Source organism: Thalassophryne amazonica, chromosome 1 (assembly GCF_902500255.1).
Source record: "Thalassophryne amazonica chromosome 1, fThaAma1.1, whole genome shotgun sequence".
Taxonomy (NCBI): Eukaryota; Metazoa; Chordata; class Actinopteri; order Batrachoidiformes; family Batrachoididae; genus Thalassophryne; species Thalassophryne amazonica.
The window spans coordinates 161,257,466-161,401,644 of NC_047103.1; the positions used below are offsets into that span (position 1 = coordinate 161,257,466).

The 144,179-nt window shown below is 41.0% G+C and overlaps 2 protein-coding genes across 5 annotated transcripts in view; one reads left to right on the top strand and one right to left on the bottom strand.

Moving 5' to 3' along the window:
• Positions 1–5,582: 5,582 nt before the first annotated feature.
• On the bottom strand, positions 5,583–56,487 carry LOC117517090 (poly(rC)-binding protein 3-like). Of its 2 annotated transcripts, none has more exons than XM_034178013.1 (13): positions 56,325–56,487; positions 36,779–36,947; positions 36,640–36,663; positions 36,533–36,565; positions 34,282–34,398; positions 32,551–32,682; positions 31,507–31,635; positions 21,841–21,984; positions 19,050–19,091; positions 18,120–18,198; positions 10,891–10,949; positions 7,976–8,145; positions 5,583–5,986 (listed from the first exon to the last, which is right to left on the bottom strand). In XM_034178013.1, the coding sequence occupies exons 2-13, from the start codon at positions 36,851–36,853 to the stop codon at positions 5,932–5,934; spliced, it is 1,059 nt and encodes a 352-aa protein (XP_034033904.1). In that variant the 5' UTR covers positions 36,854–36,947; positions 56,325–56,487; the 3' UTR covers positions 5,583–5,931. The 2 variants fall into 2 exon arrangements, with proteins under 2 accessions (XP_034033904.1, XP_034033896.1); XM_034178005.1 differs by lacking the exon at positions 56,325–56,487 and adding an exon at positions 54,864–55,006.
• Positions 56,488–112,185: 55,698 nt separating this feature from the next.
• Positions 112,186–144,179, top strand: part of LOC117517102 (fibronectin type III domain-containing protein 4-like) — a 91,218-nt gene continuing 59,224 nt past the window's right edge. Inside the window, exons 1-2 of one of the 3 annotated variants that reach the window (XM_034178042.1) lie at positions 112,186–112,236; positions 137,281–137,332. In XM_034178042.1, coding sequence (XP_034033933.1) covers positions 112,201–112,236; positions 137,281–137,332 — 88 coding nt within the window. In that variant the 5' untranslated portion in view covers positions 112,186–112,200. Of the gene's footprint in view, positions 112,237–137,067; positions 137,384–144,179 lie in introns of those variants that run through there. The other 2 variants (XM_034178027.1, XM_034178034.1) reach the window with 2 other exon arrangements.

Consider the following 144,179-nt stretch of genomic DNA (forward strand, 5'->3'; position numbering starts at 1 on the left):
TCAGTGAGACATATTTTGAGAAATCTGTTTGAATAGTTCTATTTAACTTTAATTGCCTGTGAACGGTTCGTTTTGGGAGCAGCATCATGGTGGCTTACTGGTTAGCACAAGGTCATGGTGTCGATTCTCACCTGGGGCCGTTCTGTGTGGAGTTTGCGTGTTCTCCCCTTTTTTGTGTGGGTTCCTTCTGGGTGCTCCGGTTTCCTCCCATATCCAAAGACATGCAAGTTAGATTAATTGGAATCTTTATTTTGTCTGTGGGTGTGAATGCATTTTTTTTGTCTCTATGTGGCCCTGCGACAGACTGGCGTCCTGTACAGGGCGAACCCCGCCTCACGCCCTGTGACTGCTGGGATAAGCTTCAGCCCCCTGTGACCCTCAATTTGAGTAAGCGCATATAGAAAAAGGATGGATGGATTTGTTTTGGCAAAGACAAGGTCATTGGAGGTCAAAGGTCAAAATTTAGAAATTACTTTTATATTTGCTAAACATGTCACATATATGTACTGTAGGTGGGTTCTGGAATTGTTCAAGTGACATCAACCAAAGGTCAGATATTGAGGGCCAAGGTCACTGGGTCAAGGGTTCAAATTTAGGTTTTTCACTCTGATTTGCACCAAATGTGACATACATATGCAGGTGGGATCCTGAATTTCCCAGAAAGGACACATTTCAAGGTCGGTTATTGGTGCTTTAGGTCATGTCTGCCTTTTTGTTGGCATACTTGTCCCAGGCTCTTTTTGCTGATTTCTACCAAACTCAGTAAATCAGTAAAAGCTGACCTTGAAATTTCCTTTAAAGAATTAATCGTAGCAAAGGTCATGGTCAAGGAATTTGATTTTCAACCTGATTTGGACCAAATGTTGCACACACTTAGGCGGAGTCCAGAAAATGGGTGAAGGTCAAGGTCATTTTGTGGACCTCATGAGGACCCATGTCCTCTTGGAAGAACCAAAGGTCTAAATACTGTAATACATATATATATATATATATATATATATATATATATATATATATATATATATATATATATATATATATATATAAAATGCAGCACACTGGTTCTACTTACAGTTTTCTTCTTAAAGCAAAACACAGTAACAGAAGACAACAATGACTCACCAGACAAAACAGGTCACAGACAGAAGAAAGCAAACTTTATTTGTCTTTATACTTACCAACACTTTGAAAGTGAAACCTATGTAATTACTCACAACTAATATAGATCTGCACATCGCAAATAAATCAACTGAAAATAGTTACAAAGTTCTGTCACTTTTGTCCCTAAACTGCAATTACACACAAACCGAAGCAGAATAAACATGTCAAGTCATTTTTTTTCTTGCTGTTGTCGCCAAAAGTAGATAATTCCAAAAAGCGTTTTTAGTAAGCTACACAGCTCTCCTGTAGCTACGCTAATAATAAAATAACAGAATAAATAATTGCACATTGCACCATATTATTGCATTAGTTGCAGTTAGTTTCAAAATACGCAGTATACTCAGGCATATACACAAATATGAGTACAGTTTTCAGACACTGAGTAACACATGAAGTTCATGAACACTGATGTTATTTAAATCACACTCAGAACTCAGTGTTTTTGCTTGGTGACCAAATTCATATTATACAACGAGCAGTTTCAGCAGATGCAAATGTTCTGTATGTTGCTAATCCCTTGTGGAAACCATTAACTAACAATGTATTTTTTATATTTGTGTGTAGTCATTTGAAACAAACATTCCAGTGTTACACATGCGCTGATAATGGTTGCGAAAAACAAAAACTAATACTTTTAGGGTAGAATCCTGCACAGAAACAGGTGAAATTAGATATAACTCAGTGAGCCATTTTTTTTAAAAACCTCAATTTATAAATCAATGATATATCTTTCTTCAAGGCCACAGGCAGGTAGCATGAGCAGGATTTGAACACAGGGCTAAATATTGGCGGGACAGCTCCTTATCCACTCAGTAACCTGCTCTACACAAGCTGTGTCTTTGGACATGATACTTGATCTGGTTTGTCTCAGTCCACCCAGTTGTAAATGGGTACCAGCCTTGGTTGAGGAAGTAACCTATGTAGACTCTATCCTCTTGACGAGGCACCAATGGACTCTAGGGCCTATGTAGGGTATATCTTTGGGGGTTCTGGTGGGATTCAAACACCAGACTTGTCACTCACAATACTATCAATCTTCAGTGGTCAGCTAAAGGAGAATCCCTGCTAGCTATGTTCATCCCATTTCCGCTGCAGGAACTTGTGGGGCATTTTAGGGGGTCTGACACCTTTGCACGTATCTCCATTGCAGGGCTGCCCCCTGAAAGGTGATTTTTGGGGCCTTTTTCAGGACCAGATAAGTCAGTGCTCCAGGGTAGTATTGAGCAGCCCTGAGCTCTTACGGGAGAAGATGACATCAACAAGCGCCAAGTCAGATGAGTGAAACAAAAACAGTTAAAAAAAACTAAACACAATATGGACAGCAGAGGTGACAGATGGGCCAACAAGGCGATATAGGCCACGTTGACTTACTTCTCGAGGGATGAGGGTCAGTGAGGATTTCAACATATATCGCAGAATAATTACATAGTTGCATGAACTCAGTGCGTTGTCAATCCAATAGAGACACAATGACTGAGAAGGCCAATTAGGGGGCCATTCCTGTAATATTTCATGAAATCAAGGAAGGTTGAATTCTGATGGTGAAAATGGATCTAGAGAGCACACACCTTTGCCAAGGCCCAATGATCATGTGTTTTTACTTAGGCAAGCTGAAGTGAAGGTGGGGGAGCTGTTTTGTCAAAGTACAAATAACATGTTCTAACTGGTTCTCAAGACCATGCACCTAAGTGGCTCTACTCTACTCTTTTCTACTCTTCTATTTTACTCTTCCTTTTTAGATATTTAGATCTATCTTAGTATATTAGCATAGTTCCACCTTAGAATTGGAATATAATATATAAGATATACCTTACTGAATTTTCATGTAAATCAATGAGAGGATAAGGGAGAGATAAAATATTAATTAATAGCAATCATCGAGCTGAAGCTGTTTCAAATTGTAATCGAATATTTCTTGACCCTCCCCCCACCGCTACACCAAAGTTCATTGAAGTCCATTTATGTCTTTTTGATATATCTTGTTGACTAACAAGCAAACAAATCCTAACAGTCACCCAACATCCTTATATTAAACATTACAGGTCAAATTATGGAATGCAAGTGAAAAAAGAAATTAAAATCATATTTAGATAAGCAGTTTTAGAAGTTTGGACTTTACGTTGTAGCCCTTTGTTGGCTACTTTAATCACAAAAAACAATGGTGCTAATCACACAACAATGCTAGGTGCCATATGGCATCTAGCTACATGGCACAAAGGTGGTTCCCCTGATGATTACAAGCATAGGAACCACATTTAGTGCCAATTAGCACCATTTGTTTTTTGTGTGTATTATCGAAATGCGTCGGAAAACAAAAAGAATTTAAATGTTGTCCGATACCAGTGGGTATTAATGGGTCAGCTTTGGTTGAGAATTGATTTAATAGAAATTTCACCTAACTTCTTGAAGACTCCATTGAACTTTGAAGATCTAAGTTGACCACCTGGACCTGTGCAGAACTCTCCTTGAGGACGTTCTTCATCTTCTGGGTAAAAACAAACAAATAAAACAAACAAAAAAATACCCTCTTGGGTATTACCACTGTTACATCATTGAGCTGGAAAAAAAATGTTTTGCAAAACATTTCAACTTGTTCATTTGACAAACATTCAATTGAAGAACAAACTATAATAACTTAAAGAAACCAACACATATTGAAAATGTCAATGCTAGTACTACTACTACTTCATTTCACATCCAAATGTAAGAATTATTGCAGAAAAATCATTGACTATGCATCACTTAATATATTGTTGATACAGCATTTGGTCCATTTACAAAATCACATTTATTTCATGAAAGCGCTAAAGAGCCGAAGCTAAGCTCTGACTTCAAAACAAACGTGTGAAGAATTTAAGATCTGTATCGTGAAAATGCAGAATGTTGCCGCGGTGGACGAGTAGCTAATCGGTTTATGATTAGACAAGAACATTCAACAGCTGTTTGGATGCGTCAACACGAAACCAAGCTCGACTGATGCAATGATCCAATATGTTCTGACCACGCTTGCGCGGGATTGTTGAAATTCTCAGTATCATCCATGTCTCTCTCTTAAATAAAACACAGTTAAATTAACTGAATTCAACAAATAAGTCATAAATGCGTCACTATACCAGAAATAAATACATACTGGTTTTACAGCAGTGTAAAACCAGCGGTGCAGGACTTCATCTAACCTGTCCTTTAAATAAAAACTATTATAGCTCCGACAATAAAAAGACATTCAAACCTAAAGCGCCAAATCAACTCTATGACAACAAAAGAAGACAACAGATGAACAATCGTGAAAAAGAGACTGAGTGGTCACATCCGCCCAGGCCCTGTGGGTTCCCCCCATTGAACCCCTGAACATTCCTTGGCCCCAAAAATACCAGTCCCATTTGTCCAATTGTTCTGGCTTCTATCTCAAATCTTCCTTCGTGGTAAATAAATGTTTTTTCCAGGTTAGCAAATATAAAAAAGCCAAAACATTTGGACATCACACTTGGCTTTTTCAGTCCAGCTAATTCCTCTCACATCAGAGGAAGTCCAGAGTAAAGTGTTGAGTAGTCTATTGCATGAGCGCCGCGTAGTCGACTAATGTGCTAAGCCACAATAGTCCTCATACAAAACAAACAATTAAGTAAACAATCATTAAAAATTTCAGTCATGAATAGTGTTGTAGCTAGTAATTTCCATTCATGCATCTGTACTAATAATTGGCATCGATTAAGGGAAGCTATGTTGGAAAGTTGTTTCATTTTGGCAGGGAGTAGGACTAGACGTGAAATGCCAAAAATTACTGAAAAGTTAGAGGAAAAGAACGGGGGCATGAAGATATCGCAGCACTTGAAGGAACACGTACTGTACACTGAACAGATCAAATACACAACGGCACGACACTGAACACATGCAATATAAGCAATAATGTGGGAAACAAACATGAGAAGAGAGGCTGTAGGAGTGATACCATTGGCTTAAAAGGGTCATGTGATGCAGCAAAGTGTTAGGGGTAAAGAATTAAAGATGCAAATTACGACAAAAGCAGAAGAGTCCATTTTCTCAATAGAAAAAATACCCCAGCATTATCAAAATTTGATAATTTGGCTACATCCCACCACACACTGTGCCGATAGCATCACTGAGCAGCTGAAATATGTAAATAACTACAGTCTAAGAAATAAAATGTAGAATTTAATTGATAAAGTTAAGGTAACTTTTTCCACATAACTTTGTCAATTAAGTGCAAAACAATATTGGGATTTACGTAATAATGTTTCATTTGATTTAATTCATTTCAACTACAATATTGTCTTGCACTTATTTGACAGTGCTATGTGGAAAAAGTTACCTTAACTTTATCAATTAAATTCAACGTTTTATGCCTAAGAGTGTATGTTTCATTTCTTAGAGTACAGTCTTTTATTATTTACACTATACTGGTGTTTCTACCACACAGCACTGACAGAAAGATAAAGCAATAAAGAAAAGAAGAATAACACAATTTGTTTCTAATAAACATTCAACATGCTTTAAACCCATGCTAAAAAAAACAAAACAAACAAACAAAAAACATACTTTTTTATTTAATTTTTTAAATTTAGTTTGGCTCTCTGAAACAAATAAGCCTCCAACCCTCCCTGATGCATAAATGTGGGTCAGCCAGGGTGGGGGGTGGGGGGGTGATCAGGGTTTTCGGAGAACCAGAGCCAGAGTCCGAAGGGCTTCATTGGGGTTGTCTGCAGTAGTCAGTTATTGGAAAGGGCCAAATGGAAGAGCCAGTCAGAGATTTCAGGATGTGGTCATGGAAGATGGGTCATTCCACATGGCTGCCACGTCTCTGAACCTGTAGGGAATTACAGAAGTAGAAGTAAGATGTATGCAGACTCTGATACTGTACGACTACCTATGACACTCCCTGGATGGGAGACAGTCCAACATAAGGTTTGTTCCACAACCAAAAAGAAGTAAGCCATAGATCTAGCAACCCTTGACCTTACACAGGCTACTTCCCCAGCAAAGGCTGGTACCCATTTAAAGTTGAGTGTTTAGGGACAATATGTTATATGGCTGGGGGGGCCTGGCTGCCGGTTTGTTTCTGTCTTTTGGTTTTCCTCCCAGGTGGCGTGCGTTTGGGACTGAGTGGCTGTGTTGCTGAGGCTGTCAGGACCTCACCCTGATCACCTGCGACTCGTCAGGACTCACAGCTGTGGTGCATCTGGATGGATTGGAACATGTTGGCATTTAAGACTGGAGTGCACAGTGTGTATTTGCCAGAGACTCGACCTTGTGACCAGACGGGTGAGATCGTCGTCTCGGGAGCCATCTCATCAGCAGCGGATGCTGAGAACGTCCAAGTTTGATGCACAGTCTGTGAAAGAGGAGGGGGTGAGGTCTCACGCTCGTCAGCACACTTCCTGAGGTATGTTAGATTTTGTGACTAACAGTTATACAGTCAGTAAATGTGGTGTCCCTCACACCTTATTGTATTGAGCTGTTTGTTAGTCATGTATCGGCTTCCACTGCAGTGGAGTTTTGTGAACTGGATGTTCCATGCCTGCAGGTTGGGAAGCTGATCAGTAATCAAGCCAGGAAGTGTTTGCTGTTTGTACACCTTTAAGTGTTCTGTGTGTAGAGTGTGGACTCACATAATGGTTCCTTCTTTCACAGACTCGGTTTGTTGCGGCCACCTGGGGGGTGTCGGCGGGGTCCTTGGGTCCGAAACAGCTTCTGGCTCCGGACCGTTAGCGCTGCTGGGAGCGCACCACGCCAGGCCGCACCTTTTTGTTATTATATTATCACTGTTATGTATTAAATTCAGTTAGCCTTTGTACCGTGCTCTGCTTATTTCATACTGGGTCCTTCAAACGCTGGTCGGTTCTCCGAGCTGCGTCCGACACATAACACAATACAGACCAATGAATAGTACAACTGCTATCCCACTGAGCTACCAGCTCTGCTAGGCAATCTGAAAGAGGGTAATAACTTATCTTTACCACATATGCTTAACAACAACCTTCATTTGCTAAATTGGCAAACCTTCCATAGACACTTTTTCATAATATGAAACTTTTCTGCCCATTTTCATCAAATAAATAGACTTTATTTATAGTGCTTTTCCATCTGTTTCCAAAGCTTAAAGCACTTTACATGGATGCCTCACATTTACCCATACACACCAAAGTCATGGTGCTGCCATGCAAGGCACTCACTACACACTGGGGGCAACTTGGGGATCAAGGGCCCGTAGTGATTTTCCAGTCTGACGGGTATTTGAACTGAGGATCCTCTGAGTTCAAGGCCGCCGGTTAACCACTAGACCATCACCTGGTGATATTCTAGTTGTTTTTTTGGTGGTCTAATAGAACCACTAAGGGACCACTTTAGTCCCTACTCAAGGGTAGGCACTTTCCAGTGGTACAGGAACTGCTGGGGTTGAAAGAGTTGAGTCATGTAATGAAACAGTCAAACATGCTCCATACTCAGTAGGTAAATCGCGTCTGGGTAACAGCTGTTGACTCAAAACAAGAACTGTTTTATGTTCTGTGTTTTAGAATATTGTGCCTTAAAGAAGGCATAAGTAAATTAATAAGGTAAGAAAGACATTTACAGTATCTTACGTTGTGGTACTTGAAGTACTATGCCCCCTATAAATTCCCTTTAAGGTGGGAATTTGCTTCAGGAACTACAGAGGTCTTGCTCAGAATTGTTCAAAAGTGGTGGTAAAAATGACAACATTAGCAACAATGTTACAATTGTTCACAAGGCAATGATGGGATTCAACTGTTTTGCTATTTGTGTCATGTGGTCCTTTCTTGAGTTAGGGATCGCTGACCTTGCGTTGATGAGGTACTGGGCCAGGCTGATGTTGGCAGGGGTTCCTGTGATGGTGATCTGACGCTCCGATGACCCTTCCATAGCGTTAGCAATTTTGATCTGCGCCCCAGACATCTGACGGATCTCGTTGATTTTGGTTCCCTGGCGTCCGATTATGCAGCCTATTAGCTGGGAAGAAAAATGGGGCGGGACTTAGGATGGCCAGTGCATGAAAGGGATTGGTTGACAAATTTTTGATGGGCAACATGTGACTAAACACTTGTTGCAATTGTCTTTGATGCATCTGAGGAATGACCAGGAATTGTAAATCTTTTAAACATGAATGATGTGCTGTCATATTACTGATGGACAAATTTCTTTTAAAAGATCCACCAACAAGCTTATGTGATCACCCATGTTTTTTTGGTTTGTTTACCTCAACGAAGTATCAGTGGCAAATGTTCAGACCGTCTCTCTGAACATTTGCCACTATATCTCCCAGACCCTTGAGTCCAAAGTAACCACACTTGGCACATGAGTAGTCCCAGTAAGGGGGAACTATCCCCATAACACTAGTGATGGGATTATATCACAGGATCATTGAGCACAAACTCATATTTTTGGCTCATAGAGGCTACATTACTCGAGCTAACGACATAAAATTTTGACATAACCTTGAAGGGTATGGCCTAAGCAGTGGATCACCCCTCTGGGTCTGGTCTGCTTGAGGTTTCTTCCTCATTATCACCAAGGGAGTTTTTCTTCACCACTGTTGCCTGTGTGCTTGCTCAGTGGGGTTGCTAGGGTTAGACCTTACTCATGTGAAGTGCCTTGAGGCAGCTTTGTTGTGATTTGGTGCTATACCAAGAAAATAAATTGAATTGAAGGACTCTGATAGTTCTCAAAAACAGTATGATACTGTATGATAAATCATTCCAAAGTAGGCAGATCTCAACACCTGAATGATCATACGAAAAGGAGATGGGTGAGGGAAGCCACCAAGATACGTGTGACAACTCTGATAATTCGGAGAAACTGTGCATAGTGCAACTTTTGTCTTTTGCATCAGCAGTTTTTACAGCTTCACGTCGGCATAGAACAGAGGAGAACTTTGAAAATAAATCAGATCGAGGCTCAAGTCTCTGAGAAAATTTTCAACTTGTCATGGATGGCAGAGAATACCCTCCAGTTTTCTCAGAATAGAGGATAAAATGCATTGCTAAACAATCTATTATTCATTCATTCATTCATTCATTCATTCATTCATTCATTCATCTTCTACCGCTTAGTCCAATTAAGGGTCGCGGGGGGCTGGAGCCTATCCCAGCAGTCATAGAGCGTGAGGCGGGGTCTGTTTGTGGCCCTGAGACAGACTAGCGTCCTGTCCTGGGTGTACCCCGCCTCACGCTCTATGACAATCTATTATTTATTATCTATTATTCGCAAAACTAGGATTTTACTTTTATTTGAATTTTAAATAAAAATGGTGATGATTTCTTGAAATTTTATTTGATTTAGTATTTTTTAAGGTGCAGTTTATACAGGTGTTTTTAATGAGTTCTGTTATTTTGTCTTTGTGTTCTGAGCAGCATAAAATAAAAATAGTAGTGACACTAGTTTGTCTGTAATGTTCTGCAGAACAAATGTAACAACAACAGCAATAACATCTACAAGGCCTAATATAAAGTGTAGATTAAATGTTCAGATATCAGATTTTTAATACTAGGTAACAGTACCCAAGGGCATGAAAACAGTAACATGACATTTGACTCCAATGACCTTGACCTTCACTCAAATGATTGCCCTCTGGCTGGCCTTACCAGGGTAATTCTAAAATTCAAGTGTGTGCCACATTTGGTTTAAATTGGGTGGAAAATCAGATTGCTTGACTTTGATAGTTTCCAAAATTAATTCCATGAGAGTGGAAATCAGTAAAAGGACCTGGGAGGAGTTGGCCATTAAACAGACAGGCAGACATGACCTTGACCCCCAGTAATTAACCTTTGGCAAATATGCGGCCTCAACTTTACCTAAATTCTGGGTCTTTTAGTGAAGTTTAGGGCTAGTGGCCGGCGATCACCTTAGTACTTCTCTGTTTTTCTTGTTGTTTAATGCTGGCAAATTATACAGTATTTTTTTGTCTTTCTGATGCCTGATTCTGTATTTTTCTCTGTTTAAGGTGCAGCTCCATCCAGAGATGGGAGTTGTGTTCGTGTTGGTGATCCTCCTGTTCTGTGCGTGAATAGCATTTCTTGTATATTTGTCTGTGAATTGTTCTGTAATTTATGTTTGTAGCATGGCCCAAGCAGAGGGTCACCCCTTTGAGTCTGGTCTGCTTGAGGTTTCTTCCTTTCCTTACCACTGTTGCTCTGGGGGTTGGTAAGGTTAGACCTTACCTGTGTGAAGCGCTTTGAGGCAACTCTGTTGTGATTTGGCACTATATAAATGAAAATAAATTGAAACTGAATTGAAATTCAGCTGGATTGGGAATTTCAGAACTTTCCTCCATATGATTTGCACCATTTGGTGCAAATCAGAGTAAAAAAACGTGATTTTTGACCTTTGACCTTTGATCAAAATGATTGACCTATGGTAAATTTGATTTCACCTTTGTGATGTGTGGTGGACACTGGAGTTAAAAATCAAACATTTGACCCCAGTAACCTTGGCCACTGCCAAAACAAGCCCGTTAAGGATAATTCAAGCGTTGAGAACAAATGGATGGACAAATGTTTCTCGGATGACTCCACAATGTCTGGTGCTGAAGGAAATAAGTCCATAAACCTTTTCAGATTATTTATTTATTTATTAATTAATTGAATTAAATATGTGCTGCCTTTAATTCTAGTGTTGTTCTTGGTTGTGTGTGCCAGAAAAGACAAAAACACGTTTCTGGCTGTTGGACATTTGGCATACGGTGACAGATCTACTCACATCATTGGGAATGGAGAGTTCATGAGTACTGGCCTGGTTACTGGCATCCAGACCTGCTGCTGGGGTGAGGACATGGACACAAACATAAGAGGGATAGAAAGAAAAAAAAAAACACAAAATACATAAAATAGTGTTTTTAACCACAGGAAGTCCAGGAGGTTTTCATGTTTGTTGGTCACCAGAGAGAAGAGCCTACAAGCAGCAGCTGGTAACCACAAATGTTTTCAAAAATATACAATTTTATCAGCATTTTGCTATTTGTGTGCTGTTCATATATTTTATGTGCAGTCATTGTTCAGGAAAAAATAAATCACAGCACAGCAGATGCTTCCTTCCTGATTTCCACTTCCTCGCTCCCCAAGTTATCCGAGTGCCTTGTTTATCGCCCACAAAATAGGCAATTATTATATTTTCTAACAATTGTGTAGTCAAATACGCACCTGGCAAAACAAATTTAGTCAATTAGAACCACTAAACCTGAGCACAATGAGGCAACAGCAGCTATTAGAGGATAAGAAACACAGGGATTGTCGGGATTTACAGCTGCATGGTGTGAACGCTTCAATAATAACTTATTCAGCTTTCTGTGTGTGGATATTTCTTTTCTTTTTAATCAGCAGGGACGTATACCATTACAATTTGTAGAAATGTGAGCATGAACATGCTTGTGGCATCCTGAAACTGACACAATTTTCAACATTATATTTTCTTTGTAACATTTAATGTGAAACACACACAGCTAAACAAGTTGGCCATGATTACACCTACTGTTATAATTACATCTACTACATCATCTATACTGAGTAAATGGTAACTGGAATGCATTTATATAGCACTTTTCAATCTGCATCAGACGCTCAAAGCACTTTACACATAATGCCTGACATTCACCCCGATGTCAAGGCACTCACTACACACCAGGAGTAACTAGGGGATTAAGGACCATAAGCCCAGGTTACACATAGACGGTTTTGTCGGCGGGTAGTACGTAGACCGAAGTTCGCGGTAGTGGAAAGGGGTGGAGCATTTCGCCGGCGTTTTGAGCGCCGTACTAGCCGCAAATATGCGGATAAAACACCGCTAAATCCGCCAAATAAAGCGGCGTTTTGACGCCATAGCATCCGGCACACGTCAGGCAACGGGGGTTAATACCCAGTTCTATCCTTTACAATCGCAGGTTAAGACGCGCGTGAGAACGGCGGTGTTCTGCTGCTGCTGATAATGCCCTGTGTACCGCTGGATTTATCCAGGCAAATCCTGCGTTACTCCAGGAACTTTTGCATATAGGCACCACCCCCAGAGTATAATAGGCTGAAGCAGCTGTCACTGCCTTTTATTCTCTTTTCCTTTTCCCCTCCTCAACGTGTTGCTCGTCTCCACTACAGGGCTCTCCTCTGCTTCGGAACCAGACCTCTTGGTAAGTCCTTGCCGCTGCCAATTTTCTTTTAGGAGGCATACTGGAGCCTCTCTGCAAAAATATCTGGAGTTGGCCGCGAGTGAGAGGCCTGCATGCAGCGCGCTAGCGTTTTTATATTGACTGCCGCCTATTGGTCGTTTGGAACGCTGTTAACCGGGAGGTGGCGTTTAGAACGTCGTACTGTCCGCTAGCACCGCCGTTTTGTCTGCCTCTGTCGCCGGTTAAAACGCCTTTGAGGACGCCGATGTGGGCTCTATCGCCGTTTTACACGCCTTTGGTTAGGGATACAATGCCGGCCGCCAATTAAGGCGGTGTAAACTGCGGCACTACAGGAAGGAAGGATGAAATGGCGATTAAAAAGTCAAACGCCGTTGTTCGCGTTGTCTCCGTCGTCACGTGAATTCTCCGGGAGCGCTCCCGGAATTATTCGACATGATGAATAATTTTTTCGACGATTCCCGGTAAAGCCAGAACTAAGCCACGCCCCCTAGTGCCGGCATTGACAACGGCGTTTGATCCTTAAGACGGCCAAAAACTCTTCCAGGATGCTTCCGGGAGCTCTTACCGTCTATGTGTAAACGGGGCCTTAGTGATTTAGTGATTTTCCGGTCACCCTTGGATTTGAACAGAGGATCCTTTGGTCTCAACCCCAACAGCTTAACCACTAGACCATCACCTCCCCTGAGTAGGTGTAATATATATTGATTAATTCATGTATATATTTTTCATCCTGTTTCAACATTTGCAATAAAAATGTCATGATTACATGATGCTTACACATTTAGATTACTACAAATTATATTCATGAACAGTTTAAATTAGTAAAGATCATGAATTGATTACGTGACAGAACAGTTTTTCATGTCCATAACCAGTGTCATGTTTGATGATTTCTGTATCTTATTTCAGATACTGTATTTTTTCATGTTCACAATCAGAGATTCTAGTTTTTTGGGGTTCACTAACTTTCTGGACGTGGAGCTGTTTAAAGCAGTCATCGTGTCATAGATAACGTGAGCCGCAGTTATGTATGCTTGACCATTAATCATCAAAATTCACAGCAGTTAGTGCGACTGCGTATTCTAACATGGCACACTCCGTATCCAGAAATATGGGTATTCCCCAAGAAGTTTCATTGTGTGGTTGGCAATAAAAATAGGAAAAGTCTCAGTGTTTTTAATAATTTTTAATTTGCATACATCTCAGTTTGCACTGAAACATGGTTGCAAAGTTAAAAGCCATTAAAGGTTGTTCAACACTACTTTTAAAAGGCCCTAACGTGATGATCAGTCTCATCCGTACAGTCTTTGGTTAGGTTGGTGACCCCCTGAGATAGAGATTTGAACAAAAGCTCATAATGGTCAGTATTTGTATTTTATATATGGCCCTTGGGGAAGCCAGGTCGAGGCCCCACATTGCAACCTGTGGGGTCCCCCAGGGGTCGGTCCTTGGACCGACCTTATTTTCCATCTATATGCTCCCCTTGGGCCACATCATCAGCAGGCATGGAATATCCTTCCATTGCTATGCTGATGATACTCAGCTCTATGTCAGATTGGACCACACTTCCTCATTTTCCATTCACATTCTCACTGCCTGCCTGGAGGAGATGAGGGCGTGGATGAATGACAATTTTCTCCAGCTAAACAGCACAAAAACTGAAGCCATTCTCATTGGCACTCCACATCAACTGAAATCATCCAAAGTATTTTCATTTTCTGGCCACAACATTCCATTATCAACATCTGTTACAAACTTGGGAGTCCGTTTTGACCCCAACCTTTCATTTGACATCCATATCCAGCATATCTGTAAGACAGGATTCTTTCATCTTAGGAACATTTCCAAACTCCACCCCTCCTTGTCGTTGTCTGATGCTGAGAGGCTGGTCCACGCCTTTGTCTCCTCCAGGCTGGACTATTGTAATGCACTCCTCATCGGGATCTCTGGCAGAAATTTACAACGTCTCCAGTCCATTCAAAACTGTGCTGCCAGGATCCTGATGGGGGTGCCAAAAACTCAACACATTACTTCCATCCTCAACAAACTCCATTGGCTTCCTGTTAGAATCAGGGTGGAATATAAGATCTGCCTCCTGACCTATCAGTGTGTCTACGGCGGTGCACCAGCGTACCTCAAAGAACTTCTGTCCCCCCATGAGCTCATGAGACGCCTCCACTCAAACAACAGTCACCTCCTCCAGGTCCCCAAAACCAAGCTCCACACAATGGGGGACAGAGCCTTTCAGGCAGCAGCACCACGCCTGTGGAATGCCCTGCCCATCCACCTGAGGGCGCCACAGTCAGTGGTCTCTTTTAAATCAAATCTTAAAACGTTTTTATTTCAGAAAGCTTATGAATTATAGTTGCTAATTTTAACTGATTTTTAATTGATCTTGTTTTATTTTTATTGTTGTTGATTGCTGTTTTATGCTTTTTGTTTAACCTCTGTGGCACTTTGAGATTTGTTTACAAATGTAAAGTGCAATATAAATAAAATGTATTATTATTATTATTTGTGATTGACTGATGATGAAGTCACAAAGCAGGGGTCACAAACCCTGTTCCTGCGGAGCCCCTGCCCTGTATGTTTTCCATGTCAACCTACTCAAGTCTCACCTGTTTTTTTTTAAGTGGTGTCTTCCAGCTGTTCATTGGCTGAACACACCTGATAGTTAATCGCCTGGGAGTAGAACAGGGAGAGTTAGAAAACATGCAGGGCAGGTGCCCTCCAGAAACAAGGCTGGTGACCCCTGATATAGTGCATTAGGGGTCTCCATCTCCACATTGCTATTTGCACAACGCACAATCTGAAGGCCTTATGCCTGCAACACTTCCTATGTCCACTCCATTCACCAGATTCCTCCATATTCCACCAGGTGCCGACCCCTCCACCCCCTTCAAATCCACATTGTTGTTTGTCGTGTATTCATCCTGCAGAAGGGGGAAGAATTATACAGTCTGATTGCCACAGGTAGGAAAGGCCTCCTGTGGTGTTCTGTGGTGCATCTCGGTGGTCTCAGTCTGTGGCTGAAGGTGCTCTGACAGGATTTCAGTGTGGCATGCAGGAAGTGGAAGGTGTTTTCCAGGATGCTGAGCAGCTTCCTCGGCATCCTCCTCTCTGACACCACCACCACAGTTACATCTCGTCATAACCATTCCAATGCCCTGCTCGCAATGATACGCATTGACACGCAGTGTTTTCGAATAGGTTGCACAATGTTCATGACTAGTTCACGAAATCAATGCAGCTGTGCACAGTTCACGCACATTTTACAACAGTGTGGTGTGTTTACACTCCAGATTGCGTGCCAGTGCCAGGATCAAATTTGTGCAAATGCCTTGCATGTTCCTCGCTTCTCAGTTCATTTGCAATTTAAATGACATGGGTGCCGGATGTGCATCAGTAGCCAAACTAGCAGCCAGAGGTGGGTAATCCCAGCTTCTGTGAGTAAAAATCCTCCCATATATTGGTTTTAACCTGTGCACAAAAAACAAGTGATTGTACTGATTGGGAATCTACTTGTTTGAAGAGTTGAACTAATTTCTAACACATTTGTGCTCGGCCACATTACTGCATGTTTCACAGATGGAACACAAACACAACGCAGAGTGTATGGGGCTTGTGTTGTGTTCTGCTGCTGTTCTTGGGTGAGTGCAAAACTTCAAAATTTCTTCGAAATTGTGATGCAGTCAAGTAAATGCAGCACATGCAGCACAGTCACAGCATGTGCGCACTCGTGTGTGTGTGTGTGTCCTTCTTCAGCTACAGCTCAGTGTACGCATACAAATATGTCCTAATAACACAGAATTGAGTAACTGTAAAAACTGAAGGATAATAATCTGCAAGATAGAAATCAGATGTCACCATTATTTGCTGTCTGCACTCTTGTGGACCACTGTTCAACCCAAAAGCAAAGTTTTACCTCATCTGGTGCAGGAACATCAGCCAGTGGAATGCTGCTGCAGAACACAGTATCCTGATGATATTTATTGAAATTTTCTGAAATTGCCCCCCACCTTTGGAATTCCCTTCCACCGGATATCCGTAACATTGACTTTCTGGCTATTTTCAAATCATGTCTCAAAACCCACCTGTTCAAGAAAGCCTATTCACCATGAGCTCCACTCATTCACTGCATAACTTTTGTCTTGTTTTAAATTGTTATGTAATTTATTTTAACTGGTACATGTCCTTTTAAGTTCATTCATTCTAATTTGTTTATTGTTATGCTTTTATATCTGCTTATTTCTGCATTGTAATGTGTCCTTGAGTTTTTTGAAAGGCGCCTATAAATGGAATGTATTATTATTATTATTATTATTATTTGAAGAAAGTCCTATACGTATGTCAGGTTCTTGGATTGTTGGGTTGTTTTTGTGTTCTACCTGTCTCTTGCTCTGTCTTTCTGCTTGGGTTTTCTCTGTCCTGCTTTTTCTTGTCTCGCTCTCTTGGCTCTTGGTGGTGGGTGTCTCTCTGTCTGGCCACAACCTGGTTCTGGGAGCTTCTCCACACACCTGTTCTTGATTTGCAGTTAATCATCTGGGTGCTTTATAAGCCTCACAGTTTGCCTTTGTTCTTCGCCAGATCGATGTGCCTTGTGCCTTCCTTCCAGCCCAGTTCCTGTATTTTTGCCTTGCTCTGTTTGCCTCATTGTTTTTTGACTACCTGCTTGTGTACTTCGACCGTGCCTTTTTGCCTGATGTTTTCGATACTGTTGCTCTGCTTGGACTGCCTTTCTGTGTACTGACCCCAGCCTGTTTACCCAGTAAATGCTCTTACTCCACTGAGCTGTGTTCCTGCATCCTGCATTTGCATCCAGCCTGTCCTGCCTACCGAACCTGATACTATATAGGCCCCCAAAGCCCGTTGGTGCTCATGATTATATCCAGCTTCTGTAGCATGTAGTGGATTAGAGTTTATGACTCCCCCTGGACGGGGCACCAGTCCTACATGGGGCTAATTCAAGAACCTTTTTGTCATTGGGTGGACTGAGACAAGGTAGATTATCTTGTCTAAGAACACAAAAAGGTAGCACAAGCAGGATTTGAACCCAGGTCTACACATTGGCAGGTCAGATCCTTATCCACTCAGCTACTTTCTCTCCATTTTATATGATGTAAAAAAAATGCAAATAACCTGGTTCACTGCCCTCATGTAATTCTTGAATATGTTTCTCAAAGGCGGCATACAGAAGAACACATTGGAGCCCAGGATCAGATCTTCTTTCTCCTCATCTTTCTCTGTGCCAGGCATCCACTCCTGCATTGTGGTCTATTTGGTAGAAACTAATATTACAAAAATGACAATGAACTGTGATAAATCCACTGATTTGCAGAAAAAAAACAGCAACACGCCTGATTGCAAAGCAGAACCATGAATTTCAAAATGTCTAACCCTAACACTGTCTGCACCTGTGCTGCATGCGCTTAACTTGCAGTTGTGTAAAAACATCGTATTGCGTATGGTATGTCCGGTTCAAGATAGGGCCCGAAGTGGCTACTGACTCCTACGTCAAACACAAAATACCTACAAGCTGTCACTTTGAAACTCAGTCGAAACAAAAATCTTCCAGAAAGTCAAAGGGAAACTAAAAGAACAAGCACAAAAAAAGCCCCTCAACAAAAACAAGAGCAGACCACCAGCAGGCCATGTCGATGGCAGCACACCACACAGACCAGTAGGAGGAGAACGATGAGAAGAAGAGAAAGAGAAAAAGAAAAAAAGGAGGAAGAGAATGTGTTTGTTTCTACAGGTAAAAACAAGAGAAGGAGCTTTGGTAAACAGGGTCGTCGTGTAGGTGGGTACGTACCAGGGAAGGCAGGGGTGGTCTGTCCGAGGGGGGTAAAGGGGGTTTGCTGCATAGCCAACTGGTGGAGCTTGCTCAACTGCTGAGGGGGGGAGGAGGAGGACAGCAGAGCTATAAGGTCATTATTAATAACACAGTCACGCGCACACACACGCACACACAGACAGGCCTGTCAGAAATGCTACAAGAGAAGAGAAAGGATCTGAGGAAGAGCAACAATGCAGACAAAAATGAAGAGCAAGAAGCAGAAACAGAGAGAGAGCCAACTCATCGAGGACTTGGTCTCAGATCAGGCATCAGTGTTCATTATTTGGATGTGAAACCCCACTTCACCGTGTGCACATCTTTAACGTTTTTGTGCATGTAGCCGAGTGGGCGGCTGCAGGATTTTATAGACAGGGTGGCCAAGGCAGCCTGGGCTGGTTTGCAGCTCCCCATTACTAAAATAATCCATCTACCCGACAGGTGGATGGATTAAACAGCATGATTATGGCACAGATGTATCCTGGACTGACCACGATAAAGGCAACAGCTGAATTACTCACAAAGATGGATTTTAACAAATTTGTGAGCAAAATTCAATTTGTGTGTACTGAAGGAATCTTAGCTGTTTTGCTTCAATGCATGAAACATGGGACCCCCTTCCACCCCCCAAAATGTTGCATTCATATTTTTTGTGTTTTGATAATTCTGAGGCTGATCTGCTTTTTCATGTCTGCTGCACTGCAGGCCAAGTCACATGAGCTTTAACACCAAGCGGAGTGCAGGTAAAGTCAGAAGAGACAGAACAGACAGGAAGTGCAACACAGAAAGAAATCTGTATTAATATTAACATATAATATTAATAAGAATGGAGGGTGAGTAAGAGTGCAGAAGTGAGAGAGAGAGGTTTGGAGAGTGCGGCGCAGACTGCCGGACAGGGTGAGCACTCACATCTGGATGTGGGATGGCATATTGTCCTTGAATGGTATAAGCCTGCAAACATTAAAAGAAGAGCTCATTATGAGTTCAGACAAGCTCACAAAATGTTCAACTGTGGGGAAAAAACATGCAAACCCCCCCCTGATGTTTGAAATAATAAAATCAAGACACTATGAACACAATTACATTATATTTATGCAATTTTACAAATTAGCATTAGCTGCTCTCACATTTTCTCAAATGTATTTATGCAAAGCTGCAAGAAAGGTCATGCACTATAGAGTCTGTCAATGCCAGTTTACAGTTCATCAATCAGATCCAGTTGAACTAAATTAAAACGGGAGACAGTGAGGAGGTGATGGGAGGTGGAGGCGAGCAACCCTCAGAGGAATCATATCACTTGACCTCTTGCATGTGAGGTTTTCGGGGCCACAGAGGTCAGAACTGAGTGGAATTTTATTTAACTGGAGCTTCACCATAACAAGGTGAAAAAATAAAATGTCAACCATGGGTCCGAGCTCACTGCAGTCATTTATCTTCCAGTTTATCGAATTTTATGGATCAAATAAAATTAAAATTTGAGCACCATTTCTCTGTATCTTCACCATAGGTCTTTTGTCTGATTTCCACCAAACTTGCTATGTGGGTGAAGGTCAACCCCAGATTTGCCCTTAAAGGTCAAAATTTAGATTTTTCACTCTGATGTCCAACAAAAGTGGCACACATATGTAGGTAGGTTCAGGAATTGTGAATGTGAGACCAATTTGACCATAGGATGAATCACTGGGGTCAGATGCCTTTGAGGTCAGACGTCAAAATTTAAATTTTTCTCACATTTTTACCAAACAAGGCACATATGGAAATTAAATGGAATTACCAGCAAGGTCAAGGTTGTCAAGGTTCAGTCATTGGGGTCAAATTCATGTCCTTTTGTTGCTCTGTGCCTCCAAGGTCCTTTTGCTGATGTCCATCAGTCCTATATGTTATTGAAGGTTGACCCTGAAATTGCCCTTAAAAATTAATTGTGGCAAAGGTCAAGCTCAAGGAATTTGATATTCAGTAGGTTTTACCAAATGTGGCATACACTTAGGTGGATTCCAGCCTTTCCTTGGCAAAGTCAGCCAGAGGTCAATCATTTGGGTGAAGATGTCCAGATATCCTATTGCAATTCCCCAAGTGGATGTTTAATTATTTCACTGCAATTTCCTACATAAAATTCTAAATAGAACTATATTTAGAATCTAATGGACAAACCATATATGAATATTTTATCCACCTGTCAACTTCTACATTAACTGATGAGAATATCAAATTAGTGTATGCTTGAAAAAGGTTCATTCCTTTGCTTTAAAATGAATCTCATGATTAATACCAAGAAGATCAGAGAAGATCAGGAGCTGTGTTCCCAAACTGTTTTCTGTATTTTGGCCTGAAATGCTGCTCTGGAGGTACAGACATCCCTCCTCTCGCTAGTAAAATCCACAGAAGGAGAATGAGGGCTAAAAAGTGACATATCGTTTGTTCATGACATTAGAAATTTATTAAAAATCAATAACTCTTACAATAGAAAAATCTTAAAATTTGACTAAATTGTTCTTGGAATGTTTACTGAATGTTTACTTTGGAATGTTTTCACTTTATATAGGCTTTGAAGAATTACATCAAAACTACTTCACAGATTCTCACCAAATTTGCATCACAGATAGATATTAGGGCATGAAAGACTCCACTGAATTTGGGAGCTGATCTGCATTCTGGATCAAGTTCTCACTCTATATAGGCTTTGAAGGATTACATCAAAACTACTTCACAGATTCTCACCAAATTTGCACCACAGATACATATTAGGCCATTGAAGACCCCCTTAATCTTTGGAGGTGATCTGGAGCCGGATCCAGATTCTGGATCAAGTTTCACTTTATAGGTTTTTGAAAAACTGTTGTTGTTGTCCATTCGGCTGCTCTGTTGTTTTGTTCGGGGTCGCCACAGCGGATAGATCCGCATTAGTACTTGGCACAAGTTTTACGCCGGATGCCCTTCTTGACGCAACTCCAGTGTCACCCGGAGAAACACACACAGCCGCTGGTGTTCCAAAGAAGTCTCCCATCCAAGTACTAACCAGATGCCGCACTGCTTAGCTTCTGAGATCTGACGGGATCAGGCTGACACAGAGCAGACCAGCTGCTGGATTATGTGAAAACTACTTCATGCATTCTAACCAAATTTGCATCACAGATAGATATTAGGGCATGAAAGACTCCACTGAATTTGGGAGGTGATCTGCATTCTGGATCAGGATCTCACTTTATATAGGCTTTGAAGGATTATGTCAAAACTACTTCATGGATTCTCACCAAATTTACACCACAGATACATATTAGGGCATGGAAGACGCCATTGAATTTTGGAGGTGATCCGGATCTGGATTGGTGGATGTCAGAGATCTCTGGTTGCTCTTGTTTGGTTTTATTTTTTAAAGAAAATTCTCAGAGAGTGACCTGGGAATTTTTTTTTCCTTCAAAAATTGGTTTATTTCACATGTAATGACCCATTTTTCCTAACAGACAAACTGTCCAAACTTCCCAAATGACTGATGGATTCCTCTGATAAAAACTCAAGTCAACTCAAAACTCATCCATTAAGTGGTAAGAATAAAGCTGATTGTCCCAGTTCTGGTGTGAGTGGTTGGGGATTATGGGTAGTGGTGAGGTCAACAGTGATGGTCTCATGCTTGTTTGGACATAAGTGGGGAAGTGAGGGGTGGTGGGGGGTAGAAGCAAGTAAAACCTGGTGTGACACTAACAGGCAGTGGCTGGTGTTGCAGTAAGAGGCTGAGGTTGGCTGTGGACGCCCCCAGTGGGTCCGCTCTTACCTGGCCACCTGAAAAAATGACAGGGGTGGAGGCAGGCTTGGGGCGGTAGGGGATAGTGGCACCTTTCGGTGGGGACTGAGAAGATCACAGGAGAGAGTGGGGGCGGGGAGGGGAAAAGGGATGAGATGTGGAGAAGAGTGTTAAAGACAGAAAAACAAGAGAGAGAGAGGGAGAGAGGGGGGCCGTGTCTTAGGGGAGACACACAAAAGTGCTCGTCACTGTGTTCATGCTGACATTAAAACTGTGGTTCAGTGCACTAAAATCAGATTTTACCTGTCACAAGTGTCACTTTCAACTGGATAATGATGACTCAACACATCTAAAACACTTTGAGTCCACAGTCTATAGACTTACAGTCATGTCACAAATCTCCTAGCATCCATGGCCCGTGCCATCATGAAGTCCCACTGAAGAAACGGCTGTGCATAGACAATTAAAATTAATGGTGCAAGAAAAAAAGGGAAGTCTAAAGAGTATCAAGTAGAAATAGTCACTTTTTTAAATGTTATTTTGTTGGAAGTTTGAGGAGATTAGTAAAACTGTGCATTTATCGAAAGTGCATACAATAGCCAAGCAGGAAATGGGTGATTGCATTTTCCTGGAAGCCACCATGGTGGCCATCTTGGGTTTGTAAAACTGCCATCTTAAAGAGGAGTTTTCCTAATATCTCAATATCTCTTCTATATGACCCACGATCTAGAGTCTTGTAGCTAAATAGACATTTTCCGGGCCAGCGAATCCAGTGGAGCTAATTACAAAAATATACGTGTGTTGCTTCCTGAGCCAGTCTCTCTACACTAAGTTGGCTGAGCTGTGGTGACTTGCTCATGCTGTTCTAATACCTGCAGATGTAAAGCAAAGAGAAAGACCACATTAGTTACACATGGATATATATTTGTATTGGTTCAGGTAACCCTGTTGCAAGAGAGTTCATCCAAAAATCATCCAAGGGAAAACAAAGCATGCCCTTAGTGTGACATTAGATTTGGATGGCGTATATCATCCTCTGATCATATACAGCATCTGTAGCAGAAGTGATTTGGCCCAGACTTTGTACACTCGTCTGCGGCAAGATGGCGCCGTTGTATGTGGCCTGCCGTCGGCACTCGCTTCTTTTAGTGTCGTTTTTATTGTTTTTACACTTTGTTGCATGGAATGTGTCACCGCTCCTGGTGTATGATCACCAGACTCTTAACAGCGTTCGGGCTTCGCTGGAGAATTTCGCTGTTCCTGGCTCGGGCGGACGGCTTATCTTCTAATGTCTACTCCACTTTTGAACTTCAGTTGTTTGTGATGGAGTTCGACTGTCCTGTGCTCTGTGCTGTTGTTTATCGTCCACCAAAATTTAATAAGGATTTTATTCAGGAGTTTTCTGAGTTTCTGGCAGATTTTATCCCAAAATATGACAAATCTTTGGGCTGTGGTGATTTTAATATTCATATCTGTTGTCCTTCTAATCAGCTGGCTGATGATTTTAAAAGCCTCCTGAACTCTTTTGGTCTAACACAAGTTGTGGATGGACCAACACATAATCTTGGACACACCTTGGACCTGGTTATTTCTTTTGGGCTCTCAGTTTCACTTAAGGACATATCAGACATTGCTATTTCAGATCACTTTCCTGTTAGTTTTGAATTTATTGCTCCTCCATCTGCTAGTAAGCCACTTGTTCCTGTCTCTCGCCGCCGTTTGGTCACCTCCTCGACAGCGAGGGACTTTGCTGCTGCCTTCATGGACTCTCAGTTTTATGCCATGAATGGACTGGTTTCTCCATTACTCCCAGATAACATCCTCTCTTCTTTCCACTCTACATGCACAGTAATTTTGGACTCTGTTGCACCGATGCGCTGCAAATCCAGGAAATCAAAATCCGACCCCTGGTTAAATGCCACGACCCGTGCCCTCAGGCAACGCTGCAGACGGGCGGAGAGAAAATGGAAAAAGGACAAACTACAGGTGTCTCTGGGTTTTCTGAGGGACAGTCTGACTGACTATCAGAAGGCTGTGAAGGAGGCAAAGCACAATATCTGTCTCATATTATTTCGAGCAGTTGTCATCGTCCCAGTGTGTTATTTCAGACTATAAACTCAGTTGTAAATCCACACACCTCTGTTTTGTTGGACGCTACAACCACAACCTCTGAGGAGTTTCTTCAGTTTTTTATTGATAAGGTTTCATCAGTCAGACAGAACGCTGATCAGAACTGTAATGTTGAGTTGTCTGCTCCTCGTGCACATTCTGCTGTGCTCGAACAGTTTGAGCCCATTTCTTTTGCATCTCTCGCTGATGTAAAACACATAAAATCTACAAGTTGTCCTTTTGATGTTGTTCCAGCTAAGGTGCTGAAGGAGGCTTTTAATACTGTTGGGGCGGGTCTCCTAACTTTTATCAATGCTTGCCTTAGATCAGGGTCTGTTCCAGCTGCTTTTAAACATGCTGTGGTTCGACCTCTTCTTAAAAAACCTCACCTGGACTCATCAGTTTTATCCAATTTTAGACCTGTGTCTCATCTGCCATTTCTATCTAAGGTTTTAGAAAAGGTTGTCTTTTTACAGTTACAATCATTTTTAGAAGACAATCTCATCCTTGAAAAATTCCAGTCTGGGTTTAGATCGCGACACAGCACTGAGTCAGCACTTTTAAAAGTTCATAATGATATTACTCTGTCGGTGGATGCAGGGAATCCTGCTGTGCTGGTTCTGTTGGACCTCACAGCAGCCTTTGATACTGTGGATCACACAGTACTTGTTTCCCGGTTGGAACATTTTATTGGCATTCATGGTATTGCACTTAAGTGGTTTAGATCATATTTGGCTGAAAGGAGCTTTTCTGTCATGATTGGGGACCTTTCCTCATCAACTGCTCCTCTGTGCTGTGGAGTGCCGCAGGGATCTGTCCTTGGGCCGATTCTATTTTCTTTGTACATTCTGCCATTGGGGTCAATTATAACCCAGCACAACCTGCCCTTTCATTGTTATGCAGATGATCTGCAAATCTATCTGCCTGTGAGGACTAATGGGAGTGATGCTTTGTCATCATTATTTAATTGTATTCGTGATGTAATGCAGTGGCTGTCCCAAAACTTCCTTTACCTGAATGATGGTAAAACTGAGATCATGGTGTTTGAGCGCACTGGCATACCAAATGTGGTAACACCAAATTTTGGTGCTTTGGCTAACTATGTAAAACCAGCTGTCAAGAATTTGGGAGTGATATTTGACAGCTGTTTGAGGTTCGATCAACAGATAAATTCTGTTGTCAAAGCTAGTTTTTTCCAACTTCACCTTTTGGCTAAAATAAAGCACTTTCTCAGTAGACGTGATCTTGAGACGGCCATTCATGCTTTCATCAGCTCCAGACTTGATTATTGTAATGCACTTTATTCGGGCATTAATCAGTCGTCTCTTGCACGTCTCCAGTTGGTGCAGAATGCTGCTGCTCGTCTTTTGACAAACACTTTTAGACGTGAGCATATTATGCCCGTCCTGTACTCACTCCACTGGCTTCCAGTTCGTTTTAGAATTGATTTTAAAATTTTAATGTTTGTTTTTAAAGCTATTTATGGCCTTGCACCTCCCTACTTGTCTGAAATTTTAACTTTGCGCACCTACAGTAGGACATTAAGGGCGTCTGGCCAGCTTTACTTAGATGTTCCAAGGTCAAGATATAAACGCTGGGGTGATCATGCTTTCGCGGTAGCTGGCCCCAGACTGTGGAATGAGCTACCTCTTGAGTTACGTACTATTCCTGACCTAGCACTTTTTAAATCTAAGTTAAAGACTTATTTATTTAAACTGGCTTTTAACACTTAGTGGGGAGGTGACATGTTCTGTTATTTTTATGTTCTTTTTTATGTGTTGTTTTAAAATTTTATTTTATATGTGTTTTATTTTTGTAAATTTGTGTTTTTAATGTTAAGCACTTTGGACACCAGTCGGTGCTGTAAAGCGCTTTATAAATAAATGTTGATTGATTGATTGATTTGTCTAAGACTGCAAGAGAAGCTCAGCTTCCCCTAAAATGTCAAAAATTAAATGGCCAAATATGTACAGTTGTGTTAACATTTCATTGACTATAATTGCATTAGAACACATTCATCTCGAAGACAAGTTCATTCAGAATCAGCAACTTATCACAAATCAACTGACTTGATTTTGTTAACTTCTCATACATTCCCATAGCGTCAATGCCATAGATGTTAAGAAATCTTTTTTTTTATATGGTCTATATGTAACGGAGGCCAGCAGGTGTCGCTGTGCAGATGTAGTTAGTAAACCTCACTCCCAACAGCTCAAAAGGATTCTCTGGTCACAAGGCCAGTGCCCTGGGTTTTAGCCTTCTGCTTAGAGAATCTGACTCCCATGCCGGAGCTCGTGAGTTCGTGTCCCGAGGGGAGCGAATGGGCGGAGTCATAACAACACAACGCAGAGTGCAGCCGCTACATATAGTCAATGCATTCCACGTAGAAGCTGAGCATCCATTGGAGGATCAGTTGAAAGACTAAGTCCCGTTTTCATTGACAGCTAATTTGAGGTATACTACACTGTCACGTAATGATTGGGAGCTCAGTCTCATTGTGGGTTTTGCAAGTGAAGTCGAAAGACAAACTGCAACCCATTTCTTGGTATTTGCTTGGTGAAATTACTTGACCATTTCCATTGTTCATTCTTACACCTTAAATAAAAGACTCTCATATAATTTCTTTAAGTTTAACATAATTTCAACATTTCCTTGTTCGAATTTAATATCGTTTCGTTAGTTCGTTCAATCAATCATTCATGCTGTCGATTAAGTCGGAGTGAACTAGCCAGCTAGCAAGGTGCACACATGATGGCAGGCAACACTAATATTGTTGATCTGATTTTAGCAAAGCCATCTGATAGTCTTCCAAAGAGGGGCAGATCAACACCTAACATTGAATTGGTGCAAAAAGCAGGGAAAAGTAAAAGGTCTTTTCAAGCTCTCCTGGTATGATGAAGTTAGCTGGCTGACTGGAAGTGCTATAACAAAGAAAATTTACTGTTGGCTACGCCTCTTGATGAAACTATCTCAGGGATGTCTTGTGTACGTTGATTCAGGGAGACTGAGATCTGAACTTCAAGTCCTGTATTCAGGACTTGCAGGGTAACAAGGGAAAGCTGTGTGATTTCTTGTTTTTTCTAAAAGAGATGGAGTTGGACAGAGTAATGCTTCAGCTGTGGACAGAGCAATGCTTCAGCTGTACAAACTGTTATCATTAGTGGCAACAACTGGAGCTACATCTACTGGCGTAGAAGGGAGCTTCTCCTGTTTAAAAAGGCTTAAGTCTTACACCCACAACACAACGGGTCAAGGCCATCTGCTGGCCATTGAGAGGACACTGGTCAAGTCCCTGGAAAAGACGCCTACTTGGAACAATTCGGCTTCGCCCAATTGAGATTTCAAATCCCACAAAATCATACAACAGCATTAACATCGCAACATAAAACTCTTTGTATACTGTGCCTAAAACTCTTGTGAATATATTATCTGGGTTTTTAGATGTTGTTATTGTGTTTGTTTTATGTAAACATGCAAGAAGCTCAAGTTGTTTCTCCGTTATTTTCAGTGGTAATTGCTGTGAGCTGCGATCGCTTCCTGTTCATGTCATTCTGGGGGAAAATGAAGTTTGCTCTTTAATGTCCTGATTATTGTCCTTTAAAGCACTGTTTGTCCAATTTGTTCCAGAGTAATATATATAAGATGTCTGAAATTTGGTTTGCGTTTATTAAATTCCACGTAGGTTAAACGTAGCAGACACGGATTATTTGGAGTATTTGTTTTAGCAAGTTTTCAGGGTTTCTTTTATGAAAAGCATAAAAATTACATTTTAGTAGCAAAATGATCATTTGCAATAGTCGTCATGTGGATTCTCTATGTTGTTTTGACTACAGCGATTCTCTGGCATGCAAGGGATTATGGGATATCTCAATAGTGCGAATAGGGTCACAGACCATTTTCTTGAAAAGGAACGGAGGGAAGAATTTACGTATAAATAAATGGACAAATTTTATGATATAAGCCAACAATAAGCGTCCCCTCTTTGAAAGACCAGCAGCCACCACTGATCTGTAGCATTCAGGTTCTTGTCCTGGAATCAGAATTGTAGACCAAGTAACCTTGAAGACCAAGATATTAAAAAGACATCATTTTAGTCATCCACACTCAAAAATTAAAGATGGCACAGATAAATATAAGAAATGTAACAAATCTAAGTTGTTGCCATGATGGTCTCTGGGAAAATGGAACTATCAAGTTCATGATTAGGTACTGTATGCACTTTTCAAAAAAGTAGTTTTGCAAATCTCTACAAAATCACAAGGACATCTCATACCTGAACATTGTGAAACTGACTAAGATGAGAGTTTCAAAACTTTGATATGAATTAATGAATATCACCAACAAGTATCAGACAAGGCGGGTAGATACTTAGGTTTGGGAGATGAGAATGGACCATAGGTCTATCTGTTTGGTTATCAGTCAGGATCCAGTGCATTCCCATGAAGTGTTGGATGCTGCAACATCACCTGACCTGATCCTGGCTTTTGAGTCCTGATTTAAGCAAATCTGGCTGGTGAACCAAATCTGCCTCAAACATTTTACTTTCATCTTGTTGATCACCTTCTTTAATATTGCAAGATGGTTGTTTTTCTTTTCACCTGGAAGCACAATGTTCAGTGTATGTACTCTGTGATTACACCTGTTTTGAATGGTTTAAATCCTACTTTGTTAAAGTTACAGCAACTCTTATAAACAATCTTAACTGAAAACCTTTGGTTGTACTTTCATTTGGGGCCATCTCTTGTGGCACATGCACTACAACACATAGTACACAAGTACTTATCATTTGCAATATTCTCCAAAAACAGTGGGGCTCAGTACTAACAAAGCATGGAATGCAATAGACAGAAAATACCCACTGAAGGTGTTGAAGTTGCCATCACTGCCTTTTGATCAAAGAGGGTCAGTGACAGTGTAAACAAACAGCTGAATCCTGTCAGTAATGTTTCTGATGCTACATCTGTCAAGCTAATGAGCAAACTGTTTACAGGAAAACAACAAAGTTAGCTGTTCAGATCTGTTCAAAGCCACTGTTGAAGGATTCCATCAGAGCTGGCATATATATGTAGAGCACCTCACTGCTGATTGTGAGGAGAATTATTAAAATGATGGCACAAGCATCAAACTTGGCAAGAACATTCATATTTGGGTACTGTTAGATATATTTGTGTGTTCAATTATGTTTCTCTTTATTTGTTTTCTGTACCTATACTGGTATTAAAGTAGTTATTTTACTTAGGATTCTAGTCTTAGTTTTCACTCTTATTCTTACTTTTCTTTGTTCTCTGTTGGTATGTGCAGATAGAACCGGAGTTAACCAGCTTCTACCATTTAGGACAAAGAGAGTTAGGTTACAATTATAAATCATATGTCTCCCTTTATTGCGCGGGTCTCGGGCAGGGGGTTGGACCTCCCTTGAATGCTCACGGTGGCCAATAAGAGAAGGATTTTGTGAAATAAGGAATGTCAGAGTTTGAATTTTGTTAGTTTTGTATTATCAGGGTTTTGGTTTGTTTATTCTCTTGGGATTTTTCTGCTTGGGTCTGTCTGTCTCTTTTTTCTTGTATTTCTCTTGGTTCTTGGTGATGGGTGTTTCTCTCTCTCTGTCCGGCCATGCCTTGCTTATGGTACTTTCCATGTGCACCTGTTCCTGATTTACTGATTACCACCTGGGGTTTTATAAGGTCACTGGGTGTTTTTTTTCCTTGCCAGTTTGTCGTGCCTTGTGCCTTCATTCTAGCTCTGTACCTGCGTTCTTGTTCCTGCCTTCCTCATAGTATGTACCTAACCTCCTGCCTGTTGCCTTGACCACTCTATTTTGCCTGATAATTTCTGTACTGCTGCTTTTGTTGGACTGCCTACTCCTGTACCAACCACTGCTATCCACTTCAGTAAAGTTTACTAAAAATCAGAGCTGTCTGCTGGAGCTGTGCATTCATGTCCTACCATTCCTGAGCATTCCGCCTGTCAAGGTCCACCTATGTCATGCATATGTAATTCTGTATAAAAACTGTTTGTGTCCATTTTTCAGGGTTCTGTAGGGGCAGATCTCGTTTGTGAGAGAAGTTCCTGCAGAATCCAGGCCTGAGATTTTTCATTGTGACTTTGAATAAATTTAAAAGTGCGGAATAACTTGAGTTTGTACTTTGTGAGGGGCAGTGTTACAGAAAGAACCAGGGTGAAATAACAGCACTCTTCAAAATTAGCTGATGAGCTAAGCAAAAATCCAAAATGGCTGCCTACACCATTGGCAAAAATCAAAATTCAAAATATTTCATGAATGAAACAACAAATTTGAATGATTACAGTTTCTATTTATATAGGGTTTTTTTTTTTTTGTATTCTCAAACAGATCTACTCAGCTTGGGACTCCAGCAAGGACAGTCGCATTCCTCCCCCTCTCCTCTCCTCCTTTCTGCTCTCTATCTCTGCTCCAACCTTCAAAGTCCGAGCTTCACCAGACTGAATTTTTCAAATTATGATTTGGATTATCTATGGAATTGATCAGCTGGTCTCTCAACGCCATTGACACCATTTGTTTTCGACAAGGAGATCAGGGTTTGGGGACCCTGCATGCCCTGATGGAACTTACCCAGCGGGCTTTGATCTCGACGCCTGAGAGAATGGAGTATGACATGCGGCTCCAAAATGTAAAATGAAATGTATATCACAAGGTCCTGTCCACTAAATTTATTGTATTTTATATTGTAACCATGAATGAAGAATATATCGTTTCATGTTAAAATGAAAATTATCCTTTGTATTTTTTGTCTAGTTTTCATGCCAACATTGTGGTATTGTGAGGGAGCATCAGCTACAACATTTTGGTCATGTGGCCCTTTTCTCAGTGCATGATCCAGCACGCAGCTGCCTGAGTGTTGACGAACCTAGTGGCATGAGAAGGCCAAGGGGACACCCATGTTTCACCTGGCTGCAGGAGATAGGTGTTTATTTTAGAGATGGGGGAATGGACCAGTTGTCTGCCTGGGTTGTTGCCATCCAGGACCCAAGACGGTTCCGAGTTATTGTGAATGTGGCAAAGCACAACATCAGCGCATGCTGCCAGACTTGACTTTAATGCTAACTGCACATATTTTTGTACCTGTTCTACTACAGAAAATTAAATGTTAATTTATGCTGAAAAAGTGCTGTGCCATAAATATTTACATATTCTAATTATTTTAGAGACACAAAAAGGTCTCTAAAAGTCAAATCAATTAAATTCATCATCAATCTTCAGAGAAATAGGAAAATTTTATTTTGACTAGGAATTTGGCGAACATCTTGAAATTTGCTGGCCTTCATCAACAACATCTTCGACTTTCACTTGAGTCATCAGAAAAATTTGAAGAATACCTCAGTGTGAATGTTTATGACAGGTTTCATGCTTCTATTGTCATTTGAATGCCGCCCCTCCTTGTTTCATTCCCTAATATGGCTACCCAATCTTGTCAAAACAAACAGTTTTCTTTATCAGACAACTTATCCACCAATCTTGATTTCCGCTTCCTTCCATACCTCAAGCATGACCACACATATCTGTTTGACACACTGGATGATGGCTTCGGGGGCCCCTGAGATGGTCACTGCTCTCTCAGTGGAGTTGGGTAGCATATCACCTGCAACCTGGACCTGTGCTCCTGTGGACTGGAAGTGAAAATGATGCTTATTATATCTGAATCGATTAAGGGAATGCATTCAAAACAAAAAGTCACACATGCTTCAGTTGAGAAACTTGCTGGGAACAGCTTCAAAATCATATCAGAGCACCACAAAGAGTTTTGCGTCAATGGTGTCAACTTCAACGTATCTGAGAACCAACTTCTCAGGTTCTGTCTTCCCAGGAAGACAAGTTCAACCATCAAAAAACTGATTGGAAGTATTGATAATCAGGCTGAATTAGAGCCTACGGTCAAATTACCAAAATTGAAATATGAACATTTTTTTGTCTCATCATTGCAGGTTCAGTCTTACTTGTCAATCTCATGCACTTTCCAATCCAATACATCCAGCTTCACCTCTGTTTCTTTTAGTATCAGCTCTCTGTGCTGTCTGACTGGCTATCTGCAAAAATTAAATAGTCACCCAAAATTCAACCTATAAATGAAAGCTACAGTGAAATAGCATACTCAGGCCTGATTGCATGAAGCATTGCATTACCGTAATGTTTGAAAAATGGCTGACAACTTGATAGTGAGCGCTAATGTTTTAATATAATATTTTGTACATAAGCACTCGGTTTTTCCAGTTTCATGAGCAGAAGTAAATTTATTACGAAGATCCTTTTTTAATGATTCATGATGAGGCATATTCTGGGCTGTAGAATCATGGGCTCAGGGGCCTTGTTTGGCCCCTGGGCCACCAGATTGAGACTGATGCTTTACACATTCGGCATTACGTGGAACTCAAATTCGTGTGGGAGCTGCATAACCATCAATTTGTGTTTTTCAAAGATGGCATAATGTCATAGTCTCATGGTTATACCATTAAAGACATGCATTCACGACTTACTCCAACATGTATGCTGAAAATGTGTTGCTTTTTCAACTCTGTATATGCTACCTCTCTCATTTCTTTGATTTTGGAGCCTCCTTTTCCAATGAGGGAGCCGCACTGGCTGGCTGGAACGACAAGCCTCAGAGTTACAGGCGGTTTGCTGGTGGCTGGACTGTTGCTCATGGAGTTGATTATATCCTGAGGGAGTCAAGACAAAGTTTAATCAGACGATGTGTGCTTTGCAGGATGCACAGTGGAAATCCATCTTGATGCATCAGCACTGCAGAAACCTCACTCCTGTCCATCATCCAGGCTAAAGATATTTAATATATAGGGGGGACGCTCCTGGACCCCTTGTATCTTCAAACAATTGAGAAGAAATAATGAAGTTTAATCTGGTGGGAAACTAAAGTGTTGCATTGGTGCAGCAAGAACTTCATCCTAAAGGTCAGAAATAATATCGCTTCACTGTTTCTGAAAAATTCCAAACCCTGTATTTTGTTATATCTTATTTACTGTCATTGTAATTTCTATCTCGATTTTTAGACTATGTAAAACTTTTTGTTGTGAGACTTGGTGGAAATACAGCATTTTTTATTATTATAATAGAAAGATTTGGGTAGAAATTCATCTCCTGCAGGTTTCTGGCTTTATTTGCTCTGAGTTTCACTGTTGTAACCTCATGGTCATGTTCTCACATCTGTTAGCAGGATTACCCCCCCCCCCCCCCCCCCGCGCTCCCCACCACCCGCAAAGGAGTGGCTTTTACAAAAATTGGAGAGAAGATTGTATCTGACCTGGATGAGAAGCTAATAAGTAAAGGAAAAAGAGGTTAAGATAGGAAACATTTTAACTTTTATTTGCAAGAAAGCTTGGTTAAAAAACAAAATAATAAGAGGTTTCTCCTGGACAAGATGGCATTACATTTCGTACTGGAACAGATTAATGAGTGGAGCCAGGCCATTTATAAAATGTTTTATTCTGTTTTCCAAAAGGTTATTTATTTATTTATTGGGACCAGTTCTTAAATGGTTCTTAAATTCTTAAACATAATAACCTAATGGTGTTTGGGGGGCAGATCTCCATGAAGGGCAAGAATAGATACTTTTTTGTAACATTGCAAAATTGCGTCTGGCCATGGAGACACCTTGAGTCGTGGATGGCAACCACATGGGCATACAAATCTTTCATTTCCACATGTTTAAAACAGTTATCTATCTGTCCCTGCCAGATGAAGTACTGGCGTCCCCTTGTCCTACTCCAGCCACTCCATCATGCATATAGAAAAAAAAAAATACTTATGCATGACTCCTGAAGAGAGGTTTTGCCCTAACCTGGAAAAAAAAAAAAATCCCTATCCCTATATTTGATCCAAAAAGAGGTGGATCAATGACATTTAGACAGACTGGATGATGATGTATGGGCTGTTTTTGGGTGTTATTGGAGGTGTGTGCTCGAATGTATGCCATTCTAGCAATTTTTTATTTTATTTTTTCCCTACATTCCAGTAATTAAAATTCTTGTGTCTGCATTTAGGAATGAGTGCTTTTTTTGGTTCCACAGTTTTGTTATGTTGAGCTTTGGAGACTGTTTGGCTTCTAGCAGCTGAAAGCTTGCTGACACAGCACCCAAATCAAACCACTGGCCTGGTTTCAAAGGGTGCAGCACATTTCTGACCTGCTTAACAAAGACAAGCTTACACTGTCTCCCATTTGAAAATGAGACACTTGTTGCAAACAGTTGATTCTGCATAATGTGGTACTTAAGAAAATTTAAGACTAAATGTTGACATATTACCTCCTCGAACTTGTAGGCTATCATGGCGAAGGCCTTGAAAATGGCATCTGTTGGTCCAGTGATGGTGACTATCCGTTCGGGGCAATTACCCTCTGAGATGTTAATACGGGCACCGCTCTGTGCAGCCAGAGAAATAGACACAACATGAATACACTTTTTCAGAAAGCTAACATTGGTGTTAAAGTTCATAACTAAAAAAAAAAAAAATCAATTTTGACACAGAGGTAAATTTTCATATCTAACTGCATCTGTCGCTTTAAACGGAAACGAGCTGCTTTTGCAACACATGTTCTTTTCTCCGTCACTCTCCCACAAACTGCAGTCACATCACAGAGAGCGCACCTGGACTATCTGGATGTACCTCACTTGTCCACATATCAGCTTCCATGACATATGTCACTAAAGAGCAAAATTTAGCTCATAGAAAGAGTTTCTACATGTACAGTTAAAAAAAATTGTGAGACTTTAACATGAAATCATGCACTTATGTAACTCTGTAACACCAGGTGACTCAGCAACCAATAAGGCGATTTCATAATGTATTATAAATGGTGTTTCTCAACAACAACAACAACAAAAAAACACTATATGAATATTGGTGGAAAGCTTACCTTCTCAAAAACAAAACGAGCTGAAGCATGACATTTTATTACCCTATGATCCTGGAGAAAGCACTAAATAACTTCTAGGATAAACATCACTTCTTTACTTTATATTACCAGTGGGCTTACAATCATCTCTTAGCGTGTTTTTGTTTAGCACGTTTGACAATTTCTTGTTGTACTTTGTTTATTTGATCTATGTTATTGTTTTTATGGCCTGAGCAGTGGGTCCACCTCCCTTAGTCTGGTCTGCTTGTGGTTTCTTCCTCAAAAACACCTGAGGGAGTTTTTCCTTACCACTGTTGAATATATTTTCAGGGGGGGATTGGTAAGGTTAACCCTTACCCTTGTGAAGCACCTTGGGGTGAATTATGTTGTGATTCAGCCCTGTATAATTAAATTGAATTGATTACTTACTGATGATGTCATGTCTGGGAGGGCTTTAAGTTTTAAAGCCATTCACTATAATTCAACAGGACATTAGCAGATGATTTGATTATTTAGTCCATGAGCCTAAAGCCAATTTTGAATGAACTAATACCACTTAAGGATGCCAAACGACACTTACAATCCATCCTCAGTATGTCATGACTGCGCAAATCATACTGAAATGTATAACACATTATTAGTCAAATAATAAAGAATCCAAAACATATGGTTCGGATTATCTAAGAGGTAAAAACAGCAAAAATAGTGACCAAGGTCAGTTTCAATTTCTGCAGGGGTCAAAAGATAAAGATGTTCCAATTTTGGTAAACTGCATTAAATAGTCCAAAATACACCTTTTTCAAATCTTTATGATCAGACAAATTAGGTTACATAACTTTCAGAATGTTTGGAGCACTTCTAGAAGCTGACCCTGTGTAAACTTTCTTTGACCCTATACCTGCTATCCTGGGATTGCCACCATACATTTTGTGTAGGCCATAGTATACCGAGGCTGGATTGCAAGTGTTGTTTATTCCCCTTAAGTGATACGGAAAACCTGCTTGGCCTCTGGATTAACTGCCATGGCAACAAGCATAGATTCTCATGTGTAAAATATGCATTAAGTGATGGGTCTCTGTGTGAGATAAATCACTGCATAGAACAGAAAAAAGGAATGGTTGAATAATTTTTTCCAACAATGTGTGGAAAACATTGCAAGTTTGCACTTGTTTATATTTTTTGTGCAAAATTCAGTTTTGGCACAAAACATATACATTTTAAACCAAAACAAGGTCAGCAATTGTGCCAAATGCTATAATTTTTTTTCCAGCTTCTTCAATAATTCTAAACTTATGATACTCCATTTACATATTTAGCATCACCACAAAATGAATCCATAACCAGCCAACTTCTTGTTTTCTTGTAATAACCATCCTCCCTGAACCTGAATATTTTAGTATTTTTGTTATTGTTAAAACCTGACATGTCCAAACATGATGCCAACCAATTTTCTTGAAATTTAAAAAGGTTTTCTGTCATTTGATAGAAAGTAAATGAGTCCTGAGGTGTTCAAGAGTAATAAGTATTTACTTGCTGGTATGTAGTTTCTGCAGACATTACCTAAAAACACCTGTATGTCATAGACTGAAGAATAAAAGGCAAATTAATTTTTTTTTCTTTTTTTTTGCACAACATGAAAAATGTGGCCTTAGTGCACTTACATCTTCACGCATTTTCTTCACTGTTTCTCCTTTCTGGGAGGAAAAAGAACATCAGTGAGTTGCAGTGTTTGCTGCAGGTGTTTTATTGTTGTGTTCATGATGAATACCTTTCCTATGATGCTTCCAACCTCCTGCAGAAACAAAAAACAAATGTTAGACATACTCATGCCATAGGGCCCTCAGAATGAGCTGTGCATCTCCTCTGACAGATGACTGAGACCAGAGAACCTTCTGGCGTCCCCGTACCTTGCCATGCATCAGCAGCCTGATGGTGAGGGTCACATTCAGTCCGCCTTCTGATTGGACCTTGATGGGTTCCATGTCAGGATTGGATGCAAAGGAAGGGGTGTGGTCACGTGAGAGAGGAAGTCAAGGGCCAATGTAAGTGTAATGGTGCAGTCAGCCAACTGGTTACCTGACAGGTACAGACACACCCACTGAGGTTAGACCGAGTAGATGCCAAGTGTATATGATGACTTCAATAAGCCCATAAATGTGACTCTGTGAGTTCATAGTGGAACAAATATAGAACTCAATGCTAAAGTACCCTCAGCCGTATGAGCATGCAATCAATGAAAGAGTGTGGAGAAAGAATGTGACCTTTTGACCCCTTAGAATAAGTCAAGGTTAGCCATCTTTGAACTTGTGCAAGGTCTCTTTCCCAAGAATTTTCCTTGTGAAATTGAAGACCCTGACAGTAATAGGACTGGAGTTATGCTGAGCACAGACAAACAGACAGACAGACACAACGTCTTTGCAAAACCCGATGGCTGTATTTTGGCCTCGGGTAAAAATAAAATAAGTGATTGGACACGTATTATGATTTGTTGCAGTGTTACATCCAGTATTAATGCACTGCACTGTCAAGCTAACTACTAGCATTAGCCACAGTTAGCATTATTCACAGATAATATCGTCTGCAGCTTCATTTACTTAAAATACAGCCTGTCCAAAATCAAATACGTCTGGTTTAAATAGTGATATGTGGTAATCTAGAAATCCACTAATTTCCAGAAAACTTGCACGTCTTTTGTTTTGTAGTCTTGAAGACAACTGGATGCCTTTGGTACTCTGTCTCTTTGAAGGATACTTGGGTCCCGTTGAATGACATTTTGTCAAACGCACTCCTCTTTTGAAAAAAAAAAACAATTGGCCACTTGACTTTTCAATTGGTTGTCAGGTAGGGGTCAACTGAAGAATTACACAGAGGTCAAAATGAAAAGATGCTCCATTGATATTCAAAAATATTCCACATTATTTGCCTGATCATAAAGATTCCAAAAAGGTATAGTTTGGACTATCTGTGACTGAATTCTATGGAATTATGGGATAAAAACAGCAACAACAGCAATCAAAAGTTAAAGTTGCTCAAATTTTGGTAAAAAGTGATGCAAATTTTTGGTTGGGCTAATAGGATTAATAAATGGAATAGTGTTGACAGTGTTGAATGCTTGGTCTCCAAAGTAAAGGTCAAACAAGGTCTACGTATATTGGATTCTATGACATGTGACATATGTTACTCCGTAACGTGATAAGTAAGGATGATACATGGCCAAAACTATTCCTTCTTAAAACTGTGTTAACTCAACTAGTAATTTGCATCACTTTTTTACCAAAATTGGAGAAACTTTAACTTTTGACCCATGTACAAACTGACTCTGACCTTTGTCACCATTCATGCTGTTTTTATCCCATAACTCCATAGAATTCAGTTACAGAGCATCCAAACTATACCTTTTTGGAATCTTTATGATCATGCAAATAATGTGGCATAGATTTCAATATGATTGGAGCATCTTTTAATTTTGACTCCTGTGTAATTCTTCAGTTGACCTCTACCTGAGCGCCAACTGAAAATTCAAGTGGCCAATCGTTTTTTTTTTTTCAAAAGAGGATTGTCTGAGGACTATTTCTGCTGAATTTGATGCTTTTATCACCATTTGCAGGATTCCGCTCTAAATATTCTCTTATCCACTACACTATTACTTCAGGACACTCTGATGAGGAGTATCACTTGCATTGTGAGGGAATTTCAGTTGCCACACTTTGGCCATGTGACATATTTTACTGGCCATGTTCCAGCACACAGGCGCCTCGGTACCAAGGAGACACCCACGTGTCACCTGGCTGTGGCAGGTGGATGGTCACTGTCAAGAGATGAGGATGGATCAGATGTCTGCCTGGGTGGTTGCCATCCAGGACACAGTGCTGGTTGTGGTGAAGAATGGCACCAGCACCTGCTTCCAGACCTGACTCGAACTTTCTTCATAGTTCTACATTATTCTATCTGTAAAAATCCTACTGTTGTAAAAGATTGAAATAAGAATTTTGCTTGGAGCAACTGTGGTGAGCAGATATCCAAAAACGGAAGGATCCTTGTCACCTCCTTCTTAATGTGCTGAAGTTTCTGTCAGTGGGACAGTGAATCCAAAACTGCTCCTGCACGGATCCCAAAATCAGAAAAAATAAGGAATTTTACATGTGTTCTACCAAACACATAAAGAAAAGACAGCAGGTAACAAAATGATTAATGAATTGATTAATGAAATGATTAATAAATTATGCAAATGTTTGTGCAAAAAAAACATTTTTAATGTTGTTTTGCAAACAAACAAACACAAAAATGATGTTTAAAAAGTAATGCATCTGTTTGAAATGTAAGTGCCTGAAATGTAGGCCAGCATATGCCTCTTGTGTCATGAGACGAGTCATTGAACGCTCAGCAGCATATTTATTTTTATCATGCCTGAACCCATCCACTTCTCTCTGAAAAATGATGTAATTACAAACAGTTTGTACAGTGAACACGAGGGGGCGCGCGAGTCCACAGTCTAGGTGCACACTGCAGTCAAAGCTGCATGATTTTAATCTGCTGCCACTGCAAAGAAAAAACAAAACCCACACACTTCAAACTGGTTTATTTATCACATGCATTTTCAAAGCAGCACAGAAATTTATATTGCAAGATTTCGGATTCTTGCATTTTATGCAGATGACTATTCCAAATGACTTAATTAGAATAAAATCGATCGCAACTGTGAGGCTGCAGCCATTAATTTATTTGACAAAATGAAATGATAAACACTGATGATGACAGATTTGCAAGTTAAATGATAAAAATATGAAAAAAAAAATCAAATGCACTCAGTGGGAATAATTGTGGATTTAATTGTAATAAAGTCATATCAGGCCTGGGAGCAAGCATATGATGCTCCTGGGCTTCTCTGCATTCATGACACCACAGAATGGCCTTGGATCCTGGATGGTAAGCACCCAGGCAGACAACTGGTCCATTTAAACATCTCAAAAATAACCATCTATCTGTCACTGCCAGGTGAAACGTGGTCATCCCCTTGGCTTTCTTCAGCTACTGAGGTCCTCCACAATCAGGCACCTGTGCACAGAGAAACACACCACATGGCCAAAATGTCGAAACTATGCTCCCTCACAATGAAAGTAAGGATCCTCCAAAGAGACCAAGTACCAAAGACATCCAGTCGTCGCCTTAAGTCTCTGGTTAGTGTACAAGTCTCACAACCATACAGCAAAACAGATAACACCAAGACCCTAAGGAGTTGGACCTTCATTCTCCGGCAAAGATATCGACATCGCCGAACACTTCTGTCCAGCGATGTCATGAATCCATAAGCTCTCTTATTTCTAAATAAGTGAATATTTCTTTCCTATTGCTTTAACATTTGTGACTTTTTTCATTTTGCTGTGCACTTTAGTGTATTTTCAGCCCCTCACTGAGATGAGGAAAACAAACATGGAACAACTTCTTTTATCAAGATATCACACATCTGCTGTGTGTCATATTTTCTTTTTCTGATGTATATCTGAGCCCACGGAGTCAGAAATTAGGTTATGTGAAAAGCAAAGCTGCTGGAGCAGCGACCTTGACTTCCAGTCCGATCGCTCACACATCCCTCCTGTGTTCTATGTCCACTCAGCGTTCCACTTATGGCCTTACCAGTTGTTTTTGACTGCAACCAAATCTGATTATTTGCAATTCATAAAGAGAGAAGCCCTGAAATGGTTAAAGTGATGATTTATTTATGTTGTCCTTGTAGCCATCATGTAACCAGCTCTGCATCTTTTAACAGAAATATAAACCAGTAACCAGGAGGCCCTTTACAAATGGGTTAAATAGTTCTTTATTTCAGTAAACTCAATAGTCATAATACCAGATTGTACTGTAGTAACAGGAGTTTAACTACACACCACTCTACTTCCCCCTGATTTTGCCTTAGCCGCCTACACAGCTTTGAACGCACATTATCATATCTTAAAGTTAGTCTGGAATTACAGAATTTCCTGAGCCTATCGACATGTATAACCTCGTTTGACTACTGACAGGCTCTAATAAGCAAAATGCTAACTGCAATTATTAGCATATATGACCAAGTGTTAGCAGCTACTATAGCTGGTCAAGTAAACTGTGGCTAATGATGCGTTAGACTTGTATTCTGAGGTCAGAAATTCCCAGGAATGGCTGCTAAATTCAGAATTCCAACATGTCAACTTGTTACAACCACAAATACACTGAGTTCACAATCCAAGATGGCCGCTCCTAGCAGCAGCAGTAGTTACTGTTTTTATCACTTCTGTCTATTTGTGTCCAATTTAATACCGCAAGTCCACCTAGTCGAGTTCACCTCGCCGAGGCCCAGTATTATGCAAAGTCTATGGTAGTTACTGCGGCCTGTTCTGATAGACTCATGCCATAATTTCAAGCCACAGCCAAGTGAGTTGGACATGGCCTTATATAATCTTTAGCGTACTTTTGTGATTCAGTGTGTTGGGATCACAGACATTAATATGTTACCAGGGCAACGGGCCATAATAATTCTTGGCTATTGACTAGGCTGTTTTGGAAGATTTTTACACGCTGGTACTTATAGATCTAGCACGTGTCTATGTGTGTGTGTAGGACTGTGGTGACTAGAAAATAATGCATTCAAGCATTGCATGCAACGACCATCGTATGCATAAAGTTACAGTAAAGTGCGCCTTTTTGTTTGGCAGGATGGAAACAGTGTGAACAATACGTAAAAATTAATAGCCTTGAACCGGCCTCGGCTTATTGCTATGATATTTTTATGCATGAAACACCACATAATGTGTTACTTATCAACTGCTGGTGATAATATCATCTAACCTGGTAGATATTGCTAACAACAATGGCTGTCTACATCGTGCTACAAACCGAACACTAAATTAAAACACTAATGTAATTTCTGTGCCATCTGTTCTTTTCCATAAGGTCTCTTTAGTGGGACCAATATTTCTGTAGTGCTCTATGCTCCAAAGTCTTGGTGGCATCCAGCTTATTTTCCAATTTGTGGTGCTGTGAGGAAAATGGAATGCATTTATCTCAGGTGTGATGTCATTCATTCCCATTTCTACCTTATAACTTCTGAAGTAAATGGAACGCAGCATAATGGTAATAGTTAGCAGTTGACGGTAACCATGGTTGATGGCTGTGGTTTGTGTTAGTCCTGCATATGCAGTAATAGTAGCTTTGGTTAAAGCTTACCATATAACGGCTCACTGGATCCTTGTTATTTGATTGGTAGCTTGTATGTCATGTGACATGAATTATTCATACCATTTGCTGTTGTGTTTCTTTCACCGTGCAATAGTTCTTTTTGGCGTGCAATTTTGGTGCTATATGGAATGTCCTCTTGCACTCCTTGACCACCGTGCATGTTCACGCTACCGGGGGCAGTATTTAGCTAAACATAGCGGAGTTAGTTTTGCTGGCGGATGACGATTTGAAGGAGCTAATTGACGTTGCTGTTTCTTTTAACACACACACACACACACACACACACACACACACACACACACACACACACACACACACACACACACACACACACACACACACACACACACACACACACACACACACACACACACCAAATCCACCACTCTGTAAGCCGTCTGGAGGCATGAATAAAGTTAGGATAAAACTTGGATGAAAAGCTGGATAAATTTCTTACACGATTTTTCACTGGAGTGAAGAAAACAGACGGCAGTCTCACTTTGTGAGTGGACAGCTTCTTGGAGTACTGAGAACAATTTTACACTCCTATTTAAAGTTCATGTTGGACTGTTAAGCAGCAGTGGAACACCAAAATGCAAATCCCTTTTCTGTTGTTTATAAATGAATAAAATATCTAATGACAAGGATCTAATTTTGCTGTTATATAAAACAAATAATGAATGTTTTTCCATTCTTTCAATGGAATAAATATTTAATTTGTTGAAAGCTTCATACCATTGAACTCATAAACATTCATTATTTGTATACTATAATGTGAGCAACAGTTTCAGGAGGCAAATGTGCCAAATCAGCGTAGCCATAAAGTTTCTTTTGTCTGCTCCCATTTTTTTGCTCAGGATCCCCACAGCAAATGCTACGTGCACCACATGTTGACTTGGCTCAAGTTTTATGCCGGATGCCCTTTGAGGTGCAACTCCAGAAAATGGGACACAGGCCACACTGAACCATGGACCTTGTGTTTAGAAGGCAAGCACACTACCCACTAGCGCCACCATGATGTCATAAATGGCACTGCAGTCAGGCCAAGCCCAGAAATCCAGCAATTCTGGGAAGACTGTTATCTCTGATCATTCTTGCAGAGAATGTCAGCCAATTTAATCTATGTAGTTTCATGTGATAGTTAACAATAGTTTGAATAAATGCAAAAATAAACTTCACATGTAAAAAGTGTGACATCATCAGCATGAAGTGCAGCTTAAGGTTGAGCTTTAAAACACCTGCTCAGAGATCTGTCATAATAATCAAGTTTTCTTTGTCAGCTGTATCTATCTATCTAGCTATCTATCTATTGCATAAATGCAAATGTTTATATTCTACAAGTCAAACATTTCTTGAAGATAAGAAACAAACTACAAACTCAAATGCATATTTTAACAAATACCAGTGCAATGAAAACACTAATATGGCATTGGTAGTTAAATTTTATGGCAAAAAGTTGATGAACAAAATGCATTTCATCAAAGTCAATCAGAAGTAGAAATTTTCATCACACTTGCTTATCTAAATTGAATTATTTCTTAAATAGGTAATGCTTAACGGTAAGGGCACATGATTTATGAAATCATGCATGACATATGCACCAATCTCACGCCATGATCATAAGAAATTAACATGACCTCAAAGTCTTTCACGTGTGACCTCATGCATGAACAACACATTAAAGGATGTAAAAAAAGACAAGCATGAATTATCATTTACCAAGCGTGATCATGAAAAAAATGTCTTTACTATTGAAGTGGGTAACTCTACGGTTATTATACAAGAATGATCATGAAATTAATTCATGACATAATGTATGCATTAATAAGAAGTACATTTCCGGTAAATATATATTAGTCATTAGGCTTTGTGATGGATATGCTGCTGTCAGCATGCTCAAAGTAACTTAGGTTTCTTACTACACTGATGGATGTCTTAAAATTAATATTCCCTTACAACATGATGGTTGTAATGTTCACCACATGTTCCAGAAACTGTGGCTTCTCTCATCTACGTTGCATGCAGATGCAAGCTGGGGGATTGGCTGGTAGGAGGCCGGGGAGGTTCGAGCAATAAGGACAGGGATTCTGCTGCCAGCTGTCTCTCCAATCTCCCAGAGGAGACCAGATTACATAAAAAGCCTTAATCCGGGTTTAAGACCTGAGCCAGCGGTGTAGGAGCTCTCCAGGGGCAGGATGGAGGGACACAAAAATACCCTCCAAGATTTATGATTGGAACCAAGCTCAGCCCTTTCACGATGACAAATGTGTGTGTCAAAATGTATGTGACTGTTGAAGGCTTCTAACAGTAATCTGTCAGATGACAAGGTTGGTTTGTTCGCTTTGTTTTCTCTGCACAATGATAAACTGCCCCTTAAAATATCTTAAGAGTCTTCTGTGCTGTGATTAAGATGCTGAAATGAGATATTTTCCCTCTCGATTTATGTCGATATAAACAAGTCTGTTGGACCTCAGAGATGAATGAAGTCATCGTTAAGAGCTGCCTTTGAATGTTTGTGCTCACAGACATTATTTTTCTCATGCATCCTGCAGCATAATAGAATTAGGTCAGAGCCCTGTGAATCATCTGCCCCATTGGGCAAAACACCCATTTATTTAGTTTAAGGTCAAAAGTCTTTATTCTCACATTGCATATTATAAAGACTTATCTACAACACCGAAACTTCAGCTGAGACAGTGAATTTGATAAATTTCAGTGCACAGTTGAGTTTCCTACAATGTGCACATTAATGTGACTGTTGCATCGATTGTACAGTTTTGCTTCTCTGCCTTGTTTTAATCAGATAGGAAAAGGGAAATGAAGAATCCAGCAGGGTGACATGGAAAATTTTCCCTGACGTCTGATGGGGAAAGTGGGTCATGCTCAATTTTGCAGCGCAGCTAGCCTCCTCCTCCTCTACAGTATGTCTGCTATTGAATTAATCACGCTTTACGCTCGGATGGACAACACAGTGCACAAAATGTGACCCCCCCCCACCCTACGCACACCTCTTTTGCCTTCCCATCTCTCCCTGCGTCTGCTCAGCGCACAGGAAAGCGCTCTTGAAGAAAGCTCAACTGGAATTGAGGAACAGTGTCTCTATCTGTCCTTCCCCTTTATGCACTGACAACAAAGAGGAGACGCTCCTGTTTTGCAGAACCAGCGGTCTGTAAATGATGGAAAAACACTCGTGGATGTAGAAATGTAAAAGCCCTTGACATTTGCTTTGAAAAAAAGAGCAGTTTTGCAAGGAAACGATTGCACTATTCCATCAAAACTAGACACTGATGGTTTTATTAGATTCCACACAGTACATAGAAGCTACTCCTGAGCCTGTCAGATCTGAGAAGTGGCACAAAAAAGCTCCTGAGTAATACATGGCTGGGAGACCACCTGAGAAGACCAGAGGGTGTGTGTGTTTCTCTATGTGCAACTGGAGTTGCTTCAGGAAGTGTATCTGGTATAAAGGTTGTGCCAAATGCCGATGCAGATCTGTACTGGATCCGCTGTGGTGACCCTGAAAAACTGGGAGCATGTTAAAAGACTAGCAGGGTACCCGGGTGTGTGATTTATTAGACATGATTGCTTCACCTCTGACAGCTCAGTTACTAGCCAACCAATGCTTCAATTGTCTTTGATTAAAGCATCAGTAGCATCAAAGATGGAACTGAGTGAGATTGAAGGCGACTTTAGTTCTTCCCACTGAGATTTGATCTTGATGGATTCATACTTTTATCTATTTGACATTAGGAACTAATGTTTGCTAAGTATTCAGACATTGTGGGTAGAAAAGAAGCAAGCAAGAAAGTACACAGGCAAGAAAACAGGGAAGGAAGAAAGGAAGGGTGGAACGATCAAACCACAAAGCTGCATGAGCCAAAACGATTAAAGGCAAAATACTGTAGAATTAAAACCTTTCCCTGTCGCATCCCCATCTTCATAATTAATTGGTTGCTGCAGCTACTGTTGCTAGACAACAAGCCACTCATTTGAACAGGTGGACATACACACCCACGTACATGCATACACACGTTCCCACATCCGAGTTGTGGTGAGCAGGAGGACACAGACTGATTATCACAACAGGGGTCACCAAGCATGGTGATCGCATGCATGGTAGTCAGCTCTGCCGTTTCCAAGTGCTTCATTGGCCGAGCACACCTGTCTTAATTAATTAGCAGTGGGTGGGGCAGGGAGAGTTGGAAAACGTGCAGGGCATGTGATCTCCAGAAGCAGGGTTGGTGACCCCTCGTGTAGAGGAATGAAAATCAGTCTGTGGCTGATTCAAGTGGATTTCCTTGAATGCAGCCCTGTAGGTTGCGACATGTGACCCAATTTGTATCACCAGACCATAGTTCCAAAGTTCACAGGAAAATCTGCACTTAAAATATTAAGACTTTTTTCTCATCGTCTAATTTTGCTCTGAAACAAATGCATTTTCTTATTGTCACCACATGCAGCTAGACATTAAATATTTAATGGATCCATAAAGCGTTTGAATTGTGGAAAATTTTCTGCTGTTTAATATTTCAGTTAGGGATTGTTGTTGGTTTTATTTCTGTCTAAAATTATTGACCTCTGTGAGTTTAACCACCCCTGCATATGAGTTTGTGTTTAGTTGCTAAAAGTAATATTTATGAATAAGAAAAATGCATCACGACTTTTCTTCTCTTAAAATAAAGGATTTATTCTAATTTAATTCATTATTGTTTTCTTTTTTGGCACTTCACACATGGTGCAGGCGTAGGCAACTCAAATACTCAACTATATAATTTTCAGACACTCCCAAGAACAAGGAAAGGCGACAGTCAGGAAGAAACCTCAAGAAGAACGAGATTCTCCAGAGGAGCAAACTGTTTAGCTGAGATAGAGCGACATGAATTTAGGTGATAAAACTCAAATCATTTTTTATGCTGTCCCTTGAAATATACCAAAATACAACTTTGTATTTATACAGAATTTAATGATCATATAATTTTTGAGTGATCAGTTTTTGTTGTGTATCAACCTGTAAACCGTTAAATATGTATAATCTCATTTTTATTGTCACAGGAATGACATAAAAAAATCAAATGTGAGAATTTTTAATGACTGCGATTAAGATTTTAGTGCACCTAAAACATTTGCACAATCCTGCATATCAGCTGCTTTTTAAGAAAGGTAAAAAAAAAAAAAAAAATCACCTTTATGAACTGAAACTAACAATATGAGATGATTTTGAACAATCAGATTTGTGATTTCATAAAGATTTTAGTTCCATGTGAGAAAATTTCACAAAAAGATATGTTACATTTTATTTCATTGCCACTTTGATGGAGTCTTGAATTAATTTCCACCTCCATCATGTCTGTGCAGTAAAGAATGTTTGTTGGGGAATTACCAAATGTGTAGTTTACTACTATTGGTACCGGACGTTGTGGTGATGACATGGAGTGCTTTCTCATGGTTTATATTAAAGAAAACACTTTCTTTAATATGGGGCTGCACCTTGGTTAACATGCACTTGAGCTAATCATAGTTAACATGTGGAATTACGTACCATATGTGGTTATGCTAACTGTGGTTAAGAGTAACCAGGGTTAATGCTAACAATTAGCATGTGTGGTTATGCTAACCGTGGTTATAATCATGGTTAATCCTAACAGTTAGCATATGGGGTAATACTAATGTGGATAAGAATAACCATGGTTAATGCTAACAGTTAGCATCTACTGCTGTGAGGACGACCACAAATGCTAACCTTAATTGCATTAGAGTTTTCTTTAACTCAGCCCATTCAATTTCAATTTATTTTAATTTCAATTTATTTTCATTTGTATAGTGCCAAATCACAACAAGGTTGCCTCAAGGCGCTTCACACCGCAGTCAAACACGCCATGTCAGTGTCACAACTTCTGCTATAAACAGCAGTGCGCGCTACATCTGGTAACTCCTGGAAATCTATCTTCACAGTGTTTGGCTGTTTATCATATTTTTAATCCATTGTCAGTGTCGGTGTTGGCCTGTATGATAGGAATATTAAAATATATCATCACGTTGCCATGCAGTCAGCGACAATGCAGCTAACAGAAGGAGAGAGGGTGAGAGTCCTCTAAAATCCTGTTTAAAAAAAAAAAAAAATCATTAAATGGACGAGTCTGCAATATAATCCAGGCCAAAGATGGTGTCATCTGTTCCAACCTAATCCACATATCCAAAGAGATGTCACGATGACGTTTTCATATAAAACCCCCCATGACAGCGGCACAGCAGAGCTTCAGCCTAAACTGAGTTTCTACATGTTTCCAGTGCTGCACTTTTTGCCCAAACTGGTAATATGTGGAAAGACTGAAACAAACATGCAAAAGTAACTTTGCATAATCAGCACTGTAGAACAAACTTCATGCTGCTTATAAAAGAGTTGCTTCACTTATTTTGGTGTTATAATTACAACCTGTGTCCCTCAGTCATTGCTCAAAACTCATTCCACTGAAGATCTTGCTGATATTTTATTATCTTATCCGTGATGTTTGGGTGTTACAGATAAATTGGATTTCTGCCTGTCCAAGAGCCAAAATTATTCAAATGAAGCCTACTGGCCAACAAAGTTTTTATTCTTTGGATGCCATCAAAGTCTGTGCTTTCTCTGAGCATCTTCACCTCACTGTTTTGAAACTCAAATTATGACTTTTTAAATTGCTAATCATATACTTCTTAATCACAACTATAAATGCAAAATCTTCTTAAAGTATTGAGTGTTTAAGTGGCTTTTTTTCAGGTTGAGGCTCCTTGTGGCACCTTGATGTTCAGCCTTGGTGTTAAGGTGCACTGGTCTTGGTCATGGCTTTGGTCTTAGCTTTTACTTCTTCCTTGGTATTGCATTTGGCCATGGATTAAGCCTGGACCTTGGCTTCAGCCTTGGCTATAGCGTTGGCTTTGCCCTAGAGGGTTAAAAGCCTTGGCAATTTTAAGAAATTTGAAGGACTTTCAAGGCATACAGAATTTCTGTGGCTGCTATTAATTATATAGTGCGCAAAATGCAACTCATTATCTCACTGGGGAATAGCGAGAGGGAAACAGGGAAGAAGTTTTAGAAATAAATGTTTGATATAACTTTGCCTTGGAAGTTCAGAATGCATACATAGATTAGTGACTAAAATACTTTGGTCACATTGAGACACAACTGGCAAGATTATAAATTTAATTCAATGTATTTATCATCTAATAAGAAGTTAATCACCAGATGTTTTTGTCCACATTTCAGATACAGTTTAAGTACCTAAACAACATATTATTTTTACTGGGGAAACCTATTATTCTTTAAGTTACTTTCATGATGTACAACATTTTGGATACAGTAGTTCATGTTCTTTGTCTCTTTGTTGTGAGAAGCTTCTGTTGTTGTATGATCCATTTTCTTTTTTAAAATATATGCCTTGGCTTTGGGAGTCAATGCCTTGGCCTTGACTTTGGAAGGGTAAACTCTTGGTCTTGGCTTTGGAGGACAAAGCCTTGGCCTTGAACAGTAAAGTCTTGGCCTTGACTTTGGAAGGGTAAACTCTTGGTCTTGGCTTTGGCCTTGGAGGACAAAGTCTTGGCCTTGAACAGCAATGCCTTGGCCTTGACTTTGGAAGGGTAAACTCTTGATCTTGGCTTTGGAGGACAAAGCCTTGGCCTTAAACAGCAAAGCCTTGGGCTTGACTTTGGAAGGGTAAACTCTTGGACTTGGCTTTGGTCTTGACCTTGGAGGCCAAAACCTTGGCCTTGGAGGACAAAGCCTGGGCCTTGAGGGTTTTTTGCTTTGACTACAATGCTGATTGTCAGTTGAACCTGCAGATTTAATAAAGTTGAAGGAGATACAATTTAATGAAATTCAAAACAGGAGATGCTCTGAGGTTTAAAGAAAAGAGCTTAGCAGTAGACAATTGTCATGTGAGTTACTTTTCACAGAAGAAATACTGTAAACCTTTCAGGACTCCACAGCTGTTTGGCTTCCATTTCCATTCATCATATAATAGCAAAATGCTTTATCACTGTTAACATGAATTAAAGTATTCAGTAACTGAAATTCAAATCCATCCAACTGCAGGTCTAAGAAATTCTCAAATCAAATGTCCTGTGGACAGAAAAGGCTCTTTGTGTAATGTAACCGATGTATCGACGCCTGTCTGTATTTTTCTGTGACATAATGTAACCGATGTATCGACGCCTGTCTGTATTTTTCTGTGACATACATATTTGTGCTCCAATTAAGTTAAAACAAAAGGGAAATTAGCAGGGATGTAGGACAGCAGAGAGGCTGTACGGCGGTTGACCTCACTGATCCATATGCTTTCACAGGAAGCGTTCAAAGCATTTCAGATACGCATGAAGGAACTTGACATGTAGTCCTAAATATTGCTTTTGGAGAGGCATGGGTGGGGTGTGGGGTGTGGTGTTGGGGTAGGGCAGCAGTACTAGTATATTATGATTGGACAATGTGCACCAACTGAATTTCAGAAATGATGCTAATATTGAACACTTCCACAGGTTGACGCTTCCAAACTCTTGTCAGTCGACACTGGGATTTTTGTTTTTAACACTTTCTGTGCATTTTGGCTATGGCTCTGGCTTAGTTGAGGGGTTCGGTTGAAGAAAATTATAGTGAAATTTGCAGCTGTTTTACATCAGAGATCAAAGTTTTCCAGAAAGCATCAGATGTCAGCACAGTGGCTTAGTGGTTAGCACTGTTGCTTCACAGCAAAGAGATTGTGGGATTGATTCCCACCTGTGGCCTTCCTATGTGGAGTTTGCAGGTTCTCCCCATGTTTGTGTTGATTCCCGCTGGCTTCCTTTCAAGACATGCAGGTTATGTGAATTGGAAACATTATAACTGTTCAGGTCTTCCAAAAGAGATACTGATCTTAATGGGACTAACCTGGTTAAATTTAAAATTTTAGATGTTAAGGTATGGGCGTATGGCTGTTTACATCAGGTAAGTAATAATAATAATGGTCTTTATTGTCATTGTACATTCATACAAGAAATTTGTCCTCCAAAGGTGTAAATCTGATTCCAGAAAGGGCCAAGAGGTTGTAGATTTTCTTTGCAACCACCCACTCCACCAGCTGATTTCACTGATTAACTGATTCCATCTGCTCAAAGTGATGTTAATCAGTGAAATCCCCTAGTGGAGTGGGTCTTAACTGTGTGGTTGTGAGACTTGGATGCTAACCACTGACCTGTGGTGACAACTGGACATCTTTGGTCCCGTCTCTTCAGTGGATGCTTTGGTATTGCTGGAAAAACTGTCAAATGAACAGTTACCTAGGGAGACTCAGATGAGGAGTATCACTTGCATTGTGAGGTGATGGTCAGGGGGAGGTGATGGTCTAGTGGTTAAGGTGTTGGGTTTGAGACCCAATGCAGTCCATTTACCATTGTGAGGGAACAAGAATTGCAGCATTTTGGCCATGTGATGTGTTACTCTGGGCATGATCCAACATGCAGGTGCCTCAGTGTTGTAGACCCCAGCAACTGGATGAGGTCAAGGGGCACCCATGTTTCACCTGACTGCAGCTGATTGATGACTACTTTCTCGTTGCCATCCAGGACTCAGTGTAGTTCCTTAGTGTGCTGAATACAGCGACGTGCGGCACCAGCATATGCACCATCTGACCTGACTAATGTGTCATATTTGCAAAAGCATCAAGGTTGGTTAGTGCTTATATGTGGTCGTGCTTATGGTGAAAGTGGTTAACAGCTGACTCTGTCCACTGTTAATGCCGTCTGCTCGGGGTGCAGTTTGTCACTGTAGTTAGGATGACTGCAGGTACAGCTAATCGTGGTTTTTAATACAGTGCGTCAGTATTCAATCATGCCATGTTCATATGGCTGTGCCCAATGTAAAAAGTAACACCACCCCAACATGGAAATCTTTTATCTATGTTGATGCCCAAAACAAAAACCTTATCAGTCTTCTTACAAACGCTATAACTGCATGGTTTGGAAATGCCACTGCTAAAGAAAGGAAGGCTTTGAATAGAGTGGTTCGTTCAGCCAGTAGGACTATTGGTGTGGAACTGTCTGTCCTGGAGGACATTTACAAAAAAAGGCTTAAGTCCTGGTCTTTAGCTATTACTAAAGATCTCCTGCATCCCGCCAGGGACCTGTCTGAGCTTCTTCCTTTGGGTAGGCGCTATCGGTCTATTAAATGTGGGACATCACATTATAGAAAAAGTTTCTTCCCACAAGCCGTGGCAATGATCAACACTCTTTGATTAGTTTTAAATGTATCTTAAATTATTCTGTGGCTTTGTTGTTTTTATGGCATTTTTTCTGTTCTTTTCTATCTTTTTATTGTTTGTGTATGTCTTGCTAGTACACTTTTGAGCTCCTTGCACCATGTGGTTTTAATACTGCAAATGGCAAATAAACTTGAACTTCTGCGTGTCTGAAGACACATGCAGAACTTAGTCAGGCACATAAGTATTTGAACAGTGACACAATTTTTGCAATTTTGCTTCTGCGTGTGCCCACAACAGAGTTGAAATGAAGCAATCAAGATGTGCTTGTCATGAAGAGTTTGGCTTTAATTCTTTAATTTCACAAAAATATCATATTAAACATTTAGGAATTATGGAATTGGGAATTATGGTCATTTTATAGACAGTCTCTGAATTGTCACAGCCCATAAGTACATGGACAAACTAAACAGAAGAATTCTTATTTATTTACAAATCATCACTTTTTCAGTCAGTTTTCTATACAAGTCAGGGAATGGCTACATGAATATTTCTAAGCCGTGGCACTGTATTGTAAATCTGTCTGGAGTAGGCAGTTCTCAAAGGCTGAGTGATTGTGTAAGAAGACTAATGAGGGAAGCCACCATAATGAATTTGAACTAATTTTAAGAGAATCCTTTTCCACTGTCAAACTACTTATGGACCTGATTGTACATCTGTGCACAATAGCAACAAAGATTCCACTTGAGGCATGAGGATGACACTGGGCTCTGTTTGTGATTATATTTTAATTTCCAGATACAGATGCAAGTCACGTTTCATTGGTTATGTAGCAATGAATGAATAATTAATGAACACATTAGTGGGTTGGTTTGTTGCAGGTTTGCAGTCATTTACCCCTAAATGTACTCTTATTAAAATTGAAATTACAGCAAAATGAACCTTGGAGGAGAAACATTTTTGTGTAGTCGGTTTCCAAACCACATTTTTAAAAACAGCGATCTCATTAAGCTGTATTGTAATGATCCACAGTTAGTACTACTGGTCACTCATGCCAGATAGAAAAACAAAGAATCTACAGTTTTTTACTCCCACTTTACTGGTATATGAGCAGTTCTTGTCTCATCTGGGGCAGGCTTTTGTTGTATGTGGTGCAGTGAGGTTGGGGGGCCATCTACCCAATCGGCCTTCCCATTCCCCACTATGACAGCGCTCTCAAGAGCTGTCAGCCCACATCAGCAGCCCGGCATCCTGATAGCTCAGCTTCAATAACGCTCAAACAGTGGCCACCACATCCTCAACAAAACTCATCAAGCCAAAGAATGCAAACAAATGATGAGGAAGATGCTGAGAGCAACTATCTGCAAGTAGCTTTCAAACTATACCCTCATATGGTGTTGACTCAAATCGTCCGAGTGCAGCCCGGGGTTTCCAAGGAGTCTGTTCCGGCCACGGCGGTGTCGGATGCTTCACCATGTTGTGCCATGTGCGCGATGCTGAGCGTTGTCGGCCATTTTAGATTTGCCACAATTTGTAATGTGAGATCACTGCTTGTCACAAAGTCATGGCTTCCATATGCGGCGGCTTTCCCTGAGCAGTCATGCAGAATGGCTCGAGAACACCTTCCTCCCCATTTTTCCTTTTTGGGCACATTTCTTTTTGTTGTTTGCACACTTTTTTTTATAATCATTCCTGCATTTTATTAATTCCCAAGTCAGTACTGATCATCTTACAAATAAAAATAGGTAAACACACTATATTTTCAGTTGTAAACCAACAACGTTTTACCCCAACAAAGCAGTTATTCATCTCTATGTGGAGTCAAATTCATCGCTTAGTTTTTGGAATTACATTTTTGGTCCTTGATGAGCCGATAAAAAAAGTCTATCAGCAGCGCTCATATCAGGCTGATGATAATTGAGATAATGGTCATGTGCGGAAATTATGTATCTTTTCTTGTGACTGTAATTATCTTGCAGTGAAGATGGTTCAGTCCCACTTCATGCTGGAAGTGAAAAGCAGAAAAATTTTGGGATATATCCTACAGCGTTCCGCACTCTGGTGTAATTACTCAACAAGGGAATCGCTCAAGCTTAAATCAAATTCAACACAAAGAACACAAAACAAAGACAATCAAGAAACCCAGCATGAGGAAAAGCGACTGACAATAAAATCGACTGTTCTCTGGGGAAAACCAAAATATTTCCACGCTGCATGTGGTCATATTATTCGGACACGCCGAAGAGAAGTTCCAAAAATGTTCACTGCATCGACATTAAACTCCCAAATGAAATAACAAGTGTACAGTTATTCTGTCACAGCTCATTATCAAGACAATGATTAACCATCTTGTGGGTAAGTTATCATGATAATTAATTATTGATGATGTTACCTAACTCTGTGCTGACTTTTATCTTAGATCACTTTGTTGAAAAACAACTTCATGACTCAAATATATTTTAAATTAAAAAATATATATATTTGAATATTATTGTTATTGAAGAAAAGTAATAATCCAGCTCCTACTGGTTTAGCCTTCAACAAACAAATTCTTAAAAACCATTAATTCAGACTTTACCTTTCTTCGTGCAGGGTAGTGCAGATGTTTACCACTTTTGACGTTGTGCAGAAGATTAAAAATCACAAATGGGAAATGATTTTTCCTCTCCTCTTCCTTTTGCTCTTCCCAGGATAAAGCGGCGCCCTATTGGTCAGTACGATCAGGTCACATGAGCGGCAAGACGAACACGTGATGGTTCTCGGTATTATATTGTTAACCGAAACTGGTTCCGATCCGCGATGAGTGCAGTTATTGTTGCTGCTATGAGGAACTCCGACAACAAATAGTGTCTGGTGTCAAGTGTAAATAGGCTGTATGATGAGGTGTAATCTGGGTGACCATCGCCCAGTGCCCTGTCGGCCCCCCTTTCCCCTACTGACACAAAAGGGGGGTTTGCCCAGTGAGGCACACGGGCATCGCGGGGGCACGTCTGCAGCTGAGGTGGTCTGAATCAGAACTGTAGCCTCCAGGGTGTTCATCTGTGTCAGCAACCCTGCAATCCACCAAACTACCATCCTTGTCATCGCTGATAACAGTCGATGCTACAATATTCTATCTGGATGCTCCCAAAATACTTTTTTTTTTTTTTTTTTGATAAACAGACTTAAAACATACTGGGGTGAAGCTGGACAGTTGCTGAACTTTGGCTCCATGCGACTACACACCCAAAGAAGTCGAGGTCAAACCAGAAAGGCATTGCAGTGATCTGCACTTCCTCTCAAGTGTTCTTTATTTTATAAATCCGCTTCAGTGTGTATGTGCAGAATTACAGAGCTTTGGAGGCACCCAATCCAGATTTTCCAATCCTGCACAAATCCAGCCCTCATGTCAGATGGACAGTTGTACAGAACTTAATCTGACATTATTAGGGTTGGAGTGGAGCAGTGGCACAAATGCTGCATTTAAGACAACTGCAGGAGAAAAGCCAACCATGACAAAAAGCTTGAATTAGGGGTGATGCAGACAATCATGAGCATGCTTCATCTCATTGTCATTTTGCTTTTCATGCAGATGCGCTCCATTCCCATCCCACCTTCGTCCCAACTTGATAAAACTCAGGTGCTGTAACAGATTTTTTAACTTTGTAACACAAATTGGTGACCATGCTTTACCCACTCGCCTGTAAGATAGCCCATGGGATAAAGTACAACTAGAGCATTAAATCTGCTCCACATTGACTCAGACTAGAAACTCACAGGAAATCTGCTGTTAAGTCAAGTGCCACTGTTGGTTCACCTTCAAAAGCAAAAGTGGTGGTGCAGACCTGGGAGGAACATATAAAACAAAACAGAATTTGCCTAACATCCTAAAATACCTTCATGAAATACAGTGATCATAGTGCTAAATGTCTGAAAAGTTGCTTGACAAAACAATATTAATCCATTAGAGGATCTATTTGTGTTGAAGCAGAAAATACGTGACCTGGTTTAATAATGACAATAATCTAAACCACCTCAGTTTGCTTGTCAGACTTCTTACCGGTTAAGATGTAGGGACACTTCTTTGCAGGACAGAGGAGGTGCAGCCTGGGAGTTTGGGACCAGGATGTCAGGTTCCGAACACACTAAATGCTGACAGAACTACCAGAGCTCTGTAAGTTCACAGACCCTCCACCTATGGCCTCCAGCAAGTTGACAGGCCAGCACAGACCACCATTACCAACCCACCCCTGTTGGAGCTTCCCCTCATAAGCCAGCCATGTTTCCAATCAGGATGCCAGAATCCTAATGGAGGCAGAAGGGCGTGAAGGAGAAAGTGAGTGAGATCACGGAAAAATTCAATCACACTGATTGTTGACAAATGCATGAGAGTGCTGACAAAAATGGAGTAATTCAACGACACAAAATGTCAAGTGAATAAAGTCGGGACAACATAATCCAAACAGTAATCTAAGATTTCTGACATCCATCAAAGGATGATGAGGACTCAAAATAAAAGATGTGATTCATACCGTGACCCAGACTTTACCTGGCTCTGGATTCTACAACACAATGCAATAATTGCATACTGATCCAGAATGGTCTGACTGATCAAGATGGTGCAATCTGATATTTAATTCACAAGCTGAAACAAAGTAGTGTCTTCCTGATCTTGGTTTTACATTGTGATGTCCTATCTTTCTTCTGCAGAACCTGCATATTGATCCTGATCACTCCCAACAAATCATGAGCCAGAATCCGGATCTGGATCATCTTCAAAATTCAGTGGAGTCTTCCATGCCCTAATATCTATCTGTGTTGCAAATTTTGTAAAAATACGTGCAGTAGCTTTGATGTAATCCTTAAAAGTCTACAAAGTGAAATCATTATCCAGAATCCAGATCACCTCCAAAATTGAATGGAGTCTTCCAAGGCCTAACACCAATGTGTGGTGAAAATCTGTTATGTAGTTGTGACATAATCCTTCAAAGCCTATTTAAAGTGAAATCTTGATCCAGAATCTGGATTCAGATCACCTCTAAAATATATTGAAGTCTTTGATTGCTTAAAATCTATCTGTGGTGAAAATTTGTTGAGAATCCGTGAAGTAGTTTTTTTCCCGTAATCCTTCAAAGCCTATATAAAGTGAAATATTGATCCAGAATCTGCATCCAGATTACCTCCAAAATTTAATGGAGTCTTCCATGCCCTAATATCTATCTGTGGTGAAAATTTCATCAAAATCGGTGCAGTAGTTTTGACGTAATCCTGGTGACAGACAGACATATAAATAAACGCCGATAATTTTATTGTCGATGAACGTAATTCTGCATATTTTAACTGATGTGACAAATACTGCAAAGCCCAATGAGGCTTTTTCTTAGCTGGATAGCTGGTTTGTAAGTTACCAATGAGATTTCCTCTTACAGTCCCAATTAATCCAGATTTGGACACAATTCAGAGCTTGATAAAAAGTATGATTTCCAACTCATTATGATTAAAAAAATATTTAATTTTTAAATGTTTCCAAAGAGCATACGCGGAGAGTCTGCTTTTTTGACAAGATCACAATATTTTAATTAGCATTAAAAAAAAAGCAAATTAATAAATAAATGAACAAAATCAAACACAGAATGAACAGTATTTTCTGTCTTGCTTCATACATTTGTCTCTTTGTCTCAACACAAGGTTTAAATTAAAACTTGAGGCGACAACCAGAAATGTAAACTTGGAACAATGATTGCTCCCAAATATCATCCAGGTGGACATGGTTATCCAGCATTGGGTAGTCAGGGTTGTTAAAACTTCAGAAAGTAGGGACCAGAATGTTGTGTAACATACAAGAGTTTTCCAGGTCCACTTTTCTTTTGTAAGATAATTCTCTGCTTATAGTCATCTATATGCTGATGATGTTATATTCCTCACTTACAGACTAATTGCTTCTTTAAACAACAGACATTTGATCTAAAATAGCTTCATTCATTTTGCTAAAACTTCAGGTATCCTGACCTCACTGTAACATAACATACCACAAAGTCCAATATTCCTGATGTACTTCTGTTATCAAGCATATTCATTTCTATGTTGATGATTTACAATGCTGTACTCCAAAATCAAAAACATCACTCCCTAACTCAGTATGCATGTCTCTAAATAATACAGGCCAGTTGGTGCTATGAAAACTCCAGATAATGGTGACCTCATTGAAACATAGTGTATCTATTTTCTAGGATCATTTCACATTTCATATACAGTATTTACTTTTTTAGTATTTATTTTTGGCTTTGTCAAATCAGGACCTTCAGCGTGCACTGGGGCAGTTTGCAGCCGAGTGTGAAGCGTCCGGGATGAAGATCAGCACCTCCAAATCCGAGGCCATGGTTCTCGACCGGAAAAAGGTTCTTTGCCCTCTTCAGGTCGGTGGAGTGTCCTTGCCTCAAGTGGAGGAGTTTAAGTATCTCGGGGTCTTGTTCATGAGTGAGGGACGGATGGAGCGTGAGATCGATAGACGGATCGGTGCAGCATCTGCAGTGATGCGGTTGCTGTATCGGACCGTCGTGGTGAAGAGAGAACTGAGTAGGGGGCAAAGCTCTCGATTTACCGATCGATCTACGTTCCGATCCTCACTTATGGTCATGAGATCTGGCTCATGACCGAAAGAACGAGATCGCGAGTACAAGCGGCCGAGATGAGTTTCCTCCGCAGGGTGGCTGGGCGCTCCCTTAGAGACAGGGTGAGGAGCTCGGTCACTCGGGAGGAGCTTGGAGTCGAGCCGCTGCTCCTCCACATCGAAAGGAGTCAGTTGAGGTGGCTCGGGCATCTTTTCCGGATGCCCCCTGGACGCCTCGCTGGAGAGGTGTTCCGGGCACGTCCCATTGGGAGGAGGCCCCGGGGAAGACCCAGGACACGCTGGAGGGACTACATCTCTCGGCTGGCTTGGGAACGCCTTGGGGTTCCCCCGGAGGAGCTGGGGGAGGTGTGTGTGGATCGGGAGGTCTGGGCGGCTTTGCTTGAGCTGCTGCCCCCGTGACCCGACTCCGGATAAAGCGGAAGAAGATGGATGGATGGATGGATGGATAGATATACAGTAATTAACTCTATGCTGGTGATACGTACGTAATATTCCATTCCGAAAGTGAATGATCATTCCCTAATGCCATAGTCATACACAACCATACCACTCTGAGAACACCTCATCCCATCTAATCTCAGAAATAACCAGCATATAATGTTATTACTACAGCTTCAAACGGCTGTTGTGCTCATACACATTAAGGTATTCAATGATGCTAGAAGTCTAGAAAATGGTGACATAATCCACCATAGCACAATTTGAATGTGAAGAAAGAATTTCAAAAAGGATTCTGGTCTTTAACATGGATAAAATGCAGTCTGAACATTTCTGAGTTCTGTTACTTTTTGTAATGTTAAATCCCATGCTGTATTATACAGAGATTTTACTCCTAGTAGCCACGAGGGCAACGCACTTATGTTGTTGTTTTTTTTTTATGAACAATAAACCTTTTGTGTTCAGCGTTCTCTAAAAGCCATCACCCAAACTCTAAAACTGCTCAACACAAAGCAACTCCACATCCTTAATGGAAAATATGGCCTGACCCTCTCTGCTGGTGTGGTCAATGCAGCCAGTAATGGGTACACACTGTGCCTTCTGGCATAAGCCATTGATGAATAGATTTTTCTTTGGAGAGAAGCCTTGGCTTTGTCTGACTGCTCTGGGCTCACTGTGTTATTGCTTTGGCATTATACCATGTTAGATGCAAGATTAAAGATAATAACACAATACAAGAATTGGTTATCTTTTACATCTGTAAACTTGAATTTGGAGGCCAGTTGGACGGTAAACATTGAGTAGTGGAGAATGACCACATTTTACTTCTAGGTTTTCGAAAATTATACAGAAAAATTAGGGCTAAATAGGAGGTCAGGTCATTTTTGGGAGCAAGATCAATGTCTCGCATCAACACATCAACCACAAAAGGGAACTACCACGGGTCCTGGCAAGCAAACATCCAGGAAGATCAATGTCCCATCCTCACTTCTTGAAAGTAGGCATCTATCACCCACAGCCAGGTAAAAGCTGGGCCTCAGCCACTGATGCACCTGCTTGCTGGGCCATGCCCACAGAAAATGCACCATATGATGAAAATATTGCAGCTGACATTTGCTCATGACACAAGTAACATACCTTGCTTGAGTTTCCGCAAGTTTGACACAAAGTCATTTCAGCAATACCAAAGGATCCTCCAAAGAAACTTAGTACCAAAGACATAATCAAGGATGGTTTCAACATATTTACCCCTGAGTTATGGGTCAAGCACACTTCCACTGCACCGTTGTACAGAAGATCATCCCACATAAGATTTGAACCCCGATCTCTGGCTTAGAAGGCCAGTGTCTTATCCATAAAGCCAGTGGGTCTCTCTTTAAATCAGTTCAAGTGATACATCTCATACTCTCCCTGAGTAACTGTTCATTACCTCCACCAACGAAGTTGTGTAGAGGTTTTATGTTTTACTAGCTGGGGTACCCGGCACTGCCCAGGTTAACCTGTTTTAGACATAAGCCAAATGCCAATCATTTTAATCAAAACAATTGCCCAACATTTGTTTTTGTAATGCTGATGTCTTAGAAATATAATAGTTAATGGGCTAAAGTTTGTCCAGCAGAACTACAAGAGGTGGACTCCCCAAACTAAGTGGAAATACTTGGTTAAAAGACAAACACGTCTGAAGTCCTTCATGTAGACTTTGTTTTTCAATCAAATTTATAACAAAATTACACACAAAAGGTAGGTAACAGTAAATGTAAATATCAATGAATCAAAATTGAGGTAGTGGTGTATTTCACTGTTTTTACATTGCAATTTTACAAACATAAAATGAATGTATTCAGACAAGAAGGCAAACTGGGTTGTACAGGACAGTCAGGTGCTTAACAGTTGAGAACGTAAAGTAGCTGAAGGAAGGGATTAAATAAACAGAGATGGCCAACACATATCGAGAGCTGCAAATTTGAATCTGCCTGGTCATACCCGCAGCCGGCTATTTTGTCTCACAGTCTCACAGGACATGCTGAACTCCGAAAAATGATGCCCACCTCTTCCACCATTCAGAAGATTCAGATGGCTTTCGGTGGCTTTTCAGTCGTGTGACTATCCGAGAAATTGTGGAAGAGGTGGGCATGTTACAGCTTGTCCTGTGAGACTTCAAAACGGAGGTGCTTTTGCTCTGTCAGCAGCTTCATGCAGAAGCCATCGGCATGAATTTCGCTGCATCTCTTTTCATGGCCAAATCTTCTGTCACAGTGGAATGTGCCAAAAAAGTGCTGATGTCCACCTCTTCCGCAATTTCTCAGATAGTCACACGACGGTCCCACATCACCACCGCATTCACTTTGGAAATTATCTGGTCATTTCTGCATGTTGATGGCCGACCGGAGCGCGGCTTGCTCTCCACCGTTGTGCGGCTGTCTTTAAACCGGTTGTACCGCTCCTTAATCTCTGTGAAAGGGTAGTTGTAAAACAGCTAACTGATCATCCGCAGAGGAATGGTCTATTTGAAGAGTTTCAGTCAGGTTTTAGAATTCATCATAGTACAGAAACAGCATTAGTGAAGGTTACAAATGATCTTCTTATGGCCTCGGACAGTGGACTCATCTCTGTGCTTGTTCTGTTAGACCTTAGTGCTGCTTTTGATACTGTTGACCATAAAATTTTATTACAGAGATTAGAGCATGCCATAGGTATTAAAGGCACTGCGTTGCGGTGGTTTGAATCATATTTGTCTAATAGATTACAATTTGTTCATGTAAATGGGGAATCTTCTTCACAGACTAAAGTTAATTATGGAGTTCCACAAGGTTCTGTGCTAGGACCAATTTTATTCACTTTATACATGCTTCCCTTAGGCAGTATTATTAGACGGTATTGCTTAAATTTTCATTGTTACGCAGATGATACCCAGCTTTATCTATCCATGAAGCCAGAGGACACACACCAATTAGCTAAACTGCAGGATTGTCTTACAGACATAAAGACATGGATGACCTCTAATTTCCTGCTTTTAAACTCAGATAAAACTGAAGTTATTGTACTTGGCCCCACAAATCTTAGAAACATGGTGTCTAACCAGATCCTTACTCTGGATGACATTACCCTGAGCTCTAGTAATACTGTGAGAAATCTTGGAGTCATTTTTGATCAGGATATGTCATTCAAAGCGCATATTAAACAAATATGTAGGACTGCTTTTTTGCATTTACGCAATATCTCTAAAATCAGAAAGGTCTTGTCTCAGAGTGATGCTGAAAAACTAATTCATGCATTTATTTCCTCTAGGCTGGACTATTGTAATTCATTATTATCAGGTTGTCCTAAAAGTTCCCTAAAAAGCCTTCAGTTAATTCAAAATGCTGCAGCTAGAGTACTGACGGGGACTAGAAGGAGAGAGCATATCTCACCCATATTGGCCTCTCTTCATTGGCTTCCTGTTAATTCTAGAATAGAATTTAAAATTCTTCTTCTTACTTATAAGGTTTTGAATAATCAGGTCCCATCTTATCTTAGGGACCTCGTAGTACCATATCACCCCAATAGAGCGCTTCGCTCTCAGACTGCAGGCTTACTTGTAGTTCCTAGGGTTTGTAAGAGTAGAATGGGAGGCAGAGCCTTCAGCTTTCAGGCTCCTCTCCTGTGGAACCAGCTCCCAATTCAGATCAGGGAGACAGACACCCTCTCTACTTTTAAGATTAGGCTTAAAACTTTCCTTTTTGCTAAAGCTTATAGTTAGGGCTGGATCAGGTGACCCTGAACCATCCCTTAGTTATGCTGCTATAGACTTAGACTGCTGGGGGGTTCCCATGATGCATTGTTTCTTTCTCTTTTTGCTCTGTATGCACCACTCTGCATTTAATCATTAGTGATCGATCTCTGCTCCCCTCCACAGCATGTCTTTTTCCTGGTTCTCTCCCTCAGCCCCAACCAGTCCCAGCAGAAGACTGCCCCTCCCTGAGCCTGGTTCTGCTGGAGGTTTCTTCCTGTTAAAAGGGAGTTTTTCCTTCCCACTGTAGCCAAGTGCTTGCTCACAGGGGGTCGTTTTGACCGTTGGGGTTTTACATAATTATTGTATGGCCTTGCCTTACAATATAAAGCGCCTTGGGGCAACTGTTTGTTGTGATTTGGCGCTATATAAAAAAATTGATTGATTGATTGATGCCCATAGGATCATCACCGAAAGCCGTCTGAATAATCCAAATGGTTTCCACCTGGCTGTCGCCCAGTTTCTGGCAAAAATTGATGCAGTCGCGCTGCTCCAGTCGTTCCGCCATTTTCTTTGCAAAGAAAATCCAACGAGAGACTACACTCATCCTCACACAAAGGCTGCTTACAAGCAAATGACGCAATCAACAGGCGTGAAAAAATTCACGCATGCGCACGAAGGTTCAAGGTTGGCTCACGCAAGCACACGTGATTCAAATCCATCAGGGTTTTGCAAAAAATAAAAAGGCTGGATACTTTTCTAACAGACCTCGTATATAGTTTTTAGGGCTACATATTATAGTTTGGGAGTTTATCCCAGACAGACAGACAGACAGACATAGCCTTTTATGTATATAGATGTTGTCAGGGTTGGGTAGGATTACTTTGAAATGTAATCCAAAAGTAATCAGATTACAAGTAATCCAAATGTATGTACATACATACATGTAATCCACATGTATTCTTTCAAAGTAATCCTACCCAACCTTGGATGTTGTAGGTCATGGGTCAAAGGTAAAAGTCAGCAAAATCTTGGAAAAATCCCTAACCTTTAACATTGAATGAATTTTCAAAAATTCATAACTCTGTCAAACAGGATTGAATTTGTTTCATATTATGTGTTATGTAGGATGGTATCCTTTATCGACTGACAAAGTTTGATCCAGAGCTGATCTGGATTACAGATTTTGTGGCCATTCAAATTTAACTTTGAAAAGCCCATTTCATGTAAATGTGCACCAATCACTCTCATATTTGAAAGTGAGGTGCAGACTGACACTCATTATCTCCTGACAAAGTTTGATCCGGATCTGATCTGGATTACAGATTTTGTGGCCATTTAAATTTAACTTTGAAAACCCCATTTAATGTATATTTTACATTATATGTTAATCATATTTGAAAGTGAGGTGAAGACTGACACTCACTATCGCCTGACAAAGTTTGATCCGGATCTGATCCAGACTGTGGATTTTGTGGACATTTAATTTAATATCGAAAAGCCCATTTGGTGTACATTTTGCATTATATCGCAATCAAAAGTGCCTCAATCATTCTCATTTGTGACAATGAGTTGCAAATTATCCCTCTCAATGAACAGACAAGTTTGATCTGCATCTGATCCGTATTGTGGATTTAGCGGATATTTGATTTTGACATTGAGAAGCCCTTTTGATCTATATTTTGTATTATATTTTAGCTTATGAAAAGTCACTTCTAACAGGACTTTGAACTTGAAATTGTTTTCCAAGGTAAAAATTTGTGGAATTGGAAAGTAGGGTTGGCGGAAGATTACTCTCTATGAGTGCGGTGCTCTAGTTTTTTTTCATGCTAAGCCATTTTCACACAGTTTGTGACATTTTGAGGTGCATGTAGCACTCACCACCATCTGCCATAGACACAGCACTACTCACCACAGACACGTCACACAACGCCACATGGCACTTGCCAAGTTGTGGTGAGTGTTTTGGTCATGTTCAAAACACTCGCCACTCAGCTTCACTTGTCGCAGAGTTGCCCCTTACACGCCATGCACACACATGCATTGTGTGAGAGGCTGGAAATGATAAAACAGGAACAGGAAAAAGGTGATAAATCACTGGCCAGAAGCAACAGACAACACCCAGGTTTGATACGCTACGTTAAACACACAAGCAGTGGTGACACACTATGCACATGCCAGCAGTCGTACGTATATTGGCAGGGAGTGCTGTTGAGTTTTGCATGCCAGTCATTGACACTAACATGCCACACATGCCTTCTGTTTATGATGGGTTTCTGTCATTCCAGCAGTACCCAAGGATCCTCCAAAGAGACCTCGTCTCGTGTCATCAGTTCGTGTCTAAGTCTCAACAACTGTACAGAACAACAGGAAGCACCAGGACCGTAATGACTTGGACTTTCATTCACCTGCTAAGGTATCAGCATTACCAGACACCTTTGTTCAGGGATCTCCAGACTCCATAAGCTCTTCTCGAGCAACTTTCAACCTCAGTAGCAGAGACTTGAATGTCACTACTGGGACAGTCAAGTGTTAGTCTGCAGCTGTTTTTGCACACAACACATAGTATCAGCCTGGTGCATGCTCAGTCAGATTTGTGACCAGCTTGATCTTCTGTCATTGATTTATCACCATTATAGACCATGTGCTTTGTTGTGGTTTAATTAAAGGATACTCAGGAGAGAGAAAGGTAGAGCAGTGAAGTGTGCCGGCAGTTTAATCTACTGAGAGTCAGGAACACCCCAGAGAAACAAAAGCAGATGCAGACTGATTACATGCCCGGAGTTTTATAATATGTTTGACGTGACTAGAGACACGTGTCTACATCAAACCCCTGATACGCTGAAGGAAGCACTGACGGTCCATCACTTGGCATCTCTACCTGGCCTCATTCATTCTGTTTTCACATCAGGCTGTCACTGGGTTAGGAACATAGTTGGGTCAGGAACATCCTGACATATTTGCATCTCGACATATGCTCCCCTTTTATGGCTCAATGCCAGAAACATTCCATGCTGCATAGTGTAAAAACATTAATACTTTTAAAATATAGAAATGGAAAACTAACCATGAATAAAGGTAAAAAAAATAAAAATAAAATAAAATGAAAAAAATGAACATGATTTTTTTTTTCCAAAATGATGTAAAAATGATGATAGAATTAAAAAGCATCAATGCTTGTAGAATAAAAATGGAAAGTTAAAAAAAAAATCTAAATTATTACACCAGTACTCAACTTAACTCATTCAACTCAAACTTTATTTGTAAAGCACATTTAAAACAACCAAGGTTGACCAAAGTGCTATACATATTCCAATCACCAAATCAATAAAAGATACCCAATAACACTAACACAATACTATAAATAGAACATAAAATCTAAAAGTAATCAAGTTAAAACTGCCAAAAATGAGCCACTTAGACTTGATAAAAAGCCAGGGAAAAAGATGTGTCTTTAAAGATGATTTAAAAACCTCAATTGCTCCTGTAGAGCTCATATGCCAAGGCAAATTGTACTGTAAAAATTATGAGAGGTGTTGCTGCTAAAATACATTTTAAAAAGGTATAACGACCCATTATAATAATGCTGTCCAGAAACTCCACTTCAGAAAAGACAGAGTTTGTTCACATTACACAACATTGTACAAGTTTATCGTCTTTTGGAGTGCATGTCCCTAAAAGTGTTCATGTGTTCTTCCTCCTGACAAGACATTTTGGTTTCTAGGCTCCAGATGAACAACTTTCTGAAGCCCCAAAAAAACATGTCAGCCAAGCATCTCAGTTTCAATACCAATTGTGCTTCAGTGATTCAAATGAAACATCTCAGACTCCCCCTCTGCTTTGTCTTGAATGCAGGACAGGCAGGAGCTGAAATCTCAGAGGTTTTGCACCCCCTGCGCCCCCGCCCCTCCTTCGGATCCGACTGTGTCCTTACTCACAGCTGAATGTGTGCATTGCGCTGCATTGTGTGAGCGATGCAATCTTTGTCGGGCCATTGGCTCAATCTGCGGATTACCTGAGCAGCACAACAACTGAGGCAGTGAGAGAAATCTATTTTAATCAAAGCGTCAACACCATGGACTCCCCTGGAACAATCCCAAAAGGATTTAGTCTGGCACCATCCAATGAGATGTGACAACTTAAGATGCAGGGCACAGGCAGCTGTGAACTAAAGATGAGAACGATGAGCAGGAAAACCATGTGCTGAACTATCAGATGGGATTATGGGAGCGCTAACAACAGGGAGAGCAAGAATACACATCTGTAATATAAGGGATTTACAACACAACAATGTGATGATGGAAGAATAAAATTGACAGTTGATCTACATGGATGGAAGAATGGATGAAGGAATGGGAAGGCAAACAATGGTGCCGCGCAGTGACACAGCAAACCCTTTTCTTCAGCCTTCCAAACAGTGCTGTGATAGAAATTGGACCTGACTGTGCCAGAGGCTGGAGATGAGACTCACTCACAGAGGAACATCACTGAATCTCAAAAGGACCGTTTTTTATGCTCGAGAAGTTTGTAAAGCACAAACATCCAACAAAATCCCCTGAGAAGCAGCAAAGTCCACAGAACTGTAAATATTTAGATGTTATCTGTACGTGAACACTTAAGAATAAATTAATTCATTTTGCTAAAAAGTTTATTTTGCTAGATTTATGGGGATTACAGTCCAGACATATATGAGGTCTGTCCATAAAGTAACGGTCCTTTTTATTTTTTTCAAAAACTATATGGATTTCATTCATATGTTTTTACGTCAGACATGCTTGAACCCTCGTGCGCATGCGTGAGTTTTTCCACGCCTGTCGGTGACGTCATTCGCCTGTGAGCACTCCTTGTGGGAGGAGTCGTCCAGCCCCTCGTCGGAATTCCTTTGTCTGAGAAGTTGCTGAGAGACTGGCGCTTTGTTTGATCAAAATTTTTTCTAAACCTGTGAGACACATCGAAGTGGACATGGTTCAAAAAATTAAGCTGGTTTTCAGTGAAAATTTTAACGGCTGATGAGAGATTTTGAGGTGACACTGTCGCTTTAAGGACTTCCCACAGTGCGAGACGTCGTGCAGCGCTCTCAGGCGGCGTCATCAGCCTGTTTCAAGCTGAAAACCTCCACATTTCAGGCTCTATTGATCCAGGACGTCGTGAGAGAACAGAGAAGTTTCAGAAGAAGTCGGTTTCAGCATTTTATCCGGATATTCCACTGTTAAAGGAGATTTTTTTAATGAAAGACGTGCGGACGGGTCCGCGCGTCGGGACGCAGCCGCCGCGACGCTCCGCCACAGGAAAAACACCTCTGTTGGAAGCCTTAAGGACAAGTTGGAACATGTCCAGCTGTTAAACAATTTCTCATATACTCACTCCACTGAAAGCCATCAAAAGCTGCCTGGATTTTACAAATGGTTATCAACACGGAGGTGTTTTTCCTGTGCCGCCGCTCTGCGCCGGCTGCGTCCCGACGCGTGGACCCGTCCGCACGTCTTTCATTAAAAAAATCTCCTTTAACAGTGGAATATCCGGATAAAATGCTGAAACCGACTTCTTCTGAATCTTCTCTGTTCTCTCACGACGTCCTGGATCAATAGAGCCTGAAATGTGGAGGTTTTCAGCTTGAAACAGGCTGATGACGCCGCCTGAGAGCGCAGCGCGATGTCTCGCACCGTGGGAAGTCCTTAAAGCGACAGTGTCACCTCAAAATCTCTCATCAGCCGTTAAAATTTTCACTGAAAACCAGCTTAATTTTTCGAACCATGTCCACTTCGATGTGTCTCACAGGTTTAGAAAAAATTTTGATCAAACAAAGCGCCAGTCTCTCAGCAACTTCTCAGACAAAGGAATTCCGACGAGGGGCTGGACGACTCCTCCCACAAGGAGTGCTCACAGGCGAATGACGTCATCGACAGGCGTGGAAAAACTCACGCATGCGCACGAGGGTTCATGCATGTCTGACGTAAAAACATATGAATGAAATCCATATAGTTTTTGAAAAAAATAAAAAGGACCTATACTTTATGGACAGCCCTCGTATGTGAAGTACACCTTCACATGTTATACAGACATGGTGGGTCCAAAAGCAGCATTACGAGCTGTCCCGTTACTGTCTCCTTACGGCTCTCTGAACTCTCTGTCTGTCTCATGGCTAGGCCAGATGGTCTTGGGTTTGTGGCTGGATTGTTTTGTGGCCCTAGGGCCTCTTGTAGGGCTTTTCATGCTGGCATGGTTTCCGGGAGCTGGGCTAGGTGTCCAGGTCAGGTCTGGAAGCTTGCGCTGGAGGTGTATGAGCCACCTTGGGTCCTGGATGGTAACTACCCAGGCAGACAACTGGTCCATTCCCACCTCAATTTATTTCCATTTAATTCAATTTATTTCATTTATATAGCACCAAATCACAAGAAAGTTGCCTCAAGGTGCTTCACACAAGTAAGGTCAAACCTTACCAACACCAAGAGCAAGCACACAGGTGACAGTGGTGAGAAAAAAAACTCCCTCTGATGATTTGAGGAAGAAACCTCAAGCAGACCAGGCTCAAATGGGTGACCAACTGCTTGGGCCTTGCTACTGACACAACTGACAATACAAATATGCAGGAAATTTTGGGAAACCTCTTGAATGCAGCTATCTATTTGCTGCAGCCAGGTGATATGCAGGCCTCCCATTGGCTTGCTCCAGTCACTGATGTCCTCAGCACTGAGGCACCTGCTTGCTGGATCGTGTCCAGAGAAACATGACCAAAATGTTGAAGCTGACAATGCAACAATAACATCTGAGTCTCTCCAAGTAACTGCTTCTTTGTCACAGAGTCATTTCAGTGCCATCCAAGGATCCTTCAAAGAGACGTAATATGAAAGACACCCAATCGTTGCCTTAGATGACTAGAAAGCGTTTATGTCTCACAGCCACAGAGTAAGACAAGAAGCATCGGGACCCTTCAGACTTGGACCTTTGTTGTTCTGCAACTGTTTTAGCATCATCAAACACCCCTATCCTGCCCAGTGATCTCATGATTCATGATAAGCTCTGCAGAGGTGTCTGTCAATCTCTCAGTTTCAAAGGCTGAGGATTCAGATCCACGAATGGCACTGCCGAGGTCACTGAATGTCTCCACATGTTCAACATTTCATCACATACAGACACGTCTGTGGGCCAATTCCAGGAAGTCACTGAAAATCTGGATCTTCTTCTTGACACAGGACTATTGCAAACCCAGACACCCTGATTCCTCAGTCAGCTTCTTTGTTTTGGCTTCTTACCATACGGTTTAGTATTGCTTCTTCTACAAAGTTCTCTGTTGGCCAGGTTTTTTTTTGTGCCAGAATATTTTCAACATTTGCTTTCATAGACTTTGTTAGGCAACACCTACTGTAGGTTGCCTTCAAGCTCTTTCTTTAGAGTTTGTACGAGTATTTCCCTATATTATAGGAATGTACTGTTATTGTAATTGATTATTTCTTTAATGACCAGTTTTAGTGACATTTTGTTCACTTCATAGGTGGATTTCAGCTTATTATAAACTGCAATGGCTAGAACATTTATCGGATTGTGGACGCAAATGAGCGCACAAGTTTGCACTTCTTTCTTTCAATCCTCATGACCACTTTGTTGAACTTCATGCTCTTCAATTATTTTTGCATGGGGATTTGGCTTTTTGATGGTTTTTGGTTTCTGGATCTTGTTCCTTTCATTGTTTATACTTATGTTGGCCAGTTGTTGCATTGGTGATGTCAGCTGCATACTGTTGGTTGGTATCTTGGTATTTATCAGCTGGAATGCTATAAGTGTGATCAGTCGCCACTGAGGTAGCAGATCTTTGGTTGCTGTTTGGGGGATCGAGTAGCGTTGCTGTGACAGATGATGCTTTTCTTTAAAAAGCAGCAAACCATCTGTTTGAGAATCTGGAATAAAAGAACTTGATATGTGGCTTCATGAATCCTTGCTGCCTTGCCATTGCAGCGCTATGGCAACTGTCTCCATCTCAGTTGCTAAACACACTGGTGCTGTTATTATAGAACTGTCAATCAAACAGGCTGTATTTTATGCAGATGAAGGTTTTGTAGATGTTTGTGTAGCTTGAACACCCACTGCACGTATCATACAGAGCACAAAAATACAATGACCCCCACCCTGTCTCTCTCACTTTCTCTCTCTCATATGTATATAGCTGATGTCTCTCGCCCACACACTCTGAGTGCCTTCTAGCACAAGCTGCCAGTGTGGCAGAACCCGTTGCTTTGACAAAGGACACAAGTTCCCCTGGGTGTCAGTCGGACTGAAGCCTTGATGCCCAAATATACTGGAAGTGTCTGAGTGTGTGTGTGTGTGTGTCATATATATGTGGACAAAATATTCCTAAATGCATAAAAGTGTGACTCAAACACAAACATCAACACAGGGCTGTCTGGATAAAGGAGAACTACAGTTTTATTCATCTGGAGAAGTTTTATAGTCCTTCACCATGCCCTAGGGCCTGAAAGTAAAACGTCATCACTTCATTTAATGGGCACAGTTCTGATGTCAGATCAGCACTTTCCATTTATAGATGCAGACTGTATAAGACTCATGCACATGCAAACAGATCAAGTCGAAGCTCAAGTCTCCCAAGTGCCTTAACTGTAGCTGAAATTTCACATCCCATTTATAAGAAAATCCTTCTCTGTGCAACTCAGCCATGAAGCTGTGTAACTGGTGATGCAACAGACCAAAGCTGCATCATGCACAGTTTCTCCTGTCACAGCCACCAAAGGACTGTCTTGGCAACTTCCCTCACTAGTCTCCTTCTTGCACGGCCACTCAGTTTTTAAGAACTGCAGACTCTGGACCGATTTACCAGACAGTTGTACACTGTTTGTACTTTTTAAAAACACTGATGCAAGTGAAGGTCAACACACATTCATTGACTTGGAAATGTCCATGTTTTCATCATCTGACCTATTTAAAGAAATCTGGCTGTAAAAGTGATTATTTGCATTGGAAGCATTGTGTATAAAATGGCCATCATTCCTAAATGGTTATTACAATATTTTTGGGTCAGTCTCTATTGATATTTGCTCTCAATTAACAACACAACTTAAATAATTTTGGTCCTCAAGCAGTATTTATTTTTTTGTTGTTGATTCTGTTGATTCCTTCCAAAATTTACAGTGAACTTATCATTGTTATTTTTCAAAATATCAGAAAATTTTTTTTTTTTTTTAAAGTGATCTGATGAAATGAGTTTTATTCTAAATACAACATGCAAATATGATTAGTTTCGCAAATGTAAGCAGCTGAAATCCATACAAATGAAATGGACCAGATGGGAAGCAAACCCAAAACCTCCTCAGTGTGAGGCAGTGGTGATAACCACTCATCCACCGTGCTACTTTAATCTCCTTCATGAATGTAAAAAATATTACTTCAGGAACATAATAATAATCATCATCATCATTATAACTAGCACAATGCCAATGGATGAATCTCCTTATCAAGCCAAAATTCCCCAGAGTAAAAATACTTAAAATACATGTTTTAGTAAAGTTATTAAATTCAGTTATGCAAGTATATAAAGTCTCACAAATAACCATGGCTAATATAGTAGGTTTCTTTCATCATAGTATGTATAAAATATGAGCTGATGAATAATATATATTATGATCACAGTCAATAAATTTGACTATGATCAGTTGAATCATCAATGTTTCATTTAAGCAATTATTGGGGAAAATCCTGAGAAACATGTTCCAAGGCCCGTCTAAATTATATATAATCCAGTTGCAGATCATAATTGGTAAATACTGTCACTGTGTTGCACCACTCTTTTCTTAATTTATCTTAAAGTTATAGAGTCTTTATATAATATGTTGTATAATTAGCTGGGAGCTAGTTTGGCATTAAACGATGTCAAGACGCTGGTATCACACCTAATGTTAGCATGAGCTGAGTGCCTCCATTGTGAGCAACAGGATTTATAATGTTTAAAAAAAAACAAAACAAAAAAAAACTCCATGTTTGTGGTGGTTGACGACCTCAGCAAGAGAAACACCTTAAAGCAGAGATTCATGATGGGTTTAAACATTCACGTGTCTTGAAAGCTCATTAGCATCACATAACGCGATGCTAACATTAGCACAAGAACTCACTAGCATCATATAACCTAATGCTAACGGGTTAATGTTAGCATGAGCAGAGTGCCTGCGTTGTGAGCAAAGGGATTTATAATGTACTTAAAAAAAAAACATACTTAGGGTGTCAATTTTGTTTTTAAAAATCTTGTTGTACATCTTCAGGTAATCTGTGTAACATTTAACAGACACACAGATTAGGGCCTTAGAGAATTAGGACATAGACAATAAACAAACAAACAAACAAATACACAAACAAGATGAACACTGAGAGTGTATTTGTTTTATCTCATGAGACATCTTGAAGAAAATCAGTCTGCTGTACTTTCTCTTCCATCTATTCTCAGGTATTAAACTGACACGTCTTGTTTAGCAGAAAAGCACTATGTCACAGCTTTGACAGAACTACTAGAAACGTGGGATTATGAGGACGTTCAACTTGTGTAGAACCGTCGGGTGTCCTGCGGGATGGCGGTGGCTTTGGATTGGCGCTTTTTAATGAGTCTGACTTTGCTTGTGGGTGCAGTACAAACAGCACCATATGTGAAGCTGCGCGCCGAGCCCACGCATGGCTAACCTTCATCATTAGCACAGAGTTCAAACAAAAATCACATTCGGCCTTGTAATTTCAAGCATCTCTTGCCCCTCAGGTAACAACACGAGCGAGTTTCTATGGTGATGGTGCTGATGGAGGCAGGATGTGGATTGTGCAAGCGTCATAAAAATAGAAAATACAACAACAACTTTTTTGTTGTTGTTGTATTTCCTTTTTTATTTATATTTTTATGAATAAAAAAAAATAACCCAGATGTGCAGTGGATCCGTAAAGTATTCACAACGCTTCACTTTTTCCACATTTTGATATGTTACAGCCTTATGCTAAAATGGAGTAAATTAATTTTTCCCTCAAAATTCTACTCACAACACCCCATAATGACAACATGAAAAAGGTTTTTGAATTTTTTGCAAATGTATAACCAATAAAAAACTAACGTGTGCATAGCTCAGTTGATGCACCTTTGGCAGCAATTACAGCCTCATGTCTTCTTGAATATGATGCCATAAATTTTGCGCACCTATCTTTGGGCAGTTTGCCCATTCCTCTTTGCAGCACCTCTCAAGCTCCATCATGGTGAATGGGAAGTGTCAGTGCACAGCCATTTTCAGATCTCTCCAGAGATGTTCAATTGGATTCAGGTCTGTGCTCTGGCTGGGCCACTCAAGGACATTCACAGAGTTGTCCTGAAGCCACTCCTTTGATATCTTGGCTGTGTGCTTAGGGTCATTGTCCTGCTGAGGTCAAAAGCGCTCTGGAGTACTTTAATCCAGGATGTCTCTGTACATTGCTGCATTCATCTTTCCCTCCATCCTGACTAGTCTCCTAGTTCCTGCCGCTGAAAACCATCCCCACAGCATGATGCTGCCACCACCATGCTTCATTGTAGGGACAGTGCCTGGTTTCATCCAAACCTGACACTTGGTCTCACAGCGAGTCATGATTCAGCAGCACAAAATATACATTAATCTACTGGTTTGTGATATTGTGATGAAAAGCGCCTCATTTTCATCACAGCAGCATGAATTTATTCTAATTCATTCCGTGATGGCTGCATGAAATTAAAAGTGAAGCGAGGGGGTCGGGGGTGATTATGGTTAGGGTGGGGGGAAGGAGTAGGATTAGATTGTGGTTAAGGTTAGGGTTGGAGGTAGGAGTAGGGTTAATAATAGTGAGTTAAAAAAAAAACCCTGTCATGAAAATTTGACTCATTTTATCACGGGAGCATGAAAAAAAAAACACATACACATACCAAAATGTTCAGTCTTTGTCTCATGACACCAGAGAATTGTTTATCATGGGCTGAGAGTCCTTCAGGTGCCTTTTGGCAAGCTCCAGGTGGGCTATTATGTTCCTTTTACTAAGGAGTGGCTTCCGTCTAGCCACTCTACCATACAGTCCTGATTGGTGGATTGCTGCAGAGATGGTTGTGCTTCTGGAAGGTTCTCCTCTCTCCACAGATGAATGCTGGAGCTCTGACAGAGTGACCATCGGGTTCTTGGTCACCTTCCTGACTAAGGCTCCTCTCCCCCAATCACTCAGCTCTAGATGAGTCCTGGTGAATCCAAACTTCCAAATTATGTCCAATCATCTGAATTTACCTTGCTGAACTCCAATTAAGCTGTAGAAACATCTCATGGATGATCTGTGGAAACAGGAGGCACCTGAGCTCAATTTGGAGCTTCATGGCAAAGCATGTGAATACTTGTGTACGTGTGATTTCTTACATTTTTTGAAATTTTTAATAAATTTGCAAAAAAAAAACAAAACCCAAAAAACCCTTTTTTCACATTGTCATTATGGGGTATTGCGTGAATAATTTGGAGGAAAAAATGTATTTCATCCTTAATGGACTAAGGCTGTAACATAACAAAATGTGGAAAAAGTGAAGTGTTGTGAATACTTTCCAGATGCGCCGTAACTGCAATAGGTAATGCGAGAATTGCACTGAACACAAGAGTAATACAAATTAAATTGCTTCAATTTGCAACACTCAATTGAATTAACCTTATAATGCCATGAGTATCATTTTTGATACATAGATTTCATGGGTCAGGCACTATTGGGATTCAGTTGGCATAAATTTTATTTGCTTATTTGGATCAACTTAATTTTGTTGTCTGATCCCAAATTGAAGCAATTTATTCAATTGGTCCAGAAGCTGTCTTTTTTATTTTCCAGTGTACAAGATAAATCAAAATACAACGACATATTGTCATAGTTCTGCCCGTCATGGCTCCCGTTATGGTTTTGTCCCCTTTCTTTGATCCACTGTCTGTCCCAACCTTTGTTTAGCAGTTGTTTTATTTTAGTCACTTGTCTCATCTTAGTTTGGTTCTGATTATCTCTTTTCTGTGTGTTATCCTTTAGACACTGGTTTTATTTTCTGTTTATAATTTTTTTTTCCTGTTTATCATACTTTAGTTATGTGTTTAGTGTCATTCTAGTTTCTCTCCAGCCTTTGTCTATCACCATTGTGTAGTCATTACTTGTATAATCTGTTATGCTTTAGCCACATGGTGAGTTCTGCTCTTGTTCTGTCTCTGCCTTTTATTTGCTTGTTTGTATGCTGGCATTTTTATTTGGTTTTTGGGTCATCTTCAGTTTAGGCATTTTTTTTTAATCACTGTTGATTTTGGGTGGTGTTACTTGCACTTATTTTAATTCACTTCTGTCTGCCATGCCCACCTATCACTCTTCTCTTGTCTTCTGTGTCTTGTTTGACCCGGCCCTCTTCCTGAACTTTCTCCGCACCTGATCCTCATCATGCCCTGATTGCCCTGCCTGCATTTAAGCCTCTGGTGTCTTGTCCTCCTCTGCCAGTTTGTTGCCATCTCTGTGTCCATGTTCCAGCCCTTTTGTCACAGTCCTGTTTTACCTAGCAATGTTTAAACCTTGCTTTGTTTTTTTCAGATCTCACTTTTGTCTCAGCCCTGGTAACATTGTCTCTACATGCATCTGTGCTCTGCTTGTTTTTGACCACATCTTTGCCTTGCATTTTCCTGTTACATGTGTCTGCCTGCGTATCAAACCTCAGTTTGCTTTAAAGATAAAGTCCCTTTTTTACTCCTATGCCTTGTGAGTCTGCATTTTGTGTCAACCCACTTTCTTTGCCACGCAACCACAAATCATGACACAGATCAGACAGCTCTCAAAACTGATTGCACAGTTCTTCTTCAATTTTTGTCTTCAGAAAATATTTATTTTAATTAAAATTTTCTATAATTTAGAGTATGTGCTTTGGTTTAGAGGCTTGTTCACAAATGGTTACATGTACATGTTATGTTATATTGAGGTTACATTAAAAAATTACAAAATCAACAGAAATAAAATATTGCAGACTGATATAAATTTCTTCATATTAGGATGCAGGATAAACTGAGTCATGGACTCAGCTTCATTCTGTCAAGACATTGAGGAAAAAACCATAACATTATCGCATGATGCAAAATTACAACACAACAAAAGAATACAGAACTTATCACACACCCCTCTGCAAATGGTGGGCATGTCTCACACAGCAACATATGTTACCTAAGTTTCAATGAACTGTTTTGGGTCAAATACAAAATTTTCTACAGCAAAAGTGCTTCTACATGTACACATTTAGAACTGTGTCACTTTTAAAACAGCAGATTAATAAAACTAATTTGTACAATATGACCCTTTTTAAATGTATGTGTGGCTCAGGAGACATGAGGATTGCTGATCATTCTTTAAATTGTTCTCTAACATATTCATGATCCGTGAGGCAATGTTCAACATTTTCCATATGTTTCTCCAACACTGATCCACTGATCTGGATGAAACATGGCACACATGCACCAAGTAACATTTATTTTATTCAGGTGTGGATGGAGATTCAGGTGTGTTAGGATGTGAACTAACTCACCCATGTTGGTTTGTGTTTTTTGTTTTTAGATAATTAACAAGATAATGCAAAACCTATTCACGTTTTCATGAAACTGCAGACATGGGGCATGGATTAAGGAAGAACCCATTCAACCTGTATGCAGATACAAATAGAGTGACTGAACAAAGGATAGAAATCAGGATCAAAGGTCAACAAGAGCAATAGGCTATTTCTGACGTCCATCAAGGGTTGACAAAGACTTAAAATAAGATATGTGATTCACATCGTGACCCGGACTTTATCTGAATCCACAATGCAATAATAGCATGCTGATCAAGATGTTGCAATCTGATATTTAATTCACAAGCTGAAACAAAAGTGTCTTCCTGATCTTTATTTTTACATTGTGATGTATTTTTCTGCTACAGAACCTGCATAATGATCTGGATCACTCCCAAGAAATCCTGAGCCAGAATCCAGATCACCTCAAAAATTCAGTGGTCTTACAAGGCCTAATGCCTATTTGTGTTGCAAATTGGGTGAGAATCCATGAAGTAGTTTTGACGTAATCCTACAAAGTGAAATCCGGATCCAGATCACCTCCAAAATTTAATAGTCTTCCAAGGCCTAACACCAATGTATGGTGAAAATCCATTAAGTAGTTTTGACATAATCATTCAAAGCCTATATAAAGTGAAATCTGGATCTCTCTTCCCCCCCCCCCCCCCCCCCCAATTCAGTGTAGTCTTCCGTGCCCTAATACCTATCTATGGCACAAATTTTGGTGAGAATCCATGGTATAGTTTTGACGTAATCCTACTAACAGACGGACATGGACCATGGACTCCTGGACCCCCTGCAGTTTGCCTACAGAGCCAACAGGTCTGTAGATGATGCCATAAACCTGGCCCTGCACTCCATCCTGCAGCACCTGGACTCCCCAGGAACCTACGCTAGGATCCTGCATTCAACACCATCCTTCCAGCTTTGCTCCAGGACAAGCTTTCTCTGCTCCACGTGCCCAACTCCACCTGCAGGTGGATCACAGACTTCCTGACGGACCGGAGTCAGCGTGTGAGGCTGGGAAAGAATGTCTCGAACACTCGGGCTCTCAGCACAGGATCTCCACAGGGCTGTGTCCTTTCCCCTCTTCTCTTCTCCCTGTACACTAACTGCTGCACCTCCAGCCACGACTCTGTAAAGCTCATCAAGTTTGCGGATGACACCACCCTCATCGGACTCATTTCGGATGGGGATGAGTCTGCCTACAGGAGGGAGGTGGACCGGCTGGTGACCTGGTGCAGCAGCAACAACTTGGAGCTCAACGCCCAGAAAACAGTGGAGATGATCGTGGACTTCAGGAAAGCCACAGCCCCATCACCACTGTGGTCTGTCACCGCTTCCTCGGCACCACCATCACCCAGTACCTCAAGTGGGAGTCAACCATCAGCTCCCTCATCAAGAAGGCCCAGCAGAGGATGTACTTCCTGCGGCAGCTGAAGAAGGCCAAGCTGCCTGTCCAGCTGATGGTGCAGTTCTACACGGCCATCATTGAGTCCATCCTCTGCTCCTCCATCACGGTGTGGTACGCCGGGGCCACAGCCAGGGACAGACACAGACTGCAGCGCATTGTGGCCTCTGCTGAGAAGGTGATCAGCTGTAGCCTTCCATCTCTCCACGACCTGCACGTCTCCAGGACTCTGGGCCGAGCAGGTCGGATCACAGCTGACCCTTCTCACCCTGCACACGGTCTATTCAAACCACTCCCCTCGGGCAGGAGGCTACGGTCCATCCGGACCAGAACCTCCCGCCATAAGAACAGTTTCTTCCCCTCTGCCGTTAGACTCATGAACACCTCATACCTCAGTCACTTTAAGCTTAACTCTGTCACTTTATCATTTTATCACAGGTCACTTTAGACAATGTACTTTGGTTTTTAATTGCACTCCTCCCACTGCACTGTTTTTCTGTTGCACACAGCCTTTCATATTTCTTTTTTTTTTATCTTATATTTTATCTTATTTTGACACATGTTATATTTTATCCTAGCATTTTATCTCTTCTTAATGTTGCACCATTGTACCGAAGCAAATTCCTAGTCTGTGAATCCTGTTCACTGGCAATGGCAATAGACTTCTTCTGATTCTGACATGAAATAATCATTCAAAGCCTAATATAAAGTGAAATCTTGATCTCCCCACCCCAATTCAGTGTAGTCTTCCATGCCCTAATATCTATCTGTGGCACAAATTTTGGTGAGAATCCATGGTATAGTTTTGACGTAATCCTACTAACAGATGGACATGAAATAATCATCAATGATTTTATGTTTTTGGTAGACATAATGATAAGGATCATAGTTCAGCATTCAGGAACCAAGAAGAACTACCAGGTTCAAAAGGCAGCATATGAGATCAGTGATGAGATTCAGTGATCAGGATCAAAGATGTGCAAAGATAAGGATCAAAGTTCAACAGTCGGTACTAAAGTTTATTGATCAGGTTCAGAAATCAGGATCAAAGATGAACAAACAACAAAGATCAGGATTAAGATCAAACCTCAGCAATCAATACTAAACTTCAGTGATCAGGTTTCAAGGTCAGAGACCAGGATCTAATTTCAGCAAACACACTCTGCATTCAACAATCATGATCAAAGATAGACACGTAGCAACAAAGATCAGGATAAGGATCAAAATTCAGCAGTCTGGACTAAAGTTTAATGATCAGGTTCAAAAGTCAGAGATCAGGATCAAAGATTAATGAACAACTGGAAAGATCAGGATTTGAATCAAAATTTGAGTCAGGAGTAAGGTTCAATGTTCTGGTTTCAGGGCCATGAGATCAAGTTCAAAGATGAGCAAACAGCAACACAGAACAGGACTAGGATCAGTGTTCTATCTGGATCAAATCTCAATGATCAAATTCAAATGTCAGAGAGATTAGGAATAAAAGATCAATCAGGATGAACTATCAATGATCAGGACAAAAGTTCAGCAAACAAGCTTTACATTCAGCAGTCAGGATCAAAGATCAGTGATCAGTAGCAAATATCAGAATTAGGATCACATGTTAGCAATAAGAAATAAAGATGACCCATACAGGTCATGATCAGGACCACATTTGAGTGATCAGGATGTGGTGATTGTTTATCCACAGGTGAATTTTGTCCCAGATTAGAAGATAATGATCTAGATTAAGTGGGTAAAAAGCTGTTTTCTGAAAATGTGATCCACTAGCTTGATCAAAGGTTTGGAATTTGGTCTTTATTAAAGCTGAATGTGGTGTGTGTGTGTGTGTGTGTGTGTGTGTGTGTGTGTGTTCTACTGAGTATCCTTCGTGCAATATTAATGTGCTGCAGGTGTGGGGGTAGTTAAATTAATTGTTGACTTCTAAGCATGCAATATTTTATGAAAAGCTATGCACTTTCCTCAGTGCCGTTCTCGTTTGTTTATGTATTAAACAAATAAATTCTCTTATGCTTACGCTTTATGATCAGCTGTTGTCTTACTAGTGTTCACTTTTATGCTTATATGTTTCAGGAATAAAGGATCCACAGGGAGAAGCTGTTTTTGTTTTCCATCTGTTTCTTCCTGTTTCCAGCCTGATGAGGTCACATTGTCCGTATGTAACAAGCTAAAATCAGTCTGTTTTCTCCATCTGTGCACTGAATATGCAGCTTCACATACAGACTGAAGCTGATTGACTCAGAATCTTGGCAGCGCCAGTGGGCAAATAATCTTCTGCATGCTGCTGTAGCGCCACCTGATGGAGATGGTTGGTACAGAGCAACTCCAGTGCTGAAGTCAAAATGTATTTTTTTGGTTCTTCATTGTTGACATATGTTCTGTTTAGATTCACGTTTATGCACAAATCTGTAATCGTCCATCTAAAGTTGCTACGGTCAGTTTCAGCACCACGGAGAGCTCCCTCGTTTTAAAATTGCTCTCATTGATGTCGAGAACTAAACAGCAACTGTGACATTGCTCTAAGAATTTTACATCATGCATTTATGCTACAGCCCAGAGGCCCTGTTAATCCATTCTCTGCATCACTGTCAAGCACCTAAAAAGGCCTTGGAAAGCCCCTGACAGACTGAATGACTAATAAAGCCCTTTTTTTGGGTTGAACACCTGCTAGTTCAACCAGAGGACATACAGTTCGGATCAGGACACTTGATAGTTCATCACAGTTCAAATATGGACCTAAAAATTCTTCTACAGTCCCTCCTCTGGGACTCAAAAGAGTCCCATTACATCAACTATACTCTTGGGTTGTTTACTGACAAGACATCCTCATTTGTGCATTGCAATAAAAAAGAAAAACACATCACTCGACTTACTGATAACTCTGGTGCGGATATGAATATCAGTGATACTTCACACGGTAAATATATTGCAGTGCAGGTAAACCTACATACTAAGGCACAAGGTGAGCAATTAGCCGGATTATATCAACGCAAGGTGACATTCAAACAATGAGTTTTGGTGTAATTCAAGGCACTTAAAATGGCCACATAAAACAAGTTACAGCAACTTCTTAATCATGGCAAAGTAAAGGCTTTACATTGACATCAGTGCAACCAATCATCTTCTGGCATCTATTGACTCACTCAACCAGAGGCTCCAACCCATTATACTTGGTTCTACATATTATTTTGTTAAAGCGTCACACATTTATTATTTAAATGCATCAAATAACCCCTACGTTACCACTATTTAGTCAACCAATCAAGAAACTATTCTAAGGTTAGCGCAGCTATGTCTAGTTAAATGATAAACACAATAAATGGTTTCCCTTCATGTCCGTCCTTAAGTCATTTGCCTTAGTCAGTCATATAATGGTTTTCATTATAGGCCATTTCTCAACATTCTCCACTTTGTTTTTCTTCTTTTTCAGCTTGTTTTCTAATGTCCTTTTTGGCTAGACGCCAAATTTAGGCGATGCATGTCTCTTGAGGCATGCTATAATTTAAGAAAAAAAAAAGGGGTCCCTATGGTGCATCTTTACTACTAAATCTACAAACACGCCGTGTAAGGGTCCCCTTTTTATAACTTTGCAATGTGATATCTATGTGTATGCATTTAGCTTTATCTGTGTTACGCAGATGATGGTAAGGACAGACATTTACCCAACCTTCGTTACTAACATATATCCTTCTTTGTTTTATTTACACTCAGATTTCTGAAACCAGTCTGCAATTCAAACTCAAGAACCAAGATCATAGTCCGTGTTCAGTGCCATTACGTCAGTCCGCGCTCCTCAGCATTTACTCAGCATCTGAAGTTTTGGGAGAAGCTGGGGAACATGGGGAGGTTGGCCTTTCAGGGGTAGTGGGGGAAGGATCAGGAATTCTGGCTTTCAGACAGTCGTGCAGTTCTCTGATGGATCTTTCCAGCTCCTTGTGCTGCTTGGCCAGGTTGTACAGGGCCCCCAGAGAATTCTTGCCCACATTCAGGGTGGTGGTGGCCAGCCCTAGCTGTTCCCTTTCCATATGCTCCATCATGCAGGCTAGCATGTCCATACTAGACTGAAGACCACACAGTTGAGTATGGAGGCCCTCCTGAGCACAAGAGATGTTGGCATTGTCACGGTGTATCCTGAACAGGTATGCAGCTGTCTGACTTAGTTGTGGCATGATTTCCTCAAATAGCTCATGGGGAATGTGATTTGTGAGGGGCAGGAGCTGCTCCAAGGTTTTTGGAACAGACTCTTGTGGAAGACGAAGCTCTCAAACCAAGATTGCCATGTCCTGTGGGGTGACCATGATCAGATTAAGGTTGTGCAGTCCAGGGGACAGGAAGTACAAGGGGGAAGGCATTTCGTGTGTGGGGGGAGTATTGTTGATGTCGCACAGGCAAGTGGGTGGGACACTCTGGGCATTTAGCAGCCTGTACAAAGTTCCCCTCTGTCCTGGTGGGTGAGTTCGGCTAAGGTCTACCCCTGCTGATCCTCCTCCAGAGGTACTGGGCTGATCAGAATATCTCTCCTGCCTTGGGGGTGGAAAGCTGGGGACAGGGCCTAGCAGTGAATTGGGTCTAGGATGCACTCGGGCGGTTGCTGCATATGGCCGACCTTGGCTGCTTCCCCTGGAGGGTATCGTTGCCACTGGCACATGTGACTGTCTCCATGGCATCTGCGGAAGGGGTGTGTTCCTGAGTCCAAAGGGTCCTTCAGGTGATGGTGGAGTCCTCGGGCCGACTCTTGCTGCAGGCAGATTCTGTGAAGCCGTCATCGCCAGGTGCTGGAACGATGAAGATCCTTCTGTTGCCAACTGGTTTAGCTGCTGGATGGAAGGCGGCTGTGGCGACCAATCATGTCTCGACCATCCCTCCTGTATATCCTCTTCTCCAAACAGTTCTGAGAGTCCAATCAGACTTGATAGAGGCAGATCAGGCATAGGTCCCTGATCAGGGGAGTCTGGTCTCTCAGCCATACTCCTGTGTCCTAGTAATATACATATACGTTCATTATTACAGCTCCATGTCATTCTTTCAGATATTGTCTATCCTATCCCTCATTTTTGTGGGTGCATGTGTGTGAATGTAAATGTGCGTGCATGTCTTCTTCCTCGTCTACAATATCACCAAGCACGGTCCATCCCAGTCCTCCCTATCTGGGGTATACGCCACAATATTAGGGAGCTGGGGGCTGTCGGGGAGGATAATTGGTATTTCATCCATTTCCATATATTCTGGTTCTCTGTCTGTTTCGTTTGTGCTTTCTTCTAGGGCTCGGATGGCTAACAGTGGGAGCTGTCCTACTGTGGATGAAATCAATTTATTGACCAGAAATTTTATCAAGGGAATACCACAACATATTACCAGCAAGACCGCCACCCCTGTTAGTGCCAAAATTACACCTATCTGGTATAACCAGTCTTTCCATGATATCCACCCTCCTAAGTGACTGCTTGTTTCTAGGCTTCTAGTTGTCCTCTTTTTCCTTGGTTTGATTTTTACCCATTTTGTGGCTTCATGTACTGTAACAGTTACGTCTTGCTTGGTTTCCCTGCATCCTCTTTTATCACAAATTACCTCTATGTTGAGTGTTCCCTCCTCTTCACATTTGATGCTAATGGCTTCGCCTAATATGTAATCCCCCAGCTTTCCCTGTATTCCTATGTTCTTGTAGGCTTTTGATTTAATGTATACCAAATTATATGTTTTTCCTGTGTTTAGAATGCCTTGTTTAGCTGCTATTGCGGCCATGGCCACGGCACAGTCCGTTGTATGTTTTGGATGTCTATTTTCTCCCATACTGACCACCAGTAGTATTGTCAATCCCTTGAATAATTCCTTAATCATTGCTCTGATGACTGTTGAGATGTGCTACTAGATGTGCTACTAAGTGAGCCGTCACTAGATGAGCTGTCACTAGGGATGTGTGGTGTATCTGTGCTTTGTCTGGGTTGTACTTCCTGCGGTTCTTCTGTCGGTAAATCTACTGAGTTGCTGTCCGAGTCTGATGTCTCCTGTGGCCTGTCTGTCTGTTGGCCTGCGTCTCCAGTTGTCTCTGAGTCTGCATCTGAGTCTGTCGCTGCTCTATCTGGCAGGGATCCACTACTCTCTGAAGCTGTGCGTCGTCTTTGTTCAATCAGTCTCTGTGAGCGCCTTGGCCAGTGTTCGCCTGGCTGCAGGGAGGCGTGGCCTTCCCTTGGTGCTTCTTCTGGCTGCAGGGAGGCGTGGCCGTCCCTCGGTGCTGCTGTAGGGTCTCTGGCTTCTCCTGCTTCCCCCCTTGGCCCGGCGGCTCTGCCAAGACGAGCTTGCCGAGGCCGCAGGGGCGCTGGGCCACCAACCCTACAGCAGTGGTTTAAATGAAACCAAGTGTCCTTACCGTCTACTTTGACTGCTGTACGTGAGGCAAGAATAACTTTGAAAGGACCTTCTCGGCGGGGCCTGTCCCACTTCTTTTTGAACACCTTGACGTAAACCAGATCACCAGGCTGGATGCTCTGATTTTCAAGTGGAATCTCTGCTTCTCTGTCTTCTGTAGCACCTTTGACCTGCAAAAAGATAGTTTTGTGTATTTGGGTTAACTGTCTCAGATAATTATGCCATTCGTCTTGTAGCTGCTCCAGCGATGGTCCTTCGTAGGGTCCTCTCAGGTATGGAATAGGCATCGGCCGACCTGTAAGAGCTTCAAATGGTGTCAAATGGGTTAGTCGGTTAGTTTGTGAGCGCATTGACAATAAAGCAAGCGGCAACGCATCCAGCCAGGTTAGTTTGCCATTGCTGTCTGCTATAATTTTTGCTAGTTTGTTCTTTAAAATGCCATTAGCCCGTTCCACCGCCCCATTTGATTGGGGGTGATAAACACACCCAAACTTCTGTTTGATACCCAATTGTTTGAATGTTTCTTGTGTAACCTTGGCTACAAAAGCCCTACCGTTGTCAGATGAGATAGTATCTGGAATGCCAAATCTTGGAAAGACGTCTCGGCACAAGAATTTGGCTACCGTTTTATGGTCTTGATTTGCAGAGGCTACTGCCTCAATCCATCGGCTGAATCTGCATATCACTGCCAAAACATATCTCATTCGTTTAACTCGATTTTCAGCTCCCATGTCTATGAAATCCATCATAAGATGTCTGAATGGCCCATCAGGGACCGGAATGTGGGCTAAAGGGGCTGTGAATGATTTCTGGACATTGTACTGTGCACATACCTCACACTCATTCAACAAACGGTCCACTGTAGCTGCCATATATGGTGACCACCAGACAGCTTTTAGTTTGTTCATAATTTGGACTCGCGAACAATGATCGGGTCCGTGGGCCCAAATGATTGCATGTCGTAATAAATTGGTGGGTAACACAAAATGTCCATGACTACTGCGCCACAGCTTGTCCGCTGGCCCCTGACTGCATGTCTCAATAGCGCCTCGTTTAACCCACATTCGTTTTTCTTCTCCACTGGCCCTACTTTGAGCCACTATCAGTGCGTCAAGTGAAACCAGTGGGGCACAATCTTGGATGGTTAGCAGGGGAAACATATTTTCTCCTTGTGCTCCTTTGCGAGCTGCGTCATCTGCTAGATTGTTACCTTGAGCTATGATGTTATTATTCTTTTGATGACCTGCACATTTAATGATGGCTACCTCAGACGGTAATTGGAGAGCTTGTAACAGTTGGGAAATCGCTTCTCCATGAGTGACAGGGGTGCCATCTGCTCTCAGGAATCCCCTTTGTTTCCAAATGTTTGCATGTACATGACATACGCCATAAGCGTAGGCTGAGTCTGTGTAGATATTAACACGTTGATCTTTAGCTATCTGGCAAGCCATAGTTAAGGCTTTGATTTCTGCCAGTTGGGCTGAACAAAGCTGATCAATTCCTTGGGACTCCAGTAATTCAAAGGTTTCGCCATCCGTGTTTAGTTTAACAATCCCCATACCCGCATGCAATCCCGCGGCATCCCGAAAGCATGAGCCATCCACGAACAGGGTTAGATCTGCATCTATGGCGTGATTATACAAATGTTCTCTGGCTCTCAAAAATTTCTCTGTCTCTGCCACACAGTTATGTGGAGTACCATCTAACGGTGTGGTCAATTTGGTGGCGGGATTCACCGTGTGACAACGTTGTATTGTTATTTCTGGAGCGGACAACACAACTTCGTATCCAGTGCGTCTAGCTTGTGTTAAGACAAAACGTTGACTGGTTAGCAGGGCATGTAACTGATGCGACGTGTACAACGTTACTGCATGTCCCATGATTATGGATGATGCTTTTTGAAATGCAAAGGCAGCTGCTGCTAGACCCTGATAGCATGGTGGCAATCCTGTTTCAATGTTGTCAAGCTTTGTACTATAATAGGCCAATGGTTGTTTTCCTTCATTTGTTTCCTGCATTAGTACAGCACAAGCATATCCAGTTTTTTCAGTAACATACAAATGGAAAGGTTTCCCATAATCTGGGTTACCTAACGCGGGAGCAGATTGCATGTCTGTTTTTAGGGCCTCAAAAGCTCCCGTTGCCTGATCTGTCCAGACGAGGAGAGCTGCATTGCTTGTTTGCCCCACTGCTCTAATCATGGCACGCAAAGGTGCAGTTTTTATAGCATAATCACAAATCCACGGCCGACTGTACCCTGCCATCCCAAGGAATGAAAGCATCTGTCCCACTGTTTGGGGTTTGGGAGCCTTGATTATAGCCTCCACTTGGCTTGGGGCTATACATCGCGTGGTCCCACACAACTGTCTTCCCAAGTATTCTACTTGTTGTTTGCAGAACTGCAATTTGTCCTTACTTACTTTATGACCTCCATCTGCCAATGCATGCAATACAATTAATGAATCTTTTTCACACTGTTCTTGAGTCTCTGATGCAATAAGAAGATCATCCATATATTGCACCAATGTACTGGGTATGTCAAGGTGTTGTAAATCTTCAGCCAGGACTTTGTTAAAGATGGCTGGGGACAGGTTCAGTCCCTGAGGTAGCCGTGTATACGTTAGCTGTTGTCCCAGAAATGTGAATGCAAACAAATGTTGTGAGTCTGGGTGCACAGGCACACTGAAATAGGCTGAACACAGATCGATTACCGTGTACCATTTTGCTCCAGCAGGGATGCTTGATAGTATAGTATGTGGATCAGGTACTATAGGTGCATCCATTTCTATTATTGCATTGATAGGACGCAGATCATGTACCAGCCGATACTCTTTGGTATTGTTTTTAGGGATAGGGTAGATAGGAGTATTGCATGGGCTTGCAGTTTTTATTAAAACTCCAGCTGCCATTAGTCCCTTAATTACTGGTTTTATGCCTTCAATAGCCTGAGGTTTTAATGGATACTGCCTTTGGTGAGGCAGTTTTGCTCCCGGTTTTACTTTTATTTTTACTGGTAAGGCTGTTTTTACTAGTCCTACATCCGTTTTGCTTTTGGACCACACCACTGGTGGTATTTGCTCTAACAATTTCTCTTGTTGGGCCGATAACACCATCTGTCCCTCTGGTCTAGGATTGAGCTCCACTTTTGAGCTATAGCCTCATCATTTACTTTTAAATTAATTCGTACAAACTGCTGGTCTTTTGACAGATGTACTTGTGGACTTTCCATGTTTTGCCATTCTTCAACTTCTGAGGCTGTCTTTACCATTGGACCTAGGTCATGGGATTCGTACTTTTCTGAGACTAAAAGGGTCACATGAGGCGTGGCATTTGGCACTTGATACCATTGTTGTTCAGCTGAAGTTAGCTTGACAGAAGCTGCGGCCCCTTGGGGGCCTAAATAAATTTCTGTGGTGGTTATGTGAAACAGCCGTTGATTCATCAATACATCCCAGCAGCATGCATAGTCAGTTTGTTCTTGTTTGGCATCGAACATCAAGGTGACATGTAAAGGTAAACTAGGTGTATATACTGCTTCATAGTGTTGTTCGGCCCAGGGCTTCCATTTTTCCCATTCCAGTTGAAGATTTGAATTTTCTGGTTGTAACTTCAGCCAGTATACCATGGGTTGCACAGGTCGGACCTTGTTTTCCATGTCCATAAGCACCATAATGTTGGCAAGTGCTTCGTCAGGAAAGTGTATTTGCAGTCCTTGATGGGTACACACTATCTGGGTTTGTAGCTTACATAAAATGTCTCTTCCCAGCAAATTCACAGGTGTATTTTGTGAGTATAACAGGGGTGCTTCAATTGTTTTTCCTGCAATCGTTACAGGAAGTGGGCGTGTAAAAGGTATTATTTGAGTCTTCCCAGAGAAGCCGATGGTCTTAATTACAGACCCAGAGAGGGGGAGATGAGCGCCCATTTTCCCTATGCAAGAGTATGTTGCCCCTGTATCCACCATGAACGGGAAATCTCTGCTTTGTATATTAACAGTGACGGTTGGCTCTTCCTTAGGTATCATCGAAATAGCCAATGCCACCGTTTCCCCCTCTGTCTTCTCTAGGCCTCCCTATTGCCAATAGGCAGAGGGTCCAACCCAAGGTCGGGCTGGACAATTTCTCATTCGATGTCCAGGTTGTCCACAGCTCCAACACTCATTAGAGGGTTGATCCCCTATTGGGGGTGTTGGTCCCATAGGCGGTCCCGCTTGACTGTTCCTGGGAGCTGAGTTTTGGAATCTGCTTCCAAATGAAGGTTGGCGAGATCCTCTTCGCCACCCTCCTCTTTGACCTTGAAAGTTCCGTGACTCTCCTCTCCACCCATGACTGTAGGTGGGTCCATTTCCGGGTGTGCCAGTGCTATGGTAGTGATAGTGATGCTCCACTGGTGCCGAGACTTCTCCTGTAGGAGTGCTCCCTGCTGCTCCTTGGGGGCTCTGTGTGGCTGTTACCACAGGTGCCTGTATGGTGGCAGCAGTGTTTGCCGTAGGGCCTGTGCTTGCCGACTCAGAAGGAACAGGGGTCATCATTGGTGCCTGGGTCTTTGTTTTTTCTTTCTTGACTTTGGTTAGCTCTCCCAACTGCATCTGCACCAATTTTTCGTCAGGGATTTTGCTGCATCTTCTTCTTTTTGTTTTTCTTTCTTGTAGATTTCAAGATGGTGACAAATATGCTCAGAGTATAAAGCCCAATTCATTTTCGATAGTCCCACGACTCCATCTAGGGCTTTCTGAACCTCATCTGGTAGAGCCTTTTTTACAGTTATTTTAAACAGGATTTCAGTTGCTGGAGAATGGTTCCATGCATTTCCTGTTTCCTCCGCCCATCTTTTCTGGAATCGGTGCAGGAACTTCTTTGGGCACTCTTCAGGTGTCCACTCCTCATCATCCAATTTAGAGGGATCCAAGACCTCAGGGTACTTTCTTCTCAGTCCTTCCCACATGGAGTTTCTATAGCGATTAAAGGGGACTTCATCATGTTGATTAGTGCCCATCATCTGTGTTAGTCCAACCTTTCCTGCTAATTCTTCAGTGTCATGTTTTCCCATGACATGCATTAGCAAGGCTTTTATGTCACCTAAAGACAAGGTTACCCCTGCAGTGCCTTCTTCTAAGGCAGTTATCCATCTCCCAGCTCCTTGGGTGATGTCTGGCAGTCTGTTGGCCAGCCCCACCATGTCTGTCCAGCTCCATGAGGTATACACATGATGACCATTTCTAACCACCAATGGGCATATGAGGTCTTCGTCCTCCTCTTCTTCTGTGCGGGCTCCATACTGTCTTCCAGATCGAGTGCGACTGACTGGTTCCAGGCAGTCCATCCAGTCGGTTATATTCTGTTCTAAAGCCGCTATGTCTTTGGCTACACATTGTTGTCTTTGCCTGAGTCGGGCCTCTTTTGCAGTCTCAATGATGATCTCACCAGAAATTTTTCGGGTGGGTGGCTCTATAATGTGATTCCCTTGATTGGGCGTCGATTGTTGCAATATTCTTCTTTCCTCGGCGTCCCTATGTCTTTGTATTCTTTCCTTCGCTAGCCGAAGTTGCTCAGCTAGTTCTTCATTATCTCTTCTGGCCAGATCCAGTGTGTCACAGAAGCTCTTGTGCCACTCTTCGGAGCCTCTATAGCCTGTGAAGGTCCAGTCGGCTGACTTATGGTGGGAGGGGACGGTTTTCAGTGGACCTCGATGTGCAGGCGGAGCCTTCAGGTCTCTCTCTTTATCCTCGTCTGCCTCCGTGTCACTGTTATTTGTGGCCCCCCCTGCTGGTCGTGGTGAGCGACCACTTACTTTCGGACTTGGAGACCTTGTATGATCCATTTGACAGACTGAGGACCTGTCTCCTTGTGGCTCTCGAGCTTTTAGTGTCAGTGTGAATTTGCCCTCCACATCCATGCCTTGGTCCTCTTCACGAGTTCCTAATACAAATTGTCCAGCTGTCTTTCCCATATCATGACGTTTATATGGGGGTGGCTCTGATTCCCAGCTCGGTGCACTGGCTTTAGTCTCTTTGGATCTTTCCTCTGTCATTTTTTCTCTTTTCTGCTGTAGCCTCTATGCTTCCTGCTTGAACAAGGCCAAAACTTCTTTTTCTTCAGTGCGTTTTTTGTTGTTTTTCACGTTCTTCTGCTGATCTTTAATTTCTTTTTTCTGTATTTCTACCGCAACTGCTTCACACATCACCGGATCAAATGATCCCACCAAAGGCCATTGCCTGCCCCCATGTGACCTTTTGTGCCACTTTCTCATACATTGGTTGGCCTTAGTGCGTTTTCCTGGATATTTTCTTAGTACTAAGTCTAGCGGGGTACTTTCCCGACCTTGACCTTGAGAGTTACCCATGTAACCCTGACAAACGCTATGTGAGGTGTTTCTATGGTGTTCTGGTAGTCCCTCAGGGGCTGTCCTGATCCAGACCAATAACTTGCTGGCTGTAACACCTGTTTTGTATTTTAAACCCTTAAAAGGATTAAATTTCCAACTGCTATGCCCGTCTTCTTTTTCTTTAACTAAATATGAAAATTTACCTGTTTCCCACCGAACCTTCCTTGGGACCACAGTCAGAGTCAACCTAGGAAACAGTTCTTCACCTGGATCGGTTGGTAGTGTTACTAAATGATTTAATGGTATGCTAAGTTCTTTATTAGGGTCAGCACAAAGCAGCTCCAGCCACGGGGTTAAACCCTGATGCCACAGACGTCTTATCAGCAGCTCCCAATTAATTAGAGGGAATTGTTCTTTCTTTTGCTTCAGATTGATTACCTTAGTAATCTGCCATAATTTCTGATTGATCTCTTGTTCGTCCTGCCAATGTTCTGCTCCTACCCTGTCAAAATAGGTCCTTTCCAGCCAAAAATGTGTCCTGATTCCCTGGGTTTCGATGTCTCCGTCAGTCAAGTAATGTTCTGGGAGTATTATTTCATCATCACTTAAGTCTCCCATCAAAGACTGTCCCAAGCATTGATCAGTCTGTCAGCTTTTTCACTATAATCTAAGCTTTAACTCTTTTGATTTATAACCAACTTTATTTATTTAATCCTCTTACAACCCTAACACTTCCTAATGTCTTTGCTCCCGACTTTCTTCTATTTTCCTTCTAATTTTTTAACTTTCTGCTTCTTCTTTCTTTTTCTGCTATGTTTGTTTATTAGTTTTCTCTCTTTGAAATAATATCTACCTTTTCTGTATTTACATAGCACTCTTCTCCTGTCTTTTTCTTCACTGTCTCTGTTTCACACTTTACTCTCTGCCTGTCATGCCCCTCCCAAGTCCTCCTGTTGGGTCTAAATACCTCCCCCTCGTACTCTTTCACATTAATCTTGTATGTCAGCCAGCTTGCAAGCCCACAGCTTTTTGCTTGCACCTCCCCGCTTACTCTCCACTCTCCCACACACAATTTTCAACAGCTTTATACACAAAAATTATTAAAAACAACTTTCTATATATCTCTATCTAGACTTCTGCCACTTTTCACTCCGCGGCTTTAAACAACCTTTTTATTCACTTAACACCAATGTGTTCTGTTTAAGCATGTATCTCTTCTTCACGTTAGACAGCTTCTCCGGCGCTGTCAGCAACTTCATATATTACTTTTTTACAAGCCCTCTTTGAGCGTACAATATTTCATTTACTTCTACGCCTTACCGCGCCTCGCGTGCGTATCCTGTGCTTAATATATTATTTTCACAAGCTCCTTTCTGAGCATACAATATTTCATTTATTTCTACGCCTTACCGCGCCTCGCGTGCGTATCCTGTGCCTTTCTGCACTTTCTTCTACCTTTTTTCACTTACTGAGCTCCTCGTGAGCTTAATGTGCCTTTGCACTGAAAATATTCTCTTTTTCTTTTCTTATAAAAAAAACTCATATTACTGTGTACTTAATTACTTATTCTTCTCCCACGCCCCACAAGCGTGTATCTGGTGCCTTACTGCACTATTTTCTGCTTCATTAATTCTCATGTATTCTGCACTAACTCTTCATTTATTTATTTATTTATTTTTTTTATAGTTTTTCTCTTTTCTTAAAAAATGACGTCCTTTATTGAGCTCTTTTACTTACTGTCAGCTGTGCCACTTTGCACTTTTAAATCTCTTTATCACGTACGGTATTTCTACTGCGCCCCCTCAGGCGCTTATCTTGTGCTTCCTCTGCACGTATTCTCTGTTAAACTCTTTTTCTCACTTATTTCACTTCAGTCTCTGTTAAACTCTTTAAATAACCTTGTATTACCTTGTATCTATTTGTCAGTATACTCCCCTAAATTAACCCCTACAGCGCATGCTATCAGCCGGCACGTTAGTAACAAATTTCAACACCAATTATTCTCCAAGCATCCAGGTTAGTTCTTCACGCACTCTTTCCGCACCAGAGTTCATGAACATTCCTGACCTTTCACTCACACAGACATTCTTTTTCCCGGGAACACACACACCTTCTGAGCATTTTATCTACAAGGCCTGATAATTTTCAATCTTATCTTTTTTAGTCTCTTATCAATTTTCTTAGTCCAGGTTCTTTTGGGTAAGAGGCAATTAAAAATATCACCTGTCAACTTGGGCGGAAATCCCGACTCACTCCTCCAGATCGTGCAGAAATTATAAAAGGTTTCTGCTTACCTTTTAGTCGTGATCACTGTTATTTACGGTCTGGAGGGATGAGCTGGACTGCCCCAGGCTGCCGGAATGCCCCTGGACCCTCCTGAAGCTGGCTCGCCAAGTTCTGTCGCGGCTCGTCTTTAGTCTTCTCAGGATGTCGTCTTTTAGATAACACAAACTAATTGCAAGTGATATGCTAGAAAATGACACAACACTTTAGAATAATTCAGCCTTAAGCAAGATAAAATGCACAGAGTTTTTAAGTTTATTTAAGCCTTCGACACAAAGCTTAGACAAACTGAGTCCTCTAGAGAGACTGAATAAGTGACAACCGCGCTCATCTATTTATTGGAGACCCGCGGGCATCGCTCCTCCTTCAACTTTTTTATTTATTTCATTCCTAAGACATGGTTTTCTATTGGAAGCGTCCTCTAGTGAACCCTAAGCAGGTGTTAGGCCATTATTTCAATGTGACAAACGCTCCCATTAAAACGTGAAGGATTTACAACTGATTTTTTTAAAAGACCTTCAGCCACAGGTGCAGCTGGCCTGAGGCCCCCTCCGCATGTGGCCTCAGCCACACGTGCAGCTGGCCTGAGGCCCCGGCACGTGGCCTGCGGGAAAGCACCTAAAAGGCCTTGGAAAGCCCCTGACAGACTGAATGACTAATAAAGCCCTTTTTTTGGGTTGAACACCTGCTAGTTCAACCAGAGGACATACAGTTCGGATCAGGACACTTGATAGTTCATCACAGTTCAAATATGGACCTAAAAATTCTTCTACACAAGCATGCGGTGAAGTGGAAGTGGAACAGCTGCAGTAAGTGACATTTCACTGCTAATCTCAGTTTCCAGCAGAACTTCAGAGGATGTAAACATGTGCAGAACAAGTGACATCTGCAGCAGACATTCCACAGAGGCTGATGGTCATTGCACCGCCTGCTGTTTGTCTAAACGACTGCTACTGTCATCTAAAAGACTGCAACTGTCAAGTTTCAAATACTTGAATTTTCACATACTTACTGTTGGTTTCATATGTGATGTATAATTAAATGTATTCAGTAGTTCAGAACAATCTAGTGTTTCATGCAGATATCTTTGAGTGGATATTCTCCATATTTCTAAGGTTGTGTAAACCTCCTAGATGCTTTTGCAGGTGACTTTCAAAGTGCAATGAATAAAATGTCATTCTTTTTATCGACACTGGAGCCAAAGTTCACACTTTGGCGGCACCAAGTGGCACAAAAAGGAACTATATATAAAACGCTTTGACTCCACTGAGGGGCATCACCAGAAATCAATCTAACACTTCTCTAAGACGTGGAAAATTAAACATCAAACAAAAAACAAGACATGTGGCTTCTTATTTTTAGCCATTCGCTGTGGTCTCATGCTCACATCAGATTTGTAGTGTCCTGTCTCGGCCATGAGACGTGATGATTATATGCCTAATTTTTTTTTCTTTTTTTTTTTTTTTGCAGCACAGGTGGGGCAACCTAAAACTCGTACGGCTTTGTAGGAAATGTGTCCCTGATCAGGAATATCAATGTCCCCACCCTGGGGGGATGCTGATGAAGTTGATGAAAACCTGTGTTTTCCTATGGTCTACCAAGTGTATTGTGGTTAATGTTTTCCACAGATGATCAGATTGATGATTGAGGACATTATCCAAACTATTGTCAAGTACTGCAAGGTCTTTTCTTGCATCTACAGGGGTGGGGAAAGGGGACAGATTTATACCATGCATTTGGTATAAATCTGTCCCCTCTGCATCCTCCATTGAAGACAACTTTGGATGCTGTAGCTCCTCTGAAAAAGAGCGCCTTAAATCAGAAGTGCCTGACTCCGTGGTATAACTCAAAACTCGCAGCTTAAAGCAGATAACCTGTAAGATGGAGCGGAAATGGCGTCTCACTAATTTAGAAGATCTTCACTTAGCCTGGAAAAAGAGTCTGTTGCTCTATAAAAAAAAAAAAGCCCTCCGTAAAGCTAGGACATCTTACTACTCATCACTAATTGAAGAAAATAAGAACAACCCCAGGTTTCTTTTCAGCACTGTAGCCAGGCTGACAAAGTGTCAGAGCTCTATTGAGCCGAGTATTCCTTTAACTTTAACTAGTAATGACTTCATGACTTTCTTTGCTAATAAAATTTTAACTATTAGAGGAAAAAATTACTCATAACCATCCCAAAGACATATCGTTCTCTTTGGCTGCTTTCAGTGATGCCGGTATTTGGTTAGACTCTTTCTCTCCGATTGTTCTGTCTGAGTTATTTTCATTAGTTACTTCCTCCAAACCATCAACATGTCTATCAGACCCCATTCCTACCAGGCTGCTCAAGGAAGCCCTACCATTAATTAATGCTTCGATCTTAAATATGATCAATCTGTCTTTATTAGTTGGCTATGTACCACAGGCTTTTAAGGTGGCAGTAATTAAACCATTACTTAAAAAGCCATCACTTGACCCAGCTATCTTAGCTAATTATAGGCCAATCTCCAACCTTCCTTTTCTCTCAGAAATTCTTGAAAGGGTAGTTGTAAAACAGCTAACTGATCTGCAGAGGAATGGTCTATTTGAAGAGTTTCAGTCAGGGTTTAGAATTCATCATAGTACAGAAACAGCATTAGTGAAGGTTACAAATGTTCTTCTTATGGCCTCAGACAGTGGACTCATCTCTGTGCTTGTTCTGTTAGACCTCAGTGCTGCTTTTGATACTGTTGACCATAAAATTTTATTAGAGATTAGAGCATGCCATAGGTATTAAAGGCACTGTGCTGCGGTGGTTTGAATCATATTTCTCTAATAGATTACAATTTGTTCATGTAAATGGGGAATCTTCTTCACAGACTAAGGTTAATTATGGAGTTCCACAAGGTTCTGTGCTAGGACCAGTTTTATTCACTTTATACATGCTTCCCTTAGGCAGTATTATTAGACAGCATTGCTTAAATTTTCATTGTTACGCAGATGATACCCAGCTTTATCTATCCATAAAGCCAGAGGACACACACCAATTAGCTAAACTGCAGGATTGTCTTACAGACATAAAGACATGGATGACCTCTAATTTCCTGCTTTTAAACTCAGATAACACTGAAGTTATTGTACTTGGCCCCACAAATCTTAGAAACATGGTGTCTAACCAGATCCTTACTCTGGATGGCATTACCCTGACCTCTAGTAATACTGTGAGAAATCTTGGAGTCATTTTTGATCAAGATATGTCCTTCGATGTGCATATTAAGCAAATATGTAGGACTGCTTTTTTGCATTTGCACAATATCTGTAAAATTACAAAGGTCTTGTCTCAGAGTGATGCTGAAAAACTAATTCATGCATTTATTTCCTCGAGGCTGGACTATTGTAATTCATTATTATCACGTTGTCCTAAAAGTTCCCTGAAAAGCCTTCAGTTAATTCAAAATGCTGCAGCTAGAGTACTGACAGGGACTAGAAGGAGAGAGCATATCTCACCCATATTGGCCTCTCTTCATTGGCTTCCTGTTAATTCTAGAATAGAATTTAAAATTCTTCTTCTTACTTATAAGGTTTTGAATAACCAGGTCCCATCTTATCTTAGGGACCTCATAGTACCATATCACCCCAATAGAGCGCTTCGCTCTCAGACTGCAGGCTTACTTGTAGTTCCTAGGGTTTGTAAGAGTAGAATGGGAGGCAGAGCCTTCAGCTTTCAGGCTCCTCTCCTCTGGAACCAGCTCCCAATTCGGATCAGGGAGACAGACACCATCTCTGCTTTTAAGATTAGGCTTAAAACTTTCCTTTTTGCTAAAGCTTATAGTTAGGGCTGGATCAGGTGACCCTGAACCATCCCTTAGTTATGCTGCTATAGACTTAGACTGCTGGGGGGTTCCCATGATGCACTGAGTGTTTCTTTCTCTTTTTGCTCTGTATGCACCACTCGGCATTTAATCATTAGTGATTGATCTCTGCTCTCTTCCACAGCATGTCTTTTTCCTGATTTTCTCCTCTCAGCCCCAACCAGTCCCAGCAGAAGACTGCCCCTCCCTGAGCCTGGTTCTGCTGGAGGTTTCTTCCTGTTAAAAGGGAGTTTTTCCTTCCCACTGTTGCCAAGTGCTTGCTCACAGGGGGTCGTTTTGACCGTTAGGGTTTTTCTGTAATTATTGTATGGCTTTGCCTTACAATATAAAGTGCCTTGGGGCAACTGTTTGTTGTGATTTGGCGCTATATAAATAAAATTGATTTGATTTGCTGAAAAATTATTTTTAGCAGGTAATCAAACGCTATCTGATATTACATTGTTTGGATGGGTACGCAGGGGTGGTGGCCAAGTGGTTAGTGCACTTGGTTTCAGTGCGGAAGGCTCCCGGTTCGAATCCCACCCCTGCCACATTTCTCCATGTAATGTGGAGTTGCGTCAGGAAGGGCATCCGGCGTAATGCAGTTCCTTGGATTTGCTGTGGCAAACAAGGGAGCAGCTGAAGGGACTTACTATACATTTTTTTGGATGGGTAAAGTGAGGCAGACCTTGTTTGGAAATAATTATAGATTGCAATGTGTGTGTGTGTGTGTGTGTGTGTGTGTGTGTGTGTATATGTATATATATATATATATATATATATGTATATATATATGTATATATATATATATATATATATATAAACCCCTCAATGGTAACACTTCAAAAAAGCTGCGTGTTGTTGGGAGTCAATTATTGTTATATACCTCCTTTGTACGAAATTTCAGTTCCATAAATTTTGCAGTATTATGACTGATCTACATTTTACCTACAACCCCAGTTCCAATGATGTTGTGTGAAATGTAAATAAAAACAGAATACAATGATTTGCAAACCCTCTTCAACCTATATTCAATTGAATACACCACAAAGACAAGATATTTAATGTTTAAGGTGAACAGTTTAATTGGAAACAGGTGAGTGTCCCCAAAAGGCTCAGTTGTTCACAAGCAAAGATGGGGCGAGGCTCACCACTTTGTGAACAACTGCGTGGAAAAAAAATAGTTCAACAGCTTAAGAACAATGTTTCTCAACATTCAATTGCAAGGAATTTAGGGATTCCAACATCTACAGTCCATAATATAAGCAGCAAGACCGAAAACCAACATTGAATGCCTGTGACCTTCGATCCCTCAGGTGGCACTGCATTAAAAATTGACATTGTGTAAAGGATCTTATCGCGTGGGCTCAGGAACACTTCAGAAAACCATTGTCAGTTAATATAGTTTGTCGCAACATCAACAAGTGCAAGTTAAAACTCTACCATGCAAAGTGAAAGCCATACATCAACGTCCCAACTTCACTGGAATTGGGGTTGTATTTTACCTAAATTATCACTTGACTTCTCTTTGATACAAGGTTCAGAACACCATCCCAGGACCCTTCCTCAAGGACCCCAGGGAATGGATGAGACCCCAAATTGAACAAGATCTTACAATGCACATGAACACAAAATGACAAATTTTCTGAACAGTAGATCTTTGCTTTTAAGCAGTTGCTACTGAAAAATAATGAAAATGCAAAGGACTGAAATTGCAGAAACTGTTCTATTATGTGCATTGTACATTATGTAAACAAAAACACAATATGACTGACAATCAACAGATACGTTATATTGTTTTGTAGTTTCTAGTTCTCACCTTTTCATCAATATAAACGCAACACTTTTGGTTTTGCTCCCATTTTGTATGAGATGAACTCAAAGATCTAAAACTTTTTCCACATATACAATATCACCATTTCTCTCAAATATTGTTCACAAACCAGTCTAAATCTGTGATAGTGAGCACTTCTCCTTTGCTGAGATAATCCATCCCACTTCACAGGTGTGCCATATCAAGATGCTGATTAGACACCATGATTAGTGCACAGGTGTGCCTTAGACTGCCCACAATAAAAGGCCACTCTGAAAGGTGTAGTTTTATCACACAGCACAATGCCACAGATGTCGCAAGATTTGAAAGAGCGTGCAATTGGCATGCTGACAGCAGGAATGTCAACCAGAACTGTTGCTCATGTATTGAATGTTCATTTCTCTACCATAAGCCGTCTCCAAAGGCGTTTCAGAGAATGTGGCAGTACATCCAACCAGCCTCCCAACCGCAGACCATGTGTAACCACACCAGCCCAGGACCTCCACATCCAGCATGTTCACCTCCAAGATCGTCTGAGACCAGCCACTCGGACAGCTGCTGAAACAATTGGTTTGCATAACCAAAGAATTTCTGCACAAACTGTCAGAAACTGTCTCAGGGAAGCTCATCTGCATGCTCGTCGTCCTCATCGGGGTCTCGACCTGACTCCAGTTCGTCGTCGTAACTGATTTGAGTGGGCAAATGCTCACATTCGCTGGCGTTTGGCACGTTGGAGAGGTGTTCTCTTCACGAATGATGCGAAGGAGATGTGTTGCACTGCATGAGGCAAATGGTGGTCACACCAGATACTGACTGGTATCCACCCCCCCCCCCAATAAAACAAAACTGCACCTTTTCAGAGTGGCCTTTTATTGTGGGCAGTCTAAGGCACACCTGTGCACTAATCATGGTGTCTAATCAGCATCTTGGTATGGCACACCTGTGAGGTGGGATGGATTATCTCAGCAAAGCAGAAGTGCTCACTATCACAGATTTAGACTGGTTTGTGCACAGTATTTGAGGGAAATGGTGATATTGTGTATGTGGAAAAAGTTTTACATTGTTGAGTTAATCTCATACAAAATAGGAGCAAAACCAAAAGTGTTGCGTTTATATTTTTGTTGAGTATAGTATGAGGTACCATAGCTTTGAACCATTTGACATGTCAAAACATATTTTTGAATCATATATTTTTCTAATTCTTTAAGCACCTTCACTAATTTGAATGTAGATGGTGCATAAAACAATCATACATCATACAGAACCAAATTATTAAAGAATTAGAAAAAATATTTGTAAAAAATATTTTCTGATGTGCCAAATGGTATGATTCTCCAGTATTACATGCTGTTTATTCTATTGCATTACAGTGGAACCTAATTATGAAAGATCCATGGTACAAGTAAATTATATCATTTTTTTTTAATACCAGGGTTGCAAAAATAATGAACAACAAGAGCAATCAGAGATTTCTGATGTCCCCAGATCCGGATCACCTCCAAAATTCAGTAGTCTTTCATGCCCTAATATCTATCTGTTGTGCAACTTTGGTGAGAATCCGTGAAGTAGCTTTGACATAATCTTTCAAAGCCTATATAAAGGGAAGTCTTGATCCAGAATCTGGATTTGGATCCGGATCACCTCCAAAATTTAATGGAGTCTTCCATGGCATAATATGTATCTGTGGTGAATATTTTGTCAAAATCTGTGCCGTAGTTTTGACATAATCCTGCTAAAAGACAGACAGACAGATGCTGATGATTGTATTATATCCTTGGCAGATGTAATAAAGAACAAAAAAAAAAAAAAACACTTGGATGTAAAAATTACTTTTTATTTTATGAGGAATTCTTGTCAGATTTCTTTATAACCCATTTCCACTGTATTATGTGCCATAGACGGTAATCAGTTGTAAAATATTAATTGCGCAGTACTATATTTTATTGAGTGATGATAAATATTGTAAAGACTTCCACTGACAGACATGATATTTGGTTTCCCATTACATCTCTGTTCCTTTATGCGCCTTCAATTCCAGTAGTCATGGTGACGAATGTTATTTTATTGATTATTGGATCAATAAAATCAAATAAATAAAAAGTTACATGCACTTGGCTGCTATCTGTGTGCAAAATATTAAAGAAGATGAACGCACCATTTTTATTTCATGGAAATCTATGCATTTTCCTAGAAATCCCCATTCTTAAGTTCAGTTTTCTACATTTTAAAAAAGCGAACATGGATTTTGCGTCTAAACCTTTCATATTTATCCTATTCCCTCTCTGTACATTCTTATCATGTGTCCTGGTTTTCAGTGTCTGCGGAGAACGTCTTCCGGCTGTAATGATTGTTCTCCTCAGCTGAATTTTCAAAGTGCATGAAATTACTCTGCCTCCTCTTTATCTGGGTCAAATTAATTCCCCAACAAGGCATGAAGTGATTCAGTCTGACTGTGATTCTGCTTAACAGCAATTCTTGCAGAGACAATCCCACGTGTCACAATTTAGTCACATTACTTCAGCTCACAAGATGGTTTTCATCGACGTATGCTGGTTTTTTGATAGTGAGTATGATTGTTCAGATTTTTTTTTGTCTGCAGATGAATGAAGCTGAAAGTAAGTGGAATTATCATTCAGGTAACATGGAGCCACCTACATTGCACCCAGAAATCATTCAAAGCTGTTGTGTGATCAGTTTCTAAATGATCCCAATATATGCAGACAGTAACTATACATGATGTAAAGGGAAAACAAAGGTGACTTATTTACCAGTGTAGAAGTCCAGTCCAACAAACAGAGTCCGATAAGCTCAACAGGAGTTAGTGTAGCGCTCAACAAATGCAGGCAGTGGAAGGCAACAAACAACCAGGGTTAGACAGAAGGCAATCAATATGAAGACATCACAAATAGCAAACAACTGGGAGGTGTCAAAGAATAATCTGGCAAAGCAATAGGCAACAGTGCAGGGCTAAAATAATGATGCAAACAAACAGATGAGCACCAGGTGGTGTGATTGGGAATGTAACAAAGGCACACCTATAAACACACACAGAAACTGACAAACTGTCACAAACCCAAAGGAATTCTGGGGTGAGTAGAAAACAAACACATACCAAACTAAAAGGTGAACCACAAGGTAAAAAAAAAATCACAAAGCAAAGAACAAATGACTAACAACTATGGGGGCACACAAAAAAGGCTAAAGTGCGCAAACACAGAAAAACATGACTAACAGCTAAAACATAGACAAGGGACAGACCACTGACAACTAACACAAGGACAAAAGACAGACAGGGGACAGATCACAGCGCTTCACTTTATTTCAAAATGGATGAAATTCATTTCCCCCTCAATCTTCAACACACAATACCCCATAATGACAATGTGAAAAAACGTTTTTTGAGATTTTTGTAAATTTATATATATAAAAAAATCATGTGTACATAAGTATTCACAGCCTTTGCCACACCTTTGTGACACCTGTGTGATGGATCATGCCCACAGATACGCACAACATAGCCAACATGTCATAGCTGATGTTTCCTCACAATGCAAGAAATAATTCTCACCTAACATTCATTATACACATACTCAGTCCAGTGATACCCAAGGATCCTCTGAAGAGACCAACAACATCCAGTCATCACCTGAGGGCACTGGTTAGTGTCAAAGTTTCACAACCATACACCAAGACATGGAAGTATCAGGACCCTAAAGACTTGGATCTTTGTTCTCCTGCAAAGATATCAGTATCGCCAAACATTTCTGTCCAGGGACCTCATGACTCTGTAGACTCTTCCCAGGTGTCTGTGAATGAATGTCCCTGTCAAGGGAAGTGAATGTTTCTACACTTTGGCCACATGCAGATACACCTGACAGCAGGAAGTCATTGAAGAACATGACTATTAACATTGCATGATGGTTTTTCTTTCTTTCTTTTTTTTTTTTTTTACATTATACCAGGAGGAAGGTTTTGCTTGAGCTCTGTATGTAGCCTTAAGGATGTTTACTTACGTACTTTTGTAAAACCAACAGTTTCAATTTTAATCTCATGGTTTTGTGGGGTCAAAGGGGAGCAGTTTAGGTTTTCTCAAGGACACTTAAGTCCTTAGGGCTTAAACCCATTTTAGGGGCTGCATTTCTACTGCACTTTTCCATCACACACACACACACACACACACGGAACATTGTTTGGCACAACAGAAAAATGTATATGCATATGAAGGTGTGAGTTGGCTGTGATTATTCAGGTAAAGAGAGAGAACAACAGTAAAAAAATGTCAGTCTATTGGTTAAGTCAGACAATATACTGATTTTGGGTTGGTCTTGTATATAGCAACTACTCTTTTGAGCATTTCTTTAGGTGCCAGGAGACACACTACAGTCAGTCAGTCTCCAGGAACCTGGTTTGTGTGTTTATCCATCATGACACATTAATTTTGCAAATTTAAAGGCTGACTGTGAAACAATTTTTTTTTTGTTATAAAATATGATTTCATAATAAAACAGTGCTACATTTTGATTTTAGTTTTGATCAGGACTCAGATGTTCTTTATGGACCTCCTGAGTACCTGCCCAGCTTGAACCATGTGATCTAACTGTGTTGGAGAGACACGTGGTGATTTAAAAATGGATTGCCCTTTTTTTTTTCGGTCTATACTGACTTATTCCAATTAAGAGTAATGAGGTTGCTGGAGCCTATCCCAACGGCCACTGGGTGAGAGGTGGAGTACATCCTGGACAGACTGTCAGTCTATCACAGGGCATAACCTTTTATAACTCTTTTTTAAAAAAATTTATTTATTGCTTTCCCCTTTGTGTTCTCTGCTTATTTCCTGTCCTGTAATCTATTACAATTAACAAATACAAATTTTAAAAAAGGGAATATCATGTCCATAGAGATCACTGTAGAGCACTGCATCAGATGTTTTGCTCAGTACAGTTAAAAAAGAAAAAAAAAACCTTTATTTAGTATACAGAAACAGTTACCTCATGCTTAAAACAAAAATGATCAAAACATTCATTCCTTCATTTTCTCGACCCACTTATTCTATTTAAGGGTCATGTGGTACTGGAACCTATCCCAGTGGTCACTGGGAGAGAGACGGGGTACAGCCTGGAAAGGACCCAGTCTATTGCAGGGTCGCATTCAAAACATGACTTTCACATCGCTGATAAGTACGTTATAGGAGAAAAGTTGGCTGCAGATTATAACTTTGACACTCCAAACCTTTATGCAAAGTTGTTCTTGTCATTTATTAAAGCATTTAAATTTAAATGCACCATACCAGAAAACTGATACAGGTCACCAAGATCCTTAAAAACAAGTATTTGGTTAGAATTTCTTTCACCTTCTCCCATTTTTACAGTGGCTGGGAAGTGCAAAAACACTCTTACAAATGGCAGAGCACTTTCACAAATGACAGATTCTGTACCAAATGCCAAATATGACGGAAGGGGGATAGATAGATAACTTTATTAATCCCTGAAGGGAAATTTCAGATGTCATAGCAGCCAGGTACCTCAAAGAAAGAAAAATAAAACAAAGAAAAACTGAGGTAGAAACGCACAGATGTGCAGTAGATGTCACAGTTTAAGAGCGTGCATTAATTAAGGCGCAATGGTGCAGTGGCGGTTCTACACTGAATTACTCCCCGGGCGAGACCCCCTCTGAGTGCCCGTTCCCAGTCTGCCCCCCCCCCCCGCTATTTTTTAAAATTATTTTTAAAAATAATTTACAAGTGCACCTGAAATTGAAATTGACATCAGAAGCCCGCAGGCTACAATATAACACTTATGCAACTATCCATGAATTGCACATTTGAATAAACATGTCCATACATGCTAAATGTCTGTCATTAGACACTTTATTAATGTCTTTCAGGGAGGACGAATTAGCTCTTTTATTAAGGTGCATATTTGTCTCAACATTTAGCTAAATATTTAGCATTAACTAATCTGCAAAAGTTTTATGTTTGACAGAAATTTGATAATGTAGTGTTTGTCCTTTTTTCTCCCTAATTTTTGGTCTTCATCTGTGGATCAAAAGAAAATGTAAACTGAAATGTTACTTGCATTCCCATTCCAATGAAATCAAATGTGATTCTTTTTATCTATCAAATAAACCAGTTAATTATGAAGATAAGCCTCATTTTAAATTTTATTATTATTAGATTTAGTCAATGTATATGACAAAGAGTTTCCAGCTGCTGGAAAATCATTGTAAAAATTGGATAACACACACACTTGCAGGCAGACAAAAAAGTCAGATTCAAGTCACTTCAGCTATGAATGTAAATGGAGCTCCTGTCCTCTCCGGTGAGATTCAAACCCATTGTTCCATCCTGTCTGTCTGCTTTCAAATGCCTTTTATTTCATAAACTAACTGCCTGCCTTATTCATTGGAGTTCTGGTTCTGCTCTGTTGCGTCCTAAGTGGACTTCTGCCAGAGCGGAGACACTACGGAGGTGGAGCAGCGGGAACCAGTGAGCATGATGCTCTGTCCGGAGCCGCGGAGCAGAGCGCACGGACCGAGGAGGAGCGCACCTGTCCCCATTTATGCAGGAGACAACCAACGAACTTCTGTCACTACTTCTGTTCTGTGCATAAGCACACAGTGGTGCCTGCTTGTAGCAGCGGGATGTCAATTTGCCAATTCCTCACACAGTGATATAACTGCTTTGCGATGCAGAATTATTTTTTTTACATGCTTGTTGTGCCACCCCCATATGTGTCATGAAAACATGCACCCCAGGTGGCTGCTCGCCTCGCCCGTACCAAAAACCGCATCTGCAATGGTGTTATAAGGCATGTATTCAGAGGTATTATGTGGAGTGCAACAGATAAATAGTATCAGCTTTTAGTCCAGTTCAGAAACCACAGGTCCAGCAGAGGCAGATATATTAAAGAGTCTGATGGCACTGGGTAGGAATGATTTCCTGAACCGGCCCCTTAAGCAGCGTGATTGTATGAGTCTGTTGCTGAAGCTGCTCTTAAGATTGTCCCATGTTTTATGGAGTGGGTGGGAGGCATTTCCCTTAATTGCCAGCAGTTTTACCAGCATTCTGTCCTCAACCACCTCCTCCAGGTTGGCAAGCTTGGAGCCAACAACAGACCCTGCCTTTTTGACCATGTTATTCAGACTGTTGGCATCCTTTGCTTTGATGCCTGCACCCCAGCAGACCACAGGAAAGTAGATGATGCTTGCAACAACATACTGATAGCACAACTGGAGCATCCTGTTACAAACATGAAAGGATCTGAGCCTCCTCAGGAAGTAAAGTCGGCTCAGGCCCTTCTGGTAGTGTTCATAGACCACTCCAGCTTATTGTCCGGGTAGGTGCTCAGATACTTATATGATGGGATTATGCCCACATCAGTCCCACTGATGCAGAGCAGAGAAGGTGGGGGTTGTTCTCCTGAAATCCACCACCATCTCCTTTTGTTTTTGCCACATTCAGATGCAGGTGATTCTCCCCACACAACCTCACAAACTGGTCAACCAGGTCCCTATACTAGGGGTGCAACGGTTCTCAATTTAAAACCAAACCGTACGGTTCACTATGCACGGTTCAATATGCCGTTATGAACCGCAATTTTTTGGTCTTGCCATTGACATGAATTTCTTACTGTCAGAGAATGGATTTGTGTATTATTTGCTCGCACCTGCAGAAAACCCCTCCCCGCAAGTGAATTATCCAATCACTGCTCTGCTCCATCCCCCTGTACCTGAAGCTGACAGTCGAGTTATGTGAAGAAAAAAACATGGCGAGCGGAGGAGAGAGAGAAGTTTGAAGAAGCACCGTCTTCATTTAAATCTGCAGTGTGGGGACATTTCGGTTTCGCTGTTGAATACAATGACGAAGAGAAAAAAGTGGACAAAAGTAAGACTGTATGTAAGTATTGCTTGACTCATATCCCGTACGCTAATGGAAACACTACAAACATGTCCATGCATCTCCGTAGTCACCACCCAGACCTATCGCTTTCTGAAAGCAGTGCAGCCACACAGGTAACTAAACCAGGGAAAGGGCAAATGTCTATCAGAGATGTTTTTCGACGGTCATATAGCAGCAATTCAGAGAAGCACAAGAAAATAACCCGTGCAGTGGGGATGTTCATTGTGAAAGATTTGCAGCCTTTTTCAGTGGTTCAAGACGAGGGGTTTCATCACTTAATGAAAATGCTCGACCCCTGTTATGATGTTCCCTCCTGCACTCATTTCTCCGACACTGGAATTCCTGCCATATATGAAATGACGCGAAAAAGTGTAGAAGATGAATTGGCGAAAATACAAAACTTTGCACTAACCACAGACAGTTGGACTTCGAGGGTGACAGAGTTACGTCACTGTCACGGTTCACTACATGTCAGAGTCGGACTGGAAAATGAAGAGAGCAGTCCTGCAAACTCGACCATCTATGAAAGCCACACAAGTGCCAATTTATCTCACAAGTTGAAAAAGGTAATGACTGAGTGGAAGTTGGAGCGGACAAATATGACAATTCCAGTCACCGCCGACAATGCCTGTAACATAGTGAATGCAGTCCGTGAAACAGAGGGGCTGGGACCACAGATAGTCTGCTTTGTGCATACAGTCAACCTGGCTGCCAAGAAGGCAGTGTCACTCATTGCCGTGTCCCGCCTGCTAGGGAAAGTGAGGAATGTTGGTACTTTCGTTCACAAAAGCACAACAGTTAATCATGCAATGACAGTGAAACAGGAGATACTAGAGTTGAAACCACACAAGTTAATCCACAATGTAACAACTAGGTGGAATACAATTCATGATATGCTGGAACCGTATGTAGAACAGCAGCCTGTCATCTACGCTGCATTACTTGACAAAAGTCTGAAGAGTGTCAACAAGGACATAGCAATACTGAGTGATGATGAACAAAAAATGGCAGAACAACTAATCAAACTACTGAACTCACTGAAGACGGTGACTGCTCTCATGAGCAGTGAAACAACCCCCACCACATCCATGAGCCTCCCTCTGAAGGAAATGATTCTCAAATCCATGGCACCAGAAGACAAGGACCTCTGAACAATCCAAGAAGCCAAAGCAGCCATAAAACAGGCACACAGACCCCGATCTCCAAAACTACCTCATAAAAGCCACAGCACTGGATCCCAGGTTTAAGTCTCTACCTTCCCTTGATGAACCCTCCCGCATCCGTGTCTACAGGGATCTCACCACAGACATCCTAGAGCATGAACCGCAGGTAGTCATGTTTTGTTTGTGATTTTATGAATGCAAAAATTGGATTGTTTTTATTGACAAAAATGCATGTGAATGACTGACTGTTATTGAAACTGTGTTATCATTATTTTTGCAGAGGCACACCCGTCCACGCAGGAACGAAATCCATCCTCTCCACCCAAGAAGAAGACAGCCATGGTAGAACTGTTTGGAGAGGTGTTTAAAACAACAGAACAGGTCAGGCCCCTTTCTCTGATAGTGGAGGATGAAGTTAGCTCATACAGATATACAAACTGCATTGATGTTGATGCTGATCCTCTCATGTGGTGGAAGATGAACAAGGCAAAGTACCCCCACATCGCAAAAGTTGCACAGCGTCACCTCTGTGTCCCCACAACCTCAGTCACAAGTGAGAGAATTTTCTCCACTGCAGGGGACATTGTTGGCGCAAGTCGCTCACGCCTTTCCACAGAGAATGTGGACAAGCTGATATTCTTACAGAAGAATCTCACCATAGAAGAGAATGCTGATAGCTAATTGATGCACTTTACAGCAGCCTCAGCCTGCCCTGTTGCACTTCACTTTTGTAATATACGTAGCCTATATGGAAGTATTATGTTTATTTAAAATAGGCCAAGTGTGAGTCAAGGCTGAGAAAATTTCTCATTTGAAAGTGTTATGTTTACATTTTATACAGTACATGTTTTGTTATGTACAACAGTCATAGCCTACTTGAATGTTATACCAGTGTAAAGAGTAGTCAAGGCTGAGAGGAAATTTCACACTTGAAATTTTATGTTTAACTTACACTTTATACAGTACATGTTTTACCACAGTCATAGCCTACTGGAATTTGTGTAATACAAAAAGTTGTATTTATTTTTGCCCATGAGCAAAATAAAGGGAGTTAAAATAGTAGTTTTTTTTTGTTTGTTTTAGTAAAAATGCATACCGAAACTGTGACCCAAAAACCGAGGTGCTAACTGAACCGTTGCACCCCTACCCTATACTCATCCTCCTGACCATTTTCCACACACCTAACTATGGCCGTGTCATCAGAAAATTTATGTAGATGAAATGACTGTGCCGTACTTAATGTCTTTGGTGTACAAGTAAGTGATGAAAAGGACGGGGGATAGCACAGTTCCTTGGGGGGCCCCGATGTTACTGATGAGACACACAGCTCTGAATCCTCATGAACTGAGGTCTGTCCATCAGATAGTATATGCTTTCAGCACCCGAGGGCTAATACCATCCGGCCCAGCGGCTTTCCCCTAGTTGAGTCTCTCCAGCTTTCTCATCACATGGCTGGCTGTGATTTGTAGTCCAGTCCGAGGCACTGAAGATGTTGCAGAATCTGTGGTGGATGTCAGCAGGGGGATGAGGGGTGGAAAAGAGGTGTCTACTGCAGGAGATGGTGGAGGGTTGTGAGAGAGACCTGGGGCCATTACTTAGAGGAACAGTCGGGGAATCCTGGGGTGGGGTGGTTGAGCTGGATTCAAACCTGTTGAAAAGTTCTAGTTGGTTGCTCGATATATGTCCCCAATGGCACCCCACCTTTCTTGAGCTGTCTCATCCCACTCCACACGTCCTTGGCCTCCAATTTCTCCTCCAGTTTCCTCCTCTGGGCGTCCTTGCTCTCCTTCGGTCTGTGTTTGAGTTCTCTTGAACCCTTTTGAGTTCTGCTCGGTCCCCTGACCTAAAAGTCCTCTTCTTTTCATTGAGAAGGGCCTTTAGATTACTGGTAATCCAGGGTTTGTTGTTAGGGTAACAACAGATCTCTTTACTGGGGATGGAATTTTCACCATGTGGTTTATGCAGTGCATTCCATTCAGTAGCTTCAAAGGCACCACACAGTGTCTCCATGACCTTGTGAGACCAGTTCATCACAGACTTGTAGAATGGTATGAGCAGGACTACGTTGTGGCCTGACCTCCCCAATGGTGGAAGGGCCGTGGAGCTGTAGGCATCTTTAACATTTGCGTATAGCAGATCCAATATCTTATTTTCTGTTGTGGTGCATTTGATAAGCTGGTTGATTGTGGGAAGTGTTGAAGAGAGAGAGAGAAATGTGGTTAAAATCACCTGTGATAGTGATGAAGGCTCTGGCCGGCTTTGTTTGAACATCCACAGTTACACATTTGATGACATCACATGCTGCTTCCACATTCTCAGACACAGGAATATAAACAGTGATGGCGATGACACTGGTGAATTCCCTTGGCAGATAATATGGACAAAGTCCGACGGCAACAAGCTCGATGTTCATGCTGAATGTACCAAATGCTGAACATGATGGAAGGGGAATGTACAAAATAATAGATTCTGACGGAAGGGGAATGTTTGTCATTTGGTCCATTCCCCTTCCATCAGAATGTCATTTTTAAAAGTGTTTTTGCACTTCCCAGCCACCGTACATTTGCTTGGGGTCCCCACAGCAGTTCAAGTATGGATCTTCATGCTGATTTGCTTTATTTGGATGTTTTTCCTTTTTTGTTTTTGGCCTGATGCTCTTCTTCTTGTGTGTTCAGATGTACACGGAGAGTGTGGTGACAGGTAGTTTTGAACTGGCTTCGGCTTGCCACAGGCACTGGCGGCTTGCCTCTGGGTGTTTATGTATCTCTCAATAGATGGAGTGGGCGTGTTGTACAGAACCAGTGGGCGTGTCTCAGAGCAAGCTTTGGACTTCTGTGACATATGTCACAATAGCCTAATGCAAAACAGAATTTGCACAGTTCATCCCCTTTAACTTTGACAACACTCAAGTACTGGTGCGCCTTCCTCTTTTCTCCCCTCTTTCTCTCTCTCTCTGTATGTGTGTGTGTGCGTGCGTGGACGGATAGAACCGCTGCAGGAAAAGAAAAAAAAAAAAAAAAATCTGATCCTCCAGCAAGCTGATTGAACCTCGGCGCTGCGCTCCGGATCAAACGCGCCTCCTTCTGCACTCCGTCTCTTCCGCGTCTTCTCTCCTCCACCACCGGCTGTATATTTTAGCCAAACATCTCACGATTGTTTCATTCTTTCTCTTTTTTCTTTCATTCATGAAATACGTAATTTGTCTTCTTTCTTTTCTGCTGGAAAGAGCAGAGCGCTGTCCACGGTGCTGAAACTTCACCGACCTTCACCCGCTCTGGCGGAGGGGAAAAAAGGGACAAATTTATTCAGTCTTTTCTGCAAAACTAACGCCGAATCTAAGCCGAGAGGGTCGAACTACCTGTTAGCTTCTCCTGGCTGCGGGATTGTGGGAGAAAAAGCTAAGTGAGGACGCGTTTGGCTGAAGAAGTGCGCATGATTTGGATGAAGGTGGTGTGGAAGCAGTGGTGACCCCGCGGGGAGACCTCCGGCTAAAGAGGTACAGCTGTGCACGGAGACAGAGGTGATGAGCTCCTTCCTTCACCTGGACCTCCGGCTGCTGCTGCTGCTGGCCTGCTGGAAAACACCCAGGATGGTTGGTGGAAGTGAGTCCACGTCTGCAGGTTCTTCATTTCACAATGCCGTGGCCAGTTCAGGTGCACACGACAGTGTTCGCTGTTGTTGTTGTTGTTGTTGCTGTTTTTGTGCATTTTTAACAAACTGACAATACAGAATTTAACATGCAGTCGGTTCAAATGCCAACATGCTTCAAATTTATTTTTATAGCTGAACACACAATTTCAAGGGGAAAGTGAGTCAGTTCAGAAATATGAGGTAACCTGATGGATGAAAACTGAATGCGCTTTGATTAATTTCAGCAAGAATTGAAAAGTAGATCAAATCAAACGGAGTGAAGAAATTATGGATAATAAAAATTGAGTTCATTTGACTCTTTGCCAAATTTGTTCAAGTTTGAGCACTGATGTAGAAAAAGTGTAGAATCTGGTATGTTTCTTCTTTTTATGTGCCATATAGCCTTCTTTATTTTAGTTTTTTCAACTCAAGTCTGGTAACATGCACTGGTGTCGGGTTTCATTGCATTCACCACAGAACCAGCTTTGTTCTGGACGGCAGCCACTCTGGCAACTTCACCTTTGAAATTGGCCATCTATTTACTGCAGGCAGGTGAAAGGTGAATATCCCCTTGGCCTTCTCCAATCACTGGGGTACTCAGGGACCTATGTGTTGGATCCGACACAGAGAAGCATGGCACATAGCCAAACTGGTAGTCCCTTTACAAGAAAAGTGATACTCATCATCTGAGTCTTCCCAAGTAACTGCTTGGTTGACATAAAGCAATTCCAGTGGTAGCCAAGGATCCTTCGATGAGACCCAGTACAGAAGACATCGAGTCATTCCTTTAGGTCACTGTTGAGCATCCAAGTCTCACAACCATACAGTAAAACAGGAAGTACCAGGACCCTAAAGATCTGGACCTTCATTCTCCGCCAACGATATCGGCAGCACTGAATGACTCTGTCCAGCAACCTCAGGACTCCATAAGCTCTTCCCAAGAGTCTCTCGATCTTAGAGGCTAAGGACTCAGATACATTAATGTCTCTACAAGTTTAATACTTTCCATGTTTAAACACCACATACAAATACACTTCTGATGGCTTATCCCAGGAAGTCATTAAAAGCCTGGATCTTAGCCTTTATCAGGGCAATCACAAAGCCAGACACTCCATTTCATCTCTGAGCTTCTCAAGTGCTGCAATCAGGACATCCATTGATTCCACAAAGATCACAGCATCATCAGTGAAGTCAAGGTCAGAAAACCTTTCCTCACCAATAAAAGCACCTAAATCACTGGTTTCCACAACCCAACACCCATTTCATGCAAGCATTGAACAGTTTAGGGGCCAGAAAACATCCCTGAGGAACACCAGTTTTTGCCGAGAAGTTTCTGTTTATGGTCCATACAGCACTAACAGTATCTGTGTATGGGCTGGCTATGAGATGTCCAGGTTTTTTTAAATTCTACCTGGCTGACCTGGTTGAGCCCACGGCTTGGGCCCTGCGTTTGCAGGGTGCAGGACTTCTTTGTGTTCCTAGGGTGAATAAAAAGTCTGCGGGTCACGGAGCTTTTTCTTATCGTGCCCCTGCTCTATGGAACGATCTTCCTGCACAAATAAGGCAGTCGGATTCTGTGGAGACGTAAGTCGAGACTTAAGACTCATTTGTTCTCCCTGTTTTATCATTTAGTTTATTAAGATATTATGCTTTTTATTTTTTTTTTTTACATTTTTATTGTTTTGCTCTTATGTTTTTAATCTATTTGTGTTCTTTTTGTGAATTATGTCATGTGAAGCGCCTTGAGGCGACCTTGTTGTGATTTAGCGCTATATAAATGAATAAATTAGAATTTTTTGAATTTTAAAACTTTTGTTTGTAGATTAAACTAACTATGGGTGCTCAGTAGAGTGCATACCCCCATAAAATTGTAACAGATCTTTCAAACACCTGACACCATTCTAACCATTTAACCTCTGACCTATCACACTATGTAACACAATTTTTGTTCCTGGCTTCTAAGTGTTATATTTCAACTGCTTATGGAAAAATGACTACATTATTTTTTTAACGTTCTAGAAAGTTCTAAAAGTTTCTTGAAATTTCTACATAATTCTGGAAACTTCTAGAAAATTCTGGACAATTCTAGCAGTTCAAGAATATTCTAGAAGACTACTCAGTAGTAGTGAAGGTGAATCGAGAATATTCTTGAAAACAGACAAATTTCAAAATATCATTGTCCTGATCACAGAAGCAAGGTTTCTGTGGAATAACAGCTATTTTCTATTTATTTAAGGCATAACAGGTTAGGAAAACACACTGTGTACCCAGGAACAAAACAAAAATAAAAAATTGTTACATAGTGTAATGAATTGAATGAATGAATTTATTTGGCACACAGAACAATGATGCATTAACTTTTTTTCATTTTATGATAGTCTGAAGGTGGCACCCATGGGTACAACTAGGATTTTATTTATTTATCTTGACCAGGGCGTGAGGATGGGGGCCATCAGACTTTCCACTGGATATTATTGTCATGGCTTTTTAAGGGATTTGAAACAGCACACCTTGTTTTTCGGTTGTCCCCTGTAGTGTCTCTTTTCCATTTAGTGATTTGAAAGTGTGAGTAATTTTTGAAATTTTTATTTTGTTTGTCTATTTTGTAACACTGAAGACTTTTCTGAGATAGTTGTATCATTGATTTTAAGTGTTTCATGAGCAAGAAGTAAACATTATTTATATAGCACTTTTCACAGACAGAGGAAGCCACAAAGTGCTGCACAAAAAAGGTAGTAAAAAACATACAATCACTGCAATAAAAAGCAAATATGATGGTCATAAACAGCTCCCTCCACTGTCGATTTAAAACGCTTGGAGAAACAAATGCATTTTGAGTTTACTCTTGAATGCATCAACAGAAGCAAGCGAGCCAGGGGGAGCCTGACCATGCAGAGCTCTGAAAGTCAGCACAAGGATTTTAAAATTGAAATGATACCGCATTGGGAGCCAATGCAGGGCTTTTAAAAGTGGAGTAATATGGGCCCACCTTTTAGTCTGAGTTAGCAGACTAGCTGCAGAATTCTGGACCTGCTGCAAGCAAGACAGTTCCTTTTGGTTTAGGCAAGAAAATAAGCTGTTACAGTAATCTAAACGCGAAGATACAAAGGTGTGGATAATCAACTCAAGATCATCTTTCGACACAATACTTCTAAGTTTAGATATTTTTCTCAACTGATAGAAACAGTTCCTTATCAGCTGTTTCAAATGATGCTCAAGTGACATTTCTTTGTCAAAGATAACGTGAGGTTTCTAAGACTCGATTTAACAGACAAGCTCAGGTCCCTTAAATGCTGAGTGATCCCTGGGATTGCCTCATTGGGGGCAATGACCAGCACTTCAGTTTTTGCTGAGTTTAGCTGCAAAGAGTTTGCCCCACCTATTGTTTTATCTGCACCGGGCAATTTTTTAAAGAAGTCAGTTTGTGAATCTCAGAGACCTTAAAAGAGCAGTACAGCTGGATGTCATCAGCAAATAAATAAGAGACATCATCAAATCCCTGTATTAGCTTTCCTTATTAATATTATAGACAGTTCTCTCAGTTCTGAACCTCTTCACAATTCTCCAAACGGTTGATCTGTTAGGGACATTCCTTACATTGAAATGATTACAATATGTCCGTCTCATTTTAACAATTGATTTCATATCAAGGTAGAATTCCAACAGTTTCCCTCTTTGTTCTGTGGGAAGTGGCATAGTGGTACAAACCACTTGTAACATGCATCAAACAAATTCCCTGGATCTCTTCTTTAATGCTTGAAAAGAGGAAAAGTTTCCGTTAAAGATGATATTTTAGGATTATTATTTATTTATTTATTTATTTATTTGGCCTTCATTGTATGTGACATACTGTATGTTACCCTGTAACATGATGACACATGGTGCAGACTATTCCTTTTTAAATCCTATTAACTAAACCAATATTTTGCATCTTTTTTTTTTACCATAGCTGTTTTTACACCATAACTCCATAACATTGAGTCATATTATCCAAGCTAAGCTGTTTTGGAATCTTCATGATCAGTCAAATAATGGGCTATATTTTTTAAATACAACTAGAACATTTTTCAATTTTCATTTTGAAAAATAGCTGCCATGGGTGACATATTGAAAATTCATGATGGCCCAATATCCAACTTTATTTGGAATACCTTTGGCTATACGTGTGCCAAATTCTATGCTTTTATCACAAAATGCACAATTATTATGGAAATTTTAGCTAAGCTGCACCACTACTGCAGTGTTTTGAAATACTAAATCTTTTTTGAAACAATTGAAAAAAAGTGTTTAATTTAAGAATTTAAACATTTGAAACATGGAACAACTTTCAGAAGCTTTTTGCAGGTAATGTTTCACACATTTGAACAATATATATTTTAAAACTCTTTCTACAATTTACTGTTTCAAGTGTTTCAAAGCTGAAACAGTTCCTGATATTATCATTCAGTTTGGAATTTTGAATGTTTTGTTCCTTGCTAATACGAGGTGATGGTCTAGTGGTTCAGTGTTGGGCTTCAGACTAGAGGATCCTCGGTTCAAAATCCAGTCAGACTGGAAAAATCACTAAGGACCCTTGGGCAAGGTCCTTAATCCCCTAGTTTCGCCCGGTGTGTAGTAAGCGTCTTGCATGGCAGCACTCTGACATCAGTGTGTGAGCATGTATGGGTGAATGCGAGGCATCATTGTAAAGTGCTTTGAGCTTCTGATGCAGATAGAAAAGTTCTATATAAATGCAGTCCATTTACCAATATTCCAAGTATTTGAACATATTATCTTGAAGCTCTTGTAATTGCTTGCAAACACTGATTCATTTTAAAATAATTTCTGTAACTTTCTGTTTCAATAATTTTTGAAACTGAAAACAATTTCCATTGCAATAAGATCAAAGTTTTGAAATGTTTCATACGTCTTAATTTCTGAAGCATTTTTTCCCTTGTTTCCTGGGTTTCAAAATAATAACTTAATTTCTGAGGAGCTTAATTTATTGTTTTGATCATTTAAAACAGTGATTTATTTTTCTGAAACATTTTCTTTAAGTGTTCTGAACATAAAATGTTCAGAAGTAGTGAATTATTTTAATGCAATTGCTTTATTCTCTTCTTGATTTTGAAGCAGTTGCTTCATTTTTCATGACGTCTCAGTGTTTTTTTTTTTTCTGCCATTACTGTGCACAATCATTTAGCTGTGGTTTAAATAAAAAAATCCAGCTGCCTAGTTTTGCTTTTGTAAGATGCAATCAAAGATTTTAGGAAATGTTTGTTAAATCTTGCAGTAACTGTACAGGAATCTTTACCCCTGCAGTACAAATTATTTACATCTGCAGTTAAATGTAGTTTTCTTTTACTTTCACAGAGTGTGAGGTACATGAAAGCAGCAAAGATTTACTTTTACTTTTTGCTTCTTCTGTGTGATTTGGATCAACTCAGTGTTGTTGGACTGTATTCAGGACAAACTGCTGCTGTAAAGCTGTCAGGGGATCAGAATTTCAAACTGTTCTTGTTTTTCTGTGTCTGGCCTGTTTAATTAGCTGTAACAGAAGAGCACCAGTTCTCTAAATCATCCAACCTGCTGCTCAGATGCTCTTTCCTTGACCTCCCTCACCCTCTACATGAGATTTTACACAAAGCTGCCTTGGCAAACTGCACAAAAATGTCATCCTCCTTGGCTGAATCCCAGCAGGCAGCTGATCTGTGGTTATGAGGTTTTGTATTGATTCAAGCATTGAAGCGTGTCTGATATTTCCTCAGGTGGTCTTCACCTTCTCTGCACATGACATGAGATCTTTTAAAGATAAGATGTTTATCAGCTGCTCTAGCCTCTGGTAGAAAAGAAGATTTTATTCTTGAAAGATCACCAGGACAAAACAGTGGATTTTCTGATAATGTGCCTTCAGTCGCTCAAAGCAAGGAAACCAGTTAGAACGTGATTAATAATAATACTAGCGTGTTGCCCGTGGAGACCCGTGGACTATAGATTGGGTAGTGTTTATAAAATAGTAGCTGACATTTTTTCAAGGTGTTAATAAATTAAGCAAAGCTTGTATAATGAATTGGAATGATGTGTGACTCCAGAATGTTTTTAGAAACTTAGACCTCAACAATTTTTAAAAGAACTCACCCCTTTTCTTTCCTCATTATTTATTTTATTTATTTTTTTAATGTTAATTTACTGTCTTAATGTATTTATAAATTGTTTAGGTTCTTGTTGTATACTTATTATTAATTCTATTTTGTCATGTAATTTTTTTTTTAAATGGACCACAATGGAAATAAGCGTTTTCACTTTCTTGTGTCGTACATGCATTTTTTTAACATATTTACAATTATGTACTTACATAGAACTTACTAAATAAAATCACATATGCATGCTTGCTTGCCCTAATGTATAGATGATTTACCGCCCCCTGCTGGAATGGCGTGTGAGTCCAGAATGTAGTTGTCAACGTCCATCGGTCTCTGTTAGATAATACCACTAATTTCTCCAAAAAATATTAGTCTTATCCACTTTCCATTTTCACAGTGTTCCTCCTTGACCCAAAATGTATAAGCATACCAAACAGCAAATATCAGCTCTCCCCGGTTTCTCCGTGATCAAAGCCATACACACATGCACACAGAGACCACTTGGCTATTATAATATTATTGTCATTGAAATTCTCTGTGTGAATGGACTTCATTGGCACAGGTGCAGATCCTGATCTAGAGCTGCATTAAATTTGAATTATTTATTGTTATGGGATGTGAATGACTGACTGACAGGACCTACCAGTTGATTAGAGCAGGGATAATAAAATTAGGCATAAAGGAGAGGGGGGAAATGCCCCCAGTCTCCAAACATTCAGTTCCCTCATCCATTTCCAGTGTGGAAAAGTGTTCAGCTGCAGGATTTGGGCTCTACAGCTGCTTATGTGGCCATCAAACTTGAATTACATCATCCTCAATGAATCACTGATGATTCACCAACATCAACAGATTAGTTCTGAACAAACTGATCAGAATGCTCCACATTTGTATGTAAAAACAACAAACAAAAAATCCTTAAAGAAAAATCTATAACCCAGATCCCAAAAACCTAATGCATCATTCTTCTTGGAAAGGTTGACAATTCCAAGAAATTTTGTGGCGATCATTTGAAAGCCTTTGGAGAAATTGTGTGGCATGTTGAAAAATTCTGAACTAACATCAAAATTGAATGAGTTCATGGTTTCATGGACATTGGCTGAGCAAAAAATAAATGACTAAATAAATGCTGATTTCTCATTTAAGCAGCTTAATGAAAGTAAAATTGTGGGAGATTTTTGCTAAAACAACTTGATAATAATAATAATTATATTTATAATGCCCTTTCAAGATAAGTTATAATGTGCTGTTCAATTAAAGCTACAGTGTGGCTTTAGGGCCCCTTCACACATAGTGCGAAGTGCACACTTAATGCGCATGACACAGGAATTGTGTGTAAACTGTGTAATATCGTCCCTGCCGCCAACGTCTCGTTCACCTGTTGCTACAATGATTTGTGCACACAAGCACCTGAAAGACAAAGTGTGCACTGTGCGCATCCTCTCGTGGCAGGTGTCGGCCAAATTAAAGGTGACACATACGAACACGCAACACCGCTCGCATGGCACTTAGAAAATGTGTGTCCAGTTACACGCTTGGCACGACAACAGACTGCAGACAATCACTGTCGTACTGCTGTGAAATTTATGTTATGTGTCGACGCTGATTGAGGAGCGAACCTGCGTCAGACAGAACCCAGCGCTAAAAATAACCAGAGAGCGGTTCCATCAACAAAAACGATTTATTTTTCACCTGTGCCTAAATAAAATGTACAAAACCAAAACCAACGTCCTTCTGGAGGAGTGACTGCTGGCACGCTCTCCAGCGCCCGCAAGGAGAGAAGTCCGGCGTTCCTGGACCCACTACCACCAGACAAACACCCCCCAGGTGGACACGACAAACTGACTCTCTGTGAAGCAAAGAAGATGTGAGGTAAGTCAGCAGTTACAACATCTTTCAAAAGACACACGCTATCAGCAACACATTCAGGTCTGTACTTTTTATCTTTATGCAAATGAGCAGCTTCTCACAACAAGTGGAGGATCATTTATCCTGCACGCCACAGCAGTGAGAAGCAAGCTGCACAATTCTCATCACAATTCAAGTATACTATGTAACAAAACACCAAGTTACTATCAACAATTAGTCACATACTTAATCACCTTTAATGTGTGCTGACAGCATGTGTCCTCACCCTTCCTTGCTTCACGGGCTCGATGTGTCAAACCCAGGTGCGGTCCTCAGCGTCTCACAAACGAACATCACAAGGTCGAGTTCCCGGCAGTTCTGCTTGAATCACACATGCCTTAAAAGCAGAACGCCATCCAATTATCTGCTTGAGCTGAAAGTCTTTAAGGTTGCATGTGAGCACCAGTCACAGGTGCTTCACATGATGTTGATGAGGGTGAGGATTCTTCAGCCAGCACCTTCTCCACAGACAAATCAGTTTCCATGCCACCTGAAGAGCAAAGAAAAGAAAAGAACACCAAAACATCCAGCCACACCCCCCAACACACAACAATTTATGTAAGTTCCCCACGAGTGTGACTTTGCAAACACACACACGCTGACACGTGGGTGTATGTGCTCCACTCACAGGGGGCGTGGCTTCCGACCGAAGCAGCTGTGGTGATCTGACATTCTGGACATTCCAGCTACACAACACTTACTGTGTTTGGACAGTCATGGACAAACAACTGTCCATTGTGAGGCGCATGTGTCTGATTGCTGTGTTTACATGGACATAAATAAAACATATACCACTGTGGTGGCGACAAGCTGCAGCAAGTGAGCGCGCACACGGAGCGGACACTGACAGCCCCCCAGGTTGAAACAGACCGTCTGATCAGAACATGCAGCAGGCGATCTGACCGTCACGTCACCCACATGAGCTCTGTTCCACATAACGTGGTGTCTGTGCCATGGCGCGCCGTCCACAAGACGCGTGTGTCGGGCAGAACACGTGCGTTGTCGACTGGACACACCGGACCAGTAGATGTGGACATGATCAGAGCACACTGATTCTCATTCATGTCATTTTATGACTGTATGTCTGTGACCATGGGTCATCACCAGAGAAACAGACGGATCATATTGTATTGCTCGCTTGATAAATGCAGTGTTTTTATATGGTGTGGGATGTTTAATTTTTTTTTTTGTAATACTTCCATGTCCTTCCTGATATGAGACAGCTTTCAAAGAACAGCTCTGTAGCTCAGTGGTAAAGTCTCTCACTGGGAATCAGAGGTTTGAAACGTGTTTTTTTCTTTCTTTTTTATTATTCCACATATGCGGCACGATGTGGTCCTACAGGTACCGGCCGGTTTTTATTTTTTATTCATTCCACATAAGCAGTGCGATGTGGTTCCACACGTAATAGCTGGTTTTTATTTCTTCAACATAAGCTGCATCATGTGGTGCACCTGACACTGTTCCTGCTCAATGGACACCGGCGCGTGCATGAACTCTCGCACCGGGTTTGTGCACACCTGCCCGTTGGCGCAATGTTTCGTGCGCTAATTTCGAACTGTTTCGCCGTTTTGGTCCAACGGCGTCCAAACTTGCACTGTGTGAGAAAGGGCCCTTAGGGGTACGTATGTGCAGAAATGGAATATAGCTGAAAACATGAAGGACAACAAATTCATGACCAGCAGTGGCATAATGCAATCTACAGCATCACCACTAGATGACACTAATCCCCACACAGATTAGAAAATCGCAACTATATTGAAGAAATTAAAACAAAAGCTACAAGTTCTAAAATTATGAAAACACAATAACAATTTTCATCATCATCACCATATCATTATTATTATAATTATTATATTAATATTTATTTAATTTTATATATTCAATGAATGAGTGACAGTGAGTTTGCATATGTGTGTGCCCATACATCCATTTTCTATTTACTCCAATTAAGGGTCACGGTTTGGTGGCTACAGCCTATCCCAGCTGCCACTGGGCATGAGGCAGGGTACATCCTGGACAGTACACCAGTCTGTTTCAGGGCGTGTGTGTGTGTGTGTGTGTGTGTGTGCGTGCATCCACTCACTCATCTTCAACCACTTACTCCAACCAATTACGTGTCAATGGGGGGGCTGGAGCCTATCCCAGCAGTCATAGATTGTGAGGTGGGGTACACCCTGGACACGATGCCAGTCTGTCGCAGGTTCACATACAAACAAACACATTCGCACCGCACACACACCTGCGGACAATTTAAATTATTTAATCCACCTAACCTGCATGTCTTTGGATGTGGGAGGAAGAGGAGAGAACACGCAAACTTCACACAGAAAGACCACAGGCGGGAATCGAACCCATGACCTTTTTGCTGTGGGGCAACAGTACTAACCACTAAGCACCGTGTGTGCGTCCCAATTTTGAAATTATGTTGTAGTGAAGTAATTGAATACAAATTGATAAATTTGGTCACAGGGAAGAATTTTATTGAAAGTCAGTGGGACAAAATATTGATCTACTCATCTCCTTCCACTAGGACTGTTTTGTTTCACAGCTCATTGCTGATAATTATTATTTATTCTCTTTAGTCTGTCACATTAACTAACTTGATGGTTTGAACACACATTTTCATTTTCTCAATGAGATTTTTAGGTTTTGTTGCATTGCTCCCAAAATACCTGTTATTAAAAGACCAGTTTTGAGTCATTCAGCTCACTTCTACTCTACTTTAAGATGACTCTCTGAAGTATTAAGGTAATTGCTGATACTTGGCTCCAACCCAAAAAAGTTATTGCGTAACACTCCCATTAATCCGTAAGTGATCGCCAACTTCGTGTTGGCGATCACTTGATTTTAATGCACAGGAGTGAAACATCATCAGCTGCTTTATGTTATCTTATTAAATCTTAATCACCAGACGCAGCCTGAGAGCTTCTGCAGAACAGAGCCAAAGTGCAACGTGCACGCTTGTCAATCTGTCAGAGCGATCCTGAGCCATTAGCCAGATTAAAGCTGTCTGATTCTATCTGCTGCGTCCATTAGATCAAACTTCACAAACGACTCCAGTATAAGCACAACATATTCAGCCGCATCACGAAACGTGAAGAACAGCCACGAGCCACACGTCACTGGAATTCATGTGCAAAAGTCAAGAACTGTGCTTTCAGCTGTGCATTAAATACAACATGGATAATGTTCATGTTTAAAAGTATCTGTGAGAGTATTAAACTGTTGATTTAAACACAATTAAAGTTCAGCCGGAGGAGGTTCAAGGCCTGCAGTGTGCCTTATATCACAGTACGTGTGACTAAATCTAGGTGGCACGATCCTTCTCTCTGTCAAACGAGGACAAAACAGGGTGTTTTGTTTCCTTTTGGCAGCCAATCAGACAGCAGAGAGAGAGTTGATTACTGAAAAGTCGAATTGGAGTGAGAACTGCAAAGTGAACAAGTCTGAAAATGTGAATGCAACAATGATGGAAGAAGTGACAGTCGCCCTCTACATCTACAGAGCTCGTATTTAATTTTAAAATTTATTGGACTTTATGAGGTTGATGTTGCTTGTTCTTCTGTTTGTTATTATGTGCAAGATTAGACAAAAAATAAAGAAGTGATTTTTAATGAAACTTGGGTGGAGGGCTGGGTCATCGCCCAGGAAGAAACCTTTTTAAAGTTCAGTTCAGAGCCAGATCAGGTGGCACATCCAGGATAATTTTTCACTTTCCTTAGTGCTGTGAGAATGGAACCAGGAGGTTTAAAGTTCAGTGATGTGAACTGAATGATCATGACGAAAGATCAGCAGTTATCAAGAGCAATGGTAAATATTAGGATCAAAGATCTGCAATCATGATCAAATTCACAACATCAGAAAAAAAGAGTAGGGGTCACTATCAGAGCTTAGTGATCAGAATCAAAGGTGAAGATCAGAATCAAAGGTCAAGAATAGGGTCAAAACAGTGATTGGGATCAGAGATTATGAGCATCAAAGCAGTTGCGAAGATCAAAGGTTATGATCAGGATCAAAGACCAGCCATAAGGATCAAAGATCAGCAATTATGATCCTGCTGACCCTGAACCATCCCTTAGTTATGCTGCTATAGACTTAGACTGCTGGGGGGTTCCCATGATGCACTGTTTCTTTCTCTTTTTGCTCTGTATGCACCACTCTGCATTTACTCATTAGTGATTGATCTCTGCTCTCCTCCACAGCATGTCTTTTCCTGGTTCTCTCCCTCAGCCCCAACCAGTCCCAGCAGAAGACTGCCCCTCCCTGAGCCTGGTTCTGCTGGAGGTTTCTTCCTGTTAAAAGGGAGTTTTTCCTTCCCACTATCGCCAAGCGCTTGCTCACAGGGGGTCGTTTTGACTGTTGGGGTTTTTCCGTAATTATTGTATGGCTTTGCCTTACAATATAAAGCGCCTTGGGGCAACTGTTTTTGTGATTTGGCGCTATATAAATAAAATGTATTTGATTTGATTTGATGATCAAATTCACAACATTAGAAACAAAGAGCAGGGGTCACTATCAGATGTCAGTGACCAGGATCAAAGGTCATGATCAGGATCAAAGCAGTAACCAACATCAAAAGTTATGACCAGGATCAAAGACCAGACATAAGGATCAAAGGTCAGGAAATGATATTAGAGATAAAGTTCAGCAATCTTTATTAAAGATTGGAATTCAGTATCAAATGTTGCCGCCTTTTTTTCTTCAAACAACAGAAATAGGCAAGGATAGTTTTTATTTTCATTTTTTGGACACACTAGCACAGAGTGTGATGGACAGTTGAGGACATGAGCGTAATTGTGTTCATACTTCCACCTGAAGTGCTACTTTTCATTTCAGTCATTTTCTTTTATTCACCTCTAATCCACTTTTTCCTAAAATCAAATGCCTGATAATTCACTCACTCTCTCTTCACATAACTGCTGTGAAGTCTTTTCTTCTCGTTCCCTTCATGATGATGCAGTCATCCCTTCCTCTGTGTTTTTTGATTTTCACATCCCTCCCGTCATCGTCTTCCTCTCATTTTCTCTCTCATCATCCTCTTGCTCCTCTGCTGTCTGCTTCACTCTATCTGAAGGCTTTACTCTTTCCTCGTGTGTGTGTAATTGCACAAGTCTGTTCTCTGCGCATTCACCTCATTGCTGCTGCAGCAGATGAAAACGGTGTGGATTTAGCAGTCGTAGCTTGATAGGAGTTTGGGGAGACCTTGTTGTCACTGCCGATTTTATGTTATTTTTCTCTCTGGGTTATACGTATGTAGGTATACAGAGGATGGTGCCTCTTTTTTTTTTGCATTTGATTATCTTCGTGTTGGTTGAAACACTCAGTCATGCACTTCAAAGACTACATGGCATCACTTTCAGATATTTCCAGCCGGTGTAAAATCGGGATGGAAACATCATCTGTAAATAATAAGATTGCGGTGTTAGTCTGTTAGAATCACAGTAAGCCCATTTAGCACAGGCATTTATTGGTCCTATAGGGAGAAATCCATCAGAACGGCCACAAAGGACCATTTTCACACCCACAACATCAAGACAGAGGCCAGAATTCAACACCGCTGCAGGAGAGGTCGAGTAGGGATAAATGTTTCTTTTCTCCTACATATCAAATGACAACATCTCTCCGTTTCATCCATCCCTTTTGCACATCTGAGTCCCGGTGTTGTAGCAGCTCCAAAATCTCTGTAAGCCAAATCCTCCAACTCAAAGGACCAGATCAAGAGCAAATACAACCACAGGTCAGAAAAAGGTGGGATAATATGAAAAATGCAAATTAAAAAAAAAATGCAGTGATTGTTACGTTTACTTTTACTTCTGTTTCATTGCAGACAACATGAACCCAAGATATTTTATGCTTTGTGTGGTCAACATAATTTCAGTTGTTAATACACTCACCGGCCACTTTATTAGGTACACCTTGCTATTACTGGGTTGGGTTGGAACCACTTTTTCCTTCAGAACTGCCTTGATTCTTCGTGACATAAATTCAACAAGGTGTTGGAAAGATTCCTCAGAGATGCTGGTATCAGCCCATTCTCCTCTGACCTGACACCTACAATGCATTTTCATCCACACAGCTACTACTCATTGCGTATCTTCTCTTTTTGGACCATTCTCTGTAAACCACAGAGATTGCTGTACATGAAATTTCAGTAGATCAGCAGTTTGTGAAATATTCAGACCCATCTGGCACCAACAACCATGCCACGTTCAAAGTCACTTAAATCCCCTTTCTTCCCCAATCTGACTCTTGGATGAACTTCAACAAACCACTTTCACCACATCTAGATGCCTAAATGCATTGAGTTGCTGCCATGTGATTGACTGACTGATTAGCTATTTATGTGAACAAGCAATTCAAGAGGTATACCTAATAAAGTGGCTGGTGAGTGTATACATCCATCCCTGCATTTAAGGCCTGCAACATATTCCAGAAAAAAGTTGGGATGCTAAAATATTTAACACTTTGTAATGCCGTCATTTCTTCTCATATCACCACAAAGATGTTTTGGCACTGAGGATAAAAAGAGATGAAGCATTTCAGGTGTTATTTTGTCCCATTTTTCAAAAAACAAAGCAAAATACAACAACAACAACAACAAAACAAAAGTTGTAAGGTGTGCAACTGTACAGTATCGTTGTTGTTGCACTTTTTTCCCTTAAAAATTCTTCACACATTCTCTACTGGGGTCAAGTCAGGATTGCAGGCAGGACAGTCCAGTACCTCTAGTACTCTCTACCTTTGATGTGTGCAGAATGTAGTTTTGCATTACATTGTTGAGGGCCCCTTCACACATAGTAAAAATCAGGGCGAAGCACGGCGGAACAGCTCGTATGTCCTACCCAACATGCATGTCTTGTGGATGGCACGCCGCAGGACAGACACCACATCATGTGGAACAGAGCTCACGTGGCTGACGTGACATTCAGATCACCCACTGTGTGTTATGATCTGACAGTCCATTTCACCTGGAGTAGCCTGTCAATGTGTGCCCCATGCGCACGCTCGCTGCAGCCCATTGCAACAGCGATGTATGTCCACGTGAGGACAGCAAGCAGACACATGCGTGTCACAGTGGGCAGTTGTTGGTTCATGCCCATCCAAACACGGTACGTGTTCTCCAGCTGGGACGTCCAGAACCACAGATCTCCACAGCTGCTCCTGTGGATGGACACACCCCTGTCCGTTCCACACACACACAAAGTGTCACTGTGTCTGTTTGCAAAGCCACACTCATGGGGCACTTACACAAATTTCATATCTAGCTTGAAAGTCATCATCTGCTGACTGTTGTTGTGCTAATAGCGAGAATGGCCACACATTTTCTAAGTACCATGTGAGTGGTGTTAGATGTTCGTGTGTGTCAGCTGGAATTTGGCCGACACCTGCCGCGAGAGGGTTCGATGAGCTCTCACACTGCACACTGTCTTTCAGCACTGGTGTGCGTAAATAGTTGTAGCAACAGGTGTATGAGGCCTTGGAGGCAGCTATGATTTTACATGTATTGCATACGATTCCTGCTTCATGTGAACTTCATGTGTAATTCGACCACATTCGTACTATGTGTGAAGGAGCCCTGAGAAATACATGGGTATCCTCAGAAAGAAGCTGTCTTGAAAGTATCAAATGTTGCTTTAAAATCTCAATGTACTTTGTGCATTAATGCTGCCATCACAGAAGTGTAGCTTACCTTTGCCATGGGCACTGGCACAATCCCATACCATGACAGACCTTACCTTGAACTTTGGACTTGTTGCTGATAACAGTCTGAATCGTTGTTTTCATCTTTGGTCTGAAGCACATGGGGTCCATTTCTTCCCAAAAAATCTTGAATACTGATTATCTGAAGACAATGCCTGTTTTTCCACTATGTGATGGTCCAACCTAGATGCCTCCATGCCCAGAGATGCCAATACTGCTTCTAGACAAGGTTAACATCAGGCTTCTTCTTGCAGAGTAAAATTTTACGTAACTATGTCCTGTAGTGCTTGACCAAAGTTCACCAAGTAATTTCTTGCCCATATGGTTATATCACCTATTGATGAATGATAGTTCTTGATACAGTACCACCTGAGGGATAAGCGATCATCTGTGTTCATGCATTTGTTGACAAACTAGAGATCTTCTGTCCATCTTTTTCCTCAAAGAGTTAGCCTTTAGTGGATACTGCTTTTGTACCAAACCATAATCACCTGTTGACATCACTTGTTTGACATAACATCATTACAAATTTTTTGTTCACCACAATACTAGCCCTATTTTTTTCTGTCTCATTTAAAACAAAAAACAATGTGTTGCAGGCCTTACATATAGAAATGGATCACATGAAATACCTTGGGTTCTTTTGTAAATAAACAAAACAAAATTATTTTCCATATCACCCCAACTTTTGCTGATTTGGGGTTAGAATAGTACCAGAATAAAGAAACTTCTGCATGCATCATTAACTTGCTCCCAACTCGAAAGTAGCAATCGACCCTTTTCCAACAGAATATATCATCATACTTTATATGAATACAAACAATCTCAATGTGTAAAGGGGTTTAGAAACCACTGTGACCTGGTATCCCGTGGTCAGGAACCTCAAGTCTCCGATAGCAAATTGGCCTAAAGTAAAAGGTCACACCAAGAGGAGATGGATGGCATGTGCCTGGTAGGCAGGACACCAGATGGGATCAGGTTCAGCCACCAATAGGGATAGAGGATGATTGCAACACAATTTATGCACAAGACAAGACAGGGGTTTTCTAGTGCCATGTGGAACATCCACCTAAAGAGTTTAAAAAATTCAGAGAGTTGTAGATCGCTAACTGAAGCAGAAGCTCCTTTAATGAAAGAAAAAAAAAAATCACTCTGCACTGAAGGCTAGCTGAGGATTCTCTTTGTATGTATGTTGTAAAAAAAAAAAAAAAATATATATATATATATATATATATATATATAAATTGTATGTCTGTTGGCAGGAAAGCTTGTGTGTCCTAAAGGGAGTGGAGAATGGCTGTCTTGCATAATAAGCTGTGGCTTGCTTGTTAGCTGGAGACAGAGCCAGACGTTCATGCTCGTACCGACTGCATGCTGCTGAATAAATTTGTGGAAGTGTGTCATTGTAGAATTCCCGTAGACTGCCGTCTGTTCTGTGTCCCAGACTTAATGTGACTGGTTTGCAGGAGTTTGCATGCAGTCTGAATGGACCATGCAAACATGGACACAACATATGACCTAAATCAAATATGGGACGTCTTCTGCAACAAGATCCTGAAAGCTGCATGGGATTGCAGTGATGTTGACAATGTTTCATTACAGACAGCACTCTGAATATCATGCATAGGTGTTGTAGCACGCAGCTTTGTGGCAATTCCAGTTTGGATAGAGAACTGTGATGGCACAGAAGCAGGCATTTGTTTGAGGAAACTGTGAGCAGTGACTCATAGTCCTCAACCTTCTTACAGAGGAGTCTAACTATGTTTGTGTTCCTCCAAATCTACACCTCATCCCACCACAGTCAAGTGATGGCACAGTCTGAAAAAATAGGACTCTGGTGTCCTTTTCAATTGGGATATCTACAGGTATTTTGAGCTGTTGTGATGTTGGACATCTCTGGTGCCAGTCTTGTGGTGGCTTATTCTCCAATGAGATTGCAAAGGTGATAAAACAGTTGAGGAAATCTGTAAGGATCTGTGGTATCTAGACTCAACATCTACAGGCTGGTGGAGATGCTGTACTTCTGGCACTGCAAGCAATGTTTGCAACCATTTGAGAAGCGAGTGTCATCCCAACAGACTGAAAGGAAGAACTTGTTGTTGGTCCTTATTCATATCTGTGGGCCCTGGTGGTTGAGAGATAATTGGAAAGACCTTATGGAATCATGAAGTTGCTGGACAGAGTGTTGGGTGATGCCAAGATCTATACAGGAGAATGACAGTCCAGTTCTTTGGGGTTCCAGTCTTACTTTATTGTTGTGTGACTTGGACTCTAAACAATGACTGAAGGTGACATCTGAATCATTTGAGACTCGGTTTATCTGGAGAATCATTGGCTACCACTGGAATACCCAGCATGCTGGTGTCTCAGTGTTGAGGACCTCAGTACAAGTAAACAGCCAACAACATTCCCATTTTCAATGTGGTCGATAGACACTACTTTTGAGAGGTGAGGATGGACCAGTGGGCTGACTGCGTGGTTGTTAACCAGGAACCAGAGTGGTTCTTTTTGGTGTGTGGATGCAGCGACTTGCAGCACCTGACTTGACCTTTGCTCTGGCTTTGTCTTGTGTTTTGCGCGGATGGGAGATATTATCATGCTTGTTTTTGTTCTTGCTCCGTTGAGATGGTGAGACTGAGATGTGCTTAGGGAAACATGAAGAACTGTTGTCACTGGAACTTGACTTGTTGAGACTCCAGGGTAGAAATAAAAAAATGAAATATTCTCAAGCTGCAACAACAGCTGATTTTTAATGCCCTGTTTTATTCTTGAGACTGTCAGTGGCTCAGTCCTTCCTGCTGTCTGTCACGTGCACACTCATTCAGGAGATGAGTATAAATTTTTTTTTGTGCTGTTGGAGAAATTGATGGGAGACATGTGGATCTATTCTCGTCCAGCACTAAAGAATATGTCGTAGCGGATGAAGTCATCAGCGGCTCCCGATGTCAACCGATTCCATTAGATATGAAATCATCATGAAGAGTAGAGTCAAGGAATGATGCCTGATCATCTCTCCATCCTTCTTCCTCCCTGGCTTGTCTTATATATTACTTTTATTCACTTCAATTGTACCTGCTGGCTTTCTCCTCCAAATATGGACAAAATAAATTCTTTCAATTGACTTATTTCCTCTCTGTCAGTGGATGCCACACCCTTATTAGTGATTTAATGTTTCAGTTAAACACAACAACTCTCCTGATTAAAAATCACACATAAGCCTCTCTGGCAGCAGATTAGGTCTATTTCGAATATGGATTCCTTATTGCAGATGTTTAAAATTTAGCTAATTTAAATTATTTAAACCAGAAAAGGCATACTAACGCCTTGCTCAAGGATACTTGACTTGTTCGGATAGGTTAACTCAGACTGATAAATAGAAACAGTGGTGTAACAGTGCCTGATTACATGATTGATAAGATTAACTTTACTGATCCCACAACAGGGAATATCACTTGCTGCAGCAGTAAAAGTCATATATAATATAATATATATATATATATATATATATATAATATATATAATATATATATATATATATATACATACAGTAGTGTTCAGAATAATAGCATTAATCCAGGTTTTGAGTATATTTCTTATTGTTACATGGGAAACAAGGTACCAGTAGATTCTCACAAATCCAACAAGACCAAGCATTCATGATATGCACACTCTTAAGGCTATGAAATTGGGCTATTAGTAAAAAAAGTAGAAAAGGGGGTGTTTACAATAATAGTAGCATTTGCTGTTGACACTACAACTCCAGGTTGGCAAGCTTGGAGCCAACAACCTGCCTTTTTGACCATGTTATTCAGACTGTTGGCATCCTTTGCTTTGATGCCTGCACCCCAGCAGACCACAGGAAAGTAGATGATGCTTGCAACAACATACTGATAGCACAACTGGAGCATCCTGTTACAAACATGAAAGGATCTGAGCCTCCTCAGGAAGTAAAGTCGGCTCAGGCCCTTCTGGTAGTGTTCATAGACCACTCCAGCTTATTGTCCGGGTAGGTGCTCAGATACTTATATGATGGGATTATGCCCACATCAGTCCCACTGATGCAGAGCAGAGAAGGTGGGGGTTGTTCTCCTGAAATCCACCACCATCTCCTTTTGTTTTGCCACATTCAGATGCAGGTGATTCTCCCCACACAACCTCACAAACTGGTCAACCAGGTCCCTATACTAGGGGTGCAACGGTTCTCAATTTAAAACCAAACCGTACGGTTCACTATGCACGGTTCAATATGCCGTTATGAACCGCTTTTTTGGTCTTGCCATTGACATGAATTTCTTACTGTCAGAGAATGGATTTGTGTATTATTTGCTCGCACCTGCAGAAAACCCCTCCCCGCAAGTGAATTATCCAATCACTGCTCTGCTCCATCCCCCTGTACCTGAAGCTGACAGTCGAGTTATGTGAAGAAAAAAACATGGCGAGCGGAGGAGAGAGAGAAGTTTGAAGAAGCACCGTCTTCATTTAAATCTGCAGTGTGGGGACATTTCGGTTTCGCTGTTGAATACAATGACGAAGAGAAAAAAGTGGACAAAAGTAAGACTGTATGTAAGTATTGCTTGACTCATATCCCGTACGCTAATGGAAACACTACAAACATGTCCATGCATCTCCGTAGTCACCACCCAGACCTATCGCTTTCTGAAAGCAGTGCAGCCACACAGGTAACTAAACCAGGGAAAGGGCAAATGTCTATCAGAGATGTTTTTCGACGGTCATATAGCAGCAATTCAGAGAAGCACAAGAAAATAACCCGTGCAGTGGGGATGTTCATTGTGAAAGATTTGCAGCCTTTTTCAGTGGTTCAAGAGGGGTTTCATCACTTAATGAAAATGCTCGACCCCTGTTATGATGTTCCCTCCTGCACTCATTTCTCCGACACTGGAATTCCTGCCATATATGAAATGACGCGAAAAAGTGTAGAAGATGAATTGGCGAAAATACAAAACTTGCACTAACCACAGACAGTTGGACTTCGAGGGTGACAGAGTTACGTCACTGTCACGGTTCACTACATGTCAGAGTCGGACTGGAAAATGAAGAGAGCAGTCCTGCAAACTCGACCATCTATGAAAGCCACACAAGTGCCAATTTATCTCACAAGTTGAAAAAGGTATGACTGAGTGGAAGTTGGAGCGGACAAATATGACAATTCCAGTCACCGCCGACAATCTGTAACATAGTGAATGCAGTCCGTGAAACAGAGGGGCTGGGACCACAGATAGTCTGCTTTGTGCATACAGTCAACCTGGCTGCCAAGAAGGCAGTGTCACTCATGCCGTGTCCCGCCTGCTAGGGAAAGTGAGGAAGTTGTACTTTTTCACAAAAGCACAACAGAATCATGCATGACAGTGAAACAGGAGATACTAGAGTTGAAACCACACAAGTTAATCCACAATGTAACAACTAGGTGGAATACAATTCATGATATGCTGGAACGTATGTAGAACAGCAGCCTGTCATCTACGCTGCATTACTTGACAAAAGTCTGAAGAGTGTCAACAAGGACATAGCAATACTGAGTGATGATGAACAAAAATGGCAGAACAACTAATCAAACTACTGAACCACTGAAGACGGTGACTGCTCTCATGAGCAGTGAAACAACCCCCACCACATCCATGAGCCTCCCTCTGAAGGAAATGATTCTCAAATCCATGGCACCAGAAGACAAGGACCTGAACAATCCAAGAAGCCAAAGCAGCCATAAAACAGGCACACAGACCCCGATCTCCAAAACTACCTCATAAAAGCCACAGCACTGGATCCCAGGTTTAAGTCTCTACCTTCCCTTGATGAACCCTCCCGCATAGTGTCTACAGGGATCTCACCACAGACATCCTAGAGCATGAACCGCAGGTAGTCATGTTTTGTTTGTGATTTTATGATGCAAAAATTGGATTGTTTTTATTGACAAAAATGCATGTGATGATGACTGACTGTTATTGAAACTGTTATCATTATTTTTGCAGAGGTACACCCGTCCACGCAGGAACGAAATCCATCCTCTCCACCCAAGAAGAAGACAGCCATGGTAGAACTGTTTGGAGAGGTGTTTAAAACAACAGAACAGGTCAGGCCCCTTTCTCTGATAGTGGAGGATGAAGTTAGCTCATACAGATATACAACTGCATTGATGTTGATGCTGATCCTCTCATGTGGTGGAAGATGAACAAGGCAAAGTACCCCCACATCGCAAAAGTTGCACAGCGTCACCTCTGTGTCCCCACAACCTCAGTCACAAGTGAGAGAATTTTCTCCACTGCAGGGGACATTGTTGGCGCAAGTCGCTCACGCCTTTCCACAGAGAATGTGGACAAGCTGATATTCTTACAGAAGAATCTCACCATAGAAGAGAATGCTGATAGCTAATTGATGCACTTTACAGCAGCCTCAGCCTGCCCTGTTGCACTTCACTTTTGTAATATACGTAGCCTATATGGAAGTATTATGTTTATTTAAAATAGGCCAAGTGTGAGTCAAGGCTGAGAAAATTTCTCATTTGAAAGTGTTATGTTTACATTTTATACAGTACATGTTTTGTTATGTACAACAGTCATAGCCTACTTGAATGTTATACCAGTGTAAAGAGTAGTCAAGGCTGAGAGGAAATTTCACACTTGAAATTTTATGTTTAACTTACACTTATACAGTACATGTTTTACCACAGTCATAGCCTACTGGAATTTGTGTAATAAAAAGTTGTATTTATTTTTGCCCATGAGCAAATAAAGGGAGTTAAAATAGTAGTTTTTTTGTTTGTTTTAGTAAAAATGCATACCGAAACTGTGACCCAAAAACCGAGGTGCTAACTGAACCGTTGCACCCCTACCCTATACTCATCCTCCTGACCATTTTCCACACACCTAACTATGGCCGTGTCATCAGAAAATTTATGTAGATGAAATGACTGTGCCGTACTTAATGTCTTTGGTGTACAAGTAAGTGATGAAAAGGACGGGGGATAGCACAGTTCCTTGGGGGGCCCCGATGTTACTGATGAGACACACAGCTTGAATCCTCATGAACTGAGGTCTGTCCATCAGATAGTATATGCTTTCAGCACCCGAGGGCTAATACCATCCGGCCCAGCGGCTTTCCCCTAGTTGAGTCTCTCCAGCTTTCTCATCACATGGCTGGCTGTGATTTGTAGTCCAGTCCGAGGCACTGAAGATGTTGCAGAATCTGTGGTGGATGTCAGCAGGGGGATGAGGGGTGGAAAAGAGGTGTCTACTGCAGGAGATGGTGGAGGGTTGTGAGAGAGACCTGGGGCCATTACTTAGAGGAACAGTCGGGGAATCCTGGGGTGGGGTGGTTGAGCTGGATTCAAACCTGTTGAAAAGTTCTAGTTGGTTGCTCGATATATGTCCCCAACGGCACCCCACCTTTCTTGAGCTGTCTCATCCCACTCCACACGTCCTTGGCCTCCAATTTCTCCTCCAGTTTCCTCCTCTGGGCGTCCTTGCTCTCCTTCGGTCTGTGTTTGAGTTCTCTTGAACCCTTTTGAGTTCTGCTCGGTCCCCTGACCTAAAAGTCCTCTTCTTTTCATTGAGAAGGGCCTTTAGATACTGGTAATCCAGGGTTTGTGTTAGGGTAACAACAGATCTCTTTACTGGGGATGGATTTTCACCAGTGGTTTATGCAGTGCATTCCAGTCAGTAGCTTCAAAGGCACCACACAGTGTCTCATGACCTTGTGAGACCAGTTCATCACAGACTTGTAGAATGGTATGAGCAGGACTACGTTGTGGCCTGACCTCCCCAATGGTGGAAGGGCCGTGGAGCTGTAGGCATCTTTACCATTTGCGTATAGCAGATCCAATATCTTATTTTCTGTTGTGGTGCATTTGATAAGCTGGTTGATTGTGGGAAGTGTTAGAGAGAGAGAGAGAAATGGGTTAAAATCACCTGTGATAGTGATGAAGGCTCTGGCCGGCTTTGTTTGAACATCCACAGTTACAATTTGATGACATCACATGCTGCTTCCACATTCTCAGACACAGGAATATAAACAGTGATGGCGATGACACTGGTGATTCCCTTGGCAGATAATATGGACAAAGTCCGACGGCAACAAGCTCGATGTTCATGCTGAATGTACCAAATGCTGAACATGATGGAAGGGGAATGTACAAAATAATAGATTCTGACGGAAGGGGAATGTTTGGCATTTGGTCCATTCCCCTTCCATCAGAATGTCATTTTTAAAAGTGTTTTTTGCACTTCCCAGCCACCGTACATTTGCTTGGGGTCCCCACAGCAGTTCAAGTATGGATCTTCATGCTGATTTGCTTTATTTGGATGTTTTCCTTTTTTGTTTTTGGCCTGATGCTCTTCTTCTTGTGTGTTCAGATGTACACGGAGAGTGTGGTGACAGGTAGTTTTGAACTGGCTTCGGCTTGCCACAGGCACTGGCGGCTTGCCTCTGGGTGTTATGTATCTCTCAATAGATGGAGTGGGCGTGTTGTACAGAACCAGTGGGCGTGTCTCAGAGCAAGCTTTGGACTTCTGTGACATATGTCACCAATAGCCTAATGCAAAACAGAATTTGCACAGTTCATCCCCTTTAACTTTGACAACACTCAAGTACTGGTGCGCCTTCCTCTTTTCTCCCCTCTTTCTCTCTCTCTCTGTATGTGTGTGTGTGCGTGCGTGGACGGATAGAACCGCTGCAGGAAAGAAAAAAAAAAAAAAAAATCTGATCCTCCAGCAAGCTGATTGAACCTCGGCGCTGCGCTCCGGATCAAACGCGCCTCCTTCTGCACTCCCGTCTCTTCCGCGTCTTCTCTCCTCCACCACGGCTGTATATTTTAGCCAAACATCTCACGATTGTTTCATTCTTTCTCTTTTTTCTTTCATTCATGAAATACGTAATTTGTCTTCTTTCTTTTCTGCTGGAAAGAGCAGAGCGCTGTCCACGGTGCTGAAACTTCACCGACCTTCACCCGCTCTGCGGAGGGGAAAAAAGGGACAAATTTATTCAGTCTTTTCTGCAAAAACTAACGCCGAATCTAAGCCGAGAGGGTCGAACTACCTGTTAGCTTCTCCTGGCTGCGGGATTGTGGGAGAAAAAGCTAAGTGAGGACGCGTTTGGCTGAAGAAGTGCGCATGATTTGGATGAAGGTGGTGTGTGGAAGCAGTGGTGACCCCGCGGGGAGACCTCCGGCTAAAGAGGTACAGCTGTGCACGGAGACAGAGGTGATGAGCTCCTTCCTTCACCTGGACCTCCGGCTGCTGCTGCTGCTGGCCTGCTGGAAAACACCCAGGATGGTTGGTGGAAGTGAGTCCACGTCTGCAGGTTCTTCATTTCACAATGCCGTGGCCAGTTCAGGTGCACACGACAGTGTTCGCTGTTGTTGTTGTTGTTGTTGCTGTTTTTGTGCATTTTTAACAAACTGACAATACAGAATTTAACATGCAGTCGGTTCAAATGCCAACATGCTTCAAATTTATTTTTATAGCTGAACACACAATTTCAAGGGGAAAGTGAGTCAGTTCAGAAATATGAGGTAACCTGATGGATGAAAACTGAATGCGCTTTGATTAATTTCAGCAAGAATTGAAAAGTAGATCAAATCAAACGGAGTGAAGAAATTATGGATAATAAAAATTGAGTTCATTTGACTCTTTGCCAAATTTGTTCAAGTTTGAGCACTGATGTAGAAAAAGTGTAGAATCTGGTATGTTTCTTCTTTTTATGTGCCATATAGCCTTCTTTATTTTAGTTTTTTCAACTCAAGTCTGGTAACATGCACTGGTGTCGGGTTTCATTGCATTCACCACAGAACCAGCTTTGTTCTGGACGGCAGCCACTCTGGCAACTTCACCTTTGAAATTGGCCATCTATTTACTGCAGGCAGGTGAAAGGTGAATATCCCCTTGGCCTTCTCCAATCACTGGGGTACTCAGGGACCTATGTGTTGGATCCGACACAGAGAAGCATGGCACATAGCCAAACTGGTAGTCCCTTTACAAGAAAAGTGATACTCATCATCTGAGTCTTCCCAAGTAACTGCTTGGTTGACATAAAGCAATTCCAGTGGTAGCCAAGGATCCTTCGATGAGACCCAGTACAGAAGACATCGAGTCATTCCTTTAGGTCACTGTTGAGCATCCAAGTCTCACAACCATACAGTAAAACAGGAAGTACCAGGACCCTAAAGATCTGGACCTTCATTCTCCGCCAACGATATCGGCAGCACTGAATGACTCTGTCCAGCAACCTCAGGACTCCATAAGCTCTTCCCAAGAGTCTCTCGATCTTAGAGGCTAAGGACTCAGATACATTAATGTCTCTACAAGTTTAATACTTTCCATGTTTAAACACCACATACAAATACACTTCTGATGGCTTATCCCAGGAAGTCATTAAAAGCCTGGATCTTAGCCTTTATCAGGGCAATCACAAAGCCAGACACTCCATTTCATCTCTGAGCTTCTCAAGTGCTGCAATCAGGACATCCATTGATTCCACAAAGATCACAGCATCATCAGTGAAGTCAAGGTCAGAAAACCTTTCCTCACCAATAAAAGCACCTAAATCACTGGTTTCCACAACCCAACACCCATTTCATGCAAGCATTGAACAGTTTAGGGGCCAGAAAACATCCCTGAGGAACACCAGTTTTTGCCGAGAAGTTTCTGTTTATGGTCCATACAGCACTAACAGTATCTGTGTATGGGCTGGCTATGAGATGTCCAGGTTTTTTTTAAATTCTACCTGGCTGACCTGGTTGAGCCCACGGCTTGGGCCCTGCGGTTGCAGGGTGCAGGACTTCTTTGTGTTCCTAGGGTGAATAAAAAGTCTGCGGGTCACGGAGCTTTTTCTTATCGTGCCCCTGCTCTATGGAACGATCTTCCTGCACAAATAAGGCAGTCGGATTCTGTGGAGACGTAAGTCGAGACTTAAGACTCATTTGTTCTCCCTGTTTTATCATTTAGTTTATTAAGATATTATGCTTTTTATTTTTTTTTTTTACATTTTATTGTTTTGCTCTTATGTTTTTAATCTATTTTGTGTTCTTTTTGTGAATTATGTCATGTGAAGCGCCTTGAGGCGACCTTGTTTGTGATTTAGCGCTATATAAATGAATAAATTAGAATTTTTGAATTTTAAAACTTTTGTTTGTAGATTAAACTAACTATGGGTGCTTCAGTAGGAGTGCATACCCCCATAAAATTGTAACAGATCTTTCAAACACCTGACACCATTCTAACCATTTAACCTCTGACCTATCACACTATGTAACACAATTTTGTTCCTGGCTTCTAAGTGTTATATTTCAACTGCTTATGGAAAAATGACTACATTATTTTTTTAACGTTCTAGAAAGTTCTAAAAGTTTCTTGAAATTTCTACATAATTCTGGAAACTTCTAGAAAATTCTGGACAATTCTAGCAGTTCAAGAATATTCTAGAAGACTACTCAGTAGTAGTGAAGGTGAATCGAGAATATTCTTGAAAACAGACAAATTTCAAAATATCATTGTCCTGATCACAGAAGCAAGGTTTCTGTGGAATAACAGCTATTTTCTATTTATTTAAGGCATAACAGGTTAGGAAAACACACTGTGTACCCAGGAACAAAACAAAAATAAAAATTGTTACATAGTGTAATGAATTGAATGAATGAATTTATTTGGCACACAGAACAATGATGCATTACTTTTTTTCATTTTATGATAGTCTGAAGGTGGCACCCATGGGTACAACTAGGATTTTATTTATTTATCTTGACCAGGGCGTGAGGATGGGGCCATCAGACTTTCCACTGGATATTATTGTCATGGCTTTTTAAGGGATTTGAAACAGCACACCTTGTTTTTCGGTTGTCCCCTGTAGTGTCTCTTTTCCATTTAGTGATTTGAAAGTGTGAGTAATTTTGAAATTTTTATTTTGTTTGTCTATTTGTAACACTGAAGACTTTTCTGAGATAGTTGTATCATTGATTTTAGTGTTTCATGAGCAAGAAGTAAACATTATTTATATAGCACTTTCACAGACAGAGGAAGCCACAAAGTGCTGCACAAAAAAGGTAGTAAAAAACATACAATCACTGCAATAAAAGCAAATATGATGGTCATAAACAGCTCCCTCCACTGTCGATTTAAAACGCTTGGAGAAACAAATGCATTTTGAGTTTACTCTTGAATGCATCAACAGAAGCAAGCGAGCCAGGGGGAGCCTGACCATGCGAGCTCTGAAAGTCAGCACAAGGATTTTAAAATTGAAATGATACCGCATTGGGAGCCAATGCAGGGCTTTTAAAAGTGGAGTATATGGGCCCACCTTTTAGTCTGAGTTAGCAGACCTAGCTGCAGAATTCGGACCTGCTGCAAGCAAGACAGTTCCTTTTGGTTTAGGCAAGAAAATAAGCTGTTACAGTAATCTAAACGCGAAGATACAAAGGTGTGGATAATCAACTCAAGATCATCTTTCGACACAATACTTCTAAGTTTAAGATATTTTTCTCACTGATAGAAACAGTTCCTTATCAGCTGTTTCAAATGATGCTCAGTGACATTTCTTTGTCAAGATAACGTGAGGTTTCTAAGACTCGATTTAACAGACAAGCTCAGGTCCCTTAAATGCTGAGTGATCCCTGGGATTGCCTCATTGGGGGCAATGACCAGCACTTCAGTTTTTGCTGAGTTTAGCTGCAAGAGTTTTGCCCCACCTATTGTTTTATCTGCACCGGGCAATTTTTTAAAGAAGTCAGTTTGTGAATCTCAGAGACCTTAAAAGAGCAGTACAGCTGGATGTCATCAGCAAATAAATAAGAGACATCATCAAATCCCTGTATTAGCTTTCCGTATTAATATTATAGACAGTTCTCTCAGTTCTGAACCTCTTCCAATTCTCCAAACGGTTGATCTGTTAGGGACAGTCCTTACATTGAAATGATTACAATATGTCCGTCTCATTTTAACAATTGATTTCATATCAAGGTAGAATCCAACAGTTTCCCTCTTTGTTCTGTGGGAAGTGGCATAGTGGTACAAACCACTTGTAACATGCATCAAACAAATTCCCTGGATCTCTTCTTTAATGCTTGAAAAGAGGAAAGTTTCCGTTAAAGATGATATTTTAGGATTATTATTTATTATTTATTTATTTATTTGGCCTTCATTGTATGTGACATACTGTATGTTACCCTGTAACATGATGACACATGGTGCAGACTATTCCTTTTTAAAATCCTATTAACTAAACCAATATTTTGCATCTTTTTTTTTTTACCATAGCTGTTTTTACACCATAACTCCATAACATTGAGTCATATTATCCAAGCTAAGCGTTTTGGAATCTTCATGATCAGTCAAATAATGGGCTATATTTTTTAAATACAACTAGAACATTTTTCAATTTTCATTTGAAAAATAGCTGCCATGGGTGACATATTGAAAATTCATGATGGCCCAATATCCAACTTTATTTGGAATACCTTTGGCTATACGTGTGCCAAATTCTATGCTTTTATCACAAAATGCACAATTATTATGGAAATTTTAGCTAAGCTGCACCACTACTGCAGTGTTTTGAAATACTAAATCTTTTTGAAACAATTGAAAAAAGTGTTTAATTTAAGAATTTAAACATTTGAAACATGGAACAACTTTCAGAAGCTTTTGCAGGTAATGTTTCACACATTTGAACAATATATATTTTAAAACTCTTTCTACAATTTACTGTTCAAGTGTTTCAAAGCTGAAACAGTTCCTGATATTATCATTCAGTTGGAATTTTGAATGTTTTGTTCCTTGCTAATACGAGGTGATGGTCTAGTGGTTCAGTGTTGGGCTTCAGACTAGAGGATCCTCGGTTCAAATCCAGTCAGACTGGAAAAATCACTAAGGACCCTTGGGCAAGGTCCTTAATCCCCTAGTTTCGCCCGGTGTGTAGTAAGCGTCTTGCATGGCAGCACTCTGACATCAGTGTGTGAGCATGTATGGGTGAATGCGAGGCATCATTGTAAAGTGCTTTGAGCTTCTGATGCAGATAGAAAAGTTCTATATAATGCAGTCCATTTACCAATATTCCAAGTATTTGAACATATTATCTTGAAGCTCTTGTAATTGCTTGCAAACACTGATTCATTTTAAATAATTTCTGTAACTTTCTGTTTCAATAATTTTTGAAACTGAAAACAATTTCCATTGCAATAGATCAAAGTTTTGAAATGTTTCATACGTCTTAATTCTGAAGCATTTTTTCCCTTGTTTCCTGGGTTTCAAAATAATAACTTAATTTCTGAGGAGCTTAATTTATTGTTTTGATCATTTAAAACAGTGATTTATTTTTCTGAAACATTTTCTTTAAGTGTTCTGAACATAAATGTTCAGAAGTAGTGAATTATTTTAATGCAATTGCTTTATTCTCTTCTTGATTTTGAAGCAGTTGCTTCATTTTTCATGACGTCTCAGTGTTTTTTTTTTTTTCTGCCATTACTGTGCACAATCATTTAGCTGTGGTTTAAATAAAAAAATCCAGCTGCCTAGTTTTGCTTTTGTAAGATGCAATCAAAGATTTTAGGAAATGTTTGTTAAATCTTGCAGTAACTGTACAGGAATCTTTACCCCTGCAGTACAAATTATTTACATCTGCAGTTAAATGTAGTTTTCTTTTACTTTCACAGAGTGTGAGGTACATGAAAGCAGCAAAGATTTACTTTTACTTTTTGCTTCTTCTGTGTGATTTGGATCAACTCAGTGTTGTTGGACTGTATTCAGGACAAACTGCTGCTGTAAAGCTGTCAGGGGATCAGAATTTCAAACTGTTCTTGTTTTTCTGTGTCTGGCCTGTTTAATTAGCTGTAACAGAAGAGCACCAGTTCTCTAAATCATCCAACCTGCTGCTCAGATGCTCTTTCCTTGACCTCCCTCACCCTCTACATGAGATTTTACACAAAGCTGCCTTGGCAAACTGCACAAAAATGTCATCCTCCTTGGCTGAATCCCAGCAGGCAGCTGATCTGTGGTTATGAGGTTTTGTATTGATTCAAGCATTGAAGCGTGTCTGATATTTCCTCAGGTGGTCTTCACCTTCTCTGCACATGACATGAGATCTTTAAAGATAGATGTTTATCAGCTGCTCTAGCCTCTGGTAGAAAAGAAGATTTATTCTTGAAAGATCACCAGGACAAAACAGTGGATTTTCTGATAATGTGCCTTCAGTCGCTCAAAGCAAGGAAACCAGTTAGAACGTGATTAATAATAATACTAGCGTGTTGCCCGTGGAGACCCGTGGACTATAGATTGGGTAGTGTTTTATAAAATAGTAGCTGACATTTTTCAAGGTGTTAATAAATAAGCAAAGCTTGTATAATGAATTGGAATGATGTGTGACTCCAGAATGTTTTTAGAAACTTAGACCTCAACAATTTTTAAAAGAACTCACCCCTTTTCTTTCCTCATTATTTATTTATTTATTTTTTTAATGTTAATTTACTGTCTAATGTATTTATAAATTGTTTAGGTTCTTGTTGTATACTTATTATAATTCTATTTTGTCATGTAATTTTTTTTTTAAATGGACCACAATGGAAATAAGCGTTTTCACTTTCTTGTGTCGTACATGCATTTTTTTAACATATTTACAATTATGTACTTACATAGAACTTACTAAATAAAATCACATATGCATGCTTGCTTGCCCTAATGTATAGATGATTTACCGCCCCCTGCTGGAATGGCGTGTGAGTCCAGAATGTAGTTGTCAACGTCCATCGGTCTCTGTTAGATAATACCACTAATTTCTCCAAAAAATATTAGTCTTATCCACTTTCCATTTTCACAGTGTTCCTCCTTGACCCAAAATGTATAAGCATACCAAACAGCAATATCAGCTCTCCCCGGTTTCTCCGTGATCAAAGCCATACACACATGCACACAGAGACCACTTGGCTATTATAATATTATTGTCATTGAAATTCTCTGTGTGAATGGACTTCATTGGCACAGGTGCAGATCCTGATCTAGAGCTGCATTAAATTTGAATTATTTATTGTTATGGGATGTGAATGACTGACTGACAGGACCTACCAGTTGATTAGAGCAGGGATAATAAAATTAGGCATAAAGGAGAGGGGGGAAATGCCCCCAGTCTCCAAACATTCAGTTCCCTCATC

What these genes read in the sequence shown, in the direction of transcription:
- LOC117517090 (XM_034178013.1), bottom strand. Translation starts at nt 36,853, where the DNA reads ATGGAACCCATCAAGGTCCAATCAGAAGGCGGACTGAATGTGACCCTC. An exon ending in AAATCAAAGAAATGAGAGAG is followed by an intron (nt 31,636 to 32,550) that starts GTAGCATATACA and finishes TTTCACTTCCAG; the next exon opens with TCCACAGGAGCACAGGTCCA. An exon ending in TGCAACACCAGCCACTGCCT is followed by an intron (nt 19,092 to 21,840) that starts GTTAGTGTCACA and finishes TAATGTTTGCAG; the next exon opens with GCTTATACCATTCAAGGACA.